The sequence below is a fragment of the Salvelinus alpinus genome, chromosome 7 (genome assembly GCF_045679555.1).
Source record: "Salvelinus alpinus chromosome 7, SLU_Salpinus.1, whole genome shotgun sequence".
Classification (NCBI taxonomy): domain Eukaryota; kingdom Metazoa; phylum Chordata; class Actinopteri; order Salmoniformes; family Salmonidae; genus Salvelinus; species Salvelinus alpinus.
The window spans coordinates 28,147,992-28,273,222 of record NC_092092.1 but is presented as its reverse complement, the minus strand read 5'-3'; the positions used below and the strand labels follow the sequence as shown (position 1 = coordinate 28,273,222).

The 125,231-nt window shown below is 43.7% G+C and overlaps 2 protein-coding genes across 8 annotated transcripts; both read left to right on the top strand.

The window, feature by feature from the left end:
- Window positions 1–45,362: 45,362 nt before the first annotated feature.
- Window positions 45,363–52,784, top strand: ercc4 (excision repair cross-complementation group 4). The gene is made up of 11 exons (XM_071408652.1): window positions 45,363–45,833; window positions 46,115–46,295; window positions 46,550–46,745; window positions 46,883–47,090; window positions 49,168–49,348; window positions 49,527–49,652; window positions 49,856–49,960; window positions 50,107–50,680; window positions 50,792–50,884; window positions 50,992–51,104; window positions 51,227–52,784. The coding sequence occupies exons 1-11, from the start codon at window positions 45,657–45,659 to the stop codon at window positions 51,958–51,960; spliced, it is 2,688 nt and encodes an 895-aa protein (XP_071264753.1). The 5' UTR covers window positions 45,363–45,656; the 3' UTR covers window positions 51,961–52,784.
- A 209-nt stretch (window positions 52,785–52,993) lies between these two features.
- On the top strand, window positions 52,994–101,407 carry mrtfba (myocardin related transcription factor Ba). Of its 7 annotated transcripts, none has more exons than XR_011675976.1 (15): window positions 52,994–53,137; window positions 63,132–63,227; window positions 70,885–71,129; window positions 84,847–84,912; window positions 85,013–85,068; window positions 85,164–85,401; window positions 85,621–85,805; window positions 86,825–86,965; window positions 87,285–87,535; window positions 88,402–89,503; window positions 89,667–89,819; window positions 90,003–90,137; window positions 94,899–94,959; window positions 95,156–95,740; window positions 95,852–101,407. XR_011675976.1 is itself a non-coding variant. In XM_071408648.1 (14 exons), the coding sequence occupies exons 3-14, from the start codon at window positions 70,976–70,978 to the stop codon at window positions 95,653–95,655; spliced, it is 3,042 nt and encodes a 1,013-aa protein (XP_071264749.1). In that variant the 5' UTR covers window positions 52,994–53,137; window positions 63,132–63,227; window positions 70,885–70,975; the 3' UTR covers window positions 95,656–101,407. The 7 variants fall into 7 exon arrangements, 2 of the variants coding, with proteins under 2 accessions (XP_071264749.1, XP_071264751.1); XR_011675975.1 differs by having other exon boundaries at window positions 95,156–99,659; window positions 99,704–101,407; XR_011675977.1 differs by having other exon boundaries at window positions 95,156–100,055; window positions 100,100–101,407.
- The last annotated feature ends 23,824 nt before the right edge of the window (window positions 101,408–125,231 follow it).

Genomic DNA, 125,231 nt, shown 5'->3' with positions numbered 1-125,231 from the left:
TATCGAGGTTACCTAGCCAGCTACACTTTCAAACAAAGTCAACAACGCAGCCACTGCTAGCTAGCCTACTTCACCAGCCAGCAGTACTGTATCATTTTAGTCAATAAGATTTTTTGCAACGTAAGCTTAACTTTCTGAACATTCGAGACGTGTAGTCCACTTGTCATTCCAATCTCCTTTGCATTAGCGTAGCCTCTTCTGTAGCCTGTCAACTATGTGTCTGTCTATCCCTCTTCTCTCCTCTCTGCACAGACCATACAAACGCTTCACACCGCGTGGCCGCTGCCACTCTAACCTGGTGGTCCCAGCGCGCACGACCCACGTGGAGTTCCAGGTCTCCGGCAGCCTCTGGAACTGCCGATCTGCCGAGTTCATCTCAGCCTATGCTTCCCTCCAGTCCCTCGACTTCTTGGCACTGACGGAAACATGGATTACCACAGATAACACTGCTACTCCTACTGCTCTCTCCTCGTCTGCCCACGTGTTCTCGCACACCTCGAGAGCTTCTGGTCAGCGGGGTGGTGGCACTGGGATCCTCATCTCTCCCAAGTGGACATTCTCTCTTTCTCCCCTGACCCATCTGTCTATCGCCTCCTTTGAATTCCATGCTGTCACAGTTACCAGCCCTTTCAAGCTTAACATCCTTATCATTTATCGCCCTCCAGGTTCCCTTGGAGAGTTCATCAATGAGCTTGACGCCTTGATAAGTTCCTTTCCTGAGGATGGCTCACCTCTCACAGTTCTGGGTGACTTTAACCTCCCCACGTCTACCTTTGACTCATTCCTCTCTGCCTCCTTCTTTCCACTCCTCTCCTCTTTTGACCTCACCCTCTCACCTTCCCCCCCTACTCACAAGGCAGGCAATACGCTTGACCTCATCTTTACTAGATGCTGTTCTTCCACTAATCTCATTGCAACTCCCCTCCAAGTCTCCGACCACTACCTTGTATCCTTTTCCCTCTCCCTCTCGCTCTCATCCAACACTTCCCACACTGCCCCTACTCGGATGGTATCGCGCCGTCCCAACCTTCGCTCTCTCTCCCCCGCTACTCTCTCCTCTTCCATCCTATCATCTCTTCCCTCTGCTCAAACCTTCTCCAACCTATCTCCTGATTCTGCCTCCTCAACCCTCCTCTCCTCCCTTTCTGCATCCTTTGACTCTCTATGTCCCCTATCCTCCAGGCCGGCTCGGTCCTCCCCTCCTGCTCCGTGGCTCGACGACTCATTGCGAGCTCACAGAACAGGGCTCCGGGCAGCCGAGCGGAAATGGAGGAAAACTCGCCTCCCTGCGGACCTGGCATCCTTTCACTCCCTCCTCTCTACATTCTCCTCTTCTGTCTCTGCTGCTAAAGCCACTTTCTACCACTCTAAATTCCAAGCATCTGCCTCTAACCCTAGGAAGCTCTTTGCCACCTTCTCCTCCCTCCTGAATCCTCCTCCACCTCCCCCCCCTCCTCCCTCTCTGAGGATGACTTCGTCAACCATTTTGAAAAGAAAGTCAAACGACACCGCTGGTTCTGCTCACACTGCCCTACCCTGTGCTTTGACCTCTTTCTCCCCTCTCTCTCCAGATGAAATCTCGCGTCTTGTGACGGCCGGCCGCCAAACAACCTGCCCGCTTGACCCTATCCCCTCCTCTCTTCTCCAGACCATTTCCGGAGACCTTCTCCCTTACCTCACCTCGCTCATCAACTCATCCTTGACCGCTGGCTACGTCCCTTCCGTCTTCAAGAGAGCGAGAGTTGCACCCCTTCTGAAAAAACCTACACTCGATCCCTCCGATGTCAACAACTACAGACCAGTATCCCTTCTTTCTTTTCTCTCCAAAACTCTTGAACGTGCCGTCCTTGGCCAGCTCTCCTGCTATCTCTCTCAGAATGACCTTCTTGATCCAAATCAGTCAGGTTTCAAGAATAGTCATTCAACTGAGACTGCTCTTCTCTGTGTCACGGAGGCGCTCCGCACTGCTAAAGCTAACTCTCTCTCCTCTGCTCTCATCCTTCTAGACCTATCGGCTGCCTTTGATACTGTGAACCATCAGATCCTCCTCTCCACCCTCTCCGAGTTGTGCATCTCCGGCACGGCCCACGCTTGGATTGCGTCCTACCTGACAGGTCGCTCCTACCAGGTGGCGTGGCGAGAATCTGTCTCCGCACCACGTGCTCTCACCACTGGTGTCCCCCAGGGCTCTGTTCTAGGCCCTCTCCTATTCTCGCTATACACCAAGTCACTTGGCTCTGTCATATCCTCACATGGTCTCTCCTATCATTGCTATGCAGACGACACACAATTAATCTTCTCCTTTCCCCCTTCTGATAACCAGGTGGCGAATCACATCTCTGCATGTCTGGCAGACATATCAGTGTGGATGACGGATCACCACCTGAAGCTGAACCTCGGCAAGACGGAGCTGCTCTTCCTCCCGGGGAAGGACTGCCCGTTCCATGATCTAGCCATCACGGTTGACAACTCCATTGTGTCCTCCTCCCAGAGTGCTAAGAACCTTGGCGTGATCCTGGACAACACCCTGTCGTTCTCAACTAACATCAAGGCGGTGACCCGTTCCTGTAGGTTCATGCTCTACAACATTCGCAGAGTACGACCCTGCCTCACACAGGAAGCGGCGCAGGTCCTAATCCAGGCACTTGTCATCTCCCGTCTGGATTACTGCAACTCGCTGTTGGCTGGGCTCCCTGCCTGTGCCATTAAACCCCTACAACTCATCCAGAACGCCGCAGCCCGTCTGGTGTTCAACCTTCCCAAGTTCTCTCACGTCACCCCGCTCCTCCGCTCTCTCCACTGGCTTCCAGTTGAAGCTCGCATCCGCTACAAGACCATGGTGCTTGCCTACGGAGCTGTGAGGGGAACGGCACCTCCGTACCTTCAGGCTCTGATCAGGCCCTACACCCAAACAAGGGCACTGCGTTCATCCACCTCTGGCCTGCTCGCCTCCCTACCTCTGAGGAAGTACAGTTCCCGCTCAGCCCAGTCAAAACTGTTCGCTGCTCTGGCACCCCAATGGTGGAACAAACTCCCTCACGACGCCAGGTCAGCGGAGTCAATCACCACCTTCCGGAGACACCTGAAACCCCACCTCTTTAAGGAATACCTAGGATAGGATAAAGTAATCCTTCTAACCCCCCCCCCCCCTTAAAAGAGTTAGATGCACTATTGTAAGTGGTTGTTCCACTGGATATCATAAGGTGAATGCACCAATTTGTAAGTCGCTCTGGATAAGAGCGTCTGCTAAATGACTTAAATGTAAATGTTTATATTTGTGTGTATTGTTGTGAATTGTTAAATACTACTGCACTGTTGGATTTAGGAACACAAGCATTTAGCTAAATCCGCAATAACAACTGCTAAATATGTGTACTGTATGTGACCAATAAAATTTGATTTGAGTATAACACATACGTACTGTTCAGTATAACACATACATACTGTTCAGTATAACACATACATACTGTTCAGTATAACACATACATACTGTTCAGTATAGCACATACATACTGTTCAGTATAACACATACATACTGTTCAGTATAACACATACATACTGTTTCACGTTTCAGGTTAGACCCAGATGCAGACAGTGTCGAAGTAACAAAAGTGTATTACTAATACAGGGGCAGGAAAAACAACAGGTCAAGGGCAGGCAGAGGTCAGTAATCCAGATGGGGTTCAAAAGGTCCAGTACGGCAGGCAGTCTCAGGGTCAGAGCAGGCAGGGGTCAATTATCCAGTGTGGTGTGGCAAGGTACAGAACGGCAGGCAGGCTCAGGGTCAGGGCAGGCAGAAAGGTCACACCTGTAAAAAACTAGATAACAGGAACTAAAACAGACAGGAGCAAGGGGAAAACCGCTGGTAAGTTTCACGAAACAAAACGAACTGGCAACAGACAAACTGAGAACACAGGTATAAATACACTGGGGATAATGGGGAAGATTGGCGACACCTGGAGACAAGCACAAAGACTGGTGCAACAGATCAGGGTGTGACATACTGTCCAGTATAACACATACATACTGTTCAGTATAACACATACATACTGTTTAGTATAACACATACATACTGTTTAGTATATCACATACATACTGTTCAGTATAACACATATATACTATTCAGTTTAACACATACATACTATTCAGTATATGAAATCAAATCAAATGTTATTTGTCACCTGCGCCAAATACAACATGTGCAGAACTTACAGTGAAATGCTTATTTACATCCCCTTAACCAACAACGCAGGTTTAAGAAAAATAAGTGTAAAGTAAAAAATAGATAGTAAATAGTGTAAAGTAAAAAATAGATAGTAAATAAAAAAATAAAAAAAGGTACAAATAATTAAAGAGCAGCAGTAAAATATATACAGAGGGTACCGGTACAGAGTCAATGCGCGGGGGCACCGGTTAGTTGAGGTAATCGAGGTATATGTACATGTAGGTAGAGTTAAAGTGACTATGTATGCATAGATAATAAACAGAGAGTATTTTATTTTATTTTTGTATTTATTTTTTAATTAACCTTTATTTAACTAGGCAAGTCAGTTAAGAACAAATTCTTATTTACAATGATGGCCTACCAAAAGGCAAAAGGCCTCCTGCGGGGACGGAGGCCTGTGATTATTTTTTATATTTTTTAAATACAATATAAATATAGGACAAAACACACATCACAACAAGAGAGATACAACACTACATAAAGAGAGACCTAAGACAACAACATAACAGAAAAACATGACACAGCATGGTAGCAACACAACATGACAACAACATGGTAGCAACACAACATGGTAGCAGCACAAAAACATGGTACAAACATTATTGGGCAAAGTCAACAGCACAAAGGTCAAGAAGGTAGAGACAACAATACATCATACAAAGCAGCCACAGCTGTCAGTAAGAGTGTCCATGATTGAGTCTTTGAATTAAGAGATTGAGATAAAACTGTCCAGTTTGAGTGTTTGTTGCAGCTCGTTCCAGTCGCTAGCTGCAGTGAACTGAAAAGAGGAGCGACCCAGGGATGTGTGTGCTTTGGGGACCTTTAACAACTGGCAGAATGGGTGTTGGCAGAACGGGTGTTGTATGTGGAGAATGAGGGCTGCAGTAGATATCTCAGATAGGGGGGAGTGAGGCTTAAGAGGGTTTTATAAATAATCATCAACCAGTGGGTCTTGTGACGGGTATAGCAGCAGCGTAAAAGAGGGGGGCAATGCAAATAGTCTGGGTAGCCCCTTGATTAGCTGTTTAGGAGTCTTATGGCTTGGGGGTGGAAGCTGTTCAGAAGCCTTTTGGACCTAGACTTGGCGCTCCGGTACCGCTTACCGTGCGGTAGCAGTGAGAACAGTCTATGACTAGGGTGGCTGGAGTCTGTGACAATTTTATGGGCCTTCCTTTGACACCACCTGGTATAGAGGTCCTGGATGGCAGGCAGCTTAGCCCCAGTTATGTACCGGGCCGTACGCACTACCCTCTATAGTGACTTGCTTTCGGAGGCCGAGCAGTTGCCATAACAGGCAGTGATGCAGCCAGTCAGGATGCTCTCGATGGTGCAGCTGTAGAACTTTTTTAGGATCTGAGGACCCATGACAAATCTTTTCAGTCTCCTGAGGGGGAATAGGCTTTGTCGTGCCCTCTTCAGGACAGTCTTGGTGTGTTTGGACCATGACAGTTTGTTGGTGATGTGGACACCAAGGAACTTGAAGTTCTCAACCTGCTCCACTACAGCCCCATTGATGAGAATGGGGGCGTGCTCGGTCCTCCTTTTCCTGTAGTCCACAATCATCTCCTTTGTCTTGATCACGTTGAGGGAGAGATTGTTGTCCTGGCACCACACGGCCAGGTCTCTGACCTCCTCTCTATATGCTGTCTCATTGTTGTCAGTAATCAATCCTAACACTGTTGTGTCATCTGCAAACTTAATGATGGTGTTGGAGTCGTGCCTGCCAGTCATGAGTGAACAGGGAGTACAGGAGGGGACTGAGCACGCACCCCTGAGTGGCCCCCGTGTTGAGCGTGAAGGATGTGTTGTTACCTACCCTTACCACCTGGGGGCGGCCCATCAGGAAGTCCAGGATCCAGTTGCAGAGGGAGGTGTTTAGTCCCAGGGTCTTTAGCTTAGTAATGAGCTTTGAGGGCACTATGGTGTTGAACGCTGAGCTGTAGTCAATGAATAGCATTCTCACATAGGTGTTCCTTTTGTCCAGGTGGGAAAGGGCGGTGTGGAGTGCAATAGAGATTGCATCATCTGTGGATCTGTTGGGGCGGTATGCAAATTGGAGTGGGTCTAGTGTTCCTGGGATAATGGTGTTGATGTGAACCATGACCAGCCTTTCAAAGCACTTCATGGCTACATACGTGAGTGCTACGGGTCGGTAGTCATTTAGACAGGTTACCTTAGTATACTGTTCCTAACCCAGTTTCTATTCAGCTGTAATAACAATTGTGGTTCTCAATCCCCTTTGAAATGGTATTAGTGCCGAATTTGAATGGAAAGGTCTCTATCATTCAAATAAAAAAATATATAGGTATATTTTGGTTAATTTACCTTTAGTATAGTCAGAGCCACCCACCCCTTCCCTCCACATGCAGAGTAATAATAAAGATGCCCCCAGCAGTCTCGGTAGGATCTCTAGCTCCCATCACAGATTCATGCTACCTTCGTTAGCATTCAGCCCTGTTCTATTCTTTAAAACACATTGGAATTCCCAACATAGCTAACGGCGCTAGAGTTGCATATACAGTAACTACTTAGCGGAGATAGATAAGCCTGTTCTTAGTATATTACCCTGCTATCTCCTCCTTTCCTCTCCTATCCACCCTACCCTGCCACGGGTTCCCAGGCTGAGCTAGGCTGCGTCCTCAATGGCACCCTATTCCCTACATAGTGCACTACTATGGGCCCTGGTCAAAAGTAGTGAACTATATAGGGAATAGGGTGTCATTTGGGACGCAATCCAAGTCTCTATCTAACAGCAGGGGAACCTTTTCTCTTAAGGTAACATTTATCATCCCCAGGGATTTGATTAGAGGCAGGAGATAAGACTTTAAACCCCCTTGTTTTAAGCCTGAGAGGGTAAGGAATGGAGGTAGCAGGTGTAGAGCCATGGGAACAGAGATGGAGGTTGGTAATAATGTAATGTTTAGTGGCGCACCAGGTTGTGTGTCAGAGCCCAGAGGACGGGAACCAAAATGAAGCTGTTAAATGTCCAGTGTCATCTTGGGAATGTGTCACTTGTTGCACGCCCATAGACTCTCACTGTTTAATTTAGGTGATGGACGCTTCGTTGTGTTTACGGACCGGGAAAGACGAGGGTTCTCTCTCTACTGTATTGTGTCAGACTCTGAAGTCATTTCTATTGTAGATGCATGAGCATTGTTGTTCCTCGCGCTCTCAGAATGGGGGACATTTAAAGGGATACTGCAAGATTTTACTTACCCAGAGTCAGATGAACTCTTGGATCCCATTTGTATGTATATGTGTGCTGTATGAAGGAAGTTAGTGGTAGTTTCACGAGCCAATGCTAAATAGCATTAGCGCAGTGACTTGAAGTCTACAGGTACTGTAGCATTGCTCGCAGTATCCCTTTAACTATGTATAATATGATGTAAGGTTTTAGTTGAATCCATGTTTCCTTTGTGTTGTCAAGCATGATGTGAATTGACATAAGGCAAGTACAACTACTATGACCAAGATGAGTTGTGTGTTTACCCATTCATATCTCATGAGTTAGTATGATTTAGTATTCGATTTAGTATTCATGAGGACACATAATACCTGGCCATCTGCCCTCCCTAAATCATTGCATTGAACGTTTTAGCAGACTTGTAGCCCTCCCTAACTGCAGCTCTGTGGGTGATAAAATGTATTGACAATTTTGATACCTTCTGGAATCAAAGCTTGTTTTATCAGGAGGATGGGATGCACCGAAATCATTTGGGTTTCTGGATCCTTTCACACCATTATAAGGCTGCGTTGAGACAATTACTTATCAATGACCCCAGCCCAGCTCAGTTAATCCATACCCTTGTGTCGCTGAGTTGCCATAATGCTTCAGCAAATGTACATTATCCCAGGGGGCGTTGGAAAACACAATTGTAAGTAACCTAATTTAAGTCCCTCTAACTGCCCTGAATACCTCTGCTGATCCCACAGCTATAGTATGCAGTTGTCATGTGCCTATGAACCAGAGTTATACTGTTAGCACTGAGGCAGTGTGCCCCAGTAGGAATTCCACTGTGTGCAGTTCACCCTGCACTAACATAAATAGCATGAGCATGTCTACTTCTGCTAAGCTTCCCAGTAAAGCAATGAAAACAATCAAGCATCCCAGAAAAGTGCTAAAAATAGCCCATGTTAACATATGTAGCCTAAGAAACAAGGTTCATGAAGTCAATAACTTGCTAGTAACAGATGACATTCATATTCTGATTATCTCAGAAACTCACTTAGATAATACCTTTGATGATACCGTGGGAGCAATACATGGTTATAACATCTACAGAAAAGACAGCAATTCCAGTGGGAGCGGTGTTCGGTCTATATTAAGAACCACATTCCTGTAAGGCTTAGAGAGGATCTCATGTTAAACACTGTTGAAGTAATATGGCTACAGGTTCATCTGCCTCACCTAAATTCCATTATTGCGGGAAGCTGCTATAGACCACCAAGTGCTAACAGTCAGTAACTGTATAATATGTGTGAAATGCTTGATAATGTATGTGATATCGACAGAGGTATATTTTCTGGGTGATGTCAATATTGACTGGCTTTCATCAAGCTGCCCACTCAAGAAAAAGCTTCAAACTGTAACCAGTGCCTGCAACCTGGTTCAGGTTATTAGTCAACCTACCAGGGTAGTTACAAACAACACGGGAAGGAAGTCATCAACCTGTACTGATCACATCTTTACTAATGCTGCAGAAATTTGTTTTAAAGCAGTATCCAGATCCATCAGATGTAGTGATCACAATATAATAGCCATATCTAGGAAAACCAAAGTTCCAAAGGCTGGGCCTGATATAGTGTATAAGAGGTCATACAAGAAGTGATTCTTATGTTGATGATGTAAATAATATTTTCTGGTCTATGGTGTATAATGAGGAGCAGCCAGATGCTGCACTTATGAAATCGCTTATTCCAGTTACTAATAATCATGCACCCATTAAGACAATTACTGTAAAAACTGTTTAATCTCCTTGGATTGATGAGGAATTGAAAAATGGTATGGTTGAGAGGGATGAGCCAAAAGGTTTGGCAAATAAGTCTGGCAGCACAACCGATTGGCAAAAGTACTGCAAAATGAGAAATCATGTGACTAAACTGAATAGAAAGAAGAAGAAACTATGCTGTGAAACAAAGATAAATGATAGAAAGAATGATAGTAAAAGGCTTTGGAGCACCTTAACTTCTTTGGGGTAGGAGGCAGTATTTTCCGGATCATGTCCGGATGAAAAGCATGCCCAGAGTAAACTGCCTGCTACTCAGGCCCAGATGCTAGGATATGCATATTATTAGTAGATTTGGATGGAAAACACTCTGAAGTTTCTAAAACTATTTGAATGATGTCTGTGGGTATAACAGAACTCATACGGCAGGCAAAAACCTGAGAAAAAATCCAACCAGGAGGTGGGAAAACTGAGGTTTGTAGTTTTTCAACTCTTTGCTTATCCAAGATACAGTGGGAATGGGGTCATATTGCACTTTCTAAGGCTTCCACTAGATGTCAAGAGTCTTTAGAACCTTGTTTCAGGCTTCTACTGTGAAGTGGGGCGAATGAGAGGGGAATGAGTCAGAGGTCTGCCAGAGAGCCACGAGCTGACCAGGAGCGTTCACGTGAGAGAGTTAGCTTGCGTTCCATTGCATTTCTGAAGACAAAGGAATTTAGAAGATTTATGTTAAAAACATCCTAAAGATTGATTCTATACATCGTTTGACATGTTTCTACGGACTGTAACGGAACTTTTTGACTTTTTGTCTGCACCTAGTTATCGCGCGTCATGAATTTTGATTACTGGGCTAAACGCGCTAACAAAAAGGAGTTATTTGGACATAAATGATGGACTTCATCGAACAAAACAAACATTTATTGTGGAACTGGGATTCCTGGGAGTGCATTCTGATGAAGATCATCAAAGGTAAGTGAATATTTATAATACTATTTCTGGCTTCTGTTGACTCCAACATGGGGGATATCTGTTTGGCTTGATTTGTCGTCTGAGCGCCGTACTCAGATTATTGCATGGTGTGCTTTTTCCGTAAAGTTTTTTTGAAATCTGACACAGCGGTTGCATTAAGGAGAAGTGGATCTAAAATTCCATGCATAACAGTTGTATCTTTTAGCAATGTATATTATGAGTATTTTTGTATATTGATGTGGCTCTCTGCAAAATCACAGGATGTTTTGGAACTACTGAACATAACGCGCCAATGTAAACTGAGATTTTTGGATATAAATATGAACTTTACCGAACAAAACATACATGTATTGTGTAACATGAAGTCCTATGAGTGTCATCTGATGAAGATCATCAAAGGTTAGTGATTAATTTTATCTCTATTTCTGCTTTTTGTGACTCCTCTCTTTCGCTGGAAAAATGGCTGTGTTTTTCTGTGACTTAGCTCTGACCTAACATAATCGTTTGGTGTGCTTTCGTCGTAAAGCCTTTTTGAAATCGGACACTGTGGCTGGATTTACAACAAGTGTATCTTTAAAATGGTGTAAAATACTTGTATGTTTGAGGAATTTTAATTATGGGGTTTCTGTTGTTTTGAATTTGGCGCCCTGCAGTTTCACTGGCTGTTGACGAGGTGAGACTCTACCGTCCCACATACCCTAGAGAGGTTAAATGATATTTTGGGCAAAAGGCAAACTCAGCTTCATCATCCATTGAACCAGATGGCTCATTCATCACAAAACACACTGATATTGTCACGCCCTGATCTGTTTCACCTGTCTTTGTGATTGTCTCCACCCACCTCCAGGTGTCACCTGTTTTCCCCATTAGTCCCTGGGTATTTATTCCGGTGTTCCCTGTTTGTCTGTTGCCAGTTCATCTTGTCTTGTTCAAGTCAACCAGTGTGTTTTCCCATGCACCTGCTTTTTCTTATCTCTCTTTTACTAGTCCTCCTGGTTTTGACCCTTGCCTGCCTTGACTCTGAACCCGCCTGCCTGACCATACGGCCTGCCCTGACCTCGAGCCTGCCTGCAACTCTGTACCTTCTGGGCTCTGACCTTGTTTATGATATTTTTCCTGTCCACGAACATTCTCTTGCCTGCCCCTTTGATTATAATAAATATCAGACTCGAACCATCTGCCTCCCGTGTCTGCATCTGGGTCTCGCACTGTGCCCTTATATTGCCAACTACTTTAATGTTTTTTTCATTGGCAAGGTTTGCACACCTAGGCATGACATGCCAGCAACAAATTCTGACACTACACATCATAGTATATCTGACCAATTTATGAAGGACAAGTATTGTAATTTTGAATTGCGTAAAGTGAGTGTGGAAGAGGTGAAAAAATGATTGTTGTGTATCAATAATGACAAGCCACCGGGGTCTGACAACTTGGATGGAAAATTACTGAGGATAATAGCGGACGATATTGCCACTCGTATTTTCCATATGTTCAATTTAAGCTTACTAGAAATTGAGTCCCCTCAGGCCTGGAGGAAAGCAAAAGTAATTCCGCTACCTAAGAATAGTAAAGCCCACCTTTACTGGCTCAAATAGCTGACCAATCTGCCTGTTACCAACCCTTAGTAAACATTTGGGAAAAAATGGTGTTTGACCAGATACAATGTTATTTTACAATAAACAAATTGACAACAGACTTTCAGCAGGCTTAAAGTGAAGGACATTAAACAAGCACAGCACTTACACAAGTGACTGATTGGCTGAGAGAAATTGATGACAAAACGATTGTGGGGGCTCTTTTGTTAGACTTCGGGGTGGATTTTGACATTATCGATCATAGTCTGCTGTTGGAAAAACGTATTTGTTATGGCTCTACAACCCCTGCTATGTTGTGGATAAGAGTTACGTGTCTAACAGAACACAGGATGTTCTTTAATGGAAGCCTCTCAAACATAATCCAGGTAGAATGAGGAAGTCCCCAAGGTAGCTGTCTAGACCCCTTACTTTTCTCAATTGTTACTAACGGCATTAAACTGACTTAATTTTGCTGGACCCCAGGAAGATTAACAGCTAATGGGGATCCATAATAAATGATGGATGTTTCACATTTACCAGACACTCTTACTGTAACAAGTGCATACATTATTCATACTTGTTTTTCTCTGTACTGGTCCCCCATGGGAATTGAACCCACAACCCTGTCGTTGTAAGCGCCATGCTCTACCAACTGAGCCACACAGTAGTGCCCCCTCAGATATTAACTGTTTTTTCATTTCTCCCTGGCCTTTCATTGATATTACTGAGAGTGGCGAGCTGGATAATGTACATATCTGGTTTCCCAGGCAGGTGGAAATGTATACTGTTTTTCTCTAACACTGCATTGATGTTACTGATAGAGTGTAGAAATCAGAAATCACCTAGAAATCAGTCTCTGGATAAAAGGCAAGGACGGAAAACAGCTGGACTGCAGCCTTCAAGGACTGGAGCTGTGCACCTCTGATCTGGACACCACAGTAACACACAGTACAGTAGTAGTTACAGTAGCAGTGTGTGTGGGGTGAGGACATTGGAAAGGAATCCTGAGACAGAGGCTGTGTCCCAAATGGCACTCCATTCCCTATATATTGCACTACTTTTCATCATGAAAAGGACTGGTTAAAAGTAGTCCTCTGTATAGGGTGCCATTTGGGACACAGTAGGAGAGGGATATGTTGGATGAGTGATTTATCTGTCAGGCACAGGCTATAGATGAGAATCCCCACACTAGCTACTTCATTTTGTACCTCCCTCTGTCATGCAATGTATCTACAGCTAGACACGCTTTCATTAATAATTATTTCCAGTTCAATACTCTAATGACACCCGCACTCTGCCGCACACACACAGGGTGCGAATGCACGCACATTCACACACACGAGTGCACACACACACACTCTGCACACGTCTTACAGATGTATCAGTGACATCTCTGTTGGGGGTGAACAGTGTGAGAGCGGGAGTTACAGGGTCCATACTTGGAGAGTATAGAGATGGAGGTAAGAGATTTGCCCTTGAAGAAATCACTGATCTGAACAGGTTGGATCACTTATTTATCCAATCCTTTTAATGAAGTGGTCCCGAGCTAGTCTCGAGCTCCCGCTGCGTGGTCCCGAGCTGGTCTCGAGCTCCCGCTGCGTGGTCCCGAGCTGGTCTCGAGCTCCCGCTGCGTGGTCCCGAGCTAGTCTCGAGCTCCCGCTGTGCCACTCGGGCGGTCTAATGCACTGCATCTCAGTGCTAGAGACGTCACTACAGACCCTGGTTCGATTCCTGGCTGTATCACAACCGGCCGTGATTGGGAGTCCCATAGGGCGGCGCACAATTGGCCCAGCGTCGTCCGGGTTTGGCCGGGGTAGGCCGTCATTGTAAATAAGAATTTGTTCTTAACTGACTTGCCTAGTTAAATAAAGGTTAAATCAAATAAATAAATCAAATAAAAAGAGGTCAGGAAAAACTCCTAAGTGAAAGAGCCAGAGCTCTTGAGTTTCCCTGTCTGGTGTTGAGTGGGACTGTCTGACTGGGACATTAGAGCCAGTGACTAATAACACTTGTGAGTGCAGACCGACAGACTGAGTGTGAAAATGTTTATCAAGTCATTCTTTTTCTCTTAAGATTCCCAGCAGGCCTGACTCTAGCTGGAGATATGAATGAGCAAGTAACACTGGCTGTTGATAAGTGATCACCTCCAATTAATCCTGATTCTTCACCACGCTATCAAGAAGAGTAGAGTAGGCTGAAGGCTCCTTCTTAACATTGACAGAGATATTAAAAGTCACATGGATAGTTTTATGCATAATAATTCATTCTAATAATTTTTGTTTATGAGCTCTTTACACGACAGTGTAAAGCTGATATATTCAAATTAATTCAGGATAATTCTATTGTAACATGAATCTATTTTTATTTTAGGGTACATAGAGTTTTCTTAACCACTGTTCCAGACTATGATAGGATGGTTGTGTAAGGTTTGTGACAGCCAAACCCTCAGATCGTGAGACCCTTCAAGCATTCGGCAGGTTAGGCACAGTTCCTGTCCTGCTGTGCCAACTGAAGATGGAAAACATACTAATAGAGCTCTTACGACTCCCTATTCTCAACAACAATGAATTACAAATAATGTTTACAATACATTTCTATCTGAACATTCTGAACGGGTTCTGTCTCACTCAAGGTAGGACATCACATAGGGAACCATCTTTCACGCAAAGAAAGGGAGAGGGAGAAAGAGAGAGATGTAGAAAGAGAGAGATGTATAGCTGATTCAGACTGGGCTGGCTGGTTGCCTGCTGTCATTAATAGCTTACTGCACTGCCTTTCTCTTTCCTAGCTTTCTCTCTCTCTCTCTATCTCCCCTACTCTTCCCTCTCTATCTCCCCTACTCTTCCCTCTCTCTCTCTATCTCCCCTACTCTTCTCCCTCTCTCTCTATCTCCCCTACTCTTCCCTCTCTCTCTCTATCTCCCCTACTCTTCTTTCTCTCTCTCTATCTCCCCTACTCTTCTCTCTCTCTCTCTATCTCCCCTACTCTTCTCTCTCTGTCTCTATCTCCCCTACTCTTCCCTCTCTCTCTCTATCTCCCCTACTCTTCCCTCTCTCTCTCTATCTCCCCTACTCTTCCCTCTCTATCTCCCCTACTCTTCCCTCTCTCTCTCTATCTCCCCTATTCTTCCCTCTCTATCTCTATCTCCCCTACTCTTCCCTCTCTCTCTCTATCTCCCCTACTCTTCCCTCTCTCTCTCTATCTCCCCTACTCTTCTCTCTATCTCCCCTACTCTTCCCTCTCTCTCTCTATCTCCCCTACTCTTTTCTCTCTCTATCTCCCCTACTCTTCTCTCTCTCTCTCTATCTCCCCTACTCTTCCCTCTCTCTCGCTATCTCTCCCTCCCTCCCTCCCTCTCTCTCTCCCTCCCCTACTCTTCCCTCTCTCTCGCTATCTCTCCCTCCCTCCCTCTCTCTCTCTCCCCTACTCTTCCCTCTCTATCGCTATCTCTCCTACTCTTCTATCTCTATCTCCCCTACTCTTCCCTCTCTCTCTATCTCCCCTACTCTTCCCTCTCTCTCTCTCTCCCCTACTCTTCCCTCTCTCTCTCTATCTCCCCTACTCTTCCCTCTCTCTATCTCTCTCCCCTACTCTTCCCTCTCTATCTCCCCTACTCTTCCCTCTCTCTCTCTCTCTCCCCTACTCCTCCCTCTCTATCTCCCCTACTCTTCCCTCTCTCTCTCCATCTCCCCTACTCTTCCCTCTCTCTCGCTATCTCCCATACTCTTCCCTCTCTCTCGCTATCTCCCCTACTCTTCCCTCTCTATCTCCCCTACTCTTCCCTCTCTATCTCCCCTACTCTTCCATTTCTCTCTCTATCTCCCCTACTCTTCCCCCTCTCTCTCTATCTCCCCTACTCTTCCCTCTCTATCTCCCCTACTCTTCCCTTTCTCTCTCTAACTCCCCTACTCTTCCCTCTCTCTCTCTCCCCCCTACTCTTCCCTCTCTCTCTCTCCCCTACTCTTCATCTCCCCTACTCTTCCCTCTCTCTCGCTATCTCCCCTACTCTTCCCTCTCTCTTGCTATCTCCCCTACTCTTCCCTCTCTCTCTCTATCTCCCCTACTCTTCTCTCTCTCTCTCTATCTCCCCTACTCTTCCCTCTCTCTCTCTATCTCCCCTACTCTTCCCTTTCTCTCTCTATCTCCCCTACTCTTCCCTTTCTCTCTCTATCTCCCATACTCTTCCCTCTCTCTATCTCCCCTACTCTTCCCTCTCTATCTCCCCTACTCTTCCCTTTCTCTCTCTATCTCCCCTACTCTTCCCTCTCTATCTCCCCTACTCTCCCCTCTCGCTCTCTATCTCCCCTACTCTTCCCTCTCTATCTCCCCTACTCTTCCCTCTCTCTCTCTATCTCCCCTACTCTTCCCTCTCTATCTCCCCTACTCTTTCCTTTCTCTCTCTATCTCCCCTACTCTTCCCTTTATCTCTCTATCTCCCCTACATCTCTCTATCTCCCCTACTCTTCCCTCTCTATCTCCCCTACTCTTCCCTCTCTCTCTCTATCTCCCCTACTCTTCCCTCTCTATCTCCCCTACTCTTCCCTCTCTCTCTCTATCTCCCCTACTCTTCCCTCTCTCTCGCTATCTCTCCCTCCCTCCTTCCTACCTCTCCATCTTTCTCCCTCCCTCCCTCTCTCTCCTTCCTAGCTCTCTCTCCCTCCCTCTCACTCCCTCCTTCCTAGCTCTCTCTCTCTCCCTCCCTCTCACTCCCTCCTTCCTAGCTCTCTCTCTCTCCCTCCCTCTTCCCTCTCTTTCTGATGTGTTTAATTATGACAGTCTCTGGATTCAGCTCTACTGAGATGGTCCTCAGAGGAAACTATACTGGTTTAAAAAGTACATCGATGTTTTTCTTCTTTCGTCTAGCTGATTCACGTATTATTCCTCCTGATAATAACTTTTTTTTATTTCTCTGATGCTTACGTCATGTTGCTGTCGTTTGCATTTTCTTAATCTATTAGGGGTGCAGGTAGGTTGAGAAATGCATACAGTACAGTACTTGCGTGCTGGTTGATATGTTGATGAGTGATGTTCAACTTTTGAGAATGTTCCCCCCCCCCATGTAATTACCGTATGATTCACCCTAGTGATTAAAATCTAGATCAAACGTTACCCTCTGTTGTTTTCGTTTTCTCTCTGTTAAGGTTTGGAAGGCTTGTCTAATTGTAGTTCTGTTGGGCTGTTAAGAGGACTGCAGTATTGTCCGTGTACACACACACACACACACACACACACACACACACACACACACACACACACACACACACACACACACACACACACACACACACACACACACACACACACACACACACACACACACACACACACACACACACACACACACACACACACACACACACACACACACACACACACACACACACACACACACACACACACACACACACACACACACACACACACACACACACACACCTTAGTTGGCAGACCCTCTGTGGTTGAGTGGGAGCTGCCGTAGTATCCTAAATGACTGTGCCGTGGGGTACCACAGGAAAACAGAAGGGTGCATTGGCATAACTATATGCTAGAACCATAGTCTCTGGGTTTTGATTGCAAATGAACTTAGCCTGCAAAAATAAGATGTTAATCATCAATTTTCATCTATGTTCGATTAATTATTCAATGGTGCAGTGTATGCACCCACTGTTTTGCTATTTATATCATTTATATTTTTATTCTCTGTGATAATCCCCAGGGTGTTTTTGGTGATATGCACTGTGCAGGACAAATGTCTGTAGAATCTGAATGTTGCTGACCAGAAATAAAAGGCTGTTCTTGGAAAGCAACTCTGGGGTTTTCTGGATGTTATTTTAGTGTTATGGATCGATTTCCAGGACATGAGTGATGTCTTCATTTGTACTGTAGACCGGAATTGAGGTTCGTTGTTGCCAGCGTTTGCCCGTTTTCATTATATCCTTGGCATTTGTTGTGTTTATGGTGTATTACTTCAGAGGAATGGCAGCCAGCGAGAAGAAGTCTAGCTACTGCTCCACTGTTAGAAATGGAACATCTTACTTCCTCTGTCTGCCAAAACCTGGATTGAACTCACAGTAGAGCACGCACACACACACACACGCCCACACCTCTACAAAAAGTGAAGAACTCATTTACGCTTCTTATTCAGACTGGGGCTTGCTTGGCCAACCAGTGTGAGTGTGCAATCAGTTCACTGCCTTCTATTTTGCTGCAGAAACAGAGCGCTGCAGAATCACCGCTTCAGGGGAAGCGATAGCAATCATTTCAATAATGACGATGACGACTGTGATGAAAAATAAATTGAAAATAAAAACTTAGCCCCGAGTAAAAGTTTCTAAATTTTCCAAAAATATTCTAAAAATGAGTTCACTTTCTCTCTGTTTGCTCTCGCTCTCTCAGACTCCCCTCTCCCTCCCTCTTTCTTTCTCTCGCTCTCTCAGACTCCCCTCTCCCTCCCTCTTTACTTTCTCAGGCGTTCGTTTGCAGTCTATCTGACAGATATAGCATAGCCAATGATCTCATTATGCAATTATATTGAGCTAATATTAATATATTGCTATTATATGCAGAGTAGATACCTTTATCAGGGACAATTTGCATATGTTACATTTAGCTCTGCATATGCATGTAGACAGGATGCAGACTGGAGCTGTAGGGAGGAACAGAACAGGCTTTTCTCCAACAACACCAACAGAGATAGACACCCGCCAGACACCATGTCGCCTAGGGTTAATCCATGCTAATAAATGATTCATTGATACTGTCAATGATAACCCTTCTTCTCCTCACACTCTCTCTCTCTCTCTCTCTCTCTCTCTCTCTCTCTCTCTCTCTCTCTCTCTCTCTCTCTGTGTTGTGCTGTGTAGGAGTGAAGGCGGTATTCTCAGACCACTACCAGCGTAACGCAGGCCCAAAATGGCCTGGACATGCTGGTGAGCTCCGCTATAGGCTGCCAGGGTGGTGGTAGTGACCGCCGACCAGATCAACCATCGCTACCACAGCCTGGAGCAACTCAGTGGGCGGGGCAAGGACGAGGACCTCAGGAAACCACTGCAGGTCTGAGCCAATCAGGGGATAGAACACATTTCGGACCATAAAACACCAGGGCCCGATTCATAAAGCATCTCAGAGTAGGAGTGCTGATCTAGGATCAGGTCCCCCTTTTTATTCCTTATGATTTCAAAAGCAAAACTGATCCTAGATCAGCACTGCGACTCTGACTGTGAATACAGGCTGAGGACCAGAACTCCAGAAAGTGGAGATAACGTCTGAGAAGTCTTAAGACCTGTAGCCTACTGTGAATAAGCACTGTGTCACGCCCTGACCTTAGAGAGCCTTTTTATGTCTCTATTTGGTTTGGTCAGGGTGTGATTTGGGGTGGGCATTCTATGTTTTGTTTTCTATGTTTTGGCCGGGTATGGTTCTCAATCAGGGACAGCTGTCTATCATTGTCTCTGATTGGGAACCATACTTAGGTAGCCCTTTTCCCTCCTTTCAGTGTGGGAAGTTAACTTTGTTTGTGGCACTATATGCCCTTAAGCTTCACGGTCGTTTTGTATTGTTTTGTTGGCGTCATTCCAAAATAAAAAGTAATGAACGCTCACCACGCTGCACCTTGGTCTTCTTCCAGCATCGGCCATGACACACTGGCGCATTGTATTGTACGAGGTCATCAGTCGCAGAATGGATTTACCTTTACTCCAGAGAGAAAAAACTGTTCTACTGTTTAACATTTTCATGCTTCATGTCCAAATCATTCTAAAGTATCTAAAAATAGTGTTGTCATAATACAAACATTTTACTAACGAAACGACATAGGCCAAGTATCACAATACCGAGTAGTATTGCATTGAAAATAACGGCGATTAAACTTAATGATGTCACCCCCCCCCCCCCCCCCAAAAAAAATACACTGTCAAATAAAAATGTAGTGGTTGAAGTGTTTCATTACCCATTTAGGCAAATTGCGCATTAATAAATTGGAGACAGCCCTCCCACCTCGAGTTACATGTCTCAGGTAGCCCGCGAAAGCCAGCATGGATAGAATGGAATAATTGACTAATATTTGCCATATTCTAATAATAATAATGTGCCAAGATATTTTCAGCATCTGTGCAATGGTGAAACTTGCCAGCCAACCAGAAAAGCAAGGCGAAGCAATTCAAGCATTCTTGAAAGTCAGGACAATCCTTGTCCTGCAAAGAAAACATTATTTTATAGTGAAAAGATGTAGGCATTTAGAATGAATTATGGAGTGGATCTTTATTCTGACCGGTGACATCACGTGCCCCGCGCAGTCCTACCTTCAAAGTGATTCGGCAATTTCCATCATCATTTGTCGCAATAAAGAAAGTTCGACACAAGAAAAATCCAGCCTTGTCAAACGCTAAACAAATTTTGTAGATCTTTAGAAAATATATCCTATATCTGCCGTTTCCATTACACATGTCCAAGGATTTCTTTTTGCGACATTGTTTTTATAGAATAAAACTGGGTCAATGGGGTCAATGGAAACCTGCCTAGTGACGTTCACACTTTTCACGAATTCCCCTGGTACTGCTGCTCATTCCGTGCACCAGCTCCGGAGGTTTATATCACCGGCCTATAGGCATCACTGAACTATTTCATTACGCACACCTGGTTCCCATTCCCGCTGATTAGTAATTGTATATATGTGTCCTCTGTTCACCATTGTTTTGTCGGTTATTGCTCCCATGTCCGTTGGTCTTGTGAGTACCTGTGCTTTGTTGTTTTGGCTTTCGTGCTGCGTGTATTGTGTACTCGTTATTACGGGTCTCGTCCCGTGTATTGTTATTACGGGTCTCGTCCCGTGTATTGTTATTACGGGTCTCGTCCCGTGTATTGTTGTTACGGGTCTCGTCCCGTGTATTGTTATTACGGGTCTCGTCCCGTGTATTGTTATTACGGGTCTCGCCCCGTGTATTGTTATTACGGGTCTCGTCCCGTGTATTGTTATTACGGGTCTCGTCCCGTGTATTGTCATTACGGGTCTCGTCCCGTGTATTGTTATTAAGCCGTTATTGAATTTAACTTCGCAATATTCACTATAATAGAATACTGCATAAAATGGCTGATTTTCTAAGGCCTACCTGTGATTTGGCTGGCGGAATGGGAGAACGGAATATACTGTACATGCACAATGATCTGCATGTCAGTAGCTTGGTTTCCATCCAATTTGTGACAGATTTTCATGCAAATATTCTAAAATCTGCCTAAAACAATGTGCACATTTTCCCACCAGAGCTGTGCTTCCATCAAACAGACTTTTTGCAGATAAAATACTGAGTAATATTATCATGTTACCAGAATAACATACTCAATATTTGTTGAAAAGGAGCAAGCTCCTTTCAAGCTCATCACCTTGAACATTCACCACCCTGTGAAGTTCATCATAAATGATTTAATATGTAGCCTAATAAACTGCATGCTTTCCCAACAAGTCGTAGTGGGAGGACCACACAACATATCATTGAGTTACTCCATGTCTACTTCGATATGATGGTTATTATACTGAACAAAAATATAAACGCAACATGCAACAATTTCAAAGAGTTTACTTAGTTACAGTTCAAATAAGAAAATCAGTCAATTGAAATTAATTAATTAGGCCCTAATCTATGGATTTCATATGACTGGGCAGGGGTGCAGCCATGGGTGGGCCTTGGAGGGCATAGACCCATCCACTGGGAGGCAGGCCCATCCAATCAGAATTAGTTTTTCCCCACAAAATGGCTTTATTGCAGACATAAATACTTGAGAGAAATACATTTTTTGTGCGTATGAAACATGGGACCAACACTTTACATGTTGCGCTTATATTTTTGTTCGGTGGTTTATCAATATTTGAGCATAAAGGCGTTTCCACAGCCATTTCTCGCATAGTACATTTTACCGACACAAAGAGATCCCACCATGCCAAATGAACAAATTGTCATTTGGCATTTCTAAAATGTTGGCATTTCATGTTTCCATCAGCCCGGTTGTGACTTTTTTCATGCCTCAGGTAATTAATCTGCATGAAATGGTTGGATGGAAACATGGTTAGTGTGGCAGTAAGGAAAAACCACTTCCTGAAACCTGCTCACTTTCTCTCACTCACACTCACACTCACACACACACACACACACACACACACACACACACACACACACACACACACACACACACACACACACACACACACACACACACACACACACACACACACACACACACACACACACACCACTCTCTCTCCCACAAACACATAAACACATTTCTCCCAACTTTAAAAACGTAACGTTAGACACCAAACAGAATGTAAGAAGCACAAGAAAGGGATTGATTTTGATATACTCATAGTTTAGGCTTACAGTGCTTTTGGGAAGTATTAAGACCCCTTGACTTTTTCCACATTTTGTTACATTACATCCTCAGCAATCTACGGTACACACAATAACCCATAATGACGAAGCAAACAGTTTTTTTTGCACATTTATTAAAAATCAAAAACAGAAATACCTTATTTACATAAGTATTCAGACCCTTTGCTATGAGACTTGAAATTGAGCTCAGATGCATCCTGTTTCCGTTGATCATCTTTGAGATGTTTCTACAACTTGATTGGAGTTCACCTGTGGTAAATTCAATTGATTGGACATGATTTGGAAAGGCACACACCTGTCTATATAAGGTCCCACAGTAGACAGTGCAAGTCAGAGCAAAAACCAAGCCATGAGGTCGAAGGAATTGTTTGTAGAGCTCCGAGACAGGATTGTGTCGAGGCACAGATCTGGGGAAGGGTACCAAAAAAATGTCTGCAGTGTTGAAGATCCCCAAGAACACAGTGGCCTCCTTTTCCTCTCTGGCACTGCTGCGTGACAGCGATCTTGCAACGCCTACTCAGACTGGCCTGTGCACTGGTTATACCAGGGATGAATTTATATACAATGTATCATCTTTGCTCGCTCTCCGTGCTGCTCCTACAAATGTAACAACAGAATACTGATCAGAGTCTGCATTCCCACTCGCCATCACAGCTAAATTATATTTTAGAAACTGATGGAGGAATAGATGAGCAGGAAGAGTGGATGGAGAGAAGCAGGTGAGTGATGGTTGGAAGTGGATGCTGCTGGCTGATTACAGCTGCGCTGTGATATGCGCATGAAAGGGAAGTGGACATTATTGGACCAGTGCAAGAGACTTTACTGAATTGATAACCAAAACTGACTTTAGAAATAGCTAGTTCTTTAGACTAATTTATCTGAACAGGGGAAAAACACATCACCCAATTCACTGAGAATACATGACATAGGATGAAAAAACAATACCCCGAACTGCAGCTCCATACTACTTGTCAAACATACAGAACTGATACCATATACTCATTGTTGGGGTGGGATTGATATGGGTGTGGGTGGTGGCTTGCATGACATGGAACTAACCTTATGTCTTACAAAGCCACTGTCTGTAACACTCATTATGCAAACTAATCCAATGACCATGTCTTGAGTTAGTTGTCATTTGTTTTGTATTTTTGATATCAAGCCTGAGAAATCGCTTGGGGGGGAATATTGTTTGTCTAGTCTAGTAGCAGCACTGAATGTCTTTACTGACGAGGGGTACTAGTCAGTGGAGGCTGCTGAGGGGAGGACGGCTCATAATAATGGCTGGAACGGAGCGAATGGAACGCATTAAACCATTTGATCATTCCACTTATTTCGCTCCAGCCATTACCACGAGCCCATCCTCCCCAATTCAGTTGCAACCAACCTCCTGTGGTAATATTATGACTCTCTACAGCCCTGAGACGACTCCCTGTACGGCTCTATCTTCAACCCCACTCATCCAATCCTCAACTCAACAAATCGTCATGGCAACAGCTGTTGTCCTCCTTGAATGGGTTTGATGGTGGTGCTGGGTGGGCCAACAACAACTCATGACCTCTGCAATGAAAATACTGTAATAAGATAAACAATACTTTTTAGTTCCCTTTACAGCAATGTCCTGTCTGTGAAAGTGATGTTCTGTACTACTTATTTGTTCAAGTCTTTCTTCTTGACCTCATTGAAAATGTGTTATATTAGATTTGTGAATTGATTTACTACTTAATAAGTTGGGGTTTGGTCAGGATAATTCCATCACGAGTTTGTTTACTCGCACTACAATTACATTTAATGTTCTGTTTTTTTATTTTTATAAAAATCCCCTCCCCAGTGCACCCACCCATCCCCTCCCAGTAAAGGTATTGTACTGTGTTCTGTATTGATCAGGACTGGCCTGTCTCTGTGCCCCAGACTCTCTAAACATGTGGAATTACTGAACCAAAACATCACAGCAGCTTTTACCTGAACCTGTTAGGCGGAGCGGAAATGGTGAACCCAAGAGCAGACTCGGACAAGGAGATGGGGATGAAGTAACCAAGGTATTTATTGGAACACAGGGGGAAGATGGAGTGCAGGTCAGGGGAAGCTCGGGCGGGTTTCTGGAGACCAGGTGCGGAGGCTGAGGCTGGAGCGAGAGAGGTTGAGATAGGGTAAGCAGGTCCGGGGATGAATCCAGGACCGGATACGGGAGTAGTGGAGTGGGGAATCCAGGACAGAGTAGCAGGATGACGAGACGTGGGACAGGAGACAGGGACCAGAGTCAGAGCGGGCAGAACTGTAGTGGAGAGGAAAACAGCGTCAGGCAGGGAACCCGGATCTGAGTGGTAACAAATAGCTAGAGGCGTAGACTGACTGAGCAGAGATTACGATCTGGCAGTGTGGAAGTGGCAGAACTGAGTATTTGTAGAGGTCTTGATTATGGAACAGGTTGCAGCTGGTGGGGATCTGCTCTGACTCCAGCACACCTGTCTCCGCCCACACAATCACACAGAGAGAGAGAGAGAGGGAAAGAGCACTGGGGGAGGTGGCAGGTAAAAGAGACACAGGAGAAGATGTTGCATGAGCAGTTGTGACAGTACCCCCCCCAGGCGCCCGGCCAGGCTTATCTGGGTGTGACATATAGAAATCCCGTAAGAAGGAGGGGTCCAGAATGTGGCGGCGGGGCACCCAGCAATGCTCCTTAGGCCCATATCCCTCCCAGTCCACTAGGTACTGCACGCCACGACCCCGACGGAGCACGTCCAAAAGTCGCCGGACGTTATAGGCAGGATTGTCATCGATGACCCGGGGGGGTGGAGGAGCTGCAGCAGGAGGAGGCAAGGGACTGGAGCAGACAGGTTTAATTAGGGATACGTGGAAGGTAGGATAGATCCTGAGAGAGGCTTGGAGTTTCAGGCACACCACAGAGGGGTTGATGACATGGTCAATCTCAAAGGGACCAATGAATTGGGGGGAAAGTTTCTTTGATGACACCTTCAATGGCAGGTCCTTCGATGAGAGCCATACTTTTTGCTCTGGGGTGTAGACTGGGGCTGAGGCCCGGCGACCGTTGGCTTGGGACTGAGTCCTGTCGGAAGCACGAAGCAGGGCATCCCGGGGCTTCCTCCAGGTACGGTGACAACGGCGCAGATGGTCCTGGACAGAGGGAACTGCAACCTCAACCTCTTGGGTGGGGAACAAGGGGGGTTGGTAACCCACAGCACACTCGAAGGGTGACATATCTGACAAGGCATTGGTGAGAGTGTTGTGGGCATATTCCACCCAGGGTAGCTGAGCGCTCCAGGAGGAAGGGTTGGCAGAGGTCACGCAGTGTAGGGCAGTCTCCATCTCTTGATTGGCCCGTTCGGTCTGGGGGTGATATCCAGAAGAAAGACTGACATTGATACCAAGAACTGAACAGGAGGATCTCCATACCTGGGAGGTAAACTGGGGTCCTCTGTTGGAAACGATGTCATTGGTGATGCCATGCAGATGAAATACATGGGATACTAACAGGTCCGCACTGTCCCTGGAGGACAGGAGCTTGGAGAGGGGAATGAAGTGAGCCATCTTGGAAAACCTGTCAATAATGGTGAGGATGACGGAGTTACCGTTAGATGGGGGAAGGCCAGTGACGAAGTCCAGAGCTATGTGTGACCAGGGATGACTGGGTATGGGAAGAGGGCGGAGCAGACCGGAAGTGGGTTTAGTGAAGGTTTTGTTGCAGGCACAAACGAGCAGGCTGAGACAAACTCCCGGACATCTCTCTCCATGGTGGGCCACCAAAAGCGTTGACGCAGGAAGGCAAGGGTCCAGTTCATACCAGGGTGACAGGTGAGGTGGGTGGAATGGCCCCACTGAGGGACATCAGAATGAACATAATCTGAAACAAACAGAACATTACTAGGACCGTTACCCGGGTCAGACTGGTTCTGCTGAGCCTGGCGGATACGGGACTCGATCTCCCAGGTGACGGCGGCAATGATGCAGGTGGATGGCACAATGGTTTCTGGCTCGGTACCAGTGTTGTCGGTGGTGAACTGGCGAGAGAGGGCATCAGGCTTGGTATTCTTCGAACCGGGGCGATAGGTGAGTGTGAAACTGAATCTACCGAAGAACAAGGCCCACCTGGCTTGCCAGGAGTTCAGACGTTTGGCGGTCTGGATGTAGGACAGGTTTTTATTGTCCGTCCACACAATGAAGGGGGTTACAGAGCCCTCCAGCCAGGGACGCCATTCCTCCAGAGCCAGCTTAACTGCCAGGAGTTCCCGGTTTTCGATGTCAAAATTCCTCTCTGCAGATGAAAGCTTACAGGAAAAGAACGCACAAGGGTGGACCTTCTGATCAGAGGGTGAACGTTGAGACAGAACAGAATACCCCGGTGTCAGAGGTGTCCACCTCCACGATGAACTGGAGTTCTGGGTCAGGTTGAGTAAGGACCAGAGAGGAGGTGAAGCGAAGCTTGAGTTTCAGGAAAGCTGCCTCTGCCTCAGGGGTCCAGTGAAACGGAGTGGAGGTGGAGGTGAGAGTGGTGAGAGGTGCTGCTAGACGGCTGTAGCTGCGGATGAAACGTCTGTAAAAATGTGCAAACCCCAGGAAACGCTGTAGCTGCTTCAGGTTAAAGGGCGCAGGCCACTCTGTGACTGTCATGACCTTGGCGGGGCCCATACGTAACTGTCCCTGTACAATAATAGAACCCAGGAAAGACACTGTGGCAGCATGGAACTCACATTTTTCAGCTTTAACAAAAAGCTTATTCTCCAACAGCCATTGAAGAACTTGGCCAACGTGTTGCTGGTGAGCCTCAGGGTCCTTGGAAAAAATCAGGATGTCATCTAAATAGACAAAAACGAAGCGTCCAATCACATCCCTCAGCACGTCATTGACTAGGTTCTGGAAAACAGCAGGGGCGTTAGTAAGACCAAAAGGCATGACCAAATACTCAAAGTGACCCAGTTGTGTGTTGAACGCAGTATTCCACTCGTACCACTCTCTTATGCGGACAAGATGGTAGGCATTCCGGAGGTCGAGTTTGGTAAACACTGTGGCACCATGGAGGGGGTGAAAAGCAGAGCTGATGAGTGGGCAGGGGGTACTTGTTCTTAGCAGTGATATTATTCAGCCCACGGAAGTCTATGCACGGCCTCAGTGACCCATCCTTCTTCTTCACAAAGAAAAACCCAGTATCAGTTAAACTGTCCTGACAGTGGTGGTGATGGGTGGGATAAACAAGACTCTTCAGTTCAGTTTTGTCCTGTCTGGGAACTTGATGGTCCCTATTACTTATTTATTTATGTCTTAAATCTTCTTGATCTAATTGTGAACGTGTTATTTGAAGCCCTGTTTAGGCTATAACTAGTGCTAGCATGTGTCCTTTGTCCTGATCTTGTCCACAATACATGCTGACTACACCATCACACATGTTGATTTTATCCATCCACACCAGACGCCATCTTAACACGCAGGTTAAAATATCAAAACCAACTGTGAACCACTATATTAATTTGAGGGCATGATGAAACATTACTGGACATTTATCTTGCTATTGCTAACTAATTTGTCCTGGGAGATGAACATATTGTTATTTCACCTGTAATGTATATTGTCCTTTTGTTAGCTGGATCTTTGTAAAATCGTACAAAATTGTGTGTTTCTCTATTCCAACTATTTTAACACTAGAAAAGATGGAAATTGAGCAATCCCGTTCTGAACCAATGCATTCTAAGTCTAATAAATATAATCATTTGGTTGTGTTTATGTTTATGTAGGTCTTAGGTAACATTATAATATGAAAAAAAGCATTTTCAATTTATGTTACTGTAGGTCGGGTGACCAAATGTCAAGGATTGTGAGGGACAATCTAGCATTTTGTCCCTTTGTCCCAGAACCAAACAATAATTTCCCTCATTTTATCAACAAATTCTAACACCACTCACTTAGAAAAAAAGTCTGATTTGTCCTGTATTTCAGTCAGACATTCCGACCTGTCTTTTGCAATCATGTTGCATTTATTAAAATATATACAGTAGTCTATATCAGAAGGATGTGGTAGCCTAAGCCTACTGGTGATGTTAAACACTTCTCCAATGGTTGTTGAGATCTGATATTCTGCACAGCGCAAGACAAAACGTAGGCCAATGTCATAGACCTATTCAACCAATCATATTTCTCAAATCCTTTCGGGCAAAATTCCAGTTATGTCTAACTACTTCCATGCTTTTAATGAAGAGCTGCAAAAGAAAGTAAATAGCCATATTAGACTGAAAGATATAAGTTAATTTCATCAAACTTGTGAGACTCTCCATGTTCATTCATTAGCTACACATCACAACATATTTTCTGCTACTTCATTCAATCCCGTTTTAAAAGTGTCCCTTCCTGTTTTACATTCGATGAGACCAACTCCAGGGGTGTAGTGCTGCCAAAGCTTCACCCAGCCACTTCTAACAATGGTGCTGAACCAATGTCTTCGACGGTCACATAATGATTAATTAGTATTTTACATAACATAACAAAATATTATAGCATAACGTTACTGTTATTCCAAAAACACAACTAGGCAGAATGTGTTTTGATTGAAACAAAATATAGGAAGGCTATATAGTTTGTTAACGCCATCCGCTCTAATTTGCTCACGAAACAGTAATTCAAAAAGGTCTAAATGCATATTCCCATGAAACTGATTGAGTTCAAATGATTGGTATGTGGACATAGTTTGGACATTTCATTGGGAAAATGTGAAGGATTATCATTCATGATTGACAGTGATGTTGCCATGGCCTGTTTTGAAATTAGGTATGCCTAACTTGGTGTTTGAGGGTATTAAAAATATAAAATGTTCTTGAGGCAATATGTGTGGGCATAGGCAGACGTTGCATTTGAGGGTGCATTTTAATGCACATTCTATAATGATATTCAATAGACCCCTTTCCAGTACATGACACACTGACGTCACACACGGATGCGCGCGACTCTTGGCAGCAGTAAGAAAGCCATTGCCATCTGCACCCATTCAACATAGCCCAGATTCACGTTTTTATTACTTCTAAACAAAATTACTTTTTAGGTTCTCATACGCAGTGGCGATTTTAGCATGTAAATCTTGATGAGGCAAAACATTTTTTTATTGATTTTTGATGCATGCCAGCAAAGCCACTATAAAAACACAACACAACACTAAACAATTCATTAATTGCACTATAACGGTAACAAATGGTGCCCACAAACGGTTTGGACCTACATAAAGCTGTCCCAACAGCAGAGTCCCAACAGCAGTCCCAACAACTTACCACTGCTGGCAGCAAAACAGTTCATCCTGCCTCATTTACTGCCTTTAAAAAAAACAGCTGATATGGCTGACTTGCTTAAAGAAATGTGGTTTCTACTGACATATGAGATGTGCAAACTATGGCAAAAGAGGAGGATGAGCGGATAAGAGGCGATCAGTAATTTCGATTAAGACATTAATGAGCGAGCTAGGACTGACGTAGTCAATATAACTACTTGTTCAGCACTTTCTAAATGTAAACCGACAGAATTCAGAAGATGGGCCGTTCTTATAGTAATCTCCCGGGAACACCAAGTCAGAGCCGTAGGATAAATAGAGGGGCATATAAGCAGACAATAAAAGCTCTTACAATATTCAATGATTAAATTTCTCTAAAACAGGCCATAGGCTACATGTGCACCACCAAGTCAGAACACTAGGCTAAATTATGAGGGGAAAACTGACCAAATGATTAAGGTGAAGCACATGGGCTACTAACAGCTTACTACACAACATACACTTAGTATTACTTTCTTAGCTTCGGTATACATATCTCCCTGGCATATTACATAATTTGTGCAGCAGCATACAAGACACTTTTGGACTCACCTTGTTATGCTGTGCTCACTTGAACAGGAAGGTGTCGCAGCGGTCCTTCATTGAATCATGATGACGTCAGGGATCTTCAGGTCGGAGCTCTAGAAAGAGGCCCGAGTTACCGAATTGAAATTCTGAGTTGGATGACCGTTGAAAACATATTTTCCCAGTTGGAGTTAGTTTTTTACCCGAGCTCCCAGTTGTCTTGAACTCACTGAAGTCTGGGATTTCCTAGTTCCTCGTTTCCAATTGTTTTGAACGCGGCAGAAGTCATGCTGGATTGACAGAGATGATCACCCAGAACAATGGATCTAATCCCAGCAGCCGACCCAAAACAACGGCGCCGCAGAAGGGGCAGACTGAGCGGCCTCCTGGTCAGGCTCCGTAGATGTGCACATCGCTCACAGCTCCCGAGAATACTACTTGCCAATGTCCAGTCTCTTGACAAGGTAGATGAAATTTGAGCAAGGGTTGCCTTCCAGAGAGTCATCAGAGATTGTAACATTCTCTGTTTCACGGAAACATGTCTCTCTCGGGATATGTTGTCGGATTCGGTTCAGCCACCAGGCTTCTCCATGCATCGCAACGACAAAGATAAACACCTCTCTGGGAAGAAGAAGGGCGGGGTGCCCTCCCTTCGGCAAATCCGACCACGACGCCATCTTGCTCGTTCCGTCTTATAGGCAGAAACTCAAACAGGATGTACCAATGATGAGAACCATTCAACGCTGGTCTGACTATTCAGAAGCCACGCTTCAAGATGGTTTTGATCACAGGGACTGGAATATGTTCCGGTCAGCCTCAGAGAACAACATTGACCTATACGCTGACTCGGTGAGTGCGTTTATAAAGAAGTGCATTGGAGATGTACCCACTGTGACTATTGAAATCTACGCTAACCAGAAACTGTGGATCGAAGGCGGCATTCGCACAAAACTAAAAGTGCGATCCACCGCATTTAACTATGGAAAGAGGTCTGGAAATATGGCTGAATATAAACAGTGTAGTTATTCCCTCCGCAAGGCAATCAAACAAGCGAAATGCCGGTACAGGGACAAGGTGGAGTTGCAATTCAACGGCTTAGACACAAGATGTATGTGGCAGGGTCTACAGGAAATCACAAACTACAAAAACAAAAACAGCCACGTCACAGACACCGACGTCACACTTCCAGACAAACTAAACATCTTCTTTGCCCGCTTTGAGGATAATACAGTGCCACCGTCGCGGGTCGCTAAACAAAGACTACACCCCCACCCTCTCCTTCTCCGTGGCTGATGTAAGTAAAACATTTAAACTTGTTAACCCTCGCAAGGCTGCTGGCCCAAACGGCATCCCTAGCCGCATCCTCAGAGCATGCGCAGACCAGCTGGCTGGTGTGTTTATGGACATATTCAATCGCTCCCTATGCCCGTCTGTTGTCCCCAAATGCTTCAAGATGGCCACCATTGTTCCTGTACCCAGGAAGGCAAAGGTAACTGAACTTAATGACTATCGCCCCATTGCACTCACCTCTGTCATCATGAAGTGCTTTGAGAGGCTAGTCAAGGATCATGTCACCGCCACCTTACCGGCCACCCTAGACCCAATTCAGTTTGCATACCGCCCCAACAGGTTCACAGATGACGCAATCGCCATCACACTGCACACTGCCCTATCCCATCTGGACAAAAAGAATACCTATGTAAGAATGCTGTTCATTGACTACAGCTCAGCATTCAACACCATAGTACCCTCCAAGCTCATCATCAAGCTGGTGGCCCTGGATCTCAACCCCGCCCTGTGCAACTGGGTCCTGGACTTTCTGATGGGCCACCGCCAGGTGGTGAAGGTAGGAAACAACATCTCCACTTCGCTGACCCTCAACACTGGGGCCCCACAAGGGTGTGTGCTCAGCCCTCTCCTGTACTCGCTGTTCACCCACGACTGCGTGGCCAAGCACGACTCCAACACTATCATCAAGTTTGCTGGCGACACAACAGTGGTAGGCCTGATCACCGACAACGATGAGACAAAGGAGGAGACAAAGGAGCTGATCTTGGACTACAGGAAAAGGCGGGCCGAACAGGCTCCCATTAACATTGACGGGGCTGTAGTGGAGCGGGTCGAGAGTTTCAAGTTCCTTGGTGTCCACATCACCAACAAACTATCACGGTCCAAACACACCAAGATAGTTGTGAAGAGGGCACGACAACACCTCTTCCCCCTCAGGAGACTGAAAAGATTTGGCTTGGGTCCCCAGATCCTCAAAAAGTTCTACAGCTGCACTATCGAGAGCATCTTCACCGCTTGCATCACTGCCTGGTATGGCAACCGTTCGGCATCTGACCGTAAGGCGCTGCAGAGGGTAGTGCATATGGCCCAGTACATCACTACTGGCCAAGCTTCCTGCCATCCAGGACCTATATACTTGGCGGTGTCAGAGGAAAGCCCAAAAAATTGTCAAAGACTCCAGTCACCCAAGTCATAGACTGTTGTCTCTGCTACCGCATGGCAAGCGGTACCGGAGCGCTTGCCTAGGACCAAAAATCTAGGACCAAAAGGCTCCTTAACAGCTTCTACACCCAAGCCATAAGACTGCTGAACAATTAATCATATGGCCACCCGGACAATTTACATTGACACCTCCTCCCCCTTGGTTTTTACACTGCTGCTACTCGCTGTTTATTATCTATGTATAGTTACTTTACAAATTACCTCGACTAACCTGTACCCCCGCACATTGACTTGGTACTGGTACCCCCTGTATATAGCCTTGTTATGCCACTGTGCTTCTATGGCTATATGCACCATACCAATGCCTACTTCATTTGTTCATTTAGCAAACAAAACATAATCCAGTGCCTTTATCACAGTCAACACACCTATATTTTAGCTTTAATAAGCTTAAGAAATGCCAAATGTTCTCTCACCCTCATGGCAAAATGTGTAGAATAGCATGAGATTAGCTATAAAACTGCACCTTTTTTTTCTTTGCCCCATGGCAAAATGTGTAGAATCTTTTCCATATATATTTTTTGGACCCACACAAATTTCAGCAGGCCCACCCACCAACGAATTTCTGGCTACGCTACTGGTCACGAAAGCTTCTGTTTTCTCTGTGTGCTCTTTGTAAACAAACATACCATGTGACTGGCTCAATCAGCTGCTTTGGGGAACGGCTCTATAATGAACAAATAATGCAACAGGCAAAATTAACAACACCATCTGCAATATCTGCACAAGGTGACTGCAGGATATTTTTTTTTATCATACCATGGGTATATATGGTATACCGCCCAAGCCTAGCTGGAGGTGGTCAGTAAGATCAGATCACAATCAGATCACAATGCGTCTTTTAATCGTCTACACCTGTCTAAAAATGTGGGACAATCAGAATTAGGGCAAGATCAGGACAAAGGATACATGTTAGCACCAGGTATTAACGAGGCGTTTTATTTGCACTTTCCTCTTCACAGCGCGCCTACCCATACCCTCCCAACAGAGGTCTTGTACTGTGTTAATGTGCTGACAGGGAGCCTACTCTGTAGTGGTCCATGGGATTATCTCTAAGTGCATACCAAATGGCACCCTATTCCCTCCATAGTGCACTTCTTTTGACCAGGGCACATAGGGTTCTAATGATCAAAAGTGGTGCACTATGTAGGGAATAGGTTGCCATTTGGGATGCAAGCCCTGCCTTGGCAGATGAAAGCTAGCCGTTGTTTATTGATCAGACCTGCCCTGTCTCTGTGTCCCAGAGCCCCTAAACGCATCACGCATGAATTACTGGACCAAACCATCACAGCAGCTTTTAGGAAACAACATGACAATATGAAAAGGCTGGCATGTTTCATATCTCTGTGGTCATCATGGTGGAAGGTAAGTTGATCAGGGAGGGACTTACGGGGTGGACTTCTGTCAGGGAAGTGCAGGAGGTACAGTGTAAGGAACAGAGTAGGGAGGGGTGACATGAATCATTCTGTCTCATAAGTGATCCTGTGGTACCTCTGTTCACTAATCTCACGAGAATGATCTTACATTAGCTACAGTACTTGATTCCTTGTGGAATATAGACCATTAACGAACAGCTTCAAAACCAAAAACACTTAAAGCACGAGGAGCTACAATACATTGCTGGAGAAGAGAAGTGTTCGGAATGATTTAATGTTACGGATTTAAAGCTGCAATATGTAACTTTTTGGGCAACCCGACCAAATGCACATAGAAAAGTGAGTTATAGATCTGTCATTCTCATTGAAAGCAAGTATAAGAAGCGGTATATCTATTCTATGTGCACTATTTCTATGCTTCCGGTTCTTAAGTTACATTTTTTTATATTTTACTTTTGTTTGTGTACACCAGCTTCAAACTGTAGCGGTGGCTAGGTAAAATCAATGAGGAAGCCAAGCCAAGCTAGTAGAAAAGGCATATTACAACCTGTTGTGATAATTGCGTTGTTTGCTCTATAACCCATTCGTTCATACGCCACCGTGATATACAATAATGCTGTGACAACAAAAAGACAACAGTCACACAGTAGCGGAATAAATTCAATAACACATACATTTGTTTCATCACAAAACCGGATAGCAACATCTGTCCAGTGAAGTCCACAACACAAATATTGCATATAACAAACAGTTACATGACCTACAGCATGGTCAAGCAAGTTACTGTTTGACAGTTTACTAAACAACTACTGATTTAGAACCACAAAGTTACTGTAAGTCAGCACAAAGACAACGGGAGCACTGCCTCGACAATTCAAGCACCATTTCAACTTAAACATGTAAACAACATCAAATCAACAAGACTATATATGCTTAGCTAGTTTAATACACTTGGTGGGAAAAAGGAACTCTTTTTTGTTAAATGATTTAGTTTGATAGGCAACATCTCCCTCTTAAACATCTCCCTCATTTCCCTCTTAAAATAACAAATTATAGTATCTCATCCTCTAATGCGTGGGCTACTGAAAACAGCAGTGACCCTCCTGGTTTGGCTCTAGACACAGCTATTATCTCTCTGTAGAAGCCAGAATGAGTGTGACACAATGCTCACCGGAACTAAAGCTCTTAATTTCATTAAGTTCCACAGGTGTTAGTACACTGTACAAAAAAATAAACGCAACAATGGTTATTGATCGGAACTGGAACACACTATCATACAAGTCGATCAAGAGCATCCCAAACATGAAATCAAACTTTATTTGTCACAGGCGCCAAATACAACAACCTTACCGTGAAATGCTTACTTACAAGCCCTTAACCAACAATGCAGTTCAAGAAAGAGTTAAGAAAATATTTACCAAATAAACCCATGTAAAAAATAATAAAAAGTAACACAATAAAATAACAACAACGAGGCTATATACAGGGGGCACCGGTCAATGTGCGGGGGTCCAGGTTAGTCGAGGTCATTTGTATGTAGGTAAGGGTAAAGTGACTATGCATAGATAATAAACAGCGAGTAGCAGCAGTGTAAAAATAAATGGGAGGGGGGGTCAATGTAAATAGTCCGGGTGGCCATTTAAGGAATTGTTCAGCAGTCTTATGGCTTGGGGGTAGAAGCTGTTAAGGAGCCTTTTGGTCCTAGACTTGACGCTCCGGTATCGCTTGCCGTACGATAGTGGGGAGAACAGTCTATGATTAGGGTGACTGGAGTCTTTAGACAATTTTTTGGGCCTTCCTCTGACACCACCTAGTATATAGGTCCTGGATGGCAGGAAGCTTGGCCCCAGTGATGTACTGGGCCGTACGCACTACCCTCTGTAGCACCTTATGGTCAGATGCCGAGCAGTTGCTATACCAGGTGGTGATGCAACCGGTCAGGATGCTCTCAATGGTGCAGCTGTAGAACTTTTTGAGGATCTGGGGACCCGTGCCAAATCTTTTCAGTCTCTTGAGGGGGAAAAGGTGTTGTCGTGCCCTCTTCATGCTCAATGGGTGGTGACATGTCTGGTGAGTATGCAGGCCATAGAAGAACTGGGACATTTTCAGCTTCCTGGAATTGTGTACAGATCCTTGCGACATGGGGCTGTGCATTATCATGCTGAAACATGAGGTGATGGCGACAGATGAATGGCACAACAATGGGCCTCAGGATCTCATCACGGTATCTCTGTGCATTCAAATAGACATCGATAAAAGCCAATTGTGTTCGTTGTCCATAGCTTATGCCTGCCCATACCATAAGCTCACCGCCACCATAGGGCACTCTGTTTACAACGTTCACATCAGCAAATGAGCTTCCCTGAGACAGTTTCTGACAGTTTGTGCAGAAATTCTTCGGTTGTGCAAACCCACAGTTTCATCAGCTGTCAGGGGGGCTGGTCTCAGACGATCCCGCAGGTGAAGAAGCCGGATGTGGAGGTCCTGGTCTGGCGTGGTTACACGTGGTCTGTGGTTGCGAGGCCGGTTTGACGTACTGCCAAATTCTCTAAAACGTTGGAAGCAGCTTATGGTAGAGAAATGAACATTCAATTCTCTAGCAACCGCTCTGCTGGACATTCCTGCAGTCAGCATGCCAATTGCACACTCCCTTAAAACTTGAGACATCTGTGGCATTCTGTTGTGTGAAGAAACTGCACATTTTAAAGTGACCTTTTATTGTCCCCAGCACAAAGTGCACCTCTGCAATGATCATGCTGTTTAATCAGCTTCTTGATATGCCACACCTGTCAGGTGGATGGATTATCATCGCAAAGGAGAAATGTTCACTAACATGGATATAAACAAATTTGTGTGCAAAAAAAGCTTTTTTTTGCATATGGAAAATGTCTGGGGTATTTTATTTCAGCTCTTGCAACATGGGACCAACACTTACTGTACATGTTGCATTTATGTTTTTGTTCAGTATAGATTAGACAGCATATCCAATCATGGCCCGGTACTAGGGAGCCACCCTCCACCCCACTGGCCCCATGCCCACAGAGAGTGCACCGTCTGGGGACCACAGAGCCCTCACCTCTACCCCCACCAGCCCTTCGCCACCCTGCCCTCAGGCCTTCATAGAAAACAGCCACTCAGGAAGAACCATGGTTAAAATTGGATGACTGTCACGCCCTGACCTTAGTATTCTTTGTTTTCTTTATTATTTTTGGTTAGGTCAGGGTGTGACAAGGGTAATATATGTTTTTGTCCTGTCTAGGGTTTTTGTATGTTTATGGGGTTGTTACTGGTCTAGGTGTTTTGTATGTCTATGGTTGCCTAGATTGGTTCTCAATTAGAGGCAGCTGTTTATCGTTGTCTCTGATTGGGAACCATATTTAGGCAGCCATATTCCTTGAGTATTTCGTGGGTGATTGTCTATGGTTAGTTGCCTGTGTCAGCACTATTATTATATAGCTTCACGTTCGTTTTGTTGTTTTTGTATAGTTCGTTCAGTGTTCTTTCTTCATTAAAGAAGATGTATTCAAATCACGCTGCGCTTTGGTCTCATCACTATAACGAACGTGACAATGACAACATGGTTAAGATATGTAAACTCTGTTGATACTTTACTTTTTATTCTGTGTATAGTGTGGATCCATAAAACAATGTAACTATTAATTAAAGCTCTTCATATCTCTGCACAAATTCTGTACTAAAACACAGTCTGCAGGCTGAAGACATACACTCACTAGCCAGTTTATTTGGTACACCACCCTGTTCACGAAAATGGATCGTTCCTACAGACAGTGAGTCACATGGCCGTGGCTTGCTATATAAAGCAGGCAGACAGGCATCGAGGCATTCAGTTACTGTTCGATTGAACATTAGAATGGGCAAAATGAGTGACCTAAGCAACTTTGAGCGTGGCATGATCGTCGGTGCCAAGCACTCCGGATCCAGAATCAGAAACGGCCGCCCTCCTGGGCTTTTCACACACAACAGTGTCTAGGGTTTCCCGAGAATGGTGCGACAAACAAAATAATAATAATGCAAGCTAACATGCGGGCCACAAACAGCATGGACCAACATCCCTTTGGAACATTTGCAACTTGTAGAATACATTCCCCCAGAAAAATTCAGGCTGATCTGGAGGCAAAGGCGGGTCCGACCCGATACTAGATGGGTGTACCTAATAAACGGTCTGGTGAGTGTACTGTACCAAAGTGATGTTGCGGCAGGAGAGGTGTTAGCGTTTTCCATTATTTCCTTTCCTCTACTTCCTCTGAATTGTCACAGTGCAGTTCCAGGGCTGATTGCCGCCGGTGGGCATGAACACAACTGACAGGGAGAGAACACACATACGTACACACACACACACACAGGGAGTTTAAACTCTATGACTTCATCTGTCTGGGTGGGTTGTTGGCCTCCTCCGTGTACGCTGTAATTCAGTGTGTCATCACCCCCCTGCAGCACGTACAGTATGACACACTGACACACACACACACACCACAGTGAGGTAAACATTGCCTCTCTGACATGCCTGATCATCCCCATCTCCTCCTAGACTCAGGAGTGGGATGCAGGGCAGCAGAAAAAAATACATTCCATTTGCCGAGGGGCGTTGGAGCTCGCACTGTAAACAGTTTTTCACTGTCACTTTCTGCTCCCTGTCTGAGTAGTAAAAATAGGTAACTATTTGTGAGGTTCCCATATATGTATGGATAAAGGGCTGTCTAGTTGTGGATAAACAGGAGTAGGCATCAAGGGAGAAGGGTGTGAGTTTGAAATAAAGACCTGCCACTCACCTTGCACCACAAGTCTCAGCAACACAGTTCTGTGCCTGGAGAATGTTCAGTGTTTGTTCAGTTAGTCGGCCTGGGAACAGAAGGCTGAGTAACGTTTAACACGTTGTCATCTTTCACACCACTGACTGGACTCCCACTCTTTGAAAGTCAGTGGGGCTTTTTAACAGCAAGTTATAACAACTTTTTTCTTGCCAAACAACCACCTGTTTACTTAGTTTCAATAACAAATTGTATTTATTTTATTTGAGCTTTTTCACTGGTTTGCTCTTTGTGACTGATTTATGGAAATTTAATGGGTGTCTTGTCTTGTCTTTGCCATTTCAACTAGCCTAACAAACTGTCACGACTTTCCCCAGTCTTGTATAGACTGCAGCTTCAATAGCCCTACAGCAGTTGGTTTTGCAGTTATGAACTCTTACACTCTATTAAATGTATTCTTCCTCAGGGGAATAAAAAACACAGAAACAGAACAGGTAGCCTCGGTTTGTTTTTCTAAATCGGTCAGTCATCTCTGCTCAACACATGGCCAGCTTGCTGAGTCGCCAGCCCATCTGCATGCCATTACTGTAGGCTTCTTTTGACACTAATGGAGCTATTTCAGAAAGCAATAAACTGTGGGGAACATTAGCTGAGATGCAGAGGGGAACACACTGAAATGAAGAGTAGCTGACGTGCGGAACATCGCTAAGATGTCTCCCCCAGGCCTCCAAGTGGAAATTATTATTCCAAATAAAACTATTAAATTGAGAAGGGGGAAAAATGAAAGAAATAAACCACATGTATTCGCCAAGAGATAGAGTAACGAGACGGAAGGCAACGGCTCATGTTGAAGACGTGAAAAAAACACTGTGTTGTAATGTAGCCAGTCAGGCAGTCTCACCTGTCGTCTTTATGGTGCTCTGTCTCTTTAATTCTCCCACATTCCCCTCCATCTATGCTGTTTTTACACATGATTGCATGTGCTTGGCATGCTGACACTGACAATGAATTCCTCCATATCATTAATTGAACGAGCAGAAATAGAAGCAGAAATAGTAGCATGATTAAAAAACAGAAATCCAATCAAATATGCTTATTTAATGTAAGTCCACAGATGAGGTGAACTATTCAATAAAGACGTACAGCACACATTTAGAAATAAATCCCTCTCACTGTTCATCAAACAATCCCTTCAACAATGATAATTAATCACATCATCTTTTCCCACACTGGATACATCAGCCCTGGCTCCCCTCTCCAATTAGATTTACCTTCATACTGCAATGTTAGTGTTTGGATTAAGTGGAATTACCCAGGAATACTAATGTTTTAAATCCTCCTTAGCCTTTGACTCATCGTGTATCAGCCGCTTGACAGCTATCAGGGATTTAACATGCTGTGTTGTGGGGTTTTATATAGTATGTTACGCAAAAATATGCCACAGATATTAGCAGGAGCTTCCCTGTTGGGTTGGAACCCTAGTCAGTCAGTTCTGTGTTCCAACTCAGAGCTGTGGAATGATTCCACCATTCTGGAGATTCTTTCAGAGTTCCGTCAGAGGATTTTTCTGTCCCTGTATGGTCTCCTTTAGAATCTCTGGATGGTTATTAAAACCAAAGAGTAATGGGGCAGAAGTGAGGAGGCAAAGGAGAAAATGAGGATATCTGGGAGAAGGAAGAAGAGAGAAGAGAAGGAGGGGCGGAAGGGCTATTGTTCTCTGCCTTCTCCATCCTCTCCTACATGATAGGGCTTGATTTTCAAAAGGCAGCTTTGTTATAAAATGGGTCCAAAGAGAGGCGACATAGGGACCCAAGTTGAAACACACATTCAACATTTTCCTAGAGCTGGTTGATTCGTCGTGAGAGGAGAGTGACTGTGGAAATATGTAAATGTTCCCTGATACTCTCCCTGAGCGTCTTGCCTCACCCTCACCCCCACTACACACACTCTCCCCCATTGTAATGAGTCATTGACAAACTGTAGTGTGTAAAGTGGCTCCCCTGTAATCCATCACTGCAAACACCCTCCAAACCTCCCCACTCTTGTCTCTTTTTCTGTCTGTCTCTCTCTCCAACTCTGTCTGTCTCGCCATCTCTCTGTGTGTCTGTCTGTCTCTCTGTCTCTCTGTCTCGTATCTGGCAAGCCTTACTGAATTATTCATACAATATGCTTTCTGATTAGTCCCATCACTGCAGTATTTCAACACTCACTATATGTATATTCTTTTTTTTCCCGACTGGTTTTTCTTTCTCTACCCTATTCTATGCCTCCAAACACCATATTTCATTCTCCTTATTGCCATTCACTGTCGCACAGATTTGCTAAACTGGATGTGACAGGGGAGAAGCTTGTTCATGCCTCTTATAAAAGCCATACATTTGGTTTAATGGACATTTCTCTTCCCTTTCCATTTTCTCTCTCTCCGGTTTTCATACATTTGTTCTGACCATGAGGATGCTTCTTTTCGTAAGATGTTTTATTTTAGTTTGTCACAGTGATTCAAGGGCTACCATTTGCATATACAGTACCAGACAAAAGCATCAAAGACATCAAAACTATGAAATAACACATGGAATCATGTAGTAACCAAAAAAGCGTTAAACTAAACAAAATATATTTTATATTTGAGATTCTTCAAAGTAGCTACCCTTTGCCTTGATGACAGCTTTGCACATTCTTGGCATTCTCTCAACCAGCTTCACCTGGAATGCTTTTCCAACAGTCTTGAAGGAGTTCCCACATATGCTGAGCACTTGTTGCCTGCTTTTCCTTTACTCTGCAGTCCTGTGGGCCAGGTCATCTGATGTAGCACTCCATCACTCTCCTTGGTCAAATAGCCCTTACACAACCTGGAGGTGTGATTTGGGTCATTTACCTGTTGAAAAACAAATGACAGTCCCACTAAGCGCAAACCAGATGGGATGGCGTATTGCTGCAGAATGCTGTGGTAGCCATGCTGGTTAAGTGTGCCTTGAATTCTAAATAAATCACTGACAGTGTCACCAGCAAAGCACCCCCACACATCACACCTCCTCCTCCATGCTTCAAAATGCCAACACAAAAAAGAAATAAAAGTAACAAATAGCCAGTTTCATCATAGCGCTTGATGGTTTTTGCGACTGCACTTGAAGAAACTTGAAAAGTTCTTGAAATGTTCCATATTGACTGACCTTCATGTCTTAAAGTAATGATGGACTGTCATTTCTCTTTGCTTATTTGAGCTGTTCTTGCCATAATATGAACTTGGTCTTTTACCAAATAGGGCTATCTTCTGTATACCACCCTGACCTTGTCACAACACAACTGATTAACTTTTAACAAGGCACACCTGTTAATTGAAATTAATTCCAGGTGACTACCTCATTGAGCTGGTTGAGAGAATGCCAAGGGTGTGCAAAGCTGTCATCAAGGCAAAGGGTGGCTACTTTGAAGAATCTCAAATATAAACTATATTTTGTTTAGTTTAACACTTTTTTGCTTACTACATGATTCCATATGTGTTATTTCATCGTCTTCACTATTATTCTACAATATAGAAAATGGTAAGAATAAAGAAAAACCCTTGAATGAGTAGGTGTGTCCAAACTTTTGACTGGTAATGTATATGTGAAAATGGTAGCCCTTGAAAAGTAAGTATATTTTTTTTTTGGTAATCAGCTCCTGTTTACATAAACAAAGCAATTAACTTGGAGTGTATCATTGTTTCCCAGAAGCTACTCTCAGGCTGCCTGACTTGTTTGAGCAGCCTAACTCTGCCAATATGCTTTTCTCCTCATCTATATTTTAGTGTACAGAGAAAGCAATAAGCTCAATGAATGAATTATAGGGACTTGTTTTTGGTTTGTAGGCTACCATTGTTGAACCAGAGAGGGAGAGTCATTGTGCTTGATACTGTATGTCACTGTGCCCTGAAAAAGCGGGCTGCTTGAAAAGTCTAAATCTTCTGTCCTATTTTTATTTTTTAGCCCTCTCTCTCTCTTTCTCTCCCTCTCTGTCTCTCTCTCCTTCTCTCTACATGAAACATCTACTATAAGTAGCCCAGTATATTTTGGTTCCTTTATCTAACAATACTCTGCTATTCAAGACCTACACATCTCTCCTTCTCTGTTGCTCTCATAGAAATGACATGCGATGATCCATTTCTTCACAGGTACTATACATGAAGAAACCTAAATATTCCCCAGGCATTAGTCATAATGCCTTATAATAACTAGACAGATCTGGAGGCAATACAGTTATAACAGTCCTCAAGACTTGGGGTGCTTCCAAAATGGCATGCTATTCCCTATATAGGGCACTGTTTGACCAGAGACCTATCAATCCCGGTCAAAAGTAGTGCACTATATAGGGAATAGGGTGCCATTTGGGACACACACATTTTCAGACACCCGTTTTAGATGTCTTCCAGTCATATGTGGAGGAAATAATGTAAAATGCCCTATAAAAACTAGCCAGTTCTGAAGGCTATACAGTTATCAGACTTGTAGAGCAGTAGACACCCGTTTTAGCCGTCTCCCACAGCTGTGACCTTCCTAATGAGGGTTGGAGGGGAGTGCTGCTGCTGTTTAGTCCATCTCTCTGTCTCTCTCTCTCCCCCCTCTCTCTAGTCATCATTAAATATCATCTTACTTCCCCCTCCAGCCTGCGTGCCTTACATTTTAAGCTGTTCCCGTGTCATTTACACTGGCACACAACCAGTAATGATGTCAGGAAACTGCAAGGTACGAGCTGACAAATAGTATTTTTTTGACTCATCCTATAGGGAGATAAATATGAGTGGAAAATGGATGTGATAGATGCATCTATGACATCCATTCGCATCTATCACATCCCCTGGGACCTGGGGACCTATACATTCATAAGTAGCATGTTTATGGATCATTTGGTCCCACTTCATGAAACAGGAAGGGAAACGTAATCAAGACGTGATCAGCTGCCTAGTTTTCCCTAGTCTTTCTGTCTCTTTAATCCTAATCACTTTTTGCTCTCATCAAACCCTCATCAAGTCTCGTCATGTTTGACATTACACACTTGAATACATCCTCAGAACAGGAAAAGGATTTTTAGAGAAGTTCAGACTGTAAACATTAGATGAGTTCTACAGTACATCGTGGAACAAAGCAGTAGAATAGAAAACTATGGAGATTGAGCAACAGTAAAACAGTGCTCTAGTGCTCTCTAAAGGCCATTCTGGGACAGGGCATGACTTCTCTTACTTTACATACTGTATGCTTTCTATACACATTGCTTACATTGCCTGCTGCTGTATGACCTGGAATCAACACTGAATAGTGATGAAATGGAGTGATATTCAGTTTAGTTTCCAGGTTAACTGCTGACTGAAGTTGACTGAAGTTCAGTGATGTCGTGCTAGAGAAGGATCTCCTGCTAAAAGAGACCCACAATGACAGTGATGTAACAGACTTTTAGGGCACAGCCAGGCAGCAGATAGCTTGTTTACCCTGGAGGATCATATGTTTGACTGCACCACGGAGATGAACCTATTGAAACATTGATGCCTGTGTTCCATTGAGGTATTCCACAAGCATGGTTTAAGCCTCACAACCTGCCTAAGTATCTTCTCTGTGGCCACTTCACTTTTAAGAACAAGAGAAAGGAACTAACTCTTTCTGTGTTGTTAAGTGGAAGTGTTTCACAGCTACTTACCCATATTTTATGGGGAAGGTGAAACAAACGGACTATTCTGAGAATAAATCCTTCTCTGTAGGTCTCACAGTATGCATGGCTCTGGATCGGGAATGCACCAAAATGTGAATACCGGTACGAATGTAAATATTAAAGCATGTAAATGCAGGTCACAGTGTTAAATAGCTACAGTACTGAGGTGAGTCATGTCAACAACATCTCCATCTGACTAGGAGAGCCAGGGTTGGAGGAGCGGGAGCTGTATGTGTGTGTGTGTGTGTGTGTGTGTGTGTGTGTGTGTGTGTGTGTGTGTGTGTGTGTGTGTGTGTGTGTGTGTGTGTGTGCTGTCGGAAGCAGACAGAACCCTCCCCCACTCCTTCTCCTCCTCCTCCAGTGCCATTTACAAGCCTGTCCTATTCTGAGCTACGATTACCCACTGCCTCTTCACTGATTATGGAGAAACGTGGGTTGGCAGGACATAGCACAGAACATAGCCCAGCTGGGTACAATTTAGCAGCACAACATACACACACGTATGCAACCACTCTACCTTGTCATCGTCTTTTCACTGCTGTGCTCCCCTATGCCTCCCCAGAGGAATCATTAGTGTTTTGTTATTGGTAAATATTGTAGATTTTATCACCTGATTGCATTTCCCTACTGGCTCTCAAAATCCCCTGAAGGTGGACACTATGCATGATAATAAGTTGGGTTGTTTACCCTGGAGGATCATATGTTTGACTGCACCACGGAGATGAACCTATTGAAACATTGATGCCTGTGTTCCATTGAGGTATTCCACAAGCATGGTTTAAGCCTCACAACCTGCCTAAGTTGGCTGGTGGTACCTTAATTATGGAGGACAGGCTCATCATAATTGCTTGAACGAAATGAATGGGACAGTATCAAACACATCAAACACGTGGTTTCCATGAGTTTGATACCAATTAATTTACTCCATCCAAGACATTTATGAGCCGTCCTCCTCTCACTAGCCTCCTGTGCAGTACATGTCCAGTATGTATGTACTGTACACATGTACAGTATGTAATGTACACATTCCTACTGTATATAGTTACTATTCCACTACAGCAGATGGCGCTAAAAATCCTGTAGCTTGTTCCCGCTTCACCATTACGTGACCGGATATGCGATTTTGAAAACATTGGTGGGATGTGCAGGCTAATACAATGAAGCTCCTAATAACTCCTAATTTATGCACTTGTTGTTATTTTCTTACAACTGATGATATGCGGGTATACCGAAAGCAGTTTTAGTTAGCAAACAAGTTAAATGTATTTTCTTTACCGACTCGTTCTTGCAGAATACTTCCATGTTGTATAGCTAGCAAGCTAGATAGCATTCAAGCTATATTGTCTGACTGACCAACATTATTACTGACAACAACTCACAGTACACGGAGGGAGATGGCTGGTCAACTACTTGAGTTTGAGACGGAGATGTTCCTGGGTTTGTTTGGCTCAGACGGACTGCTGGTGACTGCGGAGGGCATGGGGATAGACCGCATCCTGCTGCAGTTCATGCGGGTGTACTCCGAGGAGGGGAGTCTGGTGCTGCTGCTGAACACTACCACGCCCGAGCAGGTGGGTGAATAATAGCGGTGCTAGGGGAACGAATGGTCAGGGGCCCAGTTCAGGAGGGGGCAACGTTACACAACGATCATAGGCAGCTACTTTTCATCTGCTTGACTTTCAAGCTTGCATCAGGAGGGCTTCAGCTATGATGGACCCCCCTTGGTTGCAGATCTTGCATGAATCGAACTATAGGTGAAGTTTGTATAACGTTACATGTCTTTCTATGTAGAAAGTTTGTAACAGTAACCAATAACCCATGTTCCTATTTGTGCTTTTATTTCCTCTGCTAGGAGTTCTTCACAGAGCAGCTGCGAGCTGAGGGAGTGAGCCACCTGCCCCAGACAGTGACCAGTGATGTCCAGAGTACAGAGCGCTACGAAGTTTATACACAGGGAGGGGTCCTGTTCGTCACCAGCCGTATCCTAGTGGTGGACTTCCTCACTGACAGGATACCTGCACACCTCATCTCGGGTCAGTATATAGTGTAGGCAAAACTAGAGTTTTGACATACCAGTTATGTTATATTAGTATGGATAATGGTACCAAATGGTCCTGGATACAAATCAGACTGGGATGTGTGAAAACAATGCCCTAAGATGTAGTTGCTCAATAGGACACTCATATTGCTCTCTCTGTCTAAGCACTATCCTTTCTTTGTTTGTGCTGCTTCACTTTATTTATTTATCTTGTTTACATCGACCCACAACTTTCTCTGTTTTCCCCAGGTATACTGGTGTACCGGGCTCATAAGATAATTGAGTCTTGCCAGGAGGCCTTCATCTTGAGACTGTTCAGACAGAAGAATAAGACAGGCTTCATCAAGGCCTTCACAGATAAGGCCACCTCCTTCTCCTCAGGCTTCTGTCAGGTGGAGAGAGTCATGAGGAACCTCTTTGTCAAGAAACTTTTCCTCTGGCCCAGGTGGGTGGGGGAGCCCTTTTTAATTAAATGTTTTACTCCTTTGTGTGGTAACTTCTTGGATTATTGATGATGATGGATAGTTCTCTCTCTCTGCTCCCATCTCTCTCTTTTTCTCTCTGTCTCCCCGCCTCTTTCAGGTTCCAGGCGTCAGTGAACTCGGTTTTGGACAGACACAAGCCAGACGTGGTGGAGCTGCATGTGTCTTTGACCCCGGCCATGAGGGCCATCCAGAGCTCTGTCCTGGACATCATGAACGCCTGTCTGAAGGAGCTGAAGCGCTACAACCCCACGCTGGAGGCAGAGGACCTCTCCCTGGAGAATACCCTTGGGAATGCCTTCGAAAAGGTCAGACTTGTTAGTTACATAGGAATTAAGCATCAATACCCACTGGAGTAAACTAACTACAACTTCTTGCAGTTCAGCAATAACCATTGTATACATAACACAACTCAATGTGAATGTACATTTAGTGTTCTTTATATTAGCGTTAGTGATATAAAAATACACTGCTCGTCTCCAGACTAGAGGTCGACCGATTATGATTTTTCAATGCCGATACCGATTATTGGAGGACCCAAAAAAAGGATCCTAAAGGATCTGGAGAAGGTCTGTATGGAGGAGTGGGCCAAAATCCCTGCTGCAGTGTGTGCAAACCTGGTCAAGAACTACAGGAAACCTATGATCTCTGTAATTGCAAACAAAGGTTTCTGTACCAAATATTAAGTTCTGCTTTTCTGATGTATCAAATACTTATGTCATGCAATAAAATGCAAATTAATTACTTAAAAATCATACAATGTGATTTTCTGGATTTTTGTTTTACATTTAACATTTACATTTAAGTCATTTAGCAGACGCTCTTATCCAGAGCGACTTACAAATTGGTGCATTCACCTTATGATTTTAGATTCCGTCTCTCACAGTTGAAGTGTACCTATGATAAAAATTACAGACCTCTACATGCTTTGTAAGTAGGAAAACCTGCAAAATCGGCAGTGTATTAAATACTTGTTCTCCCCACTGTATATATATATATATATATATATATATATATATATATATATATATTTGTAATAATGACAATTACAACAATACTGAATGAACACTTTTATTTTAACTTAATATAATACATCAATAAAATCAATTTAGTCTCAAATAAATAATGAAACATGTTCAATTTGGTTTAAATAATGCAAAAACAAACTGTTGGAGAAGAAAGTAAAAGTGCAATATTTGCCATGTAAAAAAGCTAACGTTTAAGTTCCTTGCTCAGAACATGAGAACATATGAAAGCTGATGGTTCCTTTTAACATGAGTCTTCAATATTCCCAGGTAAGAAGTTTTAGGTTGTAGTTATTATAGGAATTATAGGACTATTTCTCTCTATACCATTTGTATTTCATATACCTTTGACTATTGGATGCTCTTATAGGCACTATAGTATTGCCAGCCTAATCTCTGGAGTTGATAGGCTTGAAGTCATGAACAGCGCAATGCTTGAAGCACAGCGAAGAGCTGCTGGCAAATGCAGGAAAGTGCTGTTTGAATGAATGCTTAGGAGCGTGCTGCTGCCTACCACCGCTCAGTCAGATTGCTCTATAAAATCATAGACTTAATTATAATATAATAACACACAGAAATACGAGCCTTAGATCATTAATATGGTCGCATTTCAAAAACAAAACGTTTATTCTTTCAGTGAAATACGGAACCGTTCAGGGTGGCATCCATAAGTCTAAATATTGCTGTTACAATGCACAACCTTCAATGTTATGTCATAATTATGTACAATTCTGGCTCTTCTTGCACAGAATGCAAGAGAATTGACACAATTTCCCTAGTTAAAATAAATTCATGTTAGCAGGCAATATTAACTAAATATGCAGGTTTAAAAATATATACTTGTGTATTGATTTTAAGAAAGGCATTGATGTTTATGGTTAGGTACACAGTGCTTTTTTTGCGAATGCGCTTGTTAAATCATCACCCGTTTGGCGAAGTAGGCTGTGATTCGATGATAAATTCACAGGCACCGCATCGATTTTATGCAACGCAGGGCAAGCTAGATAAACAAGTAATATCAACAACCATGTGTAGTTAACTAGTAATTATGTTAAGATTGATTGTTTTTTTATATGATAAGTTTAATGCTAGCTAGCAACTTACCTTGGCTCCTTGCTGCACTCGCGTAACAGGTAGTCAGCCTGCCACGCAGTCTCCTCGTGGAGTGCTATGTAATCGTGTCCAAAAATGCCGATTACCGATTGTTATGAAAACTTGAAATCACCCCTAATTAATCGGCCATTCTGATTAATCGGTCGACCTCTACTCCAGACATTAAATCAAGGCATCCACTGTAATCTATTGACCACTTACAGATTTCCTCTCATATTCCTGTTTGTTGTGCCTGTTTGACCCCCAGACCATCCGTCACTACCTGGACCCTCTGTGGCACCAGCTGGGAGCCAAGACCAAGTCTTTGGTCCAGGACCTGAAGATCTTACGTACCCTGCTGCTCTACCTCACCCAGTACGACTGTGTCACCTTCCTCAACCTCCTCGAGTCACTCCGCTCCAGCCAGAAAAACTTTGGAAGCAACTCTGGTAAGAAGTTGTAAGAACTGTCCTTGGAGAGTGAGAGAATATGAATAGCTAACTGCATTGCTTAGTTTCATTGGAGAGCTATCATATGAAGGTCTCTGTGTTTCCCCTTCCATTATGTTGGTAGCCCTAGATGCTGATTCAAGGAAAAATGTCACTTGCCTGTGGTTCATTTCAACAGGGTGGTTGTTCCTGGACTCCAGCACCTCCATGTTTATTAACGCCAGGAGTCGGGTGTATTGCATTCCTGAGTCCAAGAAGAAACTCAAGGTGGGAGCTGACACAGAAAAACAACAAAGCACTTCAGGTAACTAACTGCTCTCAAAATATACATTCAAGCACAATCTCTATGGCTATATTATATGTAATTCTATTTCTTTCAGAGGAAGAGCTTCATGAACATTTCGCTACACCCGCGATAACATCTGCAAAAAATGTGTATGCGAACAATACAATTTTATTTTATGCTTTCTGGAGCTGAATAAAATTATTTTTGTGTGTCTGCCCCAGAGGTGAAGAGGGTGCTGGTGCTGGAACAGAACCCAAAGTGGGAGGCTCTGACAGAGGTGCTGCAGGAGATAGAGAAGGAGAACAAGAGCTCTGAACTCAAACCAGGTCAGCCACTAGCAGATTACAATATAGATAAAGTATTGTATATGGACACAGAAAGCGTAACATATTCCTACCAAAGCTATGACATGCGTTGGTAAACTGTTCAGTCCTAGGTGGTGAGTCTCACTATTCTTTGTCTGATTCCCCAGGCCACATCTTGATCTGTGCCAGTGATGACAGAACCTGTGCTCAGCTTCATGAGTACATCAGTCGTGGCTCAGACTCCCTACTCAATAGACTCTACGCTCGCACCATTGGCAAAAGAGATGCCCTGTTCGACCCAGACGCACACAAACAACAGGGCCAGGGTTGGTCCAGGAAACAACAGCCTGAGAAAGAGACCAAAGGCAAAAAAGCCAAAGGGAAGGCGGCAACCACGCTGAACTCAAAGAGTAAAAAGAGGCCGTCTCTGACCCTGACTCAAATGGTTGGCAACAGAGAGGGGGATGAGGGAGAAGTGATGGGCAGCAGTGGGGATGAGGGAGGCCTGTTGGAAAAGGAGGAGGAGGAGCTAAAGTTAGACTTGTCGTCTGATGCCTACTACGGTGTTCTGAAAGAGCCATTGACTGTTATCCACCCTCTGAGGGGTTGCACTGACCCCTACAGTCTGACGCGGGTACTGCACGAGGTGGAGCCCAGTTTCGTGGTGCTTTATGACGCCGAGCTCAGCTTTGTTCGTCAGCTGGAGATTTACAAAGCCTCCAGACCGGGGAAACCACTGAGGTAATCAAACAAAACCTTTATCCCCTTATTCATTTTACACAGATCTTGTGAATTACATGTTGTTTTTTCCCCAGATGAAGTCACTCATGAAGCATTTCCTCCTCCTCTCAGGGTGTACTTCCTGATCTATGGTGGCTCCACAGAGGAGCAGAGGTACCTGACTGGTCTGGCTAAAGAGAAACAAGCCTTTGAACACCTCATCAGGTAAGACATCTGCTGCATTATATTATGATCATCCTGCAGTTTCCATACCATGTGTTAGTTTGTGAGCTGTGCTGACTGACGGGGTGTCTGTGTGTGTGTGATTGCAGGGAGAAGGCCACTATGGTGGTTCCTGAGGAGAGAGAGGGAAGAGAAGACACCAACCTGGATCTGAGCAGGAGTCAGGAGCCTGCTTACTCTATTACCAACACACGCAAAGCAGGTAAGTGATGTGATGACATCTTATCTGATTCATTACACTGTGGGACGGGAGGTCTTACAATCCACATCATCTATCTGAGTCTGATTGGTTGATATAATTTAATGTCATGTCTCTCCAATCAGGGGGCCAGGAGCAGCCCAAGGAGCCTTCCCGTGTGATTGTGGACATGCGTGAGTTCCGCAGTGAGCTCCCGTCCCTCCTCCACCGACGCGGCCTGGACATTGAGCCTGTCACCCTGGAGGTGGGCGATTACATCCTCACTGCCGACACCTGCGTGGAGCGCAAGAGCGTCAGTGACCTGATTGGCTCGCTTCAGAGCGGACGCCTCTACACCCAGTGCCTGTCCATGACGCGGTACTACCGGAAGCCCGTCCTGCTGATCGAGTTCGACTCGGCCAAGCCCTTTTCCCTGGTGGCCCGCACCGACTTCCGCCAGGAGATCTCAGCTAACGACGTCACCTCCAAGCTGACCCTCCTCACCCTGCACTTCCCCCGCCTCAGGATCCTTTGGTGCCCCTCCCCACACGCCACCGCAGAACTTTTCCAGGAGCTGAAGAAAGGTCGACCCGAACCGGATGCCGCCGCCGCCCAGGCCATCACGGCCGAGTCGGACACGGTGGCAGAGTCAGCTGACCTCTTCAACCCTGGGCCATACGACTTCCTGCTTCGGATGCCAGGGGTTAATGCGAAGAACTACAGGGCTCTGGTTAAACACGCAGATAGCCTGGCACACCTAGCCAAACTGAGCCAGGAAAGGCTAGCACAGATTCTGGGACATGCTGGCAATGGGAAGTCGCTCTATGAGTTCCTGCATAATACTGTGGACATCCCTGCCCCTGCACAGAAAAGTAAATAGTCATACACTTAAAAGGAACAGAGGCTGACATGTGATATCAGCTATGCTCAGGTTTGACTTTTAGAAAGACTATGGAAGGAACTGTGCCTTGTGTATGGACTGACCTCAATTGTGTTGTCATTGTACGTGTTTGTGAATTTAAAAATGTTGTTTTCCAACTTTGACTTTGTAAATCTTTGAATATGTAAATGGATGTTTTGCTTACATGCGCTGAATTATATGTAGGATCTGCTGTTGGATTTGATACTTGCAGTACTGTAGTGGAAAACTGCTGATACAGAGAAGTCAGTAAGCAGAAAGTGTTTTAAATCGGGTGTGAAGCATCCGGTCTGTGGGTGGTTTCATAAAAACAATAAAAGAAATGTGTGGGAGGAACGAAGTCAATATACTTTCAAATTACTAAAACCAAATAGAAACTGGAGCATTTAAAATTCCAGTTTTGACAGCAAGGAAATATAACACATTTTCAGTGCGGCCCTCCGAACCTCATTGATGATCGAATGCGGCCCCGGGGCAAAATTAGTTTGACACCCCTGTTTTAAAACAAATGAAGGTTTATTTGTTGCATTTACAGCATACGACAGATATTAAAACTGTCCAGGGAAATGCTTAGTTACAAGCTCTTACTCAACAATGCAGTGTTTAAATGCTAGGTTTTATTATGATGAATGAATTGTCTGATAATGTTGGTAATGAAACATTTTTATACTGTTTGTCAGAACTAGACTAGGGCTCTATTAAAATATGCAGGTATTGAACATTGGCTCTACATACGGACTCATCGTTTGGTCTTATCTCTTGCAAAATAAACTTGCCAGAAAGTGCTTCATGATTTTTAATTCTTTGTTTGCTCAGAGTTATAGGATATATATAGCTGCCAACGATAAACATTTAGTTATACACTTATGTATGGCTTTGGGGTGTGGAATGATTTGCCATCTAAATTGAAGACTCGAGCGCCCCCTGTGTCTTGAATGCAAGTGAGGTAACGCAAAGCTTCCGTTTGACTACTGATTACGTCACCAAATTTATCTGAACATATCAGCAGGAGCCATTTTATTCCGCGAATGAAACTTCCGATTTCCTAAAAAACACAAGACATTCTCCTCGACATCAATTGCAGTGTGTCGTTGAATCGAATGATAACCCCTTTCATACGGCAATGCGAAGGAATTGGGTAAGATATTTGAACTGGGTAGGGCTGTCTTGTTTTTAACGTGCGAGCAGAACTAGCAGCATGGCTAGTAGCAGAGTAGCGTTAGTGAGTGCAGAGGTTGTTGATGCAGTCATGCCATGCAGAATACAGCGAGCTAGTTAGCTACCAGTGCGAGTGGTTAAAGCCACAGTAGACAATGTGTAAACTGATTTAAATTACAAGATGACAATATTGTTCCGTGTCTTTTCTTTCACCCTGAGCCTACCAGTAACCGCTAGTGAATTGAACTCAATGTTTTTTGTGTATACTGTGTTATCTCTAGACCTCCCAGTAATGCCACCTGTTACAATGTAACGTTAGCAGCTAGCAAGTCAACTCTTTGATATCCTACCGCATTTGCTTCAATATCACGAAGGATATCTGTTAAAGGGCTGGCACATCTTTTGTCAACTGTTAGCACTGGGAATGCTTGACTCTGCACACAGGTAACTCGGCGAGGTCAATTTAGGTCTGTCATAAATGGGTGAGTGAGGATGAGCCAGCCCCTTGGGATATGGCCTTGGGATAACTAGCACCAAAGAGAGACTGGCAGATCAAAGAAGCTAAAGATGAAAGTGAGGCTGAGAGTGAAGTGGTTGCTGCCTGCAACACGTCACTGGATGATGACACACACAACACAAACACCTCACCTGACAACAGTCTTGCTTGAAATGGGATAAGGTAGATTTGAGATTTTGCATAGGACTTCGTCGGAGTCACATATGGCTCTGCCTTATGAAGCTAACAGATGGTGAGGAAAACAATAGTGAATTGTTCTGGCATACTACGTTGTGATTATCATCTGTCTTGCCAAACTTTTTACTTCTAACTGATGTTGCCAAGTTTTTAAAGCTTCTCTCCTCATCCTAACAATGTCTTGATTGGTGGTTCATTGGTTGCCAGAGTTAGGTTCTGTTTTTCCTGCACACAAAAAAATCTTATCCGGTTCTAACCTTCACACCAGAGTAACCTGAACCATCCACCCAATTTAAACCTCTTATGATGTATCAATGAACTGTAACCTTCGGTCTATATATTAATAGATGCCTTCTCCTCTTGGATTTCTGCCTATTTTCTCTGTTTGTTGTGATATGGCCTCATGGGTCACAGATTAGGCTAGGTTTGTTGTGCCTGTCTCTCTCTAGAAGTCAGTAGAGTCACTGTCACGTTCCACGCAATAACTTATTTCCCTCAAGGAGTAGGCGGGACGTGAGTGGTTTTGGTTTTGTATTTACATTTGACATTTGACTTATTTAGCAGATGATCTTATCCAGAGCGACTTACGGCAGTGAGTTGTACTAGTGGGAGTCGAACCCACAACCCTGGAGTTGCAAGTGCCATGCTCAACCAACTGAGCTACACGGGACCTTTTATCTTGTCTGTATTGATTTTTTTGGGTGGCGGGGGTGAAAGCAGTTGTCTAGCAGGAAATGGTCTGTCTGGCCAGCTGGCTGAGGTGATAGAGCAGACTTCACTTTAGTGAACTGTGAATTCTGTGAATCGCATCTCTGCATGTCTGGCAGACATATCAGTGTGGATGACGGATCACCACCTCAAGCTGAACCTCGGCAAGACGGAGCTGCTCTTCCTCCCGGGGAAGGACTGCCCGTTCCATGATCTCGCCATCACGGTTGACAACTCCATTGTGTCCTCCTCCCAGAGTGCTAAGAACCTTGGCGTGATCCTGGACAACACCCTGTCGTTCTCAACTAACATCAAGGCGGTGACCCGTTCCTGTAGGTTCATGCTCTACAACATTCGCAGAGTACGACCCTGCCTCACGCAGGAAGCGGCGCAGGTCCTAATCCAGGCACTTGTCATCTCCCGTCTGGATTACTGCAACTCGCTGTTGGCTGGGCTCCCTGCCTGTGCCATTAAACCCCTACAACTCATCCAGAACGCCGCAGCCCGTCTGGTGTTCAACTTTCCCAAGTTCTCTCACGTCACCCCGCTCCTCCGCTCTCTCCACTGGCTTCCAGTTGAAGCTCGCATCCGCTACAAGACCATGGTGCTTGCCTACGGAGCTGTGAGGGGAACGGCACCTCCGTACCTTCAGGCTCTGATCAGGCCCTACACCCAAACAAGGGCACTGCGTTCATCCACCTCTGGCCTGCTCGCCTCCCTACCTCTGAGGAAGTACAGTTCCCGCTCAGCCCAGTCAAAACTGTTCGCTGCTCTGGCACCCCAATGGTGGAACAAACTCCCTCACGACGCCAGGTCAGCGGAGTCAATCACCACCTTCCGGAGACACCTGAAACCCCACCTCTTTAAGGAATACCTAGGATAGGATAAAGTAATCCTTCTAACCCCCCCCCCCCTTAAAAGAGTTAGATGCACTATTGTAAAGTGGTTGTTCCACTGGATATCATAAGGTGAATGCACCAATTTGTAAGTCGCTCTGGATAAGAGCGTCTGCTAAATGACTTAAATGTAATGTAAATGTGAACTCTATGCAGTAAAATACTACTTGAGTAAAAGTCTAAACGTATTTGGATTTAAATATACTTTAAATATAAGTTAAATATTAAGCAAACCAGATGCCTCAATAAAAAAAAAAAAAAATGGATGGATAGCCAGGGGCACACTCCAACATAATTTACAATCAAAGCATTTGCGTTTAGTGAGTCCACCAGATCAGAGGCAGTAGGGATGACCAGGGATGTTCTCTTGATAAATGTGTGAATTGGACCATTTTCCTTGCCTGCCAAGCATTCAAAATGTAATGAGTACTTTTGGGTGTCAGAGAAAATGTATGGTTTAAAAAGTACATTATTTCCTTTAGGAATGTATTGAAGTAAAAGTTGTCAAAAAGACATAGTAAAGATGCCCCAGAAAACTATTTTTACTTAAGTACTTTACACCTCTGACTCAGACATGAACCATAATAACATCAGCATTGGCCTTATCTCAAGAAAAAGCTGTAATTTTTGTTGGACCAGACTTGTGGGCTATTTCAGTCTCTGAGAAACCAACTTCAAATCGCTAGGATTGGGATTGAGGGGCAATAAATGTCTACAGCACAAGATACTGTTACTGGGCTGTGACTTGCTGCAAAGGGACTGGTTTTATATCTGACACACACACCAGGAGATTGTGTGTTGAAGTCTGCCGAGAGAGACTAGACCACCCTGACTGAACAGAGAGCAGAATACTGGGTGGGTATTTACCTAAAGACGGTGTGAGGAGGAGTCCCTCCCTGTAGTGAATATGAAGCATGTTACCACTGCAGTAGCCTGGAGTAGCATAACCCCTTTACAGACTGGAGAGGGGCTTGTGTTGTGTATAGATACTTAGCTGACCTATGACCTCTTCTTTGTAATGATGAGGAAGGGGCAATCCCAGACCCTGTGGGAGAATGTGTTTAGTTCAAGCTGTCTTATTGTTTCTTTGATATTCTGGAACTATGTTATCCCAGGCTGTAGACTGCTATTATGATATATTAATTGCAAAGTTGTGTACTGTTAGGTGTATGTCTCCATCCTGCGTCTGTATGCCCATAGTTGGTGATATGGACCTTGTATTGTTACTTTAAGACTGCTGGGTCACCACATACTGGATCAGTAGGATACTACTAGGCAGGAGCAGAAGGTAATCGATTTGTCATACACACCCTCGTGCATGATCATGCACAGCACACTTAGACCCTTGTAGACTTTGCACCCAACAACCTTCAGTTTTATGAAAGCGCAAAACAACAGTATTTTAAAGCTGAATTGTAAACACCAGCACATTTACATACACCTATAATCTCCAAAGCCATCTACCATTAGGCCTAGCTGGGCACCACCTTGTACCTTCTGTGGGTTTCTCTTTGATGAACACATGGTACTCGTTGCTAATGCCCATAGCAGGACAGAGCAGTTGGGTAGGAGCATGGTTGATATTTACCACACATTGTCTAGTCATGCATGATGTTTGCTTTCCCTCTGAGGGGACCAGGTACTTCCCTCTGTTTGAATGTAAACAAACCTGTTGACCTCAATCTTCAGTGGTCAGTCAGCAACTGTGCTCCTGGAGAGCAACAAGTTTTGTGCATGCTCACTGTTTTGTTCCAGCCCAACAATAAAAACTCCTCCTGATTCAACGATCACCAATACCTTGATGAGTTGAATCAGGTGTTTTAACATGACGCGCACACACACACTATCTGTTCAGGGTGCATTGATTGTGGCCATTGGCAGCCCAGGACCTGAGGAGAGTGCACTAGATCCTCTGTAGCTTCGAAAAAACTGAGTTCTGAGGTGTTTTATATCTTGTTTGAACTGGTTGGTGCTACTGTCACAGTTTGCCTTTCAGTAAAGAGCCCCTCATGTAGGTGAGAGCTTCTCCAGCTACTGTGTCTCCTTTCTGTATTTCAATTTAAGGGACTTTGTTGGCATGGGAAACATATGTTTACATTGCAAAAGCAAGTGAAATAGATAATAAACAACAAACATTAATAGTAAACATTACACTCAAACTCTGGCTCGCTGGCTTCCTGGCTCTGACTCTCAATTCAATTTCAATGTAAGTCCTTTATTGGCATGGGAAACATATGTTGTCATTGCCAAAGCAAGTGAAGGAGATGATAAACAAAAGTGAAATAAACAATAAAAATGATCAGTAAACATTACGCTCTCTGGCTCTCTCTCTCCCCCCTCCTCCAGAACACCCCTTCATCCCATCGCCACAAAGACCGCAGCATGCTGTTGCTATAGCAACCGTCACTTGCCGCTGCAGTCCCGGTGTTCCTTTGCAATACCTCTGTTTTTGTCTCAGGTAGCCTGTATGCTTTGGTACTTTGGCGACTAGTATTTTTTTTTGACACCCCCCCCCCCCCGCTTTGGGCTGAGTGTGTCAATGTCTAGTTTATACATGCAGAATTACTGTTACCTCAATTAGTCACGAAATCCCTAGTTTGAAAGCGTCTGTTTTCAGTAAGCTGTACTGTCATTTTTTTTCTTCTACATTTCCCCCCACATGGGCCAGCACCCTAGCAATTCAAGTTCCAGCCAATCAGATTCAGCCCCTCGCCATTTGAGTGACCGCTAGCAAGAATCACATACAGCAGAGCAAGAGCACAATGACGTGGTGCACATAGCTGTACCAGAGAATCCCTTTGTCCTTTTTACTTGTGAGTTCCAAATATCTCTTAATGGTTTCCCCAGCGTGAGTTTTCTTATGCGCGTGATGTCAGAATTTACTCACTGTTCCTAAATGTGATTGTTACGCAACAGGACAACTGCTGTCAAACCAAGACAAGCTGCCTGCTAATTAACAATAGGGTGTGTTTCAACTTGTCAATTTTACATGATTTTCTAACAACAGTTTGAAATGAGGTACGTTCCGCCTCATTAATTCACAGAACAGTGGTTCCAAAACTTTTTATAATCCCGTACCCCTTCAAACATTCAACCTCCAGCTGCGTACCCTCTCTAGCACCAGGGTCACTGCACTCACAAATGTAGTTTTTTTGCTATAATTATAAGCCTACCACACACTATACAGTACATTTATTAAACATAAGAATGAGTGTAAGTTTTTGTCACAACCCGGCTCGTGGGAAGTGACAAAGCGCTCTTATAGGACCAGGGCACAAATAATAATAATCTTGCTCTTTATTTAACCATCTTACATATAAAACCTTATTTGTTAATTGAAAATTGTGAATAACTCACCACAGGTTAATTTGAAGGGTTTGCTTGAAAGGATGCACATAACTCTGCAATGTTGTGTTGTATTGGAGAGTCTGTCTTAAATCATTTTCCACACAGTCTGTGCCTGTATTTAGTTTTCATGCTAGTGAGGGCCGAGAATCCACTCTCACATAGGTACATGGTTGCAAAGGGCATCAGTGTCTTAGCGCGATTTGCCAAGGAAGGACACGCTCAGCGCAGCCCAGAACAGAAATCTGGCAGTGGCTTCTGATTTTAAATTCAATTTTCACAGAACCGCTTGTTGCAATTTCGACTAGGCTCTCTTGTTCAGATATCAGTAAGTGAACTGGAGGTAGGGCATAAAGGGATAACGAATCCAGTTGTTTGTGTCATCCGTTTCGGGAAAGTACCTGCGTAATTGCGTACCCAACTCACTCAATCTCACATTTGACATTGTCCGTAAACTTGTTCATTTGCACACAAAAAATCATAGAATGATGGGAATACTTGTGTGTTGTCCTTGTTAATGCAGATAGAGAAGAGCTCCAACTTAATCATAGCCTCAATTTTGTCCCGCACATTGAATATAGTTGCGGAGTGTCCCTGTAATCCTAGCTTCAGATCATTCAGGCGAGAAAAAAACATCACCCAGATAGGCCAGTCGTGTGAGAAACTCATCATCATGCAAGCGGTCAGACAAGTGAAACTTATGGTCAGTAAAGAACTTTAAGCTCATCTCTCAATTAAAAAAAACGTGTTAATACTTTGCCCCTTGATAACCAGCGCACTTCTGTATGTTGTAAAAGCGTTACATGGTCGCTGACCATATCATTGCATAGTGCAGAAAATACACAAGAGTTCAGGTACCTTGCTTTAACAAAGTTAACCATTTTCAATGTAGTGTCCAAAATGTCTTTCAAGCTGTCAGGCATTCCTTTGGCAGCAAGAGCCTCTCGGTGGATGCTGCAGTGTACCCAAGTGGCGTCGGGAGCAACTGCTTGCACGTGCGTTACCACTCCTATGTCTCCCTGTCATGGCTTTTGCACCATCAGTACAGATACCATCACATCTTGACCACCAAAGTCCATTTGATGTCACAAAGCTGTCCAGTACTTTAAAAATATCCTCATCTGGTTTGCAGAAGAGGATGTCTTCCTTAATTGACCCCCCCATAAATGTAACGGACATATACCAGGAGCTGTGCCAGGCCTGCCACATCTGACTCATCCAGCTGTAATGCATAGATTCACTGCCTTGTATGCGAAACAGGAATCGTTTCAAAACATCTAATGCCATGTCACTGATGCTTTGTGAAACAGAGTTTGTTGAAGGCATTGTCTGTATAGTTTTTTTGGCCTTTTCCCCCCAGCATTGTCCCAGCCATATCCACGGCAGCAGGAATAATTAAGTCCTCCACAATGGTATGGGGCTTGCCTGTCCTAACCACTCGGTAACTCACCATATAAGACGCTTCTAGACCCTTCTTATTAATGGTATCTGTTGCTTTTATACATGTCATACTACTCAAAAGTAGTCTTAATTCTCGCTCAAAAAACTCCTGTGGCTTATTTCAAATTGGCATGTTTTGTTTCTAAATGTGTGTGCAAGAGTGAAGGTTTCATCGAGTTGTGAGATAGTACTTTTGCACATATAACACTGTGGCTGAGGAAAGGCACTACACCCAATATAAGTGAACCCCAAATCAATGTGGTTCTCATCATATTTGCTCTTCTTCGATGGTCCAACGTCCCTGTCTTTTCGGTGCTTTACCGGGTAAGGGGGCAGTAACTCTTCGGCTGCATCAGATTCGCAACTGTCAGTGTCCATGCTAGCTGGGCTAAAAACAAATGTAGAATTACTGATGTTAGCATTGGATGTGCTCGTGGAAGCAGAACAACTTGTGTCGTCGACAGGTGCAGGTGTAGCAGAGCTGGTATGTGTCTCTATGGACACGGGCCTTTTAAATAAAAAGATTAGAACCATTTATCAATTTTTTAGCAAACGGAATGAGCAGCAGCTACGTTTGGTTACATACGGACCGTTAGTGAAATTCCCGCGAGAGAGTAACGGTTAATGTGATCGGATGTAAATTATTTGACGAGGCTACCAGTATTTGACATTGTGTTGTTATTTCGCTGAACACTAGACGGTTTAGTTTTACAAGGAACTGATTTCACACAAGGAACTGATTTCATAACCTTCATACATTTTTCTAATAGTTCTGTAAAACAATGCTAATGCTAATGGCATCAAATAAGTATTAGCTTTTGTTGTATTCTTTGAAAATGTCCTGGTCCTATCATGACCATTGCATTGACCTGTGTATTAATTTGGCCTGCATATCTCTGCCCTGCCTGCTTGTGGAGCTGTTCAGTTATGTTACTTGTAATATTGTTTTATTTATATATCCTCCTTTCTATAGCTCAATGGGTGGCATGTCTGGTGAGTATGCAGGCCATGGAAGAACTGGGACATTTACAGCTTCCTGGAATTGTGTACAGATCCTTGCGACATGGGGCCGTGCATTATCATGCTGAAACATGAGCTGATGGCAGGTGATTGGCACGACAATGGGCCCCCTGTTATCTCTGTGCGTTCAAATTGCCATAAAAAAAATGCAATTGTGTTCGTTGTCTAACTTATGCCTGCCCATACTTTAACCCCACCGCCCCCATGGGGCTCTCTGTTCACAACATTGACATAAGCAAAACATTCGCTCACATGACGCCAAACACGCTGTCTGCCGTCTGCCTGGTACAGTTGAAACTGGGATTCATCCGTGAAGAGCACACTTCTCCAGCATGCCAGTGGCTATCGAAGGTGAGCATTTGCCCACTGAAGTCGGTTAGGACGCCGAACTGTAGTCAGGTCCTAGTGAGGACGACGAGCACGCAGATGAATTTCCCTGAGATGGTTTCTCACAGTTTGTGCAGAAATTCTTCGGTTTTGCAAACCCATAGTTTCATCAGCTGTCAGTGTGGCTGGTCTCAGATGATCCTGTAGGTGGAGGTCCTGGGTTGGAGTGGTTACATGTGGTCTGTGAAGCTGGTTGGACATACTGCCTAATTCTCTAAATTGACGGAGGTGGCTTATGGTAGAGAAATTAATATTCACTTGTCTGTCAACAGCTCTGGTGGACATTCCTGCAGTCAGCATACCAATTGCACGCTCCCTCAACTTGAGACCTCTGTGGTGTTGTGTGATGTGCATTTTAGTGGCCTTTTATTGTCCCCGGCACAAGGTGCACCTGTGTAATGATCATGCTGTTTAACCAGCTTCTTGATATGCCACACCTGTCAGGTGGATGGATTATCTTGGCAAAGGAGAAATGCTCACCAACACAACATTTGAGAGAAATACGCTTTTGTGCGTATGGAACATTTCTGTGATCTTTTTATTTCAGCTCATGAAACATGGGACCAACACTACATGTTGTCTATTTTTGTTCTTAATTTTTTGAAGGTTGTACTGATTATGATGAGCTAATGCTAAGCCATTTGCTCTCTGTGTGGAGCCATGTTTGTTGACATCATTCAATGCATTCTGTGTGTCACGTAAATGTCTGTCAGACAAACAATGTTTATAGCAAAACGAGGAGAATGGATGGTTCACTCGTCTTTCAAGTAAACTTCCGTAAGTGAATGATGGTAGATGACGCACTCCCTTCAACATGCATACTGCAAACAGACCCAACACATCTTGTCACCTCATGTTTGGTTGACGCAGAAAAACGAACATGGCGGCACACACAAACTACCCACTGTGGGATTACTTTTGACTTTTAGAAAGTATTTTACTGAATTATTTCAATCACTGGTTAGCTCACCCGTGATGTGATGAATTGTAAGTAGTAATTAATATTTAGCTAATTCATATTATGGTTTCTATCAGCCGATAGTTGGCTATATATGACCGCTAGTGTTAGCTCACTCTTTACTCAGTTAGCATTAGCACTATTGTAGCCTACATTTTCAGATTTGGATGAGAATTGTGTTATGCTACTTCTGTGACTCTGAACATTGCATCCATAATAAACTGCTCACATTGAGGACCTAACATTGTAAAGACTGTTTGTGAAAAAAGTGTGGCTAGCTCAAATGCTGACTGTTGCGTCAATTGTAACTACACGTTCTAATCACACCGGTTTGAGTCTACGCTGCAGGGACCACTGTGTTCATATGCGTTAATGATTTTCTGATCTGATACAAATCTTACAAAGGTTGGTGGTCAAGGTCTTCGACATTCAAATTTGCACAAAATGCTTTCTTAGTTCTGATAGAGCATTAATTGTAGTTTGTAGCAGAATGTAATTTTAAATAGTCTCTGTCTTCTGTTCCCAGGTCTGTCTCCATGGCTTAGTGTGCTGCTGCAGCTGTAGCAGCTGGACCCAGGCAGAAGTCTCTCCATCTTCTCCTTCACCCCTTCTTCCAGCGGTGGTAAGGAATGGCATTATGAGAACGTTTCCATACCGAATGGTACTAAATCGACAACTTAATATTTTTTTTAAGACTCCTATTAGGCTATATAAACACATTTTGGCCAACATTCAGTTGTCTAGCAATAGTAACAGGAAGACCTTTTACTAATAAAATTAACAATCCAAGGTAGAAAAGGTATCTACACCATTCAAACAGAAAGATTAGGCTACATCAACCTACATTTTTTATTTTTTTATTTGATCTTTATTTAACTAGGCAAGTCAGTTGAGAACAAATTCTTATTTTCAATGACTGCCTAGGAACAGTGTCTACGCTGTTGGTTCCAATAATATTAGGCCTAAGTCTGATATTAAGGGCCAACTACTTAAATCTGGAAGAAATGGGAGTTCAGGTAAAATTTAGGAGCTGAATCTGAGACTCAACAGCCTCTTTTGAAATGTCCTCGTTTAGAAACTCAGAACCAGCTGTGGCGGGCTGCACTCCCCTCACTAGGGCACAACACTGGAACTTTCAGAATCACTCATGTTGTGTAGAACAGACCAGGGCTGTTGCAGTTACCATATTACCGCCACGCCAGCAGTCATGACCATAGTAAAATTCCACATGACTGTTGACTTACGGTAATTTCTTATACACTCTGGACATGCGTTGATAGTAGCCAACTTGCTAACGACCATCAGGTCGCTAATGGCCTGGTACTCAGGGCTCTATTGTCCCTCTAACCACTCTGACATCAATGTAAATGCAATGAAAAATCACGTCAAACATTTAACTGCAAACCAATATCAGGCTTTTAACACTCGCCTCACTGTGATTGATCAATTTGAAGAAGTTCAACAACATATTTATTTTTATTTCACCTTTGTTTAACCAGGTAGGCCAGTTGAGAACAACTTCTCATTTACAACTGCGACCTGGCCAAGATAAAGCAAAGAAGTGCGACAAAAACAACAACAGAGTTACACATAAACAAATGTACAGTCAATAACACAATAGAAAAACCTATGTACAGTGTGTGCAAATGTAGAAGAGTAGGGAGGTAAGGCAACGTGGTCGTTGTGGATGTTGTTTCAAATCCTAACACAACGAAATGGATCCTGCTTTCTAAGGTGACGATTAATTCAAAACACCCTGACACATAAGCTCAAATACGCATAGTCCTATACAGTGCAGACTCCAGCCACCCTAGTCATAGACTGTTCTCTCTGCTACCACACGGCAAGCGTTACCGGCGCGCCAAGTCTAGGTCCAAGAGGCTTCTCAACAGCTTCTACCACCAAGCCATAAGACTCCTGAACATCTACTCAAATGTCTACCCAGACTATTCACATTGCACACCCCCTCCCCTCTCCACACCACTGCCACTCTCTGTTGTCATCTATGCATAGTCACTTTAATTAACTCTACCTATATGTACATACGACCTCAACTAATCGGTGCACACTGACTCTGTACCGGCACCCCCCTGTATATATTATTTTTTACTGCTGCATATTTTTTTTTATTGGTTAGGGGCTCGTAAGTAAGCATTTCACTGTAAGGTCTACACCTGTTGTATTCGGCGCATGTGACTAATACAATTTGATTTGCATTTGGAAAGTATTCAGACCCTTTGACTTTTCCACATTTTGTTGTGTAACAACCTTATTCTAAAATTGATTAAATGAGTTTTCCTCGTCAATCTACAAACACTACCTCATAATGACAAAGCAAAAAAATGTTTTTAGAAATGTTTGCAAATTTATTACAAATTAGAAACAGATACCTGAAGGGGTCCTAAAATTCTAAATCCAATAGCTAAATGAACAATGGTATGACCATCTAAAACAATTGTCTTTTGCATGACTGACCGGCTGACAGAAAGTCATGACCGCTACAACCCTAGAACACACACAACTTAGTAAGGGATCATGTCGTGGAGTTAGGGATCATGTCAGCTCTATTCATTAAATCTCTAATGGGTTTTCTGCTACGTTCAGAACCTTGCACCCTCTTCAGCGCAACCCTAATATCACAGTCGGTCTCCAGCCCATCTTTTCTCCACCAGACAGACTGACTTTATTGTTCTAACCTGGGCCCAGTCTCCAGTGACATAATACGTTGAATACCCAGAGCCTCAAGATAAAGTAACATTTCATTTGAACTGTTTTTTAACTGGCTCATGTGGTGAGCTCGACTACCTCTGTTTGGCTGAGGAGAGGTGGAAGGCAAGTGCTGACTGACCAGATTATATAAATTTCCTGCCTTTTGAAATGTGAATATTTGTGTGTTTAGATGTACTTGTGGGGACACTTTGGTCAGTATATATGATCTGAAATAAAGACTGCTGTAGATTGACAGTCATGTAAACCAATGCATAAGGCATAGTGTGGTTGATAGCTGCTTGGTTACTCATCGACGTCTGTAGTATCTAGTGTCCCCACTGTCACCAGTTTTTCTTATTGGAAAAGAAAACATAACCGTAGATACTGATTAATGGATATTTGTCTCTTGAGGCACACTAAAGTCAGACATGGCAGAACAGTGGTTGTGTCTTCTGTATCTGTACACACTGACTCTTGTATTTGTGTGTGTGGGTGATACTGCTGGGTCTCTTAGCAACAGTGGCCATTTTAGGAGTGGCTGTGCTCAAATCACTGTCTTCTGGACCATGTAAGATAATGTTTATTATCCAACAGATGTAACAATTAAGTTATTCGATTATTGAAACGATTGGACTACAGCAACGGAATGGCAACAAAAGACGAAGAGAGGGATGTTTCTATGTAGAGAATCAACAATCCTCAAGGGATTCACAGAAAATCCCTGATATGGTCTCAAGTATTGTATTCTGAAGTTGGTTACAGATTTATTTTATGTGGTTGTTGTGAACAAAAGTTATGACGTGTGTGTGTGTAGACGTTTTTAAAATCTTTGTCCTTTAAGTTGGTACATTGGTTGGAATGTTGGTGCTGTTTCTGAGTCCAGAGGCGAAGCAAAGTAAGAACATAGCTGCATGGTGCCATGCCAATACCAACATGTCAGGATTGTGCCCTTTAGCCCTACATGGATGTGGTTTGAATGGCTGAATGGAGCTGGTGGTGGGACCGGAACCATCATCATAAACCGGTTATTAGGAACTATAGTTGCCAAACTGTTTGTTTTGCTCCCTTAACACTAGAACCGCCTGGCCTTTCAGCCTATAAGTACCCGCTAGAGAACGTTGCTGGGCGTCCCATTTAGCATATGCATCAGATCAGTGGTGTAAAGTACTTCAGTAAAAATACTATAAAGTACTACATAAGTAGTTTTTTGGGGTATCTGTACTTTACTATTTTATATTTTTGACAACTTTTACTTCATTACATTCCAAAAAAAAGAATGTACTTTTTACTCCATACATTTTCCCGGACACCCAACAGTACTTGTAACATTTGTAATGCTTAGCAGGACAGGAAAATGGTCCAATTCATGCACTTATCAAGAGAACATCCCTGGTCATCCCTACTGCCTCTGATCTGGCGGACTCGCTAAACACACGTTTTGTTTGTAAATTATGTTGGAGTGTGCCCCTGGCTATCCTAAATAAAATAAAAAACAAGAAAGTTATGCCCTCAAGTTTGCTTAATTTAAGGAATTTGACATTATTTATACTTTTACTTTAAAACCTCTTAAGGATCGTACCCCCCTTTATCATTTCACCTAAAATGACATACCCAAACCTAACTGCCTGTAACTTGGGACCTGAAGCAAGGATATGCATATTGTTGATACCATTTGAAAGGAAACACTTTGAAGTTTGTGGAAATGGGAAATTAATGTAGGAGAATATAACACATTAAATCTGGTAAAAGATAATACAAAGAAAAATTTATTTTTAAATCTATTTATTTTTTGTTCCTTCTTTGAAATGCAAAAGTATCGCCATTATGACTTAGGAGTCTAGCCACAATTTATATTTTGGCCAATAGATGGCAGCAGTGTGTATGTGTGTGTGTGTGTGTGTGCAACGGTTTAGACTGATCCAATGAACCATTGTATTACTGTTCAAAATGTTGTATCAAGTCTGCCCAAATGTGCCTAATTTGGTTTATTTATACATTTTCAAGTACATAACTGTGCACTCTCCTCAAACAATAGCATGGCATTCTTTCACTGTAATACCTACTGTAAATTGGAGAGTGCAGTTAAATTAGCAAGAATATCAGCTTTCTGCCCATATAATACATGTCTATGTCCTGGAAAGTTTGCTGTTACAACTGTCATGCTAATCACATTAGCGCACATTAGCTCAACTGTCCCGTTATAGGGACACTGATCCTGTATATTTGAGCAGTTACATTTAATTTTGATTCTTAATTATATTTAAAACCAAATACTTTTACTCAAGTAGTATTTTACTGGGTGACTTTTACTTGAGTCATTACTCAAGTATAACAATTGGGTTCTTTTCCCACCACTGCATCAGATGCATATCAACCCGCAAGGTGTGCAAACATAAGCACCAACGTGCATAAACTATTATAAATAATTAATTGCATGAAGAAATATTTGTGCAAATATATATAATTAAATAACAATAGTTGTTTAGGTAGTCAAGGATATGTTTTGTATAATTCTACAAAGGGCTCCCGAGTGGTGCTGCGGTCTAAGGCACTGCAGACCCTGGTTCGATCCCGGGCTGTATCACAACCGGCCGTGATGGAGGGTCCCATAGGGCGGCGCACAATTTGGCCCAGCGTCGTCCAAGTTAGGGGAGGCCCAGGGTAGGCTATCATTGTAAATATGAATTTGTTCTTAACTGACTTGCCTTGTTTCATGTGCACCTGCCGCAGGTGTCTCATCTCTGAAGCGGTTGTGTGCCATGGTCTCTCAGAATTGTCCACCCCATACCTATCAGACAAAAAAGACCACATCCATGCTCTTTCTGCCGAATGCCCGGCAGACATACAAAAGTGCAATAAATGTTTGAGTTCATTTTTTTAAACATTTAAGTCATTTAGCAGACGCTCTTATCCAGAGCGACTTACAAATTGGTGCATTCACCTTATGATATCCAGTGGATTCATCCCACGTACTGTTTCCTTTTCTGTGCCCATGAGCAACAGTACAGTCTCTGATGTGCTGAAACATCTGAATGTCACACACTCGTCACCTCTTTTCTACCCAAATTGTGCCATCCCTCCCAGACTCCTGTCTCTCCTTGGCAGTTGGGATCACCGTCTCCGTTGGCTCTGTTCTGGTTTCTCTGCGGCGAGGCTCGAAGTCAACATCAGAGTCCGATGAAGACTCTTCATCAGCAAAGTCGATTTCAAGCTCAATCGCCAATCCAACTCCAACTCTGCTATTTTCTGCAGCATTTACAATGCTATCATTGCGTCCGTTAGTTTTGGTTCGGCTCAGTGTCTGATTTGCCTCTGCAAGGGGAAATTATATACCATTTCCAGCCTTTCAGAATAAAATAATTAGACCGCCCACAATTCTTCATTACACTATTGTTCTAAATTCAATCATCCTATTCACTCTCATCATTCAGATCAATCAATCATCCTCCTCATCCTTCAGTTCATTGAAGTAACATGCACCATTGCGTTTCTATCGCCTGTTCAGCCATTGATGACAGAATAGCATATTTACATTTTAAGTTAGTTACTAGTGTTTGCGTAGTAGCCAGATCAATGCTGCTGCGCGAGTGGTCATGTGCTGAATGCATGGATTTTCTTGGAAAAAGTGACATTTGGAAATCGAGCTGCACTCTTTTAATTTTGAGCTCTTTCTGATACTATATAGAAATCAAAATGTTTTACCTGCATGTGACTCGGAAGGAGGATTTCATAAAGTTATGCTCCTTTCCCTGCATCTCTCAATTACAAGATGCACCCATCTATTCATGTACAATTTGATAACAGATAGGCCTAATGTAGTCACTCATCAGATTGACAAGATTAAATTGACAATGGGCTAACTTGTGTGAAAATGTGTACTTTCGATGAGCCGGCTGTGCAGGCTGACTGGCATCGTTTTCTTCCCGCTCATCAACTTGTTAAAGGATATGTTTTGCATTATTCTAAAGGCCTACTGCAACACAGCATGTTTTAGTTTCCCTTACAATACATTTGATTAGTAATATTTATAGTTAATATAACTGTTCCATAACAGCTTCTTTTTACAAAGTAAAACATAAGAGAATGGTATCAACCCGCAAGGTGCGTGGACAAATTATTTGCTGAGGAATAGGCATACACAAACTCCTCATTACACTATTGTCTTTCTAAAGGAAAATAACCTCTACCCTCATCATTCAGTTTGGCCAAATTTACATTTAATTGTGAATTAAAGTGCACAATTATCATCCATTCATCCGTTTGTCATTCAGTGAGGAGAGGGCGAGAGAGAGACTCATTAGCGCCTGGCTGGGTACCAACATCCTATAGCACATTGTCATGGGGGGGTTACGTTGGGAATAGGTGTGAAAACTGGTAAAAAGGCTCTAAATACTTTTCTGTTTGTGATTTCAAAATTCAGACAAATGAGCAGTGTAAAATACAAACATTTAGGAAAAGTCATGGAAGGAGCAGGACAGCTTATTTCTTTTGGCAGATGTTTTTTTTCAGTGGCCTATGGCGGTTCTAGGGTTAAGTCTTTCCATTCCCACTGTTTCAAACCACCATCAGTTAGGCGATTCATTCATCTTAGTGACTGAGCTTCTTTCTTATAACTGTTGGTTAAAGCGGGTATTTTACTCACGCACACATCAATACCTCCTAAATGAATAATATGGTTAGAACTCGTTCAGGTGGTCGGTTCTATATTAGACATTCCACACCACCACTCCCAGTAGGTTGAGGAGTCATGCCATTGATGTCAACCTGGAAATCATGTTGAGTTTAGAAGAACACTCTTATCCCAGGGCATGTTGTAACATTCTTTACTCATTTCTAAGTGTAAAAGTTGATTTTGCCTTTGAACAAGTCCCTGTTCTGTTCTTTGTGTCAGGCGAGGTCAGTACAGGTGCATCAAAGCAGGGACCGAGAGACTGAGACAGAAGCTGTTTTTCAATCTCAAGGCCATCAGACTGTTAAACAGCCATCACTAACATTTAGTGGCCGCTGCCAACATACTGACTCAACTCCAGCCACTTTAATAATGGGGATTGATGGAAATTATGTAAAAATGTACCACTAGCCACTTTAAACAATGCCACTTAATATAATGTTTACATACCCTACATTACTCATCTCATATGTATATACTGTACTCTATATCATCTACTGCATCTTGCCATCTTTATGTAATACATGTATCACTAGCCACTTTAAACTATGCCACTATGTTTACATACCCTACATTACTCATCTCATATATATATATATATATACTGTACTCTATACCATCTACTGCATCTTGCCTATGCCGTTCTGTACCATCACTCATTCATATATCTTTATGTACATATTCTTTATCCCTTTACACTTGTGTGTATAAGGTAGTAGTTGTGGAATTTTTAGGTTAGATTACCTGTTGGTTATTACTGCATTGTCGGAACCAGAAGCACAAGCATTTCGCTACACTCGCATTAACATCTGCTAACCATGTGTATGTGACAAATAAAATTTGATTTGTTTAAAAAAAAAAGATGGGGGGAAAAAAGATTCTATTCTCTCTTCCCATGCAGAGATCATCGTGACATCACACCAGGACGGTAACTGCCCCTGCTGGTTACTAGGGAGTCCCCTGACCCCCCCCCCCCCCCCCCCCCTGTGGAGATGGAGCCCCAGGGGCTGCCCAGAGCAGAGGGGGATTATGAGATGTTGGGTCTGCTGGTGCCCAGTCCCCAGAGTGAGGCGGTCACCCATGAGCTGGAGGAGCTGACCCTACAGCCCAGCAACAACCTGCCCCCCCTCAACGAACGCAAGAACGGTGAGTGGGGAGGAGAAACAAGCACACACTATGGTGATCGTCAAATTGATTGTCCTTTTTGGTTTTGAGTTGTGACCCTCTGTAATCACTGGATGTTCTCAGCTGACTCACAGTGAAACAGACTCTGGTAATAATAAGTAATCAGCTTTGTAGCATGCAGGCGATCTACTCACATTGCACAGTTGTTGTTCTGGCAGTTCTATGCGTCTGGCTATGGCACTGATGAATGAACACATGATTACTGATTTGAATGGGGCTTTAGAAACGCCATTCTGTTTGCCAGTTCCTAATGACAGCTTAGATGGCTTAAGGATATCAGTCCGACTGATTTTATATTGGGCACCCTACACAGGAAGTCTGTTTCTCATACATAATGATCAGTTTGTTCTGCTCCACTGTGATAGATGTGGTTGATTGGTTGCTCACTTGCGCAGGGCTATGCTTGAAAAGACCTTACTCAAAGCCTGGAAGATGGAACTCCAGTGAACCTGCCATAATCATGTTTATAGTGTCTTTGTTTACAACTGTGATTGGTCTTTTAACCCTTAACACTCGCATATGGGTTGAAAATAGCAGATGTGGGTACTGATAAGTATAAATTGGAACCCTCCAGCTCAGTAACATGCTATATATTACGTCATAGCTCAGGCTCTGCGCTTCACAGCGATGTATGGGTTTGACTGCCAGCCGTCCTGAACGACAAGAGGTTGACCCCCTCCCTCCCCCAATTGGGTAACTTTGTTATTTTTTTGGTAGTCTGAGTGAGGTAAATGGTTTAAATTAAGAGGACTTTATGTATTTTGAAAGATAAGAAGGTGAGGATTAAAATATTAAAATATTGCAAAAGGGTTTTCTAATTATCAATTAGCCTTTTAAAATTATACATTTGGATTAGCTAACAAAACGTGCCATTGGAACACAGGAGTGATGGTTGCTGATAATGGGCCTCTCTACACCTATGTAGATATTCCATAAAAAAATCTGCCTTTTCCAGCTACAATAGTAATTTACAAAATTAACCATGTCTACACTGTATTTCTGATCAATTTCATGTTCATTTAATGGACAAAAAATAGAATTGTCCTTGTTTTTTAAAATAAAAGCTAAGTGACCCCAATACGATATGTATTGTGCCGATACGATATGTATTGTGCCGATACGATATGTATTGCGACGATTCGCAATTCTATATCTATTGCGATTTGATCTTCCAAACATATTGCTCACCATGTCTGCTGCAGAGACACGAGAGAGCATGAGAACTATTTTGGATCAGTCATGGAAATAAGTGAGGAAAACACATTGGCTCACTTTTTAAAAGAAGATTGTGGCTAAGCTATAGGATGAAAAATAGAGTTTTTGCACAGGTACAGCCGACTAACATTAGCTAATGATACTTACAGTTATTTTTACAAATTGATACTTTGAGTCAAATATCGACGTAATATTATCCAAAAATAATATTGCGATATGTAACTAGATTTTTTTTTACCCCCCCACCACTAGTCTGTCTGTGTTTTTGCATGTAAACTTGTTGCCGGTGTATGTATATGTGCACACACCTACAGTACCAGTCAAAAGTTTGTACACCTACTCATGCAAAGGTTTTTCTTTATTTTTACTATTTTCTACATTGTAGAATAATAGTGAAGACTTCAAAACTATGAAATAACACATGAAATCATGTAGTAACCAAAAAACTGTTAACAAATCAAAATATATATTTGAGATTCTTCAAAGTAGCCACCCTTTGCCTTGATGACAGCTTTGCACACTCTGGGCATTTTCTCAACCAGCTTCACCTGGAATGCTTTTCCAACAGTCTTGAAGGACTTCCCACATATGCTGAGCACTTGTTGGCTGCTTCTCCTTCACTCTGCCGTCCAACTCATCCCAAACCATCTCAATTGGGTTGAGGTTGGGTGATTGTGGAGGCCAGGTCATCTGATGCAGCACTCCATCACTCTCCTCCTTGGTCAAATAGCCCTTACACAGCCTGGAGGTGTGTTGGGTCATTTGTCCTGTTGAAAAACAAATGGTAGTCCCACTTAGCGCAAACCAGATGCGATGGCGTATTGCTGTGAGTGTGCCTTGAATTCTAAATAAATCACTGGCAGTGTCACTAGCAAATCACCATCACACCACCTCCTCCATGCTTCACTTAACAGTGGGAACCACACATGCGGAGATCATCTATTCACCTACTCTGCGTCTCACAAAGACAAGGCGGTTCGAACAAAAAATCTAAAATTTGGACTTAAGGCCAAAGGACAGACTTCCACTGGTCTAATGTCCATTGCTTGTGTTTCTTGGCCCAAGCAAGTCTCTTCTTCTTATGGGTGTCCTTTTAGTCGTGGTTTCTTTGGAGAAATTCAACCATGAAGGCCTGATACATTGTCTCGTCTGAACAGTTGTTGAGATGTGTCTGTTACTTGAACTCTGTGAAGCTTTTATTTGGGCTGTAATCTAAGGTGCAGTTAAATGACGATTTCCAATCAAATTGTATTAGTCACATGCTCCGACTAGAACAGGTGTACTCCTTACAGTGAAATGCTTACTTACGAGCCCCTAACCAACAATGCAGTTTCAAAAAAATATGGATAAGTATAAGAGAGAAAAGTAACAAGCAAGTAATTAAAGAGCAGCAGTAAAATAACAATAGTGAGACTATAGACGGTGGTACCGATACAGAGTCAATGTGCGGGGGCACCGGTTAGTTGAGGTAATATGTACATGTAGGTAGTTTTTATAGTGACTATGCATAGATGAAAACAACAGAGTAGCAGCGGTGTAAGGGGGGGGTTATATGCAAATAGTCTGGGTAGCCATTTCATTAGATGTTCAGGAGTCTTACGGCTTGGGGGTAGAAGATGTTTAGAATCACGTTGAGGGAGAGGTTGTTGTCCTGGCACCACACGAACAGGTCACTGACCTCCTCCCTATAGGCTGTCTCGTCGATGATCAGGCCTACCACTGTTGTCATCAGTAAATTTAATGATGGTGTTGGAGTTGTGCCAGGCTGTGCAGTCATGAGTGGACAGACTACAGGAGCGGACTGAGCACGCACCCCTGAGCGGCCCCTGTGTTGAGGATCAGCATGGCTTGTGTTACCTACCCTTACCACCTGAGCGCGGCCCGTCAGGAAGTCCAGGATCCAGTTTCAGAGGAAGGTGTTTAGTTCCAGGGTCCTTAGCTGATTGATTAGCTTTGAGGGCACTATGGTGTTGAATGCTGACCTGTAGTCAATGAATAGCATTCTCACATTGGTGTTCCTTTTGTCCAGGTGGGAAAGGGCAGTGTGGAGTGCAATAGAGATTGCATCTGTGGATCTGGTGGGGCGGTATGCAAATTGGAGTGGGTCTAGGGTCTCTGGGATAATGGTGTTGATGTGAGGCATGACCAGCTTTTCAAAGTGCTGCATGGCTACAGAGGTGAGTGCTACGGGTCGGTAGTCATTTAGGCAGGTTACCTTAGTGTTCTTGGCTACAGGCACTATGGTGGTCTGCTTAAAACATGTTGGTATTACAGACTCGGACAGGGAGAGGTTGAAAATGTCAGTGAAGACACTTGCCAGTTGGTCAGCGCATGCTCGCGGTACACGTCCTGGTAATTCGTCTGGCCCTGCGACCTTGTGAGTGTTGACCTGTTTAAAGTTCTTACTCACATCGGCTGCAGAAAACGTGATTACAGTCTTCCGGAACAGCTGGTGCTCATGCATGTTTCAGTGTTATTTGTCTCGAAGCGAGCATAGAAGTAGTTTAGTTTGTCTGATAGGCTCATGTCACTGGGTAGCTCTCGGCTATGCTTTTTTTTGTAGTCTGTGATAGTTTGCAAGCCCTGCCACATCCGACTAGCGTCAGAGACAGTGTAGTACGATTCGATCTTAGTCCTGTATTTATGCTTTGCCTGTTTGATGGTTCGTCGGATGGCATAGCGGGATTTCTTATAAGCTTCCGGGTTAGTGTCTCGCTCCTTGAAAGCGGCAGCTCTAGCCTTTAGCTCAGTGTGGATGCTGCCTGTATTCCGTGACTTCAGGTTGGGGTATGTACATACGGTCACTGGGGACAACGTCATCAATGCACTTAACGATGAAGCCAGCGACTGATGTGGTGTACTCCTCAATGCCATCGGAGGAATCCCAGAACATATTCCAGTCTGTGCTAGCAAAACAGTCCTGTAGCTTAGCATCTGCTTCATCTGACCACTTTTTTATTGATCTAGTCACTGGTGCTTCCTGCTTTAATTTTTGCTTGTAAGCAGGATTTAGGATGATAGAATTATGGTCAGATTTTCTAAATGGAGGGCGAGGGAGAGCTTGGTATGGGTCTCTGTGGAGAATAGGTTGTTCAGAGTAGTTATTTTATTTTATTTTTTTTCAGCTCTGGTTGCACATGCTGATAGAAATTTGGTAGAACAGATTTAAGTTTCCCTGCCTCTGGGTGAGCTTTTTCTTGTTTTCTTATAGCGGAAAACAGCTCCTTCAATGCTGTCTTAGTGCCAGCCTCTGACTGTGGTGGTATGTACACAGCTACGAAAAATACAGATAAACTCCCTCGGTAGATGGTGTGGTTTACAGCTTATCATGAGATACTCTACCTCAGGCGAGCAATAGCTCGAGACTTCCTTAGATATCGTGCACCAGCTGTTATTTACAAAAATACATAGTCTGCAGCCCCTTGTCTTACCAGACGCCGCTGTTCTATCCTGCCGGTGCAGTGTATAACCAGCCAGCTGTATGTTGATAGAGTCGTCATCCAGGACTCCAAGAAGCATAAGATGTTACAGTTTTTAATGTCCCGTTGGTAGTTTACTCTTCCGTGTAGCTCGACGATTTAATTCTCAAAAAGTTGCGCGTTTGTTAGCAGTATGGAGGGAAGTGGGGATTTATTCGATCGGCTACGAATTCTCAGAAGGTAGCCTGCCCTTCCTCCCCTCATTCTCCGCCTCTTCACGCAGATCATGGGGATCTGGGCCTGTTCCTGAGAAAGCAGTATATCCGCCTCGTCTTGCTCGTCAGAGTCGTGAAAGGGAAAAAAGGATTCTGCTAGTCCGTGGTGAGTAATCGCAGTCCTTATGTCTAGAAGTCATTTTTGGTCATAAGAGATGGCTGCGGCAACATTATGTACAAAATAAGTAAAAAAAATAATTTACAAGCAACGCAAATAAACAAATAAAAAATCGCAATCGGTTGGGGACACGTAAAACGTCTGACTTCTTCTACGGCGCCATTTTCTGAGGCTGTTAACTCTAATGAACTTATCCGCTGCAGCAGAGGTAACTGGGTCTTTCCTTCCTGTGGTGATCCTCATGAGAGACCGTTTCATCATAGCTCTTGATGGTTTTTGCGACTGCACTTGAAGAAACTTTGAAAGTTCTTGCTTTTTTCCAGATTGACTGACCTTCATGTCTTAAAGTAATGATGGACTGTCATTTCTCTTTGCTTATTTGAGTTGTTTTTGCCATAATATGGACTTGGTATTTTACCAAATAGGGCTATCTTCTGTATACCACCCCTACCTTGTCACAACACAACTGATTTAAAAAATAAAAATAAAATGTTAATAATATTTTAAATGACTTGCCTAGTTAAATAAATTAAGAACACATTCTTATTTACAATGACGGCCTACCAAAAGGCGTCCTGCGGGGGACGGGGGTTGGGATTAAACATTTTAATAAATGTTTAAAAAATATATAGGACAAAACACATCACGACGAGTCAACACAACATTACATAAAGAGACACCTAAGACAACAACATAGCTTGGCAGCAGCACAATATGGCAGCAGCACAATATGGTAGCAGCACAAGACAGTGTACAAACATTACTGGGCACAGACAACAGCACAAAGTGCAAGAAGGTAGAGCCAACAATACATCATGCAAAGCAGCCACAACTGTCAGTAAGAGTGTCCATGACTGAGTCTTTCAATGAAGAGATTGCGATAAAACTGTCCAGTTTGAGTGTTTGTTGCAGCTCGTTCCAGTCGCTAGCTGCAGCGAACTGAAAAGACGAGCGACCCAAGGATGTGTGCTTTGGACCTTTAACAGAATGTGCAGAACGGGTGGAGGATGAGGGCTGCAGTAGGTATCTCAGATAGGGGGGAGTGAGGCTCAAACGCATTAAGAACGAAAGAAATTCCACAAATTAACTTTTAACAAGGCACATCTGTTCATTTAAATGCGTTTCAGGTGACGACCTCATGAAGCTGGTTGAGAGAATGCCAGGAGTGTGCAAAGCTGTCAAGGCAAAGGGTGGCTACATTGAAGAATCTCAAATATAAAATATTTTTTGATTTGTTTAACACTTTTTGGGTTACTTCATGATTCCATGTGTTATTTCATAGTTTTGATGTCTTCACTATTATTCTACAATGTAGAAAATAAAGAAAAACCTTTTGAATGAGTAGGTGACTGGTACTGTATGTGTGTTTATCTCCTACATGTTAACTCAGCCCTACAGAATACAGTGTTTACATATCACTATGACTGACAGTCTGGTCAGTGTTGTTACTACATGGAAATGTGAATCAGCTTAACAAAACAGACCCCAGTGTCACTCAGCTAGTGGTTTTGTGACTTTTTCTTCTAAAAGATGCTGTAAGGTGTTAACTTGAACTGGTCCACCCTCCTGTCCTGGTGGGTCGGTTGCGATTGACGAGGACATGCACAATCCATCTACTGACGCTTTAGATACAAACAAAGAGTCTAAGAGAATGTGCAAGAAAGGGGGCAGTGGTTGTATCATCAGTTAGACAGTATTGTGTTAGACTGGCGATTCAGTGAGGGAGTGGATTGGAGGTAGTTTCTCAGGGTCGGATAAGGTTTCTGTCTGCTCAGAATGACTGAGGTCACAGGCTACTGAGCATACTTTAATGTGATGGATGTGTCACATAGAGGGTTTAGCCACTAAATGGTACAACTCAAAATGCATGTTCTGTATTCATCCAGTAGACTGTTTTTGTCTGGGTAATCAATTTGGTTTCCTGGTTGCAATAATGTTGTCGTTATTGTAACAGGAAGGAATCACTAAGCTTGGGTGGCATACCGTATGCTGGGGAAAAAGACACGGGGTGGTTTTTCAATACTGCTAGGGGTGTTGCCAGGGGTGTTGCCAGGGGAGTTGTCAGCTGTAATCTTGTACCCATTCGTTTGAACCCCACTCTTAGATCTGCTATTGTCAGCTCAAAAGAAGAGCCCACTGTGGTCTGCTCACCCAGTGCTTTAAGTTAAAATGTGAATTCCATAAACGTGAATACCCCCTCGGTTTTCACATCACGTAGAGTGCTTGGGCTGTTACATGGGCTTCGGTTGCTATCATGTAAATCTGTTTATAACATTCCATCATTGGTTACTGAGTTCTTCATATTGACATTGGCTGCAGACTTAGGCCCTATGGTGCTAACCTTAATTCAAAAAGTTATTCAAATTTCTTCTGCCTTTTACTAATAGGGATAGACCAAATGGTGCAGTTCTGTGCAATCGTATAGCCATACCAACTATATCAATATCAACCATCCGACAGGGCCCAAAACCGTCTATTGAACGTAGCTTGTTGGAGTTTCCATGTGACTTTAAAAATCATAAAGGACTTGGGTTGATGCATCTGAACATTAGGAGCTTACTTCCTAAACTAGATTTAATTCAGAAATCTGGGCTATGCAGACAAATCTTTACGTTTTGGTATTGACTGAAACCTGGATATCTGGGGACATTCCGGACTCTGATATTAATGGGTATCATGTGTTCAGAGCTGATAGACAGAGTAGAGGTGGTGGCGTGGCCATTTTTATAAAAAAAATTCTCTTTGGTGAAATCCATTTCCCTTGCCCAAAAATTGTAGCTACTATCTTTAAGCCTTTGTCTGGAGAAAGATGTGTCCATAACTGTTATAGGAGTCTGTCCTCCCTCGGCTAACCTTTTGTGCACTCGCGGAGTTAACTAGTTTGCCTTCTTTTACTAAATCTTAAGTTATTATTCTGGGTAACATGAATTATGATTGTGAAATGCAGGCTTTGGCCAATCTAAAAAAGTGTGTAATGATCTAAACCTCACTCAGCTGGTGGCTAAGCCTAAACGGCCCAACCCTAAAGATCCTTCAAAGTCAAATCTGTTTGAGCTTATTTTAACGAATACACCAGAGAAATGTCTCTACTAGTGTCTTCGCCAAAGACATTAGTGACCATTGCCCATTTGTTTGTATTATACATGTGAGAATACAAAAATCTAAGCCTTGTGTCATCAAAGAGGACCTAAAAAAAAGTTCAGTGAATAGGCTTTTTTACACTATCTTTATTTTAGTGACCTTGATTGTATTTCAGCTGTCCCTGAAACTGATATAGCTTTTAGCCTCTTTGCAGAAGTCTTCAATACTATTGGATAATCATGCTCCGTTCAAAACATGAAGGTTTAAAGGTAGATTGAATGCCTGGTACACTCTGGATTTATCAGAAGTCATTCATAAAAGAGATGACGCTTGTGTCAAGGCCAGGTACACAGGCTTAGGTCCAGACTGGCAAGCTTTTAAGAAACTGAGGAATCAAATCATTGCGCAAAAAATAAAATCAGAAAGGCTAATGATTATGATGTAACCGCTCCTTCAAATTGTAATAGGAACCCGGCTAAATTCTGTAAAACTGTCAAATACCTGAAGGGTTCTACTTCCTCCTCTGCCAGAACAAATGAATTTAGATACTGGCCTCATTACGGAAAGAAATGCCGTCATTGATGCGTTTTATTTCGGCGGGCTATCTCTTTGAAAGAACTTCTAAGCCTGTTCACAATGTTATTGGTCTGGATGCTGATAAAGGAAACTTGCTGAATGATCAGAGAAATGATAGTCTCAGCTTTTCTTTTAGGCTATTTGCAGAATAGTAAGACCTGGATGCTTTGCTAGCAATAGACAACAAGAATTCCACAGGGGCCAACCAATTGGATCCTGGTCTGCTTAAGTGCGTAGCGCTCATCATTGTTGGCTCAATAACACACACTTTTTAAAAATTTAACATTGTTATCAGGAAAAATTCTAGAAGTCTGGTAATCAGCTCTTGTGCTGCCTCGCCATAAGGACGGGGATAGTAGGAATCTTAATCATTATCGACCCATTTCAAGGCTTCCTTGTCTAGCTAAGATTCTCGAATCGTTGGTAAATTTACAACTTTGCTCCCTTTTTTAATTTTTTTATCTAAGAAATATATGTTGAATGTAAACCAATCAGGTTTTAGGCCTGGGCATAGCACTAATACAGCAACCACTTTAGTTGTTAATGTTCTTGTCAATGCTTTATACACTAAATGAAATGTGCTGCTTTGTTTGTGGACCTGTCAAAAGCATTTGATAATGTTGATCATGCTATTTTATTTAATAAGTTGTCCTCTATAGGCCTGAGCTCTGACGCATGTTCATAATTTCTTGATTATCTTAGTGACAGAATTCAGGCCATCGTGATTGATGGGTTAGTCTGAATTTCTTGAAGTGCATAAATGTGTACCACAGGTTGTTTTTGGGACCTGTTCTCTTCACTATGTATACAAACACCATTGGTCAATCTGTTAAAAATTGTCAAATTCATCTATATGCGGATGATGATATTGCCCCGACTGTTTATCTAGCTTTTTCAAAACTACAGTCAGATTTCATAGCTATGCAGTAATCCTTTGCTGATTTTAAAACTTGGACTTAATACTGGCAAAACAAAATGAACGTTGTTAAACTCGTGTAAGAATGTTTCAGATTGATTACATGTTCACTCATTAGATGGTTTTCCAATAGAACGTGTTCGCACATGTAAGGGCTGTCCCCAATTTTTTAAAATAATAATCTTGGTCGACCAATAGTTGTCTGGTTTTTCAAACAATCAATTGGTCTAAATTCTAAAACGTATGTTTTTCCATATAGACACACCCTACAGTGCATTCGGGAATTATTCAGACCCTTCCCTTTTTCCACATTTTGTTACGTTACAGCCTTATTCTAAAATTGATTCAAAGTTCATTTAAAAAAAAACGTATTTACATAAGTATTCAGAACTTTTGCTATGAGACTTGAAATTTAGCTCAGGTGCATCCTGTTTCCATCGATCATCCTTGATATGTTTCTACAACTTGATTTGTATTCCACCTGTGGTCAATTCAATTGCTTGGACATGATTTGGAAAGGCACACCTGTCTATATAAGGTCCCACAATTGACAGTGCATGTTGGAGCAAAACCAAGCCATGAGTTCGAAGGAATTCTCCGTAGAGCTCCGAGACAAGATTGTGTTGAGGCACAGATCTGGGGAAGGGTTTGGAACCACTAAGACTCTTCCTGGAGCTGGCCGCCCGGCCAAACTGAGCAATTGGGAGAGAAGGGCCTTGGTCAGGGAGGTGACCAAGAACCCAAAGGTCATTCTGACAGAGCTCCAGAGTTCCTCTGTGGAGATGGGAGAAGCTTCCAGAAGGACAACCATCTCTGCAGCACTCCACCAATCAGGCCTTTATGGTAGAGTGGCAAGACGGAAGCTACTTCTCAGTAAAAGGCACATGACAGCCCGCTTGGAGTTTGCCAAAAGGCACCTAAAGACTCTCAGACCATGAGAAACAAGATTCTCTGGTCTGATGAAACCAAGATTGAACTCTTTTGCCTGAATGCCATCATGTCTGGCACCATTCCTACAGTGAAGCATGGTGGTGGCAGCATCATGTTGTGGGGATGTTTTTCAGTGGCATGGACTGGGAGACTAGTCAGGAGAAAGGGAAAGATGAACGGAACTAAGTACAGAGCGATGCTTGATGAAAACCTGCTCCAAAGCGCTCAGGACCTCAGACTGGGGTGAAGGTTCACCTTCCAACAGGACAACGACCCTAAGCACACAGCCAAGACAACGCAGGAGTGGTTTTGCGAAGTCTCAATGTCCTTGAGTGAGCCCGGACTTGAACCCGATTTGAACATCTCTGGAGAGACCTGAAAATAGCTGTGCAGCAACGCTCCCCATCCAATCTGACGAGCTTGAGAGCATCTGTAGTGAAGAATGGGAGAAACTCCCCAAATACAGATGTGCCAAGCTTGTAGTGTCATACGCAAGGCTGTAATCACTGATTTAAGGTGCTTCAACAAAGTACTGAGTAAAGGGTTTGAATACTTACGTAAATGTGATATTTCATTTTTAGATTTAAAAAAATAAATATACAAGAATTTCTGAACCTGTTTTTGCTTTGTCATTATGAGGTATTGTGTGTAGATTGATGAGGGGGAAAAACAATGTAATCCATTTTAGAATAAGGCTGTAACAAAATGTGGGAAAAGTCAAGGGGTCTGAATACTTTCCGAATGAACTGTATGTGCTTTAATTAAATAAACTATATGTAAGCTTGTCTGCTTTAAGCACACTGTGATTAAATAACTAAGACTGACAAATGACTCAAGAGGGAGCCAGAGACCACGGTGGCCTAACCAGAAGAAGAAAAAACTTTTCCAGACCCCCCTCCTGCTGCTGCGGCTGGCCTTTGTATATTCTGCCGTTTTATGCTCCTGAAGTGAGCAGAGTGTGAGCCACTGTGTTCTTGGGGACCTTCAATGATGTAGAAGTTGTTTTGGTACCCTTTCCCAGATCATGTGCATCGACACAATCCTGTCTCGGAGCTATGGACAATTCCTTTGACCTCATGGCTTGATTTTTGCTCTGACATGCACTGTCAACTGTGGGACCTTACATAGACAGGTTTGTGCCTTTCCAAATCATGTCCAATCTAGAGGTTGACCGATTATGATATTTCAATACCAATACCGATTAATCGGACGATTTTATTTTATTTTTATTTGTAATGACAATTACAACAATACTGAATGAACAGTTTTATTTTAACTTAATATAATACATCAATCAAATCAATTTAGCCTCAAATAAATAATGAAACATGTTCAATTTGGTTTAAATAATGCAAAAACAAAGTGTTGGAGAAGAAAGTAAAAGTGCAATATGTGCCATGTAAAAAAGCTAACGTTTAAGTTCCTTGCTCAGAACATGAGAACATATGAAAGCTGGTGGTTCCTTTTTAACATGAGTCTTCAATATGAGGCTTCAATTCCCAGGTAAGAAGTTTTAGGTTGAGTATTATAGGAATTATAGGACTATTTCTCTCTATACCATTTGTATTTCATATACCTTTGACTATTGGATGTTCTTATAGGCACTTTAGTATTGCCAGTGTAACAGTATAGCTTCCGTCCCTCTCCTCGCCCCTACCTGGACTCGAACATGGAACACATCGACAGCAGCCACCTTCGAAGCATCGTTACCCATCGCTCCACAAAAGCCGCGGCCCTTGCAGAGCAAGGGGAACAACTACTCCAAGTCTCAGAGCGAGTGACGTTTGAAACGCTATTAGCGCGCACCCCGCTAACTAGCTAGCCATTTAACATCGGTTACACCAGACTAATCTCGGGAGGTAATAGGCTTGAAGTCATAAACAGCTCAATGCTTGAAGCACAACGAAGAGCTGCTGGCAAACGCACGAAAGTGCTGTTTGAATGAATGCTTACGAGCCTGCTGCTGCCTACCACCGCTCAGTCAGACTGCTCTATCACATATCAAATCATAGACTTAATTATAATATAATAACGCACAGAAATACGAGCCTTAGGTCATTAATATGGTCAAATCCGGAAACTGTCATTTCAAAAACAAAACGTTTATTCTTTCAGTGAAATACGGAACCGTTACGTATTTTATCTAACGGGTGATGTTACACTTGTATGCAATTCACTACTAAATGTTTGCCATCAGATAGCCTATAATGTCTTCATGCCAGAAGTCAAAAAGCTCTGGATGAGTTATTTCTTCCCTGTGCTTCCTACTAGCGTTTTTTTTCTTTTTCTCCCATTTGTGCCTTGTACACGCATGCTTTTCATAACTTTGTTCATTTGCACAATTTCTCTCATTCACTTTTGCATGTAAATGTCCACACTCACCGAAAATGACATTCGGTAGCTATTGGCTATGCTTGTATAACTTTATGATCTGTATTTTGCTGTCTTTGCAATTTAGTTTATGTTCGTTTTCGCTCGTTAGCATTTAGCTGACAGCGTCTATGTGATCTCGCTATTAGTTTGCTAATTTTGTTAGCTTTCTGGTACTAGAGGCCCAATGGGCTTTTCTTGTGTGCTATGCCGGTAATACCATAAATCCCGGGATGAGAGAAGGACGGTATGAAAATCTAGATACCGCCCAAGCCAATTAATCAAGTACATTTAGGCTAGCTGATTTAGCTGTTTGAAATCATGTTTTGCCTGTTTAGCTATTTGAGAGAAATCACAATTCCCCCTGATTTTCTGTTCCTGTATAATTTTCCAATGCTTTTGATTATTGAAATGAGTTTGTGCCGGATTTGATTAGCCTTGGCTGCAGCTAAAAGGAACAAAGAATGAAACCGTTTTAAGTAATTAAATTATTGTTCAGAAAAGGGATTCAAGTGAAACCAACCAGGCTTGTTAATGATTTGATGGACATTCCATTGTTGTCACACTGCTGGTGGTAAAGGAAGTGAGTTGTGGTGGCCGTGGGAGTCCAAACTTTGCTGGTCTGTGTGTCTAGCGTTCTAACAGAACCACATCCTCTTGTGAAACCTCAGATGCCTCAGTTAGTCATGATGACTTCAGACCCGCAGATGCAGGCAGTTTCTGGTTGTGTTTACTGAAGAGTCTACATTTCTCTCCCCCCCCCCCCCCCCCCCAACAGTCCTTCAGCTGAGGCTACAGCAGAGACGTACCCGTGAGCAGCTGGTAGACCAGGGCATCATGCCTCGTGAGTATGGGCACTGCCACTTCATGTAGTCATAATTGAGTTATGTGTTAGAGTTAGAGGTGTCTGTTGAGAAGCTGACGATGTGTTTCTCTCCATGCAGCTCTAAAGAGCCCAGCGGCATTTCATGAGCAGATACGCAGCCTGGAGAGAGCCAGGGTAAGAGCTCAGCCTTGCAAATACATTCCCCAATATATTCAGTATTCTTGTATGGACTTCTTGAAAATGCCCTGTCCCCGTTTTCCCTTTCCCAGACTGAAAACTTCCTGAAACACAAGATCCGCAGCCGACCAGAGAGATCTGAACTGGTCAGAATGCACATCCTCAAGGAGACTGGGGCAGAGCCCTCCCTGCAGGCCACCCAGATGAAGCTGAAGAGGGCCAGGCTGGCTGACGACCTGAATGAGAAGCTGGCCCAGCGCCCCGGCCCCATGGAACTGGTAGAAAAGAACATTCTCCCTGTAGAACCCAGCGTCAAGGAGGCCATCATTGGTAAGGCCTGGTAGAGAGAGAGAAAGTGATATGGAGCCGTATCAGGAGTCTGAGTGTAGGAGTGCTGAATTGGGATCAGTTTTGTTTTTTAGATCATAATAAGTACAATTAGATGGACAGCCTGAACCTGCCTGTTCGTTCACCTTTACCCCTTTCTAAACTTGATGTGGACATTTTGGTTAATGTGCTGTGTTAATGTTGAATGTGTTGGTCCCTCAGTAAACTACCCCAAAGCGCTGGACACGTACGGGTTTGAGGAGGACAGCGGGGACGCCCTGTCTCCAGAGCAGCCGGCCAGCCATGAGTCCAAGGCCTCCACACCCTCCCCTGGGGAACCTCGGGCCCTGGAGGCCCCCTGCCCACCACCGCTGCCCACAATCACCAACAACCACACAATTCTACAGGTAGGACTAGGGAGGTTCTTTATCCACTTGAATTTCCTTTTGAAGGACAATACATATGCTTCATCATACCTGAGTTACAAAGAGAGGGTATATTACTTGAAACTTTCAGAGTTTACCAGTAAACTACTAGAATTTTGGTAGCTTTCAAGGTTTGGGGGGAAATTTTATAAGATGACATCTAGTGGCCTTTTTGGGTACTACAGATTATCACAGGTGTCTAATTAGCTATGGTTCTCTGTGTAAAATAATCAAATAAGATGATTTTAAAATAAGCATTTTAATGACAAAGCTGTAAAACATGATCTTATATATATATACCATCAACTTAGTGAATACTATTGATGTTTTAATATGAGGGTTTCAGCATTAGATATATTTTATATTTCTTTACAGTTATTTATTTTACTATGTCTTTGTTATCAATGTTTTGCCATTAAACTGGTGGCAGTTGTGAAAAAAGTTAATAGTTGAAAGACTTTCAGTTAATTAAAAATAATGCTGTTGATTTTAGATGCTATTTTCTCTCGAACAATATGGTCTATCCACTAGAGCAGTGTTTCCCAACTCCAGTCCTCGGGTACCCTCCAAAAGTACACATTTTTATTGTAGCCGTGAACAAGCACACCTGATTCAACTTGTCAATGAATCATCAAGCTCTCAATGAGTTGAATCAGACGAGTTTGTTCGGGGCTACAACAAAAATGTGTGTTGATGAGGTACTTGAGGACTGGAGTAAGGAAACCTGGACTAGAAACTCATGGAAAATATGGACATGTATAAAAAACGAGTATGTATATGAATATCTAAGTTATCCAAGTATAAATGACCAAAGTAACTTTGGTAAATTACCAGTAGCTTTGCAACCCTAATCATACCTCTCGTTCTTTGTCTACCCCTGAATGATTGTAAGAATTTATGTAAATGTTCAGAGAAATGCAAATTATTAACAAGAACCTTAGTTATGTAAGTTATAGGCTTACAGTTATGACTGAAATCTGTTCCTCTGTCTTCTGTCCCAGCCCTTTCCTGTTGTCACCCAGGCAACGGCAGACTTCCTCAAAGCTCTCTCCACCAAAGAGCTGCCAGTCAGTCGCCCAGCACCCGCGTCTCAGCCTATCATCACTGTCGTTCCTTCAAAGCCAGGGCCCACCCTAGTGAAAGTAAGCAGACACATTGTTCTGTGTACTGTTTAGGAAAGTATACTTTCTAAACATCAAGCTTCACATTGAAACAAAAGCTCAGTCTTTGAACTAGCATTGAATCCAAATCGCTGAATAAATTAATGTAAATATATCTTTCTGTACTAAAATCTGGATTGTCATCTTTCGGTCATTGAAAAAAAACAGTACTTGAGTCACTTCTCAACACAGATTGTCAGACCTGTCCCTGTTTATTAAAACAAGTCTGTAAGGCAGACTGACTAGTTTTCAATCATGTGCATCTTCTTTATCTTGATGTTTCTCCTCTCTCATCCCACAGCAGAGCCAGCCCAAACAGCCGGGAGAGAGGAATCGCAGTAAGAAGGGCAAGGAGCCAAAGCCCCGGGTCAAGAAGTTAAAGTACCACCAGTATGTCCCCCCAGACCAGAAACAGGAGGCCAGCGAAGCCCCCATGGACTCATCCTACGCCAAGATCCTCCACCAGCAGCAGCTCTTCCTCCAGCTGCAGATCCTCAACCAGCAGCAGCAGCAGCACTACAACTACCACACCATCCTCCCAGCACCCTTAAAGTAGGATTTTACTGTCATATCAGGGCAAGAAAATAACACTCCTGGGGTCAAATCGAAACTTCCTCTTAAGTCCAATCTCCACTTTGTCAATGGGAGACTTAGTGAAAATGTGATTTAAGTTTGCATTTGCCCCAGAGGCTCAATAGACCTGAAATTCCGAGATCCGACCCGAGCAGGTCAGGGAATCTTGGGCGATACCCTGGTTTACGGTATAAACAGTATATTAAAAAAAATACAGATGGTCTGATTTTCAATACCTGGGGGTTGGTGGCACCCCCGCCTCGCTGGTGTGCGTGCTACGCCGCTGCTTGTAACTTAAAGGAAAATTCCACCTAAAAACTATATTTTGTTATTTGTTTCTTTAGTCCATTGTTGACATAGTCACAAAATGTTTTGCTTATCAGCAATCAAGTTTTCAAGATATTGTATGTAACTTTCAAAATACAGAATACACCTATAAAATACACCTATAAAGCAAACCAACTGTTGTTGTTTCCAATGGCCTGAATGGCAAACTGACAATTAGCTAGTTTCCAATAACAAATCCTCTGTAATGATATTAATAACCTGCAGGATGTTGTTTTGGCCTTTTCTATCATTTCCCTGTTAGTGGGAGTTGATCCAAGGCCCATTAGAACTGTGTATGTCAGTTATTGTTGGAACTCTGCATTGTTCTATTGACTGATTGTGTACTAAGGTGCAGGGCAGATAAAGCTCCTTATTCCTTTCATATTGCTAAAACATTTCCCTTCTCTCTCTCTTTCCCCCACATTTCCCCTCCCTTCTTCGCCATATCTCACTCCACCCTCTTTACACTCCCTTTTCCTCTTGTTTCTCTCTCCATTCACCTCCCTCTCCTCCTCCAGGCCTGTAGCTGAGGGTCAGAACAGCAGTGTGAGCGGCCTGCCAACCTCTATAGTGCTGTCCCTACCTCCTGCCGCCCATGTCACTGTCCCTCCTCCCACCCCTGTCCGTCCCAACAGCCTGTCCAACCGCAAGCCTGGCCACCTGCCTCCTAACCTGGAGGACATGAAGGTGGCCGAGTTGAAACTGGAGCTGAAATTGCGAAGCCTCCCTGTCTCAGGGACCAAGACTGATCTCATCGAGAGGCTGAAGCCCTACCAGGAGAGTCCCAGCACCCCGGTCCCAACCCCCGGCCCAAAAACCCTCCCCTCCTCAGTTCCCATAGAGGTTGGCTCATCCCCTGCACTTCTCCTACCTGCCCACCAGGTGGCACCAGAGAGCATGAGCGCCACAGCCCCAGTGTCCCCAATCCCCACAGACCTCGCCACCTTCAGAGACGACGGAGGGATGCCCAGGGTATCCAAGCTCCTTTGCGACCCCCAGAGGGTGAGCCTCTGTCGGACAGGCGCAGGGATGTCCCACCTTGGGCTGGGTGTTGTCCCGGAGGAGAAAGACCGACGGCTCCACGAGAAGGAACGTCAGATCGAGGAGCTGATGAGGAAGCTGGAGCAGGAGCAGAGGCTGGTGGAGGAGCTCAAGATGCAGCTGGGGGTGGAGAAGAAGACCCAGCCCCTCCAGGAACCCTCCTCAGACCCCGTCCCCATGATCCAGACCTCCAACGCAGTCAAAATGGAAGGCAGGGTCCTTCCTAACTGCTCAGCCATGATTAACTCAACCCTGGCCCCACAGACTCTCCCCACTGTGGTGAAGGTAGAGGATGTCATTTGTAACTCCAGACCCCATTCCCAGCCCAATCCGGCCCCCAGTCTGCCCCAGTTCTTCATCAGCCACCAGGGGAGAGTGTCCCAGGTTCTAGGCCAGCCTGTTTCCCAGACCCTACTCACGGCCCAGGATGGCTCTACTCAGATCCTCCTTCCTGTCCTCCAGGCTACGTTGTCAAATCAAGCCCCAGGTTTGATGCAAGCCTCCATCTCCCAGCTGCATACCACCAAGATGGAGACAGCCTCCACTCAGCAGATAACTAATCACAACCACATTTTGCAGGTGATTTCAAGTCACATAGATGCACATCTTAAATCAGGTTACAGACCAGTTAACTAGGCGTAAGACCACTAGACTTAGCGAGTGCAGTGATATTAGCAAGCTAGTTAATTGGTTTCTTAACACTACGATCATGTATTTTTACCCCCTTCTGTGTCTTTTCTAGACTGTTACAGTTTGTAATGGCTCTGGGATGGTGGAGAACCAGACTATGCCCGACATGCCTCCCCAGTGTTTCCTGAGCAGCTCCCCAGATAACAGGCTCTCTCCCCGTGGGGCTTCACCCAGCCACAACCTTTCCAATGGGCCTGTTAACAAGGTACGCTTTCTCTATTTATTATTAGGAAAACATCATACTCTAACCTAAATGTGATGCAAAATACATATTGCAAACCTACCTTTCTCTCTCAAATCCTTTCAAATCTTACATTCGGTATATGAGTCTTTGTTACAGACCAGGTAGGTTGTGTTAAATGTTTTCCTCTTCTCTCAATCCCCCCAGTCTCCATCCCAGCCCGCCTTCATCCTCCACCCCTCATCCCTCGTTACCCAGCCCCCCAAGAACAGGGACCCCCCCCGCTACGAGGATGCAGTTAAACAGACCCGCAACCTGCAGCAGGCCAACAACCTCACACAGGTGAACACTAGGGTTGAATGGCATTTACCAAGATTTACTGCCCAAAACCACTCCCTTTTCCCGCCATAAATAACTGCGAGAAACCGGTAAATTATAATCAAATTTGTATGAACAGCATGACGTTAAATTATATGCAATGTCTACATCTGAGTTCTCTATGGCCTTCTCTCTGGTCAATGCATGATGAATCATCAACACTTAGGTTGGAGACAGACAGCCCATCTAAGTATTATCCTATCATCTCATGGTAACATTTTATTGTGACAGGTAGACCTACATTTGCTGCAGCTTAGCCTGTGCTACAGTAATATAAAGACCGACTGAGCATCTAATTTACACATCTCCATCTGGCTTTCGGGGGTCAACTTATTTTTTAATTGTATAGAAGATTATAATTTTTTATTTTATTGCAGCTGCAGAGTTTTAAAACAGGTCTAAGGCACTGCATCTCAGTGCTAGAGGCGTCAGTACAGACCCTGGTTTGATTCATGCCAGCAGCATACCACCCTGCATTCCACTGCTGGCTTGCTTCTGACGCTAAGCAGGGTTGGTCCTGGTCGGTCCCTAGATGGGAGACCGGATGCTGCTGGAACTGGTGTTGGTGGGCCAGTAGGAGGCACCCTTTCCTCTGGTCAAAAAAAAAAATCCCAATACCCCAGGGCAGTGATTGGGGACATTGCCCTGTGTAGGGTGCTGTCTTTCGGATGGGACGTTAAACGGGTGTCCTGACTCTCTGTGGTCACTAAAGATCCCATGGCACTTATCATAAGAGTAGTGGTGTTAACCCCGGTGTCCTGGCATACCATCATGGTCACTTAATAATCCCCAGTTTACAATTGGCTCATTCATTTCCCCTGTAACTATTCCTCAGGTTGTTGCTGTAAATGAGTGTCTTCTCAGTCAACTTACCTGGTAAAATAAGGGTTATTTAACAAAAAGATATCATGCTGTATCACAACCGTCCGTGATTGGGAGTCCCATAGGGCGGCGCACAATTGGCCCAGCATTGTCCGGGTTATGGTTTGTACGGGGTAGGCCGTCATTGTAAATAATAATTTGTTCTTAACTGACTTAAATAAAGGTTCAATTAAATAGAAATATTATTGCTTTAAGTCAGTGCACATGCGAACACTCTCTAGCAGTCTTTATCTCTCCAACTCCATTCAAATTGCATCCAAAATAGATCATCCTGTTCAAGATTGATATATAGATATCCTAGCCTACCTCTTTCAGGTTTTATTTTTATTTAACTAGGCAAGTCGGTTAAGAACACATTCTTATTTACAATGACGGCCTACCAAAAGGCAAAAGGACGGGGATTAAAAATATAAATAAATGAAATACAAATATAGGACAAAACACACATCACTACATAGAGAGAGACCTAAGACAACACAGCATGGCAGCAACACATGACTACAACACAACATGGCAGCAGCACAACATGGTTACAGCACAAAACAGGGTACAAACATCATTGGGCACAGACAACAGCAAGAAGGTAGAGACAACAATACATCATGCAAGCAGCCACAACTGTCAGTAAGAGTGTCCATGACTGAGTCTTTGAATGAAGAGATTGAGATCAAACTGTCCAGTTTGAGTGTTTGTTGCAGCTTGTTCTAGCCGCAGCGAACTGAAAAGACGAGTGTGCTTTGGGGACCTTTAACAAAATGTGACTGGCAGAACGGGTGTTATATGTGGAGGATGAGGGCTGCAGTAGATATCTCAGATAGGGGGGAGATAAGAGGGTTTTATAAATAAGCAAAGAACCAGTGGGTCTTGCGATGGGTATACAGAGATTACCAGTTTACAGAGGAGTATAGAGTGCAGTGATGTGTCCTATAAGGAGCATTGGTGGCAAATCTGATGGCCGAATGGTAAAGAACATCTAGCCGCTCGAGAGCACCCTTTCCTGCCGATCTATAAATTAAGTCTCTGTAATCTAGCATGGGTAGAATGGTCATCATCAGGGTTAGTTTGGCAGCTGGGTTGAAAGAGGAGTGATTACGATAGAGGAAACCAAGTCTAGATTTAACTTTAGCCTGCAGCTTTGATATGTGCTGAGAGGACAGTGTACCGTCTATCCATACTCCGAAGTACTTGTATGAGGTGACTACCTCAAGCTCTGAACCCTCAGAGGTAGTAATCACACCTGTGGGGAGAGGGGCATTCTTCTTACCAAACCACATGACCTTTGTTTTGGAGGTGTTCAGAACAAGGTTATGGGTAGAGCATTTAACACAAGTATAAGACTGTAGCATCTGCACATAAATCTGCACATAAGTAGATGAGAGAGCGTCCTACTTCCTGAGCTATGTTGATGTAAATGGAGAAGAGCGTGGGGCCTTGGATCGAGCCTTGGGGTACACCCTTGGTGACAGGCAATGGCTGAGATGGCAGATGTTCTGACTTTATACACTGCACTCCTTTGAGAGAGGTAATTAGCAAACCAGGCCAAAGACCCCTTAGACACCAATACTCCTTAGCCGGCCCAAAGAATGGAATGGTCTACCGTATCAAAAGCTTTGGCCAAGTCAATAAAAATAGCAGCACAACATTGCTTAGAGTCAAGGGCGATGGTGACATCATTGAGGACCCTTTAAGGTTGCAGTGACACATCCATAACCTGAGCGGAAACCAGATTGCATACCCGAGAGAATACTATAGACATCAAGAAAGCCAGTCAGTTGATTATTGACAAGTTTTTCCAACACTTTTGATAAACAAGGCAAAATAGAAATAACAGTTTGATCTCCCCTTTAAATAAAGGACGAACTGTGGCTGCCTTCCAAGCAATGGGACAGGTTATAAAGGTCAGAGATAGGCTTGGCGATTTTATAGGGGCAGCAACCTTAAAGAAGAATGGGTCTTAACCATCTGACCCAGATGTTTTTTTGGGGTCAAGTTTATGGAGCTCCTCTAGCACCTCGGACTCAGCGACCGCCTGCAGGGAGAAATTTTGTTTTGGGGCAGGGGAAAAAGAGGGAGGAGCATCGGGGCTAGTAGCATTATAAGGCGTGGGAGATGAGGAAATGTTGGATGGGGAAGGAGGCATGGCTGAGTCGGATAGGAATCCTGACTTAATGAAGTGGTGATTAAAAAGCTCAGCCATGTGCCACAACCATATCATCAACTTTAAGGGACATGGGCAGCTGTGAGGAGGAGGGTTTATTCTCCAGGTCTTTTAACTGTTTTCCAGAACTTAATGGAGTTAGACTCACAAAGGGAGAACTGCTTCTTAAAGTAACTAACTTTGACCTTCTGGATAGCCTGAATGTACTTATTTCTCATTTGCCTGAACAAGAGCATGCCTGAGTATGCATGTGCCGAGCCTTTCGCAAAATGCAATTCTTGTGGTGGAGTAACTCTGCAAGATCACGGTCGAACCAGGGGCTGAACCTGTTTTTAATTCTTATTTTCTTTGTGGGGGCGTTTTGTTAACAAAATCACTTACAATATCGAAAAATAAGGTCCAAGCGTCTTAGACTGAGGGGGATCAAGCTGATTCTTTATCAATTTACAGAGGCCAGGTAATGCATTCAGTGCCTTATATTTAGGTAATGAATGATGTGTTATGCATAATAAGCTTTTAACTTAAAGCCTCTGTCTCTTGCATATAAGCAAGCATCTATGCTTCGTTGGCCTCTAAAAAGGCTCCTTAGCTCTTGGAGTCCCATGCAAATAAAGCGAGACTAGAATAGCTTGCTGGACATTATGCTTTTAGTGTTTCTTATACGTATAGTCTATTCGAAGAGGGACGGAAGCTCTTTTTTTCTGAATGTTAAATACAGCAGCCCAATAGAACTCACAGGTAGATCGAAAGAAGAGCGAACTCTCAGTGGCGGTAGGCTATAGCGGTTATTTATTCAGACCCATAACAATTCAATGCTCTTGAAGAAAAGTGAAAGCCGTCTGCATCTAATTCTAGTCATATATTATTCAAGCATGTCATTAGAATGATAAAGATAAGGACAACAAAACATATTTAATTTAACTGTTGAAAGCGAGGAAGGAATGAAATAACACTAAAGAGAGAGAGGAGATATGCTAATAACGTTCGTGGAAATATTATGAGAAATGTAAATCCAACTCGCTAGCCTGTACTTGTAACTTTATAGGCCTCTTGTGCTGCACCAGAATTCAATGTTTTCGCTCTGCTTTATCGTGGTTTGAACGAGGTGTGTAATTCCAGTCCATATAATACAATACAGTAATAGTCTACACTCAAAAAGATTAGCCTACTGGAGCTAGTTTAATTTATTTACCCAAGAGAGCATATAACTAGTTACATCTATGGGCTTTCATGTTTTTCTGCCGTGCGTAATGTGGAGTAGCCTATGTCATATAGCCTATGTATTGAATAACGGCACAATCATTTGAGTTTTTGGGGCTTGGGCTCATTAAATGTATTTAATCAGGCTCAGGTTGCATCAGGTTTGAATTTTTAATCAAAGCTCTAATCAAATCCAGACATAGGCCTATTTATATGTTTTATAATGCTTTTGAATGACACTTCTGGTTTTGGCGGGAAATATCGGGTTACATGGGAGAAAAGTGATTTATTCTCTGGATGAAACATTTTGTAAAATACTGGGAAAATATTCAACCCTAGTGAACGCACACGCTCGTACAGTAAGACAGACACACACACACATTCACAAATGTATGATGTGCGCTCTGTAATGCAATTGGTCACACCCGAGTGAGTCATGTTATTGGTCATGCATCTCCACCCCCTTACCTTATTGGCTCTCTCAGGTTTCCACGGCAACCAGCCAGCAGATGGACGACCTGTTTGACATCCTGATTCAGAGTGGAGGTGAGAACTTACAGCATGAAGAAACATTTACACCTTTAGCTCCTTGTCCTAACCCTGAAGCGACTAAGTTACAACAATCTGGTCTTTTCATGTCTGCAAACAGTGATAAGGTTGGAGTTTCTTTTTAGACTTCAGCCTGTGTTACAATACAGGTGAATAATCTTTGCATCCTGTTCCTGTCTCTTCTCTCCTCCAGAGATCACTCCATTCATCCAGCAGGACCTGCCTTCTCTAAGCACTAAGACTGTCCCTGTCACAGCCAACATCACTACCCTCCCTGTCAACACCGCCCTGTCCAGAACCCCTCCACAGATCCAGGTAGCTCCCCCTCCCACCCCTCCCTTCGACCCCCTGCCCCTCCCCAGTCTGGCCTCCGACAACCAGCTGGAGGCCTTCCTGGAGGGGACTCTGAACAACCCGTCCCCAACCACGGACCCCCGCACCCTGGGTCTGATCGAGGAGTTGCAGTCCCAGCTCCTGGATCAACCCTACTCCCCCATGGACACCTCAGAGCTGTCCTTCTGCGACTCCACGTCTCCCCCTTCCTCCCTCAACATGGGCTTGTCCGACACAGTCCTGGACAACATGGAGTGGCTGGATCTAACCATGCCGTCCGACCCCGCGGGGGGGCTCACACCCCTGGGGATTCCTTCAGACTTCCTGGATACACACGACCTGCAGCTGCACTGGGACTGAGGGAGAAGGGGATAGATGGAGTGAGGAAGGAAGGAAGAGGATTGGTGTAGGGATAGAGGGACTCAAGGTAACAAATGCAGACCTGGTAAGTGAGGTTAGTCCTCCTTGTGTATTTAAAACATAACAAAAAAATTTAAATGTTCTTCCATATAATAAGATTAGCCAGCTGGTGATCGGGGCATTGGATGTTTCATAGGAGTACTGGGACCAGAGCCAAATGAACAAGGAGGCAGACGGTATGTAAATATCCTGTAAATGACAGTTATTTGAACCAGAACAAGGTTAGATGTTCACTCAGCCCTGCTGGAGTTTTTATTGAATTGGGCAAAGCTTTCACTATACGACACATGGCAGTCAGCCTTACGCTGTTCAGCTTTCCTTGCGGTGAACACGTGGATGTGTTAACTTAGCATGCGTTTCACATCGGTCATGCTACAGGGTCTGGATCTACAGCCATTGCTCTGTGGAAGCATGCTGCTGTGCCATACAGTCTGAGAATGTGGTTTGTTTGTTACAGATCTGTTGTGCACAAGCCACGACAAACCGCATAACTGACATAAGTAAAACTGACAAGAGTACAAGGCTGTTTTACACTGGTCTTTTTTTGCGACATACCTATATTTGGTATTGTGACATAGCTACATATTGTATTCGATGAGACTGTTTTTTTCCTGAACAAAACAGACGCTATGGTCAGTTGGACTATTTAAGCAATGAACTGAACTGACACTGAGAACAAAGACTCACTCCTATTGGATGAGGAGGAGTGGACTCCTCCCACTCTGAGCTATGCACTAAGGAGGTGGGCCTTACACCTGCACCTCACACAAGGAAATCTGAATCACAGATAAAGATTTTAATGAGCCGTTTATTGAAAAAATGTCAATCCACGTGTTGGTTATCTTTGTGTACTTTCAATTCGATCCGTCTGAATGGAAGTGGAAACTTTACATTGTTGGCAGCTTTATCTTCTGAAAGACAACTGATGTATTAGTGGCAAGGGAACAATTATGCTATCACACAGGTACACTACATAGAGGTTAATGTGTGTATACTTACTGTATGCTAGCCTGGTCCCAAGTCTGTCTGTGCTCTTGCCAACTCCATTGCCAAGCATGTTTGACATGACAATGAGTGACAAGAAGTTGGCATGATAGTCTGAGTGCCAGTTGTTTTGTATGTTACAAGTGTTTGTGACATGTTTTAATGTGGCTGCATGACCTCTGGCAGAAAGAGGTGCTATACTGTAATCTTCTCTGTCTGTCCTGAAAACTGTCTGTCATCTCTGCATGTGTCTCTGTCTCTCATTGTGTGTCTGTGGTTCTGTCTGTCAAATCTCTGCATGTCTCTGTCTGCATGTGTGTCTATGTGTGCCCTTTCTGTATGTCTCTGTGTTGTTGAATGCACGTTTTAAACAATGTCTGATATCGGGCTATATTTGTCTCTGTCACTGAGTTGGCTGCAACTCACTTAAGTCGTCTTTATTTTTATGAAGTTGGACGTTCATAAGACAAATGAACAACTTTTATAGGCTGAGTTTTTAAAAAAGGTTTGTCTCACAGAACAGCTTTGTATGACTGTTCCATCTGTCCTGTTTGGTTTTTGTTATGTGGTAAAACACACAGTAAACACCCACAGTGGTGTGACCAACAGAGTTAAACTAAAAGGGATGACATTAAGCTTCTGGTATAGCTACCATTTTGTGGATGAATTTGATGATGATGTTTATGCGTATAATACCTTTTTAAATTTGCATTGTGTAGTTCTACCTGGCATATCATGTCAAACGAGTTTAGTAGTATTCAGCATCTCAATCCAAATATTATTATGATCAATATTGTATAGAACTAATACGGTTGTACTGTGCAGCACTTTGGGATATCATGGCTTTATTTTTATGTTTGAACAATCATTCTTATCCAACAAGTCCAACACTAAGGATAACCTGTAGGCAGGTAATAATGCCAAATACTGTACTGTTACCATTAGGAACCAGATTCTTGTAACTGTGGTTTAGGGCTATCAAGGAATTATTTGTTTTTCAATTGTTGCCTAATAAGGACAGTGAAACATTGGGGAATATCTATTGTTGCCACTTTTTTTAAAATTGTATTTATCACATTTTTGTGTTATAAAATCAATAGTTTTTTCTGTATATATGCAAGAGGAAGATTACTGTAAATGTTTTTTTACCACCCATAACAGAAATATATGGCCAAATGCATCTATACATGGGTATGTTGTAAAATATGACGGTTGGATTCTAAAACATTTTGATTCTGAATCATGTCAAACCTGTGTACTACTACTGTTAATAGGATGTTAGTGAAGCAATAAGGCCATAGCCTTGCACTTACAGTACTGGTGCATTTGTGTTGTCACCATCTTATAACAAGATGTCATCATGTTAATTATTGCAAGCAAATATTGATTTGGGCCTTACCTAATTCTGTGTCTTCTGTATGGTACTGTCTCCCGTTCAACCCTGGTTCTTTGTCTGAAATGTAACTACACTGAACAAAAGTATAAATGCAACATGCAACATTTTCAAAGATTTTACTGAGTTACAGTTCATATAAGGAAATCAGTCAATTGAAATAAATAAATTAGGCCCTAATCTATGGATTTCACATGACTGGGAATACAGATATGCATCTGTTGGTCATAGATACCTTTAAAAAATCAAATACAGGTGTGGATCAGAAAAACAGTCAGTATCTGGTGTGACCACCATTTTGCCAAAGGCAGCGCAACACATTTCCTTCACAATGTGGCATGTTGCCCCACTCCTCTGGATATTAGTGGGAACTGGAACATGCTGTCATACACATCGATCCAGAGCATCCCAAACATGCTCAATGGGTGACCTGTCTGAGTATGGCACATTTCTGGAACATTAGTTCCAGAAATTGTGTACAGATCTTTCTGACAGGGGCTGTGTATTTTCATGCTGAAACATGAGGTGATGGCGGCAGATGAATGGCACGACAATGAGCCGCAGGATCTCTGTGCATTCAAATTGCAATCAATAAAATGCAATTGTGTTCGTTGTCCATAGCTTATGCCTGCCCATACCATAACCCCACCCCCACCATGGGGCACTATGTTCACAACGTTGACATCAGAAAACCTCTCGCCCACACATCTGCCATCTACCCGGTACAGTTGAAACCGTGATTCAACCATGAATAGCACACTTTTCCAGTGTGCCAGTGGCCATTGAGGGTGCGCATTTGCCCACTGCAGTCTTTTACGACCCCCGAACTGCAGTCAGGTCAAGACTCAGAGGACGACGAGCACGCCGATGAGCTTCCCTGAGAAGATTTATGACCGTTTGTTCAGAAATTATTTGGTTGTTCAGACGCACAATTTCTTCAGCTGTCCAGTTGGCTGGTCTCAGACGGTTACGCAGGTGAAGAAGCCGGATGTGGAGGTTGTGGGCTGGCGTGGTACACCTGGTCTAACCGGATGTGGAGGTCCTGGGCTGGCGTGGTTACACCTGGTCTAACCGGATGTGGAGGTCCTGGGCTGGCGTGGTTACACCATGTCTAACCGGATGTGGAGGTCCTGGGCTGGCGTGGTTACACCAGGTCTAACCGGATGTGGAGGTCCTGGGCTGGCGTGGTTACACCTGGTCTAACCGGATGTGGAGGTCGTGGGCTGGCGTGGTTACACCAGGTCTAACCGGATGTGGAGGTCCTGGGCTGGCGTGGTTACACCTGGTCTAACCGGATGTGGAGGTCCTGGGCTGGCGTGGTTACACCTGGTCTAACCGGATGTGGAGGTTGTGGGCTGGCGTGGTTACACCAGGTCTAACCGGATGTGGAGGTCCTGGGCTGGCGTGGTTACACCAGGTCTAACCGGATGTGGAGGTCGTGGGCTGGCGTGGTTACACCAGGTCTAACCGGATGTGGAGGTCGTGGGCTGGCGTGGTTACACCAGGTCTAACCGGATGTGGAGGTCCTGGGCTGGCGTGGTTACACCTGGTCTAACCGGATGTGGAGGTTGTGGGCTGGCGTGGTTACACCAGGTCTAACCGGATGTGGAGGTCCTGGGCTGGCGTGGTTACACCTGGTCTAACCGGATGTGGAGGTTGTGGGCTGGCGTGGTTACACCAGGTCTAACCGGATGTGGAGGTCCTGGGCTGGCGTGGTTACACCAGGTCTAACCGGATGTGGAGGTCGTGGGCTGGCGTGGTTACACCAGGTCTAACCGGATGTGGAGGTCGTGGGCTGGCGTGGTTACACCAGGTCTAACCGGATGTGGAGGTCCTGGGCTGGCGTGGTTACACCTGGTCTAACCGGATGTGGAGGTCGTGGGCTGGCGTGGTTACACCAGGTCTAACCGGATGTGGAGGTCCTGGGCTGGCGTGGTTACACCTGGTCTAACCGGATGTGGAGGTCGTGGGCTGGCGTGGTTACACTTGGTCTAACTGGATGTGGAGGTCGTGGGCTGGCGTGGTTACACCAGGTCTAACCGGATGTGGAGGTCCTGGGCTGGCGTGGTTACACCTGGTCTAACCGGATGTGGAGGTCGTGGGCTGGCGTGGTTACACCTGGTCTAACCGGATGTGGAGGTCCTGGGCTGGCGTGGTTACACCAGGTCTAACCGGATGTGGAGGTCGTGGGCTGGCGTGGTTACACCTGGTCTAACCGGATGTGGAGGTCGTGGGCTGGCGTGGTTACACCAGGTCTAACCGGATGTGGAGGTCGTGGGCTGGCGTGGTTACACCTGGTCTAACCGGATGTGGAGGTCCTGGGCTGGCGTGGTTACACCAGGTCTAACCGGATGTGGAGGTCCTGGGCTGGCGTGGTACACCTGGTCTAACCGGATGTGGAGGTCGTGGGCTGGCGTGGTTACACCTGGTCTAACCGGATGTGGAGGTCGTGGGCTGGCGTGTTTACACCTGGTCTAACCGGATGTGGAGGTCCTGGGCTGGCGTGGTTACACCTGGTCTAACCGGATGTGGAGGTCCTGGGCTGGCGTGGTACACCTGGTCTAACCGGATGTGGAGGTCCTGGGCTGGCGTGGTTACACCTGGTCTAACCGGATGTGGAGGTCCTGGGCTGGCGTGGTTACACCTGGTCTAACCGGATGTGGAGGTCCTGGGCTGGCGTGGTTACACCTGGTCTGTGCTTGTGAGGCCGGTTGGACATACTGCCAAATTCTCTAAAATGACATTTAGGCTGCTTATGGTAGAGAAATTAATGTTCCATTCTCTGACAACAGCCCTGGTGGACATTCCAGTAGTCAGCATACCAATTGCACACTCCCTCAAAACTTGACTGCAAATTTCAGAGTGGACTTTTATTGTCCCCAGCACAAGATGCACCTATGTAATGATCATGCTGTTTAAACAGCTTCTTGATATGCCACACCTGTCAGGTGGATGGATTATCTTGGCAAAGGAGAAATGCTCACTAACAAAACATTTGAGAGAAATAAGCTTTTTGTGTGTATGGAACATCTAGGATATTTTATCTCAGCTCATGAAACATGGGACCAACATTTTATATGTTGCGTTTTATATTTTTGTTCAGTGTAGTAGACATCTGCCACTCACCCACACGCACTGTCAAGTCTCTGTCATCATCTGTACGCCATACATACATTTTGCACATTGTGTACACAGTTATGTCATGCATATTTTTATACATGTGTAGCACCTCCATTATATCTATTTTGTAAATAATATGAAAAAATATATGTACTGAATGCCTTTTGTGTCAATAAAATGTGGTGCATTGTGAAAGTCTCTCCTAACATCTGGGGCTGGAGGCCAGCGCTCACGTGAGGTTTGGTCCTGGGCTGCTGAGATTATTGCTAAAGTAAAGTTTTACTGTGAATATCTTTTGAAATGATGTTAAGCTGTCAAAACAAACACAGCATCATACTCCATTGTATAATTGTACTATATAAAAGTAGTAAGCATTTGAGGCATTATTAGATTTGATATGTAGTTCCACAAGATTAATCAAAACACTTGAAAGGAAAATAGAAAATTATAATTCACAACATTTGCCAGGTTAATTCACTTACATTGACTTTTGTCACTGTAAAGAAAGAGGGAAGTATAATATATTGTTGCTTGCTGGTAAAGTTTGTCTTCATTTTCATAAATCCTAGGTGGTTGTGTGGTAAATGGCTTACTGTCAGTGCATCACCTGCTTTCCCTTTGACATTTGCATGACCAATGCGTTGATTAGGCTTCAATGATAATGTTCTCATACGGTCTCTGGTGAGTAGAAACATTTTCTCTCTTAAGAATATACAAACATATGTTCTAAAGATAATGAAGCAAGGAATGCAATATTCTTTCAGAATGTGTTATTCCAGTCCATAATTTTGGTCAAAGTCTTCTCAGGTTCTGTTGGTATCTGCACCATTGATAGAACCAAATGCTGTCACAGCTGGACACTGCTTGAGATTCCCAGTGCTTTTTAGGATCATCCTCCCAACTTTTTCAAGAAAGAAACTATCACCCCAACAACAGTCAATCTCCATCCCCTCAAACTGTGATCATAACACAGTACTGTACGGCATCAGCCACCAGGTGTCATTAGAGCTGTCCAGTCTCGCCTTCAAATGTCCCACAGTTGAGGGCATAACGCCCATCCAACCACTCCATTCACTGTCCCTCTCCATCCAACACCAGAGAAACAGTAGCCAGTGATATAGTATCTGTACAAGTACCATTCTGTCTTCACATCCGTTCTGCGGTGTAGATGTTGCTGTGACACTCAGGGCATCGATGTCTGACGTCCTTTAGGTTGTCCAAGCAGAAGGGGATGAGACAGCACCCAGCCACACACCTGGCAGAGGGGGTTTATACAGTATTTACAGTATTATAAACTGGGTGGTTCGAGGTCTGAATGCTGATTGGCTGAAAGCCATGTATATCAGACCTTATACCACGGGTATGACAAAACATGTCTTTTACTGTTCTAATTATGTTGGTAACCAGTTGATAATAGCAATAAGGCATCTCGGGGGGAGGGGGATATACCACGGCTAAGGGCTGTATCCATTTACTCTGCATTTTTGTGCATAATAACAGCCCTTTGCCCTGGTATATTGGCCATATACCCCCCCCCCCCAGGCCGTATTGCTTAATTAAGACAGACTAAAGTAAGAGCACATCTGGTTTCTGCTCATCTGGTTGTAGGATAAAGTTGCCCCTAGTCTTTGATATAAGGTCGGATGTTTTAGAGGAGTGCTGACCTATGATCAGTTTTGTTTTTTATATAACAATGAATAAGACCACATGGACATGGGGGAGCAGCTCCTAAATCATCACTCCTACTCTGTGATGTTTGATACTAGAACTTGTCTGACAGGACTCACCCTAACATGCTGGACATAAGGCATAGCATCCAGGCTGCCCCGCCTATTTTGCGATATGTTTCCGTGGTGATGACCTGCTCGCAGATAGGGCATTGGACGATCGCTGGGTCACTGTTGAGTTTCTCCACCTCCACTATGTCCTCTGGGGCCACTGGAGGAGAGGAGAAAACAGGCATTGTCGTTGCCATCTATGCTCATCTGGACATACTGTAAATTACAAGTACTGTAGAGCTTATGTCAGAGCTTGTCTCATGTATCTACTCTACCTAATTGTTCATCCTAACAATGCTCACACACACATACCTGGCACAGCAGGAGGTGTAGCCTGTTGTGTATATTGTTTCATGTTCTCTGGTGTGTTACTCGGTAGGATGTACACTCCTTGATAGGGTGCCATGAGTTCCTCTGTATAGTCTATAAAATAGTGTGCTCAGTCATGAGGAAATAAAGTTATGAAACATCCTATTGACATCTATCCAAACATGAATGGAAAGCATAAATCAATAGTTTTTACGGACAAAGATCTCTGCTGCACTTTAGACTCAAGCAAACAATCAAGATTAAAATATCTAGGATAAGACATTTTGAAACAAGCTGCATTTGCTGTGTACAGGACTGGTATAGTGAGCAGGTGTCTACCTGACAGTGGTTTGTGATCCAGTCCAATGTTGTTGGCTGTCTGTATCTGTAGTAGCTCCTGTTCTCTTTCCACCAGATCATGTAGCTCCTGTTCTATGGCCTCCAGCTCTGTAGGCTCGGACTCCTCTGGGAAAGAGACTGTAGGGGACAGAGCTGGGCGACAGAGGGAGACAGAGGAAGATGTGGTTGAAAAGCTTTGGGATACACTGCTTTTCAGTTCCTCAATAAGTAGGGGAGACCGGGGTTGGTTCGTCTCCCTGGGCTGGTGTTCACAGTGCTAGTTACTCACAATCTAAATGGCACTGTCTAATTTATATTTCAACCTGGACTCGGGTACACAATGAAGTAAATGTCTGGGACACTCCAATTAGTATATTTTATGTTTTGTATTAATTACGTGGATGTCCATCCATTTTGTATATGTTACGAATTACAATTCGTGCAACATGTTAAGAATTGCAATTCCTACAATATGTTACACATTTGCTAAACCTATATTATGAATTCCAATATGTTGTCGCTAACGTTAACTAGGTGGCTAACGCTAATGTTAGCGAGGTGGCTAACGGTAGTTAGGCTAGGGGTTAAGGTTAGGGGAAGGGTTAGCTTATATGCAAAGTTGCAAATTAGCTAAAGCTGTCCGTGATGAGATTCATACACGCAACCTTTGGGTTGCTAGACGTTCTAACCAACCAACCACCCTACTTTAATATTTGCCTAAAGTACCTTGTCTTATGTAACCATACCAAATATAACATATCATACTAATTTAATGCCCCGGATTGAGGTTTACTATGTTACGTCTAGTCTGAAACCTGGCCGAATATTTTGAAAGTTAATGTGTGAATTCTTTGAAAGAACTCATCCACTTGGTCAATTCATGTCAGCATGAAGTGAGGAGAATGTATGTGTTTCTCATAGGTTAAAGTAATGCGTGTGCGTGCGTGCGTGCCACACACACACGCCCACACACAGTACACTATATATACAAAGTATGTATACACCCCTTCAAATTAGTGGATTAGGCTATTGAAACCACACCCGTTGCTGACAGGTGTATAAAATTGAGCACACAGCCATGCAATCTTCATAGACAAAACATTGGCAGTATAATGGTCTTACTGAAGAGCTCAGTGACTTTCAATGTGGCACTGTCATAGGATGCCACCTTTCCAAGTCAGTTTGTCAAATTTCTGCCCTGCTAGAGCTGCCTCGGTCAACTGTAAGTGCTGTTATTGTGAAAACATGGAAACGTCTAGGAGAAACAACGGCTCAGCCGCGAAGTGGTAGGCCACACAAGCTCACAGAACGGGACCGCCGAGTGATGAAGCGCTTAGCGCGTAACAATCGCCTGTCCTCGGATGCAACAATCACTACCGAGTTCGAAACTGCCTCCTGGAAGCAGTATCAGCGCAAGAACTGTTCGTTGGGCGCTTCATGAAATGGGTTTCCATGGCCGAGCAGCCGCACACAAACGTAAGATCACCATGCGCAATGCCAAGCGTTGGCTGGAGTGGTGTATAGCTCGCTGCCATTGGACTCTGGAGCAGTGGAAATATGTTCTCTGGGGTGATGAATCACGCTTATCCATCCGATGGATGAATCTGGGTTTGGTGGATGGCAGGAGAACGCTACCTGCCCCAATGCATAGTGCCAACTGTAAAGTTGGGTGGAGGAGGAATAATATGGTTCGGGCTATGCCCCTTAGTTCCAGTGAAGGGAAATCTTAATGCTGCTGCATACAATGACATTCTAGATGATTCTGTGCTTCCAACTTTGTGGCAACAATTTGGGGAAAGCCCTTTCCTGTTTCAGCATTACAATGCCCCCGTGCACAAAGCGAGGTCCATACAGAAATGGTTTGTTGAGATCGGTGTGGAAGAACATGACTAGCCTGCACAGAACCCTGACCTCAACCCCATCGAACACCTTTGGGATGAATTGGAACGCTGACTGTGAGCCAGGCCTAATCGCCCAACATCAGTGCCTGACCTCATTAATGCTCTTGTGGCTGAATGGTAGCAAGTCCCCGCAGCAATGTTCCAACATCTAGTGGAAAGCCTTCCCAGAAGAGTGGAGGCTGTTATAGCACCAAAGGGGGACCAACTCCTTATTAATGCCCATGATTTTGGAATGAGATGTTCGACAAGCAGGTGTCCACATGCTTTTGTGTGTGTGTGTGTGTGTGTGTGTGTGTATGAGATATATATAATCACACACAGTGTATATATAATCTATATCTCACACATAGTGTGTGTCTGTGATATAGATGTGTGTGATATACAGTTGAAGTCAGAAGTTTACATACACCTTACCAAATACATTTAAACTCAGTTTTTCACAATTTCTGACATTTAATCCTAGTACAAATTCCGTCTTAAGTCAGTTAGGATCACCACTTTATTTTAAGAATGTGAAATGTCAGAATAATAGTAGTGATTTATGTCAGCTTTTATTTCTTTCATCTCATTCCCAGTGGGTCAGAAGTTTACATACACTCAATTAGTATTTGGCAGCATTGCCTTTAAATTGTTTAACTTGGGTCCAACGTTTCGGGTAGCCTTCCACAAGCTTCCCACAATAAGTTGGGTGAATTTTGGCCCATTCCTCCTGACAGAGCTGGTGTCAGGTTTGTAGGCCTCCTTGCTCGCACACACTTTTTCAGTTCTGCCCACAAATGTTCTATAAGATTGTGATCATGGGTTTATGATGGTCACTCCAATACCTCGACTTTGTTGTCCTTAAGCCATTTTGCCACAACTTTGGAAGTATGCGTGAGGTCATTGTCCATTTGGAAGACCCATTTGTGACCAAGCTTTAAATTCCTGACTGATGTCTTGAGATGTTGCTTCAATATATCCACATAACTTTCCTTCCTCCTGATGATGCCATCTATATTGTGAAGTGCACCAGTCCTCCTGCAGCAAAGCACCCCCACAACATGATGCTGCCACCCCCATGCTTCACGGTTGGGATGGTGTTCTTTGGCTTGCAAGCCTCCCCTTTTTTCCTCCAAACATAACGATGGTCATTATGGCCAAACAGTTCTATTTTTGTTTCATCAGACCAGAGGACATTTCTTCTAAAAGTACGATCTTTGTCCCCGTGTGCAGTTGCAAACCATAGTCTGTCTTTTTTATGGAGGTTTTAGAGCAGTGGCTTCTTCCTTGCTGAGCGGCCTTTCAGGTTATGTCGATATAGGACTTGTTTTACTGTGGATATAGATACTTTTGTACCTGTTTCCTCCAGCATCTTCACAAGGTCCTTTGCTGTTGTTCTGGGATTGATTTGCACTTTTCGCACCGAAATACGTTCATCTCTAGGAGACAGAACGCATCTCCTTCCTGAGCGGTATGACGGCTGCGCGGTCCCATGGTGTTTATACTTGCGTACTATTGTTTGTACAGATGAACGTGGTACCTTCAGGCATTTGGAAATTGCTCCCAAAGATGAACCAGACTTGTGGAGGTCTTAGCTGATTTTCTTTTGATTTTCCCATGATGTCAAGCAAAGAGGCACTGAGCTTGAAGGTAGGCCTTGAAATACATCCACAGATACACCTCCAATTGACTCAAATTATGTCAATTAGCCTATCAGAAGCTTCTAAAGCCATGACATAATTTTCTGGAATTTTCCAAGCTGTTTAAAGGCACAGTCAACTTAGTGTATGTAAACTTCTGACCCACTGGAATTGTGATACAGTGAATTATAAGTGAAATTATCTGTCTGTAAACAATTGTTGGAAAAATTACTCTTGTCATGCACAAAGTAGATGTCCTAACCGACTTGGCAAAACTATAGTTTGTTAACAAGACATTTGTGGAGTGGTTGAAAAACTAGTTTTAATGACTTCGACCTAAATTTATATAAACTTCCGACTTCAGCTGTGTGTGTGTGTATATATATATATCACACTACCGTTCCAAAGTTTGGGGTCACTTAGAAATGTCCTTGTTTTTGAAAGATTTTTTTTTATTTTTTTTTTCATTTTAAAATAACATCAAATTGATCAGAAATACACTGTAGACATTGTTAATGTTGTAAATTACTTTTGTAGCTGGAAACGGCTGTTTAAAAAAAAAAAAATCCAAGTTTGTCATTTTAAAAGGCATATTGATCATTAGAAATCCCTTTTGCAATTATTTTAGCACAGCTGAAAACTGTTGTGCTGATTAAAGAAGCAATAAAACTGGCCTTCTTCAGACTGGTTGAGTATCTGGAGCATCAGCATTTGTGGGTTCAATTACAGGCTCAGAAACAGAACTTTCTAGCGAAACTTGTCAGTCTATTCTTGTTCTGAGAAATGAAGGTTAATCCATGCGAGAAATTGCCAAGAAACTGAAGATCTCGTACAACACTGTGTACTACTCCTTTCACAGAACAGCGCAAACTGGTTCTAAACAGAATAGAAAGAGGAGTGCACAACTGAGCAAAAGGACAGTTGAGCTCAGTCCATGTTGCTTTAAGATAGGAGGGTAAAACAGGTACCCATTTCAAATCAAAATCGAATCAAATGTTATTAGTCACATGCACCGAATACAACAGGTACCTTACAGTGAAATGCTTATTAACGAGCCCCTAACCAACAATGCAGTTTCAAAAAATACAGATAAGAATAAGAGATTAAAGTAACAAGTAATTAAAGAGCAGCAGTGAAATAACAATAGCGAGACTATATACAGGGGGGTACTGATACAGAGTCAATGTGTGGGGGCACCGGTTATTTGAGGTAGTATGTACATGTAGGTAGTTATTAAAGTGACTATGCATAGATGATGCATTTCAACCCAAGACCTTAATCTTTCTCCTAATATTGAAAATCGTCTTGTGTAAGATATACTGGTCCTGAGAAATACATGAGTAAAAAGTCTTGACAACCAACCCTGGTTTCCTTGTATGGTTATTGTTTGTGTACGCTCATATGCATGTGTGTGCTATCTGTCTGTTTGATTCCCCCATAGCCCCACTATTATGATTTGTCTTGACCAGACCACTCACCTTCCTTGTCTTTTCTCTTATTTCTGAACTGCTGCATCTTCAGCAGCATGATCCGCCGGTTGTGGAGCAGCTGCCTCCGGAAGGTGATGAAGGCCAGCTGAGAGGACACCCTACCCAGGTCTGCGGAGACCTGGTTGGGCTCGGAGGAGACGCTCTCAGCCTCTATGGAGAGCTGCTCTGAGTCTTCAGAGATTGTCTCTACCTGCTCTGTGTCAGGCTGCAGGTCTTCCCTTGATCCAGCTGATGAAAGGAACTCTGGGTCCTGAGCAGAAAAACTCTCCTCCAATTCCATTCTAGTTTCAGTAGTTTCAGTGTTTCTCCATTGATTAAGAAGAGTATACTTAGAAGCTCCAAGATGGAAAAAGACCTAAGGTTCTTCTAGCTAACATGTTGAACTGACCTCTGTTAGATGCCACCCAGTGGGGTGAAAAACAGCTATCAGCTTATGAAGGGCAAAACATAGGCTTTCATGCATTTGCATGTTTTATTACTAATGATGACACAAACCATTCCAGTGAAGATGGTGGATGGGGACCTGTTTTGAATAGCCGCATGCACACAACCAAATGAGACTAGCGTTGGCACAGAAACCACTTTATGGCACCACATTTTTGGGGGTGACATTAATCTTGCTGAACTTACAATTTCATCTGTCTCATTTACATTTTTTAAGTCACTCCAACTGAGTTGGGTGGAAATTTGACGAACTGACTTGTTGAAAAGGTGGCATCCTATGACGGTGCCACATTTGAAAGTCACTGACAATGTTTGTCTACGGAGATTGCATGGTTGTGTGCTCGATTTTATACACCTCTCAGCAACGGGTATGGCTGAAATAGCCGAATCCATTAATTTGGAGTGTCCACATACTTTTGTGTGTGTGTGTATATATATATATATATATACAATGCTCAAAAAAATTAAGGGAACACTAAAATAACACATCCTAGATCTGAATGAATGAAATATTCTTATTAAATACTTTTTTCTTTACATGTGCTGACAACAAAATCACACAAAAATTATCAATGGAAATCAAATTTATCAACCCATGGAGGTCTGGATTTGGAGTCGCACTCAAAATTAAAGTGGAAAACCACACTACAGGCTGATCCAACTTTGATGTAATGTCCTTAAAACAAGTCAAAATGAGGCTCAGTAGTGTGTGTGGCCTCCACGTGCCTGTATGACCTCCCTACAACGCCTGGGCATGCTCCTGATGAGGTGGCGGATGGTCTCCTGAGGGATCTCCTCCCAGACCTGGACTAAAGCATCCGCCTGGACAGTCTGTGGTGCAACGTGGCGTTGGTGGAAGGAGCGAGACATGATGTCCCAGATGTGCTCAATTCGATTCAGGTCTGGGGAACGGGCGGGCCAGTCCATAGCATCAATGCCTTCCTCTTGCAGGAACTGCTGACACACTCCAGCCACATGAGGTCTAGCATTGTCTTGCATTAGGAGGAACCCAGGGCCAACCGCACCAGCATATGGTCTCACAAGGGGTCTGAGGATCTCATCTCGGTACCTAATGTCAGTCAGGCTACCTCTGGCGAGCACATGGAGGGCTGTGCGGCCCCCCCAAAGAAATGCCACCTCACACCATGACTGACCTACTGCCAAGCCGGTCATGCTGGAGGACGTTGCAGGCAGCAGAACGTTCTCCACGGCATCTCCAGACTCTGTCACGTGCTCAGTGTGAACCTGCTTTCATCTGTGAAGAGCACAGGGCGCCAGTGGCGAATTTGCCAATCTTGGTGTTCTCTGGCAAATGCCAAACGTCCTGCACGGTGTTGGGCTGTAAGCACAACCCCCACCTGTGGACGTAGGGCCCTCATACCACCCTCATGGAGTCTGTTTCTGACCGTTTGAGCAGACACATGCACATTTGTGGCCTGCTGGAGGTCATTTTTCAGGGCTCTGGCAGTGCTCCTCCTGCTCCTCCTTGCACAAAGGCGGAGGTAGCGGTCCTGCTGCTGGGTTGTTGCCCTCCTACGGCCTCCTCCACGTCTCCTGATGTACTGGCCTGTCTCCTGGTAGCGCCTCCATGCTCTGGACACTACGCTGACAGACACAGCAAACCTTCTTGCCACAGCTCGCATTGATGTGCCATCCTGGATGAGCTGCACTACCTGAGCCACTTGTGTGGGTTGTAGACTCCGTCTCATGCTACCACTAGAGTGAGAGCACCGCCAGCATTCAAAAGTGACCAAAACATCAGCCAGGAAGCATAGGAACTGAGAAGTGGTCTGTGGTCACCACCTGCAGAACCACTCCTTTATTGGGGGTGTCTTGCTAATTGCCTATAATTTCCACCTGTTGTCTATTCCATTTGCACAACAGCATATGAAATTTATTGTCAATCAGTGTTGCTTCCTAAGTGGACAGTTTGATTTCACAGAAGTGTGATTGACTTGGAGTTACATTGTGTTGTTTAAGTGTTCCCTTTATTTTTTTGAGCAGTGTATATGTACAGTTGAAGTCGGAAGTTTACATACACTTAGGTTGGAGTCATTAAAACTAGTTTTTCAACCACTCCACAAATTTCTTGTTAACAAACTATAGTTTTGCCAAGTCGGTTAGGACATCTACTTTGTGCATGACACGAGTAATTTTTCCAACAATTGTTTACAGACAGATAATTTCACTTAATTCACTGTATCACAATTCCAGTGGGTCAGAAGTTGACATACACTAAGTTGACTGTGCCTTTAAACAGCTTGGAAAATTCCAGAAAGTGATGTCATGGCATTAGAAGCTTCTGATAGGCTAATTGATATAGTTTGGGTCAATTGGAGGTGTACCTGTGGATGTATTTCAAGGCCTACCTTCAAGCTCAGTGCCTCTTTGCTTGACATCATGGGGAAATCAGCCAAGACCTCAGAAAAAAAATTGTAGACCTCCACAAGTCTGGTTCATCTTTGGGAGCAATTTCCAAACGCCTGAAGGTACCACGTTCATTTGTACAAACAATAGTACGCAAGTATAAACACCATGGGACCACGCAGCCTTCATACCGCTCAGGAAGGAGAGGCGTTCTGTCTCCTAGAGATGAACGTATTTCGGTGCGAAAAGTGCAAATCAATCTCAGAACAATAGCAAAGGACCTTGTGAAGATGCTGGAGGAAACCGGTACAAAAGTATATATATCCACAGTAAAATGAGTCCTATATGGACATAACCTGAAAGGCCACTCAGCAAGGAAGAAGCGACTGCTCCAAAACCGCCATAAAAAAGCCAGACTATGGTTTGCAACTGCACATGGGGACAAAGATCGTACTTTTTGGAGAAATGTCCTCTGGTCTGATGAAACAAATAGAACTGTTTGGCCATAATGATCATCGTTATGTTTGGAGGAAGAAGGGGGAGGCTTGCAAGCCGAAGAATACCATCCCAACAGTGAAGCATGGGGGTGGCAGCATCATGTTATGGGGGTGCTTTGCTGCAGGAGGGACTGGTGCACTTCACAATATAGATGGCATCATGAGGAGGAAGGAAAATTATTACATCTCAAGACATCAGTCAGGAAGTTAAAGCTTGGTCGCAAATGGGTCTTCCAAATGGACAATGACCCCAAGCATACTTCCAAAGTTGTGGCAAAATTGCTTGACAACAATGTCAAGGTATTGGAGTGGCCATCCACAAAGCCCTGTCCTCAATCCTATAGAAAATTTGTGGGCAGAACTCAAAAAGCAAGTGTGAGCAAGGAGGCTTACAAACCTGACTCAGTTACACCAGCTCTGTCAGGAGTAGGCAAAAATTCACCCAACTTATTGTGGGAAGCTTGTGGAAGGCTACCCGAAATGTTTGACCCAGGTTAAACAATTTTAAAGGCAATGCTACCAAATACTAATTGAGTGTGTGTAAACTTCTGACCCACTGGGAATGTGATGAAAGAAATAAAAGCTGAAATAAATAATTCTCTACTATTATTCTGACATTTCACATTCTTAAAATAAAGTGGTGATCCTAACTGACCTAAGACAGGGAATTTGTACTAGGATTAAATGTCAGGAATTGTGAAAAACTGAGTTTAAATGTATTTGTCTGAGGTGTATGTAAACTTCCGACTTCAACTGTATATATGTGTGTGTGTGTATCTAAGATCTATAAAATGTATTATACACTGAGTGCACAAAACTTTAGGAACACCTTCCTAATATTGAGTTGCACCCCCTTTTGCCTTCGGAACAGCCTCAATTTGTCAGGCCATGGTGTCGAAAGCATTTCACATGAGTGATGGCCCATGTTGACTCCAATGCTTCTTACAGTTGTGTCAAGTTGGCTGGATGTCCTTTAGGTGGTGGACCACTGTTGATACACATGGGAAACTGTTGTGTGAAAAACCCAGCAGCGTTGCAGTTCTTGACACACTCAAACCGGTGCGCCTGGATCCTACTACCATGCCCCGGTCAAAGGCACTTAAATGTTTTGTCTTGCCCGTTCACCCTCTGAATGGCACATACACAATCCATGTCTCAGTTGTCTCAAGGCTTAAATTTTTTTTTTAAACCTGTCTCCTACCCTTCATCTACACTGATTTAAGTGGATTTAACAGGTGACATCGAGGGATCGTAGCTTTCAACTGGATTCACCTGGTTAGTCTATGGTTTTGTACAGTCAGTGTAGACTCCCATACCGTTTTAACCTAGGTATTTGAAAATTGTATTTTAAACCGTTTGAAAATACTTTCAAATACTATTTGGTTTTTACAAATAGCCATTAAAATACTCAAATTAAAGTACTTGTTTTGGGCTGTGTATTTGAAAATACTCATACACAAAAGTATTTTAAATAACAAATATTCAAATGCATATGTATTTGAACCTAGGTCTCAAATACCCCTAATATAGAGTAAACAATAAACATCATACTGTACCCAGTGAGACTGGCTCTGTTTGACCCCAGCCAGCCACCATAATCATAATCAAGTCAATAAAACATGCAGCCACTTCATCAGAATAGAACAGGATGTGAGCTAATTCCATCCTGACCTATATTCACAATAATAACTACTGTACACAACTTCCCATTCATATTGCAACACAATCACCAGCTGCTTTAATCATAAATCATTGTAACTGTAGTCAGTTTATGCAGATAAGAATAGCAGTTGCTGTAGCCTTATCGTGTTGGCCTTATTTATATTGAAGCCTCTTAATAGTGGTATAGAGTGGGTGCCTTATGATACAATATATATTGTGGTTTTTACCACCACTAGAGGGCAGCCTCTCATAGATGCCAATGCAGCCTGCGGCATGTCATATTGTTACATGCCTCCCTCCCTCTGCCTTGCTGCATCATACAGAGATGGAATATTAACTACCAGACAAAGAAGTCTGCCCCCTTTTCTCTACTTCCTCCTTTCCACTCCTCCCACACACCCATTCTCTACTAATCCTCCTCTCTCTCTCACTCACTCTCCCTCTCATTCCAACTCTTCCTTGATTCTCTCTCCTCCTCTGACTTCATTCTCTCTCTCCATTCTCTTTCTCTCTCCCAGGTGACATGAGGGATCCTAGTTCAGGTATCCTCCCACAGGGTGTCTACTAATCGCCATTCATTACCAACAATTACACACGAACACACAAACACACACAAAACATCTCTTCATGGGTGATCTGTCCTGCTGCTCCCTATACCCTCCTGTGAGATGTGACACAGATCGAGTGACAGGGAAAGAGCATCCATGTCAGTGATGCCAGCTGTTTGTGTTACCTCCCATGGACAGTGGTGTATATTCATGGATGTCAGGCTTCCCCAAATATTTTACCAATAAAAAAATACAATTTGAACATAATTAGTCTTTCGTCTCTGTTTTCATAATTTTTCTTCAATTCGCAAGTGGCTGAATCTCTCAGAGAAATCATCCGAGCGAAGGAAACAGTGCCCCTCTGTCTCAGTATGTGTAGCCCATGTATCTGATGCTGTATCTGAAGTGTTTCGCCTCCCTTGATCATTTTTTCCAATAAAATAATTAGCAAATCCGCATCGGACTGAGCTCAACTGTGGGTTGTCCTGGCGCGGCGAAAAGCCCCCTAAGGGAGGCCAGTTTGGATTCGGCTTCACACCAATCAAATCACATCCTGAGCAAAACATAATTGTCAGATAAACATGTCTGTTTCTGCTCGATGTCCTGCGGTAGCTATCTTGCTAAATCGTCTTTTTACTAACCCATGGATGGAGATGGGTATTAGAGACTTGTGGTTTTGACTGACTTATTTCTCTGTACAGGCCCAATGATTATGACGGCGATTCTGATCTAACCATGAATTCATATCTTGAGCGACTGGACTGAGATGATTGAAGTTCAATATGTAGCGTAGATGTAGCCTACTAGACTCACGTTAATTAGCTAGCTAACTTAGCTGGTTCATTGTTGCTCATGCGAGGAATTTAGGCTAGCAAGCATTTTAGCTAGGTAGCCAAATAAAACCAAAACTAAAAGCGTACAGAGACATAGACCATTTTGCCAACATGGAAGAGAGGAGGATGGCATTGGCGTTCAACAAGTCTACAAGTAGGGTGAGTCCCCAAAATTATTTTTACTTCCACGTACACACAGACAGAAAACAGTTCCATGGACAGCCACATGATATTTAGCAGCATTGATTGGACTAAATTGTTTTTGGTGTCTTAAGTCTGTTTTCAGTGTAGTAAACTAAGAATATATACAGTGCATTCGGAAAGTATTCAGACTCCTTGACGTTTTCCACATTTTGTTATGTGACAGCCTTATAAAACACATGGAGAAAAGGTACACAAATATGATATGGTAAGGCTTGAGGCTAGGGTTAGGGTTGAGGCTAGGATGTGGACATGAAGCTAGGGTTAGGGTTGAGGCTAGGATGGGGACATGAAGCTAGGGTTAGGGTTGAGGCTAGGATGGGGACATGAAGCTAGGGTTAGGGTTGAGGCTAGGATGGGGACATGAAGCTAGGGTTAGGGTTGAGGCTAGGATGGGAACATGAAGCTAGGGTTAGGGTTGAGGCTAGGATGTGGACATGAAGCTAGGGTTAGGGTTGAGGTTGAGCTGGGATGTGGACATGAAGCTTGTGTTAGTGTTGAGACTAGGATGTGGACATGAAGCTAGGGTTAGGGTTGAGCTAGGATGTGGACATGAAGCTAGGGTTAGGGTTGAGGCTAGGATGTTGACATGAAGCTGGGGTTAGGGTTGAGGCTGGGATTTGGACAAGAAGCTAAGGTTAGGGTTGAGGCTAGGATGTGAAATTGAAGCTAGGGTTAGGTTGAGGCTAGGATGTGGACATGAAGCTAGTGTTAGGGTTGAGGCTAGTATGTGGACATGAAGCTAGGGTTAGGGTTGAGGCTAGAATGTGGACATGAAGCTAGGGTTAGGGATGAGGCTAAGATGTGGACATGAAGCTGGGGTTAGGGTTTAGGCTAGGAATTGGACATGAAGTTAGGGTTGAGGCTAGAATTTGGTACATGAAGCTAGGGTTAGGGATGAGGCTAATATGTGGACATGAAGCTAGTGTTAGGCTTGAGACTAGGAGGTGAAATTGAAGCTAGGGTTAGAGTTGAGGCTAGGATGTGGACATGAAGCTAGTGTTAGGGTTGAGGCTAAGATGTGGACTTGAAGCTAGGGTTAGGGTTGATGTAAGGATGTGGACATGAAGCCAGGGTTTGGGTTGTGGCTAGGATGTGGACATGAAGTTAGGCTTGAGACTAGGAGGTGAAATTGAAGCTAGGGTTAGAGTTTAGGCTAGGATGTGAACAAGAAGCTTGTGTTAGGGTTGAGACTAGGATCTGGACATTAAGCTAGGGTTAGGCTTGAGCTAGGATGTGGACATGAAGCTAGTGTTAGTGTTGAGACTAGGATGTGGACATGAAGCTCTGGTTAGGGTTGATGCTAGGATGTGGATATGAAGCTCTGGTTAGGGTTGAGCTAGGATGTGGACATGAAGCTAGGGTTAGTGTTGAGACTAGGATGTGGATATGAAGCTCCGGTTAGGGTTGATGCTAGGATGTGGACATGAAGCTCGGGTTAGTGTTAGGGTTGAAGCAAGGATGCGGACATGAAGCTAGGGTTAGGGTTGAGGTTGAGCAAGGATGTGGACATGAAGCTAGGGTTAGGGTTGAGCTAGGATGTGGACATGAAGCTAGGGTTAGGGATGAAGCTAGGATGTTGACATGAAGCTGGGGTTAGGGTTGAAGCTAGGATGTTGACATGAAGCTGGGGTTAGGGTTGAGGCTAGGATTTGGACATGAAGCTAAGGTTAGGGTTGAGGCTAGGATTTGGACATGAAGTTAGGGTTGAGGCTAGAATTTGGTACATGAAGCTAGGGTTAGGGATGAGGCTAAGATGTGGACATGAAGCTAGGGTTAGGGTTGAGGCTAAGATCTGGACATGAAGCTAGGGTTAGAGTTGAAGCAAGGATGCGGACATGAAGCTAGGGTTAGGGTTTAGGCTAGGATTTGGACATGAAGCTAGGGTTAGGGTTGAGGCTAGGATGGGGACATGAAGCTAGTGTAGGGTTAGGGTTGAGGCTAGGATGTGGATATGATGCTAGGTTTAGGGTTGGGGCTAGGATGTGAACATGAAGCTAGGGTTAGGGTTGAGGCTATGATGGGGACATGAAGCTAGGTTTAGGGTTGGGGCTAGGATGTGAACATGAAGCTAGGGTTAGGGTTGAGGCTAAGATCTGGACATGAAGCTAGGGTTAGAGTTGAAGCAAGGATGCGGACATGAAGCTAGGGTTAGGGTTTAGGCTAGGATTTGGACATGAAGCTAGGGTTAGGGTTGAGGCTATGATGGGGACATGAAGCTAGGTTTAGGGTTGAGGCTAGGATGTGAACATGAAGCTAGGTTTAGGGTTGGGGCTAGGATGTGGATATGAAGCTAGGGTTAGGGTTGAGGCTATGATGTGGACATGAAGCTAGGTTTAGGGTTGGGGCTAGGATGTGGAACAGAAGCTAGGTTTAGGGTTGGGGCTAGGATGTGGAACAGAAGCTAGGTATAGGGTTGAGGCTAGGATGTGAACATGAAGCTAGGTTTAGGGTTGGGGCTAGGATGTGGAACAGAAGCTAGGGTTAGGGTTGAGGCTATGATGTGGACATGAAGCTAGGTTTAGGGTTGGGGCTAGGATGTGGAACAGAAGCTAGGTTTAGGGTTGAGGCTAGGATGTGAACATGAAGCTAGGTTTAGGGTTGGGGCTAGGATGTGGAACAGAAGCTAGGGTTAGGGTTGGGGCTAGAATGTGGACCTGAAGCTAGGGTTAGAGTTGAGGCTATGATGTGGACATGAAGCTAGGTTTAGGGTTGGGGCTAGGATGTGGAACAGAAGCTAGGTTTAGGGTTGAGGCTAGGATGTGGAACAGAAGCTAGGGTTAGGGTTGGGGCTAGGATGGGGACATGAAGCTAGCATAGGGTTAGGGTTGAGGCTAGAATGTGGACCTGAAGCTAGGGTTAGAGTTGAGGCTAGGATGTGGAACAGAAGCTAGGGTTAGGACTAGACTAATAACCTATACCCTAACCCATTAGACTGTAGATGTTGCATTGGGTCTTTCAAAGGAGATTGGAATTAATGTGATACACTCATCTGGAACAGGTATTCCCAAACTTGGCTATGCACAATATCATCGGGGGTACGCCAAATAAAAATGTGATTCGCTTTTTGTTGTTGTTCAAACAGTACATTTATATTTTGGGTGAGATTTTTTTCTGGCCTGAGTAGCCTCGTTTCACTGCCAAAAATACAATTAAGTGTCTCGTGTTCAGCGAAATAAGAACACAATGTCAAATACAGGTAGCCTAGTCAAATAATTAACATCCAATCACATTAACCGTTACTCTCTCGCGGGAAACATTGACTCTTGCGCAGACATTTAGAAATGAAACATGACAATTTGAAAAATAAGCCAACGGAGTTTTTTGAGCGAGAAGAAAGACATGTATAGAAGCAACAGATACCATTAATAAAAAGGAGCTAGAAGCGTCTTATAGGGTGAGCTACCGAGTGGCTAGGACAGGCAAGCCCCATACTATTATGGAGGACTTAATTCTTCCTGCTGCTGCGGATATGGCTGGGACAATGCTGGAGGAAAAGGCCAAAAACACTGTACAGACAATGCCTTCAACACTGTTTCACGACGCATCAGTGACATGGCAGGAGATGTTTTGAAACAATTACTGCTTTGCATACATGCCAGTGAATTATATGCGTTACAGCTGGATGAGTCAACAGACGTGACGGCGCCTGGCACAGCTCCTGGTATATGTCCGTTACGTTTATGAGGGGTCAATTAAAGAAGACATCCTCTTCTGCAAACAACTGAAAATGAGGACAACATGAGAGAATATTTTTAAAGTACTGGACAGCTTTGTGACATCAAATGGACTTTGGTAGTCAAGATGTGTTTGTATCTGTACTGATGGCGCAAAAGCCATGACAGGGAGACATAGTGGAGTGGTAATGCGCGTGCAAGTAGTTGCTCCTGACGCCACTTGAGTACACTGCAGCATCCACCGAGAGGCTCTTGCTGCCAAAGGAATGCCTGACAGCTTGAAAGACATTTTGGATGCTGTCCCCTGAACTCTCGTGTATTTTCTGCATTATGCAATGATATGGGCAGCAACCATGTAACGCTTTTACAACATACAGAAGTGCTCTGGTTTTCAAGGGGCAAATATTGACACGTTTTTTAAAAATTGAGAGACGAGCTTAAAGTTTTCTTGACTGACCATAATTTCCACTTGTCTGACCGCTTGCATGATGATGAGTTTCTCACACGACTGGCCTATCTGGGTGATGATTTTTCTCATCTGAATGATCTGAATCTAGGATTACAGGGACTCTCTGCAACTATATTCAATGTGCGGGACAAAGTTGAGGCTATGATTAAGAAGTTGGAGCTCTTCTGTCTGCATTAACAAGGACAACACACAGGTCTTTCCATCATTCTACGATTTTTTTGGGTGCAAATGAACTCAAGCTTACGGGCAATGTCAGATGTGATATAGCGAAGCACATTAGTGAGCTGGGTGCGCAATTATGCAGATACTTTCCTGAAATGGAAGACACAAACAACTGGATTCGTTATCCCTTTCATGCCCTGCCTCCAGTCCACTTACAGATATTTGAACAAGAGAGCCTCATCGAAATTGCAACAAGCGGTTCTGTGAAAATTGAATTCAATTTGAAGCCACTGCCAGATTTCTGGATTGGGCTGCGCTCAGTTTCTTGCCTTGACAAATTGCGCTGTTAAAACACTGATGCCCTTTGCAACCATGTACCTATGTGAGAGTGGATTCTCGGCCCTCACTAGCATGAAAACTAAATACAGGCACAGACTGTGTGTGGAAAATCATTTAAGACTGAGACTCTCTCCAATACAACCCAACATTGCAGAGTTACGTGCATCCTTTCAAGGACACCCTTCTCATTAACCTGTGGTGAGTTATTCACAATTTTTGATGAAAAAATAAGGTTTTATTTGTAAAATGGCTAAATAAAGAGCAGAATTATTGATTATTATTATTATTATATTAATGGTGCCCTGGTCCTATAAGAGCTCTTTGTCACTTCCCACGAGCTGGGTTGTGACAAAAACTCTCACTAATTCTTATGTTTAATAAATGTATTGTATAGTGTGTGTGTGTGGCAGGCTTACATTGATGGCAAAAAAACAACATTTGAGAGTGCGCTGACCCTGGTGCTAGAGGGGGTATGCAGCTGGAGGTTGAATGTTTGAAGGGGTACAAGACTATAAAAAGTTTGGGAACCACTGATCTGGAAGATTGCATCATGGCCGGATTACGCCGCAGAATTCTGTTCCTATTCAGCCTCTGAGTTCTCATCAATAAACACCTATCTACTCAGTTGGTGTGTCTGTGTGTGTTCTCAATATTTGTCTGAATTAAAACATTGAGGTTACTTCCCATGTAGCACTAAGCAGAGTAAAGCCATAAGAATGAAAGAACTGACACATAAGAGACTCACAGCCACTAGTCTCTCTCTCTCTCTCTCTCTCTCTCTCTCTCTCTCTCTCCTCTGCTGCAGCATATTCAGGACACAGAAGAGCAGCTGTCTCCCCTACGACACATCACAGTAGGACATACTTGGTGTTGGACTGGTCCATTGCACCACACACAAATAAATATCAATAAATTAGATGTCAGAACGAGCAACATCAGAATGAGCAATGTCAGGAGATAGAAGCTGTTTCTCAGTCTCTCGGTCCCAGCTTTGATGCACCTTTACTGTCTCTGCCTTCTAGATTGTAGCAGGGTGAACAGGCTGTGGGTCGGCTGGCTAATGTCTTTGATGATCTTCTTGGCCTTCCTGTGACACCGGGTGCTGTAGATGTCCTGGAGTGCAGGCACTGCCCTGCACAGCCCTGCGGCTGCGGGCGATGCAGTTGCTGTACCAGGCGGTGATACAGCTTGACAGAATGCTCTCGATGGTGCATATGTGGAAGTTCGTGACGGTCTTAGGAGCCAAGTTGATTTTCTTCAGACAGGTCTAGGCCTTCACTGTGTGTGTGTGTGTGCGTGTGTGTTCGGTGTGTGTCCATCTCCAGCCCTGTCGAGCCTGCAGTGTTAAGAGGCGTACTAATGTGTTTACTCAGGCAGTACTGACACGCCACAGAACAGAGGCAGAGGCAATAAACCAGCCTTTTGTGCCCCACTTAGGAAGTGGACCATGGAAGGGCTGGAGCTGCATGGGGCATTGTCATGCTACTGTAGGTTCACAGGGTGCATGTCAAGGCCAGTTAGTACAGGCTACTGCTGAATGTTGCTACTGATACTGCTGTATAGAATAAATGGAGCATCTCATTCACATGGTAGGCTACATACAGTACATTGCACATAGCCATTGCACTGTGAAATGTACAGGTCCATCTCTCTAACAAACATGGATAATAAAGCACTGTACCTATTGTACTATCTTTTGTGTATGAGTTATACATCTGTTCATGAGAGTATATAAGTATATTTGAATGGTATCCTGGCTAGTGTTTGTAACGGTGATTTGCTGTGAGTGTGAGGGCAGTGAGGTGAGTAAAGATGTCTCCCTGTAGACTTCTCTATGGCTGAGTTTCAACACTATAAAACACTAGAATGGACCAGCGGAGAGTTGTAATAGGTTTTTATGGATCCATCTAGATTAATCTCTCCCTCTCGCTCTCTTGTGCAGTCTATTTCTCTCTCTTATTTACACACTCACACTCTTTCTTTTGTCTTATTTCTGTCTTTCCCTCCTTCCCTCCTGCCCTTCCCTTCCAGCATGTTACAACCTTTGTCCCATTTCCTGCTAACTCATGGACATTTATTAAGGAACCAACCGTCCTCAGCCTCACCCGGAGAGACTCGGGGGCCAGGTTACCAACGCACCCAATACCACCATCCCCTCTACTCTCCCCTGCTTTCCTTTACTCTCCTCTACTAGATTTTCTCTCTCTCTCTCTCTCTCTCTCTCTCTCTCTCTTTCTCTCTCCTCTCTCTTTCTCTCTCTCCTCTCTCTCTCTCTCTCTCTCTCTCTCTCTCTCTCTCTCTCTCTCTCTCTCTCTCTCTCTCTCTCTCTCTCTCTCTCTCTCTCTCACCTGTTGTCTCAACCTCTGAATGCTCAGTTCAGAAAAACCAACCTAGGTTTACTCCTCAGGTGCTGACTGGTTGCACCCTCTATAAACACAGTGATTATTATTTGACCCTGCTGGTCATCTATGAACATTTGATCATCTTGAAGAATGATCTGGCCTTAATAGCCATGTACTCTTACAATCTCCACCCGTCATAGCCAGAAGAGCACTGACCACCCCTTCGAGTCTGGTTCCTCTCCAGGTTTTTTTCTAGCCACTGTGCTTCTACATTTGCATTGCTTGCCTTTTGGGGTTTTAGGCTGGATATCTGTATAAAAACTTTGTGCCAACTGTTGATATAAAAAGGGCTTTATAAAATAGATTTGATTGATACTCTCCCCTGCTCTCCTCTTATCTCCCTTTATCTCTCCTGCCTGGCTGGCCTACTCAGCATATGATGAAATTACCCCTAGACACCAAGGTCAGTTTTGCGTTTCCCACCCTAGGATTAGGGGTGAGTAGGCTGATCCTAGATCTGTGGTGAAGGGCAGTTTGCGCCTGAAACGGCTATCTCAGTGTGGTCCAGTGCCAGCTCCAGTGAAAGCGTACACTAAAGTCCAGCATTCCTGACTAGAGTGGTTGGACTCGAAGGCTGCTTTCTAATATTGGTGGCCTTGCAAATGGTTTGCCCGCTGAATAAGAGAAGCCTATGTATGAAACTGACTTTGTCATTATTAGATTATATGCAATTTTCCTGTAAGCGTTGCTATAAGGTTTTAGACTAACATTGGATATGCTGTATTGAGTTTCTGTGAGCAGTGCTACTGTGCTGTGTAATGTGGTTGGCTGTGTCATGGAAAATCTACACCATAGCCTACTCTTCTATAGCAACCAACTAAACAGGTATCCAACCTGGGTGGTCTGGTCTGCGTGACTCAGTACCGTGTTAGCACGCTGAGCTAAAGCCTTGATGTAAGTCTTCAGGTCTCATTGTCATGTGAGTGTATTTTGGCCAACTGCCTCCACTGCACCATACTGTACCAGGCTGTGCTGTTCTGTGGTGCTCTAAACACAACAGTGTGTGTGTGCGAGACAGAATACTCTGGGTAATGTTAGTCAGGCTGGGTCCCATGCCTGCTCCCACAGGCTCAGAGCCGCAGCCCAGTGCCAAGTTGGCAGTGCTTTGAATCACTCACACACACAACGCTGGGTTGGGAAGGGCAGGGCACACAGGAATCAAAGGCGCTCTCTCTCATTTCCTGCTGAGGAGTGTGAAGCAGGCAGCGGTGAGCTGAGGAAAAACTCAGTGACCTCACCGTTACTATGACGATAGGACGGATGTGTTTGTGTGTGTCTGTTTATGAGTGTGCGTCTTGTGTGTGTTGGAAACAGCTGGTGTTTGTGTTTACACGTACAACTCTTTTATTCTGGGAGGTAAAAGGAGGGATGGCTGCCTTCTTGATCAAACCCTCTATCAAATCAAATGACGCTCTCTCTCCTACTCTTTAATCTATTCTCTGTCGAACGCCACACCTTCCCTTTTTTATGTGTCATTCTTTCCGTCTGTTGGATCTGTTGTATCTCATCCAATACTTACAGCTCAGCGTTGCTACAGTAGGTGCGTATGTGGCTCTTTCTAATAAGGTGGTAGTGAGGAAGAAAAACTCACACAAACGAATCTCAGAACCCAGAACCTAATCTTGCACATTACCAGTCTGTCACGAGAGCCTACACACGTCCACACACATCCCCTCCCCCTCCCCACAGCCTTGATGACCTCACATGCAGGAGAGCCTAAACATAGTCATCAGTGCCCAGTCAGCATAGTTGTCAGACCAGTATTGAGGGACAAGAAGACCGACGGTAGCCTACTGGTTAAACGGGAGTTAGGAGTCTTTCTGTCTGACACTGATCTGGTGGATTAAATTCCTTTTCCTCGCTTGAGTAGCCAGGCGTGATAATTAGGATTCATCCATCTCTCTGTGCCACTGTTAACACATTTCGGTTCACCCAAGCTGACTCTCCCTTTCTTTCTCCTCCAACTCTTTTCTCTATCTATACTGAACAAAAATATAAACGCAACATGTAAAGTGTTGGTCCCATGTTTCATGAGCTGAAATAAAAGATCCCAGAAATGTTCCGTACGCACAAAAAGCGTATTTCTCTCAAATTCTGTGCACAAATTTGCATCAAATCAAATGTTATTTGTCACATACATATGGTTAGCAGATGTTAATGCGAGTGTAGCGAAATGCTTGTGCTTCTAGTTCCAAGAGGGCAGTAATATCTAACAAGTAATCTAACAATTCCCAACAACTACCTAATACACACAAATCTAAAGAGGTGAATTAGAATATGTACAGATAAGTATATGGATGGCAAAGGTGCAATAGATGGTATAAAATACAGTATATACATGTGATATGAGTAATGTAAGATATGTAAACATTATTAAAGCGGCATTATTTAGAGTGCATTGTATAAAGTGACTAGTGATCCATTTATTAAAGTGGCCAGTGATTGGGTCTCAATGAAGGCAGCAGCCTCTCTGAGTTAGTGATTGCTGTTTAGCAGTCTGATGGCCTTGAGATAGAAGCTGTTTTTTAATCTCTCAGTCCCAGCTTTGATGCACCTGTACTGACCTCGCCTTCTGGATGGTAGTGAACGGTGTGAACAGGCAGTGGCTCGGGTGGTTGATGTCCTTGATGATCTTTTTGGCCTTTCTGTGACATCGGGTGCTGTAGGTGCTGTAGGTGTCATGGAGGGCGGGTAGTTTGCCCCCGGTGATGCTTTGGTGAGCATTTCTCCTTTGCCAAGATAATCCATCCACCTGACAGCTGTGGCATATCAAGAATCTGATTAAACAGCATGATCATTACACAGGTGCACCTTGTACTGGGGACAATAAAAGGCCACTCTAAAATGTGCAGTTTTGTCACAGAACAAAATTCTACAGATGTCTCAAGTTTTGAGAGAACGTGCAATTGGCATGCTGACTGCAGGAATGTTTACCAGAGTTGTTGCCAGATAATTGAATGTTAATTTCTCTACCATAACCCG

What these genes read in the sequence shown, in the direction of transcription:
- mrtfba (XM_071408648.1), top strand. Translation starts at nt 70,976, where the DNA reads ATGGAGCCCCAGGGGCTGCCCAGAGCAGAGGGGGATTATGAGATGTTG. An exon ending in CCTCAACGAACGCAAGAACG is followed by an intron (nt 71,130 to 84,846) that starts GTGAGTGGGGAG and finishes CCCCCCCAACAG; the next exon opens with TCCTTCAGCTGAGGCTACAG. An exon ending in ACAACCACACAATTCTACAG is followed by an intron (nt 85,806 to 86,824) that starts GTAGGACTAGGG and finishes CTTCTGTCCCAG; the next exon opens with CCCTTTCCTGTTGTCACCCA.
- ercc4 (XM_071408652.1), top strand. Translation starts at nt 45,657, where the DNA reads ATGGCTGGTCAACTACTTGAGTTTGAGACGGAGATGTTCCTGGGTTTG. An exon ending in TTGGGAATGCCTTCGAAAAG is followed by an intron (nt 47,091 to 49,167) that starts GTCAGACTTGTT and finishes TTTGACCCCCAG; the next exon opens with ACCATCCGTCACTACCTGGA. An exon ending in TACCAACACACGCAAAGCAG is followed by an intron (nt 51,105 to 51,226) that starts GTAAGTGATGTG and finishes CTCTCCAATCAG; the next exon opens with GGGGCCAGGAGCAGCCCAAG.